The sequence below is a fragment of the Electrophorus electricus genome, chromosome 5 (genome assembly GCF_041902795.1).
Source record: "Electrophorus electricus isolate QZ-2024a chromosome 5, ASM4190279v1, whole genome shotgun sequence".
In the NCBI taxonomy this organism is placed as follows: Eukaryota; Metazoa; Chordata; class Actinopteri; order Gymnotiformes; family Gymnotidae; genus Electrophorus; species Electrophorus electricus.
The window spans coordinates 25,331,977-25,465,643 of record NC_137501.1 but is presented as its reverse complement, the minus strand read 5'-3'; the positions used below and the strand labels follow the sequence as shown (position 1 = coordinate 25,465,643).

Sequence of the window (133,667 nt, the reverse complement as noted above, 5' to 3'; positions counted from 1 at the left end):
ACAAATAAGCCTAGGGAATGGACATGATCCCGACATAATATTATAGTCAGTTATAAATTAATCACGTTTATTTAAACTGTCATCAATTTGTCCACACATTAAAAGTATGATTAAGTATATGCAAAGTCCTAACAAGAAGCTAATATTAAATATATCCACTAGACTATATATGCAATTGACGCACAGGCAATGTTTGTACTTTTTGGCCAGTTGAAATGATTTCTTTCTGACTACTCTTTCCATATCTATCACCAGTAACATTTCACATGCAAAGCAACACATATCTCATTTTATGGGCTGATTTTTAAGTTGCACGCTTGTCTTGGGCAGTTGACTGCGTAATGTCTGTCGCGTATGTGAACAATTTCTATTGTCTCAGCACCTAACACAAGCCCCCTCCCACCACCGCCCCTAAAATTCAGCGTCATCTATCATCATTAAGGCAAAACGTGCGCGCGTATGTGTGCGTGCTTGGCGGGGGGGCGGTTCAAAAGAGGCATGAGCCGAGAACAAGCAGTGGAATGAAACACGAACCCCTTCTATAGCAAGCACTAGCTCCATACAATCTATTTATCTACGACTTCCACTCACCGCTTCCACGCAGAGTGTGTAAGACAAACGAGGTGAGCAAGAGGCCTGCGCTGCTCTCTCGCTCCTTTTACCTGCAGCAAGCGCTCGCTCGGGCGCAAGAATCTTTCCTACAGGACTCGTCATAAAACGCTCGCGGAAGGGCTGCAGGGGCGGTGTTGAAACTCCTGCCATGCTGATGCACTCTCTTCGACTCTGCGGGACATTTCTGCGTGATGGGGCGCCTTCATTTGGTCTCACGCTACACGCATTATCCTCTTCTTGCAGTGTGCAATAATGTTTGTTTGCCATGAAAGGGAATACTATTATAGAAACAAATGTGCAAAAAAAAAAGTGGCTGTTGTGTAGAGTTGTGTATTTCCTGTGGAATGAGAGCTAATATTGTATCTCTTTCTTTCGACAAACAATAGCAAGGTGTAATTAAGTAAAAAACCTCAAACATTAGCAGACTGTAAAACAAAACATATTCCCATGATTTATGCTGTTACTAATATATAGTTTTATTCCTCTTAATTTCAGTTCATAGCACAGTTGGGACACTTATGTGGTTAATTTAAAGTCCAAGGGTTGGCTGTGCAATCTATCCTAAAAAACAATAACAACAGTATTACATTTTAAGTAGACATAACATTTGCATAGGAAACAGTATGTTCTAGTTCAGCTGTCCTCAAAAATAGGAATCTCTCCAGTGTTCATTTCCCCCAGATGAGCCTGATTCATTTTAAGAAGTTTGGATGGAGATTTGGATGCATGTGTGAGTGTGTGTGTGTGTGTGTGTGTGTGTGTGTGTGTGTGTGTGTGTGTGTGTGTGTGTGTGCGTGTGTGGCTGGTGGGGGACTGTATCATAATTCTGGGATTTTTAGTCTTGACATAAAACAAGACTCAACCTATATATATAAATCTATATATATAAATCAGAAGCCCTTGGCAAGGCAGCAAGGAAAGGAACAGTTCTTCAATGCTAATGAGTAGCTTAGTGGTAACTTGGCCCTTGAATTGACATGTTTTATTGTCTTTTACCTGCCATAAAATATTTAGCTGTTGAATTTGGAACATGTCCTTACACATTTTCATTTCTTTTTTTTTTTACAATGAGTGGGAAGTAAGAAAGCTAACTCACACCTCTGGAATGCCATGGTTTTTGACAGCTACTTATTACATTCTCAAAGTCTGGGCAATTATATTGTTGGAAAATCATATATGTAGTCTCTGTAATGCTTACAGCACTATGACTGCTCTATGTAAACACCTTTCACGTGAATGATTACGGTAATAACCACCTACCGCTTCTAATTTGTCATTGGACTTTTCCTTTTGAAATTAGGCTGTACTTTCTGAGTAATTCAGTATCATTGAAGTAAAAAGATGGGATTAAGAAGATGTTATATAGGAAAAAATGTCTCATACTCTCAACCACTTGTATTTTTTCTCCCCAAACCCAATGCTCACATTTGAGGAGGAAAGGTTAAGTCTGTGCAATCTGGAAGTTATGCGTACAACGGCTTACTCCTTTGTGACCTTTTAAAGGTTGCTGAGATCAGAGACCTACGATGCTGGGAATCTTTGCCGTTTACTGCCAAATCCAGTCCCAAAACCTCTTGTTGCTTCTTTGTGGAACAATTCCCTTGGGTCCCAGCCAAGACATCATAAGGGTCAGGAGTTCAGAGGCCCCATTAAATGCAGGTTAGCTCCTGGATGACTTTTCTGCTCAAAGGGGTACTGGTGCAAAGTGGCCAGTTAAACAGTTAGTTCTCTGTGTAAAGTAATAGCCCATGGTCTCCATGGTGATCAGACAGCTTTAACCAGGAAGTGTCGCTCTTCAGGAGATGTCCTCCTGAATATATCTGACCCCTGAAAGTGTCATACGGAAAGAAAACATCACCAAATCAAACATTCCTTATAAATGTGATCATCTTCGATTCTGAACATGAGCAATGTTTATTGACTTATTTGCCAAAAACCCAATAGCCAGCATGCAATGCCCTGCACCCATCCTGTGTGTTTAATAATTAGGTGGTGGATTTAACATTTAACCAAAGGAATGTTATTCATGGTTTACAGTGACAAATAGTTCTAGCATAAGTTAACTAATAGCCTAATCAATGTATTCCATTCATTCACTTACTGAATGCGCAGTGAGAGGCTTCCTGTAAATGCCATTCTCAGATGAGTTCTATTGTTCGTCTTCTGGTAACTAAAAGAAAGAGAAAGAAGGTTCCGGATCAGTTGTTTTGTTCTTTTGGTATCAGGGCAAACCCAGCCTGCAGCAGTTTCTCATTAGCTTCCTTGGGCAAAAATCAGAGCCAGCTTGCAGCTGCAACATCTGCAGTCTACTCACTCTCTTTTGACCCCTCTTGCTCTACCATTCTCTCACATCATCCTCACATCTTTCCTATGACAATTTTTTATTAAGATTCACGGGTCAGGCACTGTCATAACCAATTATGGAATGAGTGTTTCCCCAGATTGAGGCCCAAGCCCCGACCTGCCGGGAAGCTTTTGAGGTATAAACCCAGTCGAATGGCGGCTGCCTCCCCCCCCCCCCCAACACACACCCCAGGGGAACCGCAGACGGCCTTTGTGGACCTCCAAGGCTCACGAGTGGAGAACACTCCCCCACCCCCTGTTTTCCTTTTATGTCTTTGTATCAAAGTTCCATTCCCAATTCCTACAGGCTATATGAGGGGCTGGCATTAACTGTAAATATGACTATTAGCTATTATATGGTGATTGTTTTGTTTTTTTTCCACCAAAGAACAGCTAGGCTATTCGCTTCATTCAATTTCCTGACCTGCTGTTCCAAGGGGCCAGAAATGTTGATGGGAAAGCAATTTTGTGGTGAGATCCTTAACAAGCAGGATTAACCTAAAACAGGCACATTTATATTCAAGAGATTACAAAAAAGCCATTTATAAAACAGCAATAATGTTAACTCACGATCAACAAATCAGAGGTAGTTGGTTTTAAGATAGACTAATATGAGCGGAGCATCGGAGATGTGAGCGTTATAGTTTTGAATAAAGAAACGTGCAGTGTGCAAAATGGCTAAGGACTGTTCCACCTGGTGAGTCTGCTATACCACAGTAAAAAGGTATAGAGTAATACAGAGAATCAGTCCCTTTGTGCCCCGCACTGGGAACTCAGTCACATCTCACAGTTAGTAATTTAACCGAAGGTCCTCAAAATCACACTGACTGCAATATATTTCATCAAATCACCCCGTAGGCACTCTGAGTGGATGGCAATTATGTCAGCATGAGATGGCTTGCAAAAAGAAGGGAACATTGCTATAATTATTCTTCATAAGTAGTCGCTTTCCTGTATGATTTGAAACATTTTTCGTTTCAAAAGTGTTTGGCATCTTGGCATATTTTTTGAAATACCCTGAAATAAAAAGTATTCCACCTTTTTAGATCCCTCAGTTTAATTGTGTCCGCTTCTTGTATACAGTTTTATACTTTATGTAGTATGAAGTGTTTTTGTATAGCTTCCATTAATGAGTTTTCCCATCTCCCATAGCCTATTTTAGTCTAAATTAGAGTGCAAAAAAGTTCTATTTAAATCAGTACGTAATAACATTAAGACCTAGTACTTGTAAAATAAATGCATTTATATACCATTTAGGCTACAATGGAACTTTAATGTTATTTGACTTGATCAAGTTTTCTCAAGTGCGTATTGTAGCTTTTCCCAGTACTGGAGAAAAGCAGAGGTGCACATATTACCCTAATATTGCTTACTAACAATTTGAGTGAGTACCCTAGGCCAAAGGGTGTAAACTATAGAAATATCTAACCCCCAAAATGTGGATTTTTCCAAATGAATGCATAGGTCTGCAACAAGAAACATCCCACAACCTACAGCCATGCGTAAGGGACACTCCTGAATGACCATGACCTTTCACCTGGTCATCTCTGTGGTGATCAGCTCAGAAAAATTCCTAGAGAGTAGAATAAAGGCGCAGTTTTATTGCACTGTTACAGACATCAGTGCAATTGCAAGTGAATGGAAGTGTGAGTGAGTGAGTGTGTGCGTGTGTGTGTGTGTGTGTGTGTGTGTGTGTGTGTGTGTGTCTTTTTCTACTAAGAAGAGCTGTGAGGGAATTGCACACTGAAATGTCAGGTAAGTGAAGCCTTGTATAAACTCAGATACTTGGGTGATTCATTCATTTTGTCTCTCTTTTAGGGAGAATCTTATTTTCTTATTTTCTTATTTTTAGCTTTAAAAGAACAACAGCAGGCCAAAGGGAGTGTCTGGTGCTAAATGTATAGTCAGTGTATCACAGCACATAGAAATAATCTACCAAACAAGGTCCTTTGTTTTGTGTCACGTAAGCTGTTCTCTTGTTTTCTGCTTGTGATTCTTCCATCCTCGACAGCTAGTGTTGTGAAATACAATCATTCATTCAGTGATACCCTCCCTGTTTAAGCCTGGACTAACGGCGTGTCACCGCATGACCTGAGGTGACCCGGTCATTCCGGAGAACACCTATGTGAGTAAAGAAAGACATGTATCTGTGAGAGTGTGTCCAGAGGAGCAAATAGGCCCCGTGCCCAACAACTGAATGACCTGGTGCTGCATGAGATAAAACAGACACTCAGCTGACGGCAGCGTGTGCACACACACACACGCAAACACACACATGTACTTCTGCACAGCCAAACAACCTCACTACATCTTTTAGCACAAAAAAGGGCAGAATGATATTATCAAAATAGAATTGCATTCACAGTCATATGTGACACATCTATCATCATGCTTTGTTTATTTTATCGTATCAAGATGTATAGTGCTGTTACGGGTTTTATTGTTGTTAGAGTCAGGTTGGTGAGTTTTGGACATTAATCAGTCTGAAAACCTTCATGCCAAGGATGTAAGTTAAATTACAATATCCATATTGTACTGTATGGACTTAACAACGTAGTGGTTAGCTCTGTACAGAAATCACTTCCCCAGTGAGCCACTGATGAGTTATGATTTCAGGAACCATCCATTACTAGAAATCAAATGTACAAATTGTTTTAGTATGTTGGAGTTCCACATATGTTTTGCAGGGCTACATCATGCAAGAGGGTGACCACTGAAAAGTTTATTCTCACTGAAAGACAGTATGCAAGACGACCACCAAGCTGGATGGGCAGACTACGGCATGGAATTCAATTCCTACGGTGAACCACTGGCTTTCTGTGAAGTAAATACTGTCCCACACTGTAGCTGGATAGCACAGGACACCTCACACACATATGCTTTTGTGCCTGCTCATGCACTGAGGACTAATTGCTTGTCTGAAGGTCTGGAAATGGATTCTAGAAGAAAGGCGTGTGGTTTACAGGACTGGCTAGAGGTGTGAGAGCTGGCTCTAGGCTTCAAACTTGGATCCCAGACTGAAAAGGCATTAACAAAGTCCTTCCGTCCATGCGGCAGCTCCGTGCTCTGTGTCATGCCTTCTTCAACGGAAGCACATTTTACAGGAATATTTTGGCATTTCTCCACTTAATCTGTATCTATAGCAATTGTAGTGTTTGACCCATTACCACAAGCAATATTCCCTGAAACCTGTGTTGAGGTTGTAGCCCATTATCATCTGTGATGATAGACCTTTTTTTTTAGATGCAATGATGGAGAGGCTGAGAAAAGCTAGAATATTGCTTTAAGCATTATCACTAAACACCTCTCCAGGTTTTCCATTCCACTGCAAGTCAAATGTACCGCATAATGTCCCTTGCTTTTATTACGGCACCCCCATGCCGATGCAGGCCCACGAGGCTGGAGCTGCAGTGGCTGTCTGATTATTTTGACAAGGCAAGATGGATGATTTTGCAGTTGCTTGAAATAGGTCATTCGGCAAGCGTGGCCACAAGACAGGCTGGGCAATTCCCCAAGGCACACTAGATTAGCCCCGAAGACTGAGTTTTTCCACCAACTTGAGCAAAGTGGGGCACCCACAGCCAGAACAAGGACCCTTTGGCCTCTGGTTTGTACTTTGTTTTCACTCCCTTCTCGTAGCTTCATGGCATATAGATGGGACAGGTAGACTCTGTAGTGAGAGTAGAAAGACCATCTTTGGCATCAACTTTTTTGTTTGTTTGTTTTTTAATCAAGCAATAGTGTTGAATTTTGGAAAATATGAGTTGAGATATGCTCTTTCTGTTTGACATAAGCACTTTACTTTCTCTGACCCAGTATGTAAGAGGGCCATGAGAGGGAGAGAGAGAATGGGAAGTTCTGTAGAGCGGTAGTGGGTGAAAGAGAGAGGGGAAGAAATGGAGTGAGGAAATATGCGAGTCCGTACCCAATTATTGTGTAAGTGATCATGACCTCATCGTGTACTTTTAAGGTTGGCCTGGCTTTAATCTTGCCCATGCTAAGGTACTTAGTTTTCTCTGTTAACGAGAAATAAACTTGCATTCAATAGAACGAGCCACCGGCTAACAGGGCACCACATTTTGCTTTGAGAGTGACAATATAATCTGATGTGAGCATTTACCATATCATGTACACAGCCAAAGTATTAAGACTCTGCCCAATCACCTTACAGCATTTAACATTCCTTTAGTTAAAAAGTGTGGAAAGAGTAGGCATTTTTATTACAGCATTCTCGATCCAAGATAGCTCCTTTTCCCCCAAAGCTTTCAGTGGATCCAGGCAAAAGTTATACTTCAGGGTACAAAAGCAGAGGACTGGGGCAGTCATAAAAGGAGGGTGGAGATTTAAATGCCTCTCCATGTCTGTCTAATGCACATTTGAAGCTGAATTATGAGTTTCCCTTGGAGCACTGAATTGATGCACACCTACAAGAAAAGGAATGATGGTTTAGCCTGGAGTGAGCCACAACCACAAAATAATTGTGTCATTTCTTGGTCACTGTATGCCACAGCCTTACTTATAGAGACATTTTATATACATATGCATACACAAACAAAATAAGAACTGACTTTAAGCGCTTTTTAATTGTCTTTTTTCTTTTTATTTCTTTATTACACTCGCCTTCATTAGTGAGCTTCTAAACCTTTCTGGCCTGTTCCTGGTAGCAACTGATGTTCTAATATGTAGGCTAAGCCAATCAGACATTTGGAACCAGCAGCTACAGGACACCGTCTGCTTCACTGTTAAAGACATTATTTTGATTTGAGTCAGTCCCTCATGGTCATAACTAGACACCTTTGATTTTCACACAATACACAACAAATGGGTTGCGTGTCGGCACAAGTCTCTTAAATGTAGACATGTGAGACAGAACAAGCCCAAGACTGTGTGCACTTCACCTCCTATGCCCTGCTGAAAGAGAAGACATTAAAATAACTAAAGCCGATGCTAATTCAGAGTCGAGCAAACCAACTTGACTGTGAGCTATAGTCACCGTGATACTGTTGCCATGGCATTGGACTGTTCTTATTTGTAGAAATAAACACTTCAAATGATGTGACATACATGCTAGCAGACCTTTTTCAAAGTCAAAAAACTAAACAGAAAACAAAACCAAAGGTTTCAGAAGAGATTAGTTTATTTATTTAATGCTATGTGGTGTATGCAAAGGCAATTTTACATACAACATACATAACATTGTCATAAACACAATGTAAAAAGAAGAATTCCAAACTATATTCAGCTCTTGGAATGTATACATCATCACATAATATGTAATACCCAGTTTTCCAACTCATCATCCATTTAGTTATTAATAGTGAAGTTTGGTTTGACCTATGTTCATCTTTAAACAAACTTGGTCTTCATTTTAAAAGCATAGATATGACCAAAAGATCATATCGCTTTTCTTATAAACATGGTGCTAACATAAATAAATCCAGCATCAGATTACAAGAAGATGCACACAGGCCATTTGTCCTTACAGCAGTTTGGCTTTACAAGGGAATTTTCCCTCGTCAAGTATTGCAACACCTATCTGTCTTCCCATAGACACTACGCACTACATAAGCAGAGAATCATTCATGTCTCAGATTAATTTTGCCTTTGTGATGTGTGACAAGGTTAAGGCAACATATATTATTACTCACAATCTTAATTATTGCCGAGTGCAACTGTGAAAATACTGACATTTCTCTTGTTGTATACACACATGTTGTTTTTCTAAGCTTGGATCATGGGAATTAATTCCATTAAATGCATCACTAGGACCCATTTGCAATTATATTTCACCAAACTCCTCCATAATAAATAAGCATTGTTTAAAAAACAACAACAAATAAAATAAACAGGGATTAGAAAAGTTAGTGTTTACTGTTTACAATAGCAGGAGTTTCAGGGCAGCCGAGAAGGAGTTAATGAAGTTATGAGCATGCATCCTGTCTGAGAGTATGCACTCAGATGTTTTGACACATACTCACATATGGCTGCATGAGACCAATGTGCTAGAAGATATTCATGCAAAACAAGTCAATGGTCAAGTGGTAAGGTCTCAGTTTTATTTAAAACTGTCGGGCCAGGCTTCATTTGCTGCTAGCAAAAAGGGAGAAAAATATGCCACATCATAAAGTCTATGCAGCATGGCTGAGGTGTTTGGGTCTTCATGATATCACCGCTGAAGGGTTTCGCTCACCACTGGTGCAACTCTTGGTGCTCACTTCTCGTTTATGGCGCCTTTACAAAAAAAAAACAAGAAATAAAGCTTAATGCTTTATAGATTCCAGACACTTTTGCTCAACATGACAACATTTCAGCAATATGTGGTCTGCGGAGATTGAAAGGAATATCATAAACTTAGGCAGGAGGTCATGGCCAACCATTTCTGTATCAATAAATCAGATTGTTTTAACAAGCTATGGTTGTTAATTATGGAAGGTATTTAAGTATACCCAAATGAAATTCTTTCCCTTTGTTTTAATAGGAAATGAAGTATGACACAACGTGACAGTGGTCTTTGTTTACGGTTAAAAGAAAATTGCATTTTTTTTTCAGCAAAAATACAAAGCATATTTTAGCAAATCTTTGCCTGGAGTTTGAATTTAGTACTGAGGCAAGAGGCCCATATATTCAGGGCACTACAATGGCCTAATCTGTGGTAGATTTAGCCCTCATATGCTAATCGTGTTATGGTTAGTGTTCACTAACTGTATGCTTCCTTGGGCGTTAGCCCTTCGCTCAGAGTCATACACAGATTGTTAGGGCGATGGACACTTTGAGAGGAGCATCATAAGGCAATCGGGCCAATCTCCTACTGCCGCACACCATTACGGCTTAGGAATCTAGCCGCTCACAACAAACCACTCATCATCACTTCATATACTCAATCACAGATGAATGCATGGGTCCAGAAACGGCACTATTGGGCAGAATGTCCATGCACATCAAAAAGACAAAAAAACAAATGCAAAAGCTATTGAACATGCAACTCTTCATACTTCAGTGAATCCCAGAATCTGTGGGTTTTGACACAAAGAACCAGGTGCTGTTTTCGTGGGCAGAATTTCTATTTCATTGCGCATAATCTAATACAGCCTAATACAATCCCTACTACAGTCAACAACAGTTTTGAGTTTGTTACATTTGGACATGTTCTGCACTTGAATGGTCAAGCCAAGAGACTAGCGGTGGAGGCAAATGCGAACACAGCGCCACTAGTTCAACTCAGAAGTCTCAGATACAGTGGAGTTTGTTAGCCCAGTAACTTAGCCTATATTTTTCTCAGTGTAGAAATAACCTACATTTTGTGTGATTGTTCTGAATTGCGTCTGCTCTTGACAAGGAGTTGAGTATTTGCATATCCTGTTTAGCTACCCCCCATTTTGCAGACAGCAAGCTCTATAGCTCCATTGTTAGCTCCGTTGTCTACTTGTTACCGCCATTGTTAATAGTGTATATTTGACCACTCATTTGCCGGCCCCCAAACCCCTACCCTGCTTTCCAAAATGGATGCCCTTTTATTCAAATGCAAATACAAATATATTTTCTGCCTCAACAAATACAGATACAAATACAAATACTGGGCTCTCTGCACATTCTTACAAGAGACTTTTCGATGTAGGTAAGTTTCAGGTCTTGTTCATTGTTAAGGACTAGTTCTATTATTACACCTGGCAAATTGGAATAATGTGACACAGTCTACCATGTCCATGACCTTCTGAACAAATGGATAAAGGTTTGGCCCTTTATTTAGACCTCACGGGCTTATCTACTCTCTGCCCTTGTCAGTCACACACAACTCAAGCTTTTTCCAGTGAGCCATTCAAACATAGACGCTGCTGCAGGGTGTAAACCTATGCCTGAATGCCCTTGACCCACCTCTCCACTAGGGCAGATGCATCCCATGGAGAGTCGCAGCAGCTAGGCCCCGGACTCCCGGCACACTCTGTGAGCCACCTGATTGATGTCCGAAGGGGCTCTCTCTGGAGCCGCCTACCCTTGTTTCCGGAGCCCCATCCCTAAACCCTAAACCCCTCAGCCACTAGCTGCCCGACCCTGCAAGAGAAGGTCCTCGGCAGAGGTCAGCCCCGTCAAATCTGCACATCCAGCGGCACGTCGTTAAGTCAGGCTCTCACGTCCGCTTTAGTTAATCCACTAGGCTTAGCTGTGTTTCAGTGAATGAAGTTGTGGCCCTCACAAATGCACTGGACACTACACATGCCCTAGATCTACAAGCTATAATTCTAACTTAAAAAGAGCAAAGACAATTTGAAAGGAGCTCAGCTTTGTATCATGTCAGGACTTAATGCCTGTCTGTAACACTGTTGTGTCTAATTTTTACCTTGTGTGTGATTTTTACCGCATAGTGATGGCTTGTGAAAACTGAAATCTTTCAGGGCACAGAAAGCCTAAATCATGTCTTTGTCTGTGCAGCCAAACATCTTAGCTGTGTTTTTAATACGCACTCTAAGCAGTACTAAAGCTCATCACTCCAGTGCTTTGTTTGATAAGCCCCAGACGCTGCCCCGCTCGACTGAGCGTTTCAGTGCACATCTGAAAATCATAGAGCTCTGTGCTCCACATGGTTTTGATCAGTGCCGCTGCTAGCAGCAGTCTCCGAAGGGAAGCTTCGCCCTACCATGAAGCCCTCTTCCATGTAAGCACTTGGGCAGATTTACAATGTGGCCCAGGCCGCTGCAATTGCCTGTACACAAATTTAATGGTTAAAATGCATCGTGTGGAGAATGAGTGTGTTCAGATGTCAGTCTAATCAAACATTCTTCATTATTATTAGACAAATGCCTATTTGATAAGAGATTTGATCACTATTAGGAAATAAATGGCTGCTAAGTACAGGGTATGTGCAATGTATGTGCACAACATTTTCTGTGTTAGAAAGCCTTGACTTATAAGGGTAGCTGTACTATCAAACCCCATTAGTGATGTTTAATGATAAGTTTTAAGCCTTTAAGATAATTCTAAATGTACAGTGTTTAACTTGAAACCAATTCTGTAGTATGAAAATTTATCTAAAATGTTGTTCTAGTGTCAGAATGTAGTAATATGTTAGCCATACAGTTTTAACAGTCTAAGCATGATTTATTGTTTTCAATTAAAAAGCAATTTTCATGACTTTTATAAAAATATTGATTCTAAATATTTAACAAAAAGGTATCATTATCTCCTCATTAATTCCAGTCACACACATTTTATTTGTACTTCAAACACACACCCACATACCTGGGTGCACACACACACACGCAAGCACACACTCATGCACAGACAATGTTTATGGATCTTTTCCAGCTGCAAAATGAAGCACAGAGCATGCAAAAGATCAGAAGGTTTAGGTATTTATTTCTAGCAGAACCAACAACAAAAAAGAAATGAGCTTGGTGTTTGGGGGTGAACATTTCCCCCAAAATGTCTGGAAGGATGGAATCCATCCTGTGGTAATTTATGAATAGACAGCCATTATTTATTTCAAATTCTACAGTAGTGCTAGTGCTGAGAGACAGTAAACAGAGAATGAGAGAACAGGCTGTGCTGTAAGGTCTGGAGTCCGTCATTTATCTCCATCTAACGAATCAAACTGAGCTGGGTGAAATTCACTACAGATGTGTATTCTTTTCTCTCAGAGACCCCGCTCCACCACCGCATCCCCCCAACCAACTACCACCACCACTACCATCACATCCAAATCCTAGTTGTGTGTGTCAGAGGCGGCGACGGGGGGGGGGGGGGGGTATCTTTTTCTTGGGCAGCTATGGCTTGCCTCCCCATCTGCCTTATCCGACCTCCCGAATCATAGCAGCAACTGGCAGCACTAAACAGTGTCAGGCGTGAAGAGCGAGCTTTTATTTTCTACCGCTGTGGGCTGAGGCCAAGTTTCTGAGGAACTCTGGGGGTTTTGATATATAAAATAATTTTGATGGTTTCAATATGGGCAGAGAGAACATTCAAGAATGCCATGGGTATGTTAGTGAGATTAGATTGGGTTTCTAAACATTTTCCCATCCAAATGGTGGGCTTTATTTTGTGTCCTAAAGCACCAATTCACATAACTTGTGTTTTAAAACAAAAGCTTTGCCCTGGTCTTCTTGACATTGCTTTAAATTAAATATTCATAAATATGATTTTTAAACATTAATCAAAGAAAAGACTTAAGTCTTGATGCATCTCATTGTTACCCTTTTCTAAAAACAAAATGGTCAGATGTTCTATTTGAACTACCTTTCCAGACTGAACAAATTCTATTTTTGGTCCTAGTAATATAAGATATGATAATATAAGATATGAGTAAAATAAGATATGAGTGGTTTGGCAAAATGAGTATCATGCTTAGCAGAGGTATACCTCTTTTTTTTTTTTTTTTAAATAGTGATGTTAGGTGGTGAAAATGTTAGGAACAAAAAACATTCCCAGATGCTTCTCTGCAATTCTGCAGTTTAAGTTAGTTCTTTAGTGCCTCCAATACTGAAAACGATCCTTCGGTGTTTCAACAGGGACACATCTGTCTATACTTAACGGTTTGCCTCCTGCTTGAATGCATGAATCACACATTAAGCTCTACAACCAACTTTTCTCAAGGTGAATGATGACCTCACATTCCAAATAGTCAATCAGCTTGACCATGTTGTCACAATCACACTTAATGGTCCAGAACGGAAAAGAAGCAAACCGAGAACAAAAACAAACACAACATCTAAAGTTCCATTCTCAAACATTACTTAATGTCATTCATTTGCTTATTTGGTAAATAGGCCACATTACATTACATTTTGGAAATATATTTTGACAAGCTGTATGGACTATTGCAGTTCGTTAGCCTAGGCTATAATTTGTCAGTCGAACATGACACAGCGGCTAGGCCATTTAGTTATTGTCTCCTGTCCAAAGTGAAGGAATGTTTCCAGTACTTTTGAGATATATATTAAAACATACTACACTGCTTTACAAGGCTTGGGGTAGGCTAGAATAGGCCTATCTTCATACCCCATTTTAGGATGCAACAGGAAGCAACGCTACATCTTAAATTAACGCCCCCCTTTGTGACTAAGTTAACAGGCGGGTTCCGTTTTGAGTGAAAGATACCAAATTTAGTATTTCAAAAATATGAAAATGCCATCATGCAATTACACCACAAGATGGCAGTGCTGTCATGCCACTTACACTGCTCGAACGCATTGGTTCATTTGAGAATGTACATCGAAAAAGTCTCATCTAAATTCAGACTTAAACATGTATTAAAATGGCTTATTAACTTACATTTGTACCATGTTTGTACTCATATCTGAATGATTCTTTTTGTCCGTCCACTAGTTTTTTTTGCCCTGGCAAAGGAGCGCACAAATATTTTAGGCACTAAGTGTAGAGAATAAGTAAGGTACTAGAGAGGGTCTAAGACATTTATTTAAAATAAATCAAGGACCTGTTTTTCTTTGTGTAAAACCCTTTTAAATCTCGGCTATAAAACCAATTATATGCGCGAAACCATCTCTAACATCTCCAAAGTCATTTATGGAGTTGGGCTTTTCTCGCCGCGCCTTGCTTGTCGCGATTTCGATCTTGAGAGCCAGATGGCAGTGACTGTCATCCTTGTAAAAATTTATTTGAATTAGAGAGACCCTTGACTCCACACACTAACGCAAATCGCCAACATAAATTAACAGGTCGGCGTTCTCGCTTTTGCAAACTAAACCTCTTTCTACGGGACTTGTCCCTAGTCCAAATATTGACTACTCTTTAAGGCCTTGTCAAAATATTTCCGCGGCGGTGTCGCTGTCTGCTACCCTGCGAGTTTCTGACATTCTTTGGGAGCCGGACTAGCCAATAACAGCAATCAGGCCTGTAGGGTATTCAAAAACGATGATTCACTAACTCAAACCATCTGTGCTAATAAAGGACAGTTATTCCCTCAAAATTCACTTCTTTAAGTGTTGTGGTCCACCAGCTCTTACCATCCAGGTGAGTCACGCCCAGCTGAGGAGCATGACCAAGTTCCTTTCCAGAGTACCGTGACAGTCAATTTGTTCCTTTTAGATGAGTATACGTACAGAGGAAAACGGAATTAAAGTAGCAGAAACTTGCTTTCGGTACGTATGGCGCACAATCATCTTTCTCCCATCATATGAGTTGTTTTACCAAGCCTTTGTAATGACGAAGTGTAGGATGTAATAAGTTAAACGCAGATAATTTTTTTCAATCTTCGTTGCCATGGAAGTTTATTTAGGGGTGTATTTAGGGTTGAGTAAAGTCCTTCAACATTCGTCTAGAAGTGTTTTTTTTTTTCCGTACGGTTCTAAAGAAATCTTTATTTACATCTCCAATAACAACCATAAAGACACCACCTCCACCAAGTGTCACTCCTGTGGTACGCATTAAATCAACTGACTTTTTTCCACCATTTCTTCACACATAGTCTAGATGTGCTTTGTCATAATTTCTGCCCATAAACTGTTCTTCGCTCACTGCTGTGCATTCTGTTTAGACTATCATAGCCTGGCTTCCCTGTTTTTGAAGCAGATCTTCACAATAGGCAACTTTTATATAATTCTCGTGAGTATAGTATTGTTGGTCCTTTTTACTGCACTTATTTTTTTCTTTCATTACAGCTCTAGTAATATTCCTGCCCACAGCTTAAACTGGTTTTCTCAGGCGATGGGGCTGCTGCCATTTATCATTTATTCCACTGCCTTTGTTCTTTTTCATTAAATAATCCAAATAGCTGTTTTTTTTTCTTTTCTTGGTTTGGGCTTGCTGTCTTCAAAGACAGACCCAAATGGCAGAAACCTAGTGAGTCCTGGACTCAGTGTAATTACTCAGCATGTTGGCTATGCAAACTACAATATATTCTATTCCAGTTTAATTTAATTTTATTTGTCCCATTTTTCATGATGACCTAAAATGGGAAGTCAAACACCAGGGGAGACATTTTAAACAGCCCTTTTCATATCTCGAGGGCACTACTACTAAAGAAGGTTGTATTCTAAATTATGATTTTATAAACAACAGTCACCTATGAAATCCAAGAGTCATTTCAGAAGAAAATGTGCAAATTAAATAACATTTTAGTGTGTGCAAGTGCGTGCATATATATTACATTCCTTTCTGCTTTTCTCCAATATGATACATCTTCACTCTTGGAGTGCATTTCCACTTGATGCCTACGATTGCAGTCGTGGACTGCGTTTGTGGGTTGGGGTGATATAATGCTTTAATATGTCTCCCTCACGTGGCCATTTAGTGAAAGTGCATCATTGATTGATTTGCTTCCAAACTATCATACATCTTGGGGCTCTGGCCCACACAATGCTACATTCTACACCACCAATGAAAACAGCACATTTAGCAGTAACTCACAAGCCAAATTTGATGTTCTGCAGGTTGCTATAACTTTCCACATAAACAGCCTGATGCTGTGTCTATGTTTACAGGTCTGCAGGACAGTGCAAAGCTGACTCCTCTTCAGCCTGCGCTCTTCAGTTCCATTTGATTAAAGAGTCTTGTAAGGAAAGTGGCGATAGAACTCCTGGTGAATGCCTGTCCTATACATCAGTGGATGTTTTGCATAAGATGTGAAGCCTGATGGGAGATAAATAACCAGCTCAGTATGCCAAAGTAGCATAAGCGGTGAAGAGAACACAGAGAGGTTACATTTTGAATTTGTTTTTTGTTTGTTTTTTTGCCTCCTTCATGTCGCAGGTATATCTCTAACACTTTTGTTATAGATATAAAGTATATATTTTAGTGAGTTTGGTGCTGAACATTTTTGTTACTCCTGAGACAAATTTCATCTATATTTGCTAAGAATGACAGTTCAAATGGTTGTAACAAAAACTGTTTTGATGTCATTTCAAAATATGTATTAGCTATTTTAAAAGCATTATAGTTATCTGTGAGAGGAAATATACTGTTAGTTTTTCATCAGAGCAGTTGCAAAAGTATGTAAAAGTATTATAGTAGTGAAGTAGTTCTGTTCAGTACTATATTGTGTTTTACTTGTTAATACAAATGATCAAGGAACAGCTGCAGTTGCTGGCCTTACTGGACACTTACTGGTGAAACATTTTAATGAGGTTTCTTACTTTTAAGGGTACTCCAGTAAAACACAAAACACGAGTACCCCAGCAACACACGATGCACAGCTTCCTCCAACTTGATGAGTGTGTATGTTGGGGAGGAGGGTTCTGTGCCTGTGTGTTACATGGAAAGACTATGTTCAAGTGTGAAAGGTTTTTGTTCATTAGGCAAAAAAAAGAATGATTAACTAAAAGGTCCTTGAACACCTCCTTGGAGCCCTCTTTAGTCAGTTAATCCAAACACCATGAGCTTCCTGGTGTTTGATGAACACGTTTATTTATCTATTCAATTCTAAGGTTGGTTTCACTTGTTTTATAGAAAGGCAGCTTTCACCTCCTTGGTTTGGCCTACATACATGACAAGGTAGACCTCTAATCACACATTAGAACTAATATTAGGAAGACACAAGGGTTAGCCTGTGAGACACTAAAAAGCATCGCATCTCCCTGTCCCTCCGATACTATCTGATTCAGCAGGAGACAACGTGGAGTGCAGCTCGGGCCTACTATCGAGCGTCATATGGTGACCTGGTCACCATGGAAAGTAATAGTGATGTGGCAAACCTTAAAAATGCAGAACAGAGCTACTTTACTTCTGACACATGGATTGGCATGTACAATGACATCACAATCTGGCACTGGTCCTTGGGAAACGTCCCACTGGGAATTATGGCAGCATGGGCTTTACTGCAACCCGACAACATAAGGGGTGACGAGCTGTGTGGCATGATAATGAAGCTGGGTGTCTGGTTTGATGAAAGCTATGCAGAGAAGAAATCCTTCATGCACTTTAGCAGGGAGGAGCAACGGATCATCTGCTATGGGATTTGAGAGAGAAAAAGATTCAAAGTGACTCAAAGTCTAGCTTATGAAAAAAAAAGCTATTTTTAGTCAATCTGACCTTTATTATATTCACAATTTGTCAGATAGCCTAAGTGAGTAGAAATGAATTCTGGACTTTTTTGTAATATTGTTGTGTAGCTGCATAGTCATATAGGAATTTTGTAGTGACTTGTGGTTTGTTTCCACTTTTCATTCCGCTTGACGGCTAGGTTAAGGGAGTGGGAAAATCTGTAGGACCTGCATCTTGGGAACTGTGATTTGAATACGACCTGCCTGGGTGATGTGAGTTACTTTTCATTATCTAAATAGGCCATTTTCAACCAGGTCTATAAAGGAATCATATGTAACAAAGTAATATGAAGGAAGGATATATACACTTGCAATATGCCATCACTGAATGCCTTTCGAGCAATATGATGAAAATAACAGACATGTCATAGTGAAAAAAAAAAAAAGCTTTTACAGACCAGTTTTCAAAGTGGAATGGTGGTGTTTGGACACTTTTTAAATTTAAACACAATACGTCTTATTTACATCTGTCATGTTTGCACATATTCACATGTGACATCTTCACAACAGAAAACAAAAAAACACATGCAGATCCTCTAAGAATACTTACTGTGTGATATTCCTGGGTTATGGCTTCCTTTTTCTTATTTGTTATTAAAGTAAACAATATTGTATTATCAATTTGCTCTTGAAGCCTCCCAATAGTTTAAAACTTTTAAAGTGCTGTATTTTAGGGTAATAATAATAATAAGAAGAAGAAGAATCATTATCATCATATTTGCCACATTCTGTACTCATACAGACATGGTATAAAAATGAAATATTAGAATATCAGAAAATGGTGTTGAGTAACCCAATTAACACGTTTCTCCCCTTATTCTTCCCTGTACCCCTTGCCCAACTCTTCTGCATGCCTGAATCAGTAATAGCATTTCCATGCTCTTATTCGATTTGACCTCTGGTCTTATGGATAACCACAATGGAAATGAGTCTCTGCCAGCCAGGTTTGAAAATGTTGCCAAGCATCCGTACCTGCACTCTAAGATGCACAAATGTTTTGCAAAATAGACTGTTGGATATGGAGCCCTGCTGGTGATATCCCTTCTTAAAAAATGTATGGCATGGCCACGATTTATTAAGGTGTGGGAATGAGATGATTAAGGCATGAAAACAAGATCATTACAGCCTGAGAATGACATAATTAAGGTGTGGGAAAGAGATGGTTAAGGTAATGGAATGACTTATAGAATCATGTCATGAACTGTGGTATAATTTTAATCAAGAGACACTTAATTCTGAAAGCACATGGCCTCAGATGCAGATTGTGCACAGATTTGGCAGAAGAGCCAGGTTTCATCATCCATTAAATGGAAGAGGCTAAATGTCAAGTTATCCAAGAATTTCTCGCTCTCTAACACGTAAGTGTGCCTTTCTTATGGCTAGTTGGTGGATTCTGAAATCCTATTCAAACAAGTTGCCTTCCTCCTTGTACTCCTACTGTTGTAAGGTTTACCATCATGATCACTCCAAACAGACCAGAAATGTTCCTTTTAAATACATTTGTAAATGACCTCAATGGGTTTTTTGCTGAAACTTGGCACATATGACAAAATACACTGCCTGGCCAAAAAAGGTCACCATCTGGATTTAACTAAGCAAATAGGTAAGAGCCTGCCATTGGATAATTACTGCATGGGTGATTATGTTTCAGCTGGCAAAAAGTTATTTAACCCTAACTAATGCATTGAGTAGTTTCTCATTTGTTAAACAACCATGTCTAAAGACACATCCTGTGGTTGTGAAAAAGATGTTCATCTGTTTCAGAAGGGTCAAATTATTGGCATGCATCAAGCAGAGAAAACATCTAAGGAGATTGCTGAAACTACTAAATTTGGGTTAAAAACTGTTCGACGCATTATTAAAAAGTGGAAGAACAGCAGGGAAACGTCATCTACGAGGAAGGAATGTGGTCAGAAAAAAATCTTGAATTATCGTGATCAGCGATTACTTAAACTTGTGGTGAAATCAAACTAGAAAAACAACAGTAGAACTCAGGGATATGTTTAATAGTGAAAATAAGAGCATTTCCACATGCACAATGCAAAGGGAACTCAAGGGATTGGGACTAAACAGCCGTGTAGCCTTAAGAAAACCACTTGTCAGTGAGGCTAACCAGCAAAAACGGCTTCAATTTGCTAGGGAGCATAAAGATTGGACTCTGGAGCAATGGAAGAAGGTAATGTGGTCTGACGAGTCCAGATTTACCCTGTTCCAGAGTGATGGGTGCATCAGGGTAAGAAGAGAGGCGGCTGATGTGATGCACCCCTCATGCCTACCATACAAGCCTGTGGGGGCAGTGATCTGGGGTTGCTACAGCTGGTCAGTAGGGGTTGCTGCAGTTGGTCAGGTCTAGGTTAAGCAACGTTATGTGCCCAAAGAATGAGGTCAGTTGACTACCTGAATATACTGAACGACCAGATTATTCCATCAATGGATTTTTTCTTCTCTGATGGCACAGGCATATTCCAAGATGACAATGCCAGGATTCATCGGGCTCAAATTGTGAAAGAGTGGTTCAGGGAGCATGAGACATCATTTTAATGCATGGATTGGCTACCACAGAGTCCAGACCTGAACCCCATTGAGAATTTTTGGGATGTGCTGGAGAAGACTTTGCACAGTGGTCCAAGTCTCCCATCATCAATACAAGATCTTGGGGAAAAATTAATGCAACTCTGGACAGTAATAAATGTGACATTGCAGAAGCTTGCGGAAATGATGCCACAGCGAATGCGTTCCCTAATCAAAGCTAAAGGCGGTTCAACAAAATATTAGAGTGTGTGACCTCTTCTTGGCTAGGCAGTGTATTATTAGAGAAAAGATAATCAAATCCATGTCGGCTTCTTACCGGGACATTTCCTTTCACAGAGGATCGGGTGGCTTTCCTTGTGGGGCAGTATTCTATTATGCATTGCTAAAGTAAGGCGCAAATAAGGACTAACTGTGGTAGTACCAAATATCACGAAAATGGTATAATATTTCAGCAATCCACATTCATGGAGGAAGCGTATTACTGCTGCACTACTTGCTGTTAATGTCACATTAAATCTGGAGATAAGTTATATGAATTTGGCCCGTGGACCATATGGGGCTTGTTTTAATAATATGCACAATATTCATGTACATGGTTTTCACTGAGCTTTCCTGGTCTAAATGATGACTGTGGAGTCTTGTTTTGAGTCTTGATTGTCACCTTCACCATTAAGCATCTTTAAGGGTGTCACTGGGAATATATAAATAGGGGGGCTTATAGATAGAGGCCTGCTATAAGTGAACATAGGCATGCTCCTGCATGCTGATTGGTCTAGTCACTGAACACTTACAGATATTGTAGCTCATAGCAGACAAACAAGACAATCATTTATTTAAATGATCTACATCCTTTTCCTTTAGTACACATACCTCCTGAAGAAGGCAGAACAGTACATGATGGATATTCATGCTATAAAACTAACTGTGATGTGTCAACATGCATCACAGTTGAACTAGTTGCATAGGTAGCCAGCCTACTACTGAAACCTACTACTCAAACCACTAACAGAGTCACAGATTGCCCAAGCATTACATCTTTCATACTCAAATTGCGTTTTGGGGCTGTTGTACTGCAGCAGCACCTCTCCCAGGTCTTAGTGTCCCTTTATCTCATTATATTGTGAGTTTGGAGACACAATGACAGGGTTGAATAAGAATGCATGAGAACTATTGACGATTTAAACTAATAATACATGCTTATTTGTGTGGGATAAAGAACATTTAAGGAGGGCTAAAATCCCCTAAGACAGGCCTAACGATACCCATAGGCGCCTTTATCTAACACCAAGTTGAAATGTTCTTATTTAGCTATGCAAGACAAACACAAAAAGTATTTAAACAAAATGCCAACCAAATTACTCACTGTGCTACCTAATGGTATGTGGAGGTTCAATATCAGTTTGTAGTTCCTGTTTTTCTGTGGGTTTTTTTCCACTTCAGTGTACTTTTATAAAAAAATCTTCTTCAGGCAGTCAGAAGCACTGCAGGAGTGCTCTCATTGGATGTCCTGCATAAGACCAGGATTTAACTTCTTGCCCTGATTGGATTGGACAGGCACATTGTAAATTACAAGAAGTGAATGCACCGTCAGTCCTACCTGTATATCAAACTGTCATTCTCTAAGCTAAGCATAACTTGTTCTCCATACAAGGGGTAAGATACTAGACAGGTAGGTTATTTTTTTATCCTGTCATGGTGCTTAAATGATATTGCTAAGGTGGCTGGTAAGGTTATATATTTCACTTCTCATACTTAGCAGTTAACAGATTGAACAACAGTTTCACGGTTGAACAAATGCAGATAATTACTGTCTTAACATTTTTTAAAGCAAACATATGTCAGTTCAAACTGTATCTTAAAAGGACGTTACACATAATGAGTAAAATGAACATTCTTCAGTGTGGAATATTCTTTAACTTCCTGTAGTCTTTGGAGACATGAAGTTTATAGAATGTTTGTTTCAGACTATAGTATATAACAGAATGTAGAAGTTAAAAGCAGTATGGCCACATTCCTGCAATCGGACACCTGGAAACATCACTGGGTGTGTTCTTATCCAAGAAAGAGAGAGAAAAAGATTCAGACTGAGACAAACAAGATATTACAAAGAGAATATTCCAAATCCTAATTGAGCTTTTCTACAATGATCAGAATCACATTATTTTACCAAGAATGTCAGACATACAAAGAATTTGTCTTTGTATGCGCACACATGTATGATGTAACATATTAGACAGACTGGACAAGTAACTGAATATTTATACATATTCAAGAGAATAAAGACATTAAACCAAAGGGTGAGATTTAAAAAAAAGAGTATACAATAAGTAGAATATGTTTATCTTGTACTTAAATACTCTAGTGACAAACTTGAACATTTTTGACCTATTTCAAACATTTTGGTCTGTATTCTGAAAGCAAACATTTTACTAAAAGCATCCTAAAATCTTGTTATGTAAATCTTGTTATGTTTTTTGAGGTTTAGCACTGAAGTATTCCTTTAATCAAACAACCCACAGGATAGACCTTCTACACCAGGAGCACTCCCTCTGCATCAGATTGGTCCCCTTTAAGCTTCCCATTATGGCCTCTGCCCTATCAGAAGAGCAGTTCATGTGTTGCATCTGTCTGGATTTTTTCTGTCAGCCTGTTTCTATCCCATGTGGTCACAACTTCTGCCTCTCATGCATCCGAGAATTCTGGGATAAAGCTGAGCGCAGTGAATGTCCACTGTGCAAGGAGGGCTTCCGGCGAAAGCCGGAACTCCGGGTCAACCATGCCCTTGCTGATATCACTGAGGGATTCAAAAGGTCCTTCCAGGTCAATTCAAATCAGGTCAGAAGGCCAGAACTGGGCCAAAGGGACAGGAAAGTAGAGGAAGAGGGGATGTCTGGGAAATGGGATGTCTGCCCCAGGCATGGAAAGCCACTGGAAGTTTACTGCAGGACGGAGCAGGCGGTCGTGTGCTCAAGATGTGTGGAGAGTCAGCACAAAGGACACCAGACAGTGGCTGTGGAGAGAGAGAGCAAGAGGATGAGGGTGAGGGGAAAAAAGAGAAAGAGACAGAGGAGTGTATGAGTAGTGCAGGGGATGATATTGTGTTCCTAACATGCGTGTGTGTGTGTGTGTGTGTGTGTGTGTGTGTGTGTGTGTGTGTGTGTGTTGTGGCCAGGGGGAACTGCGTGAGGCAGGGTCCAGACTGCTGCGGATGATCCAAGAGCGCACGGGGAAGGTGGACGAGATCAAACTCTCTCTGCAGCTCAGCAAAGTGAGTGGCTGGAGATCAATGCTCCTACATCTGCTTCTTCATTCCAGAGATTCTTTTCCTTTGCAAATATAGTATCAGTGCCTAGCCTTCTAGAAGGAAATAGCTGAGGCACTCTAAAAACTCTCCACCTTTGCACGCAATTTTTTTTTACAATACTGTTTGCAAAGTTTGGTCCAATATATATGTCCAATATACTACCATTAGACCGACCATTCAACATTCATGTTCGACTATTCTATCTTCATGCCCATTATAATTACTGATTGGAAATTAGTATTAGCATTTAGTATCAGTTTCTGAAAGCAAACGACAATAAAGATGCCCCCATGACATTATTCAAGTGCTCTGGGCAAGACATAGCCATTATTCTATTGTCAGAGCAGAATTTACCTCAAGGATTGTATAAAAGGCTTCAGGTATCTTGAAAATGCTGACTCACTGTAATTATACAGCATTTTAACACACCACATCCTTGACAAGAAAGAAACAGAACAATGTAAACAAAATATCATTAGGTAAGTGGTGTTCTATTTAACCAACAGAGGTAGTAGGGACTGAGGAAATTTCAGTTGTGGCATAGCAAAGCTATGGAATTTATATCACATCAGGACCATCGCTATGCTAACAAAATCAACAAAGCAAAGAAGGGGATTCTGCTGTTACTAGGACTGCCCCTTGTAGAGTGCAAATCTAGTCCCATTGCTTCCTGCTCTGCACTTCAGAGAGCCACCGAGAAGGAGATGGAGCAGAGCATGCAGGGCTTCACTGCCCTGCTGCGCTCTATCGAGAGAAGCCAAGAGGAGCTGCTGGAGGAGCTGAGGGAGAAGCAGAGGGAGCTGGAGCAGCGGGGCGGTGCACTCCTGGAAGAGCTGGAGAAGGAGCTTGCCGACCTCGTGATGAAAAAGTCGGAGTTGGAGCAGCTCTTAGACACAGAGGATACACTGCACCTTCTCCAAGTGTGTTCCAGAAAACAGAGTTTTTCTCCTCATCTTTATTGAAGTTTATACGTTGTACTGTTTTTATATGTCAGATTCTACATGTTGTAAATGTAGTACAAAAAATAGCAATATTTAATATTCAGTTAATTACTGTGTGGTTTTACACGCCCTGTACATTACATATCAATGGAAAATATAGAGCACTCATGAAAAATTATTATAAAATGTCTAAATATTTTTTGCTAATATTATTTGCTAAAGCAAAATTTCATTTTTAGTCAGTATTTTAGGCAGCCCCATCCTTTCAGAATCAGAATCAGCAGTTTTTACCAAAACTGTGTATGCAGATAAGAAATATGTGGCTATGATTATACAATATAATATAAAGAATAATCATTCTTTAATTAACACACAGTCACACGAGAACACTGAGATCCTGTTCTCTATGCTTGCAGAGTTTCCACTCTGTGGCGTGTCCTCCTCGTACTAAGGACTGGTCCCAGACCTGCATCAGGAACGATGAGCGTGTGGGCACAGTGAGGAGAGCCATGGCCAACCTGGAGGAGTTGCTGCGCAGCCAGGAGCGGAGCCTGTGTGAAGCTGGTGAGAATGTCAATTGGGTCTGTGTGTGTACGTGTGTGTGTGTGAGTGCATGTGTGCCCTGTGTATTTGTGTTCAACTGTTTCTCTTCCGTTCTTTTTGTAGAATTGCGCCAGATCCAGCGATATACGGGTGAGTCTTGTTTATTTTTTGTGTGGAAAAATATTTCTACTTTAACCCTAACTTAACGTATCTATCTCACCACTTCTGCCAATTAGTGGATGTGACCTTTGACCCCCGGACCGCTGCCCCCTGGCTCATCCTTTCCTCCGACCTTAAGCAAGCCAGTCTGGGCTACCAGCCCCTGTCTGATCTTGTACCGCCCAGCCCCCTGCGCTTTGACTCCTGTGTGTGTGTCCTGGGACAGCCAGGAATTACCACCGGGAGGCACTACTGGGTGGTTCAGGTTGGAGGCAAGACAGACTGGGATCTTGGTGTGGCACGAGAGTCGATCAACAGGAAGGGTTCCATAACCGTTCGGCCCGATCAAGGTTTCTGGGCCGTGTGCCGTCGGAGTGGCGGTCACCTGAGTGCCTGTGCCGGACCCTCCATCCCACTTGTCTCCTTCCGTGAAAGGCCCCAGAGGGTGGGGGTGTTTGTGGACTATGAGGAGGGCCTTGTCTCCTTCTATGATACTGATGCCAGATTTCACATTTATTCCTACACTGGGTGCACCTTTGCTGAAACACTGTACCCGTACTTCAACCCCTGTCTCCATGATGACGGGAAGAACATTGCCCCTCTTCTCATCTGTCCTGTTGGGGGAGAAGTCAAGACCTCTGAGGCAGATGTTAGGGTGGGGAGGTCGTCAATGTCTGGAAGCCACAGGGTGCAGAGCCTGTTTTAGGATCAGTGATGTCTTGCACTGTGAATTAGGAATGATAAGTCTCTTCTCAGACAAGATGTGCCCGGTTCTTGATGGGGGAACTGCGTGAAGCGGGGTCCAGACTGCTGCAGATGATATAGTGTCAGAGTCTGAAGGACCAGAATCCCAGAGGTGAGTGTCTATGGAAAGGTTACCAAATTGAGTTGTGGAGGGCCAGAGTCCAATAGAGTTTGTTGATTTATTCGCTCTAACACATGGAAATATTTAAACTGTGCTGGACTGTTATTTGCTTGGGACCCCATTCACTCTTTAGTCAGTGACTTCTGTGAAACCATTGTCCAGAACCAATCTGCAGTCTTCAATAGAGCAAGATGACCAGATTTAAAGCAATAACATAGTGTTAAGGCTACTCCTACAGTGTAAGAATTTAACACTTGCACCTTCAATATGTATTCATTTTTATACTGAGCTGGATTGGTTTGCTAAACACAAAGACTAACCTAAAGAAACAACCGTATACATCAAATATATTGTATTGTTCAGAATTTATCCTTTGTTGATGTCATTGTTGATGTTGTAAATAAAACGTTCCTAAACATTAAACCAAGAAATTTTGTGCCAGGTGGTTGACAGTGGGGATAAAACAGCAGACAGAAATAAGAATCTTGAGAATAAGAGTGTGAGTGTGTGGGAGGAGGGTGTTCTGTACAGTGGTAAAAAAAGAGAGAAAAATAGATGTGTTCTAATTAAAAGCCTGTTTGAACAGGGGGGTTCCCTGGCAAACTGGAGGGGTGGGAGAGAGAGAGAGAGAGAGAGAGAGAGAGAGAGAGAGAGAGAGAGAGAGAGAGAGAGAGAGAGAGACTGAGGGGCAGTTAGGAATTGCTCTACTGTTGATAAGGATGCTGGTTCCTTCTCACCGCTGTAGGATTTGGAGATTCATCCTGAGAGTGGTAAGCTTTCTCCTTTTTCTTTTTCCTTTTGTTCTGGCATTTCTCCCAGCACTGGCAATTCCATTCACCTGCCAAATAATGGTAACAAAATATGTAACATCAGCAGTACTTTAATTCGTATCTTATAGGTTGTGATGTGTATTAAAATAAACATCCAAAACACTTGTTGTTAAAATACTTGTTGTTAAAATAGGGCAATGATTAAATATAAGCAGTAGTCACCTGAAAAAGCGTGATATAGTAGCCCAATTAGCAAGACAATTTTGGTTTAAATTAAATAATGACATTCTGCTGTAAACTTGGTGTTTGGTAAGTCTACTAGTTTTAAATTACAATGCCTTAGGAGCTTTGGTGAGGTTAGTTTTTGATTTGGGGACTAAAGTCTTTATGTTATACACAGAATGAGTGATATCTCCTTTTGTTAGCACCTATGCATATTTCCACTTGTATTGGAAGGGTTTATGAACTTGAATGTATAGGAATGTTTTGGAGTGCATGTTTAGTAGTCAGATGGTTTCTCAGCAGGTGCAGATTGGCCTGCTGGCAGCCATGTGCAAGCGCATGTCCCTCGTGATTCCACTCTCTGCCAAAGCATGAGCTCATCCTCTTGCGCCATGCACTGCTGGCCTTTTTACCTTGCAGACTGACACAGAATGTATTAAGTTTTGTGCTTTTGGTGCATCTTCTGTAACAAGAAAAAGTTCCTATATGCTTGAATGTTCATAGACATTGCAAGACACTCCCTTTGATTCTGTTTCTCTCCTCAGAACTCTATGCCATTTCAAAGAAGTCAGCATCTTCTCCATCTGTATGTCAAGTGACCTTGTTATACAACTGGTGTGCCTGAAAAACTGCTTGTTCTGAACTGGGAATGGAAGAAAAGGGGCAGGCAACCACTAAACTGTCAGATAATTAATAATTAAGCTGGACACAATAAAAAGATTTAAGGGTCAGTCAGAGGTTGTGAACTGCTCTACATCTCCACATCACACATTTCACATCAACGCAACAGCAAGCATTCTCTGATTGATCTGTAATTGTTACACAGTTCAAAGAAGTATCCATAATTTCCCAACAAAGGAAACAAACAAACAAAAAAAAACCCTGTATAATACACCAAGGAGATGGAGGGCATGGGATTAGGCCATTTCATGTTAGCTGTGGCTGGTCTCTTGCTTGGGAGGTTCCTGGTGGTCAGGAGCCAGAATGACACAGAGCCCATCATTCTGGAGGGGAAGTGTTTGGTGGTGTGCGACTCCACTCCGACTGCAGAGCCCACTAACAATGCATTAGGAATGTCAGTGCGCTCCGGGACTGGGCGGGTGGCATTTTCTGCCATCCGTAATACCAACCACGAGCCATCAGAAATGAGCAACCGGACGATGACCATCTACTTCGACCAGGTTCGTGATGGAGATGACATTAAGTTTGAATTTGTTTCATAAGAAACATGTGGATGTGTAGACAGATGGGTAGATGAATGGATGGATGAATGGCCATAAGACTGGTTGGATTAATGGATAAAAATTATATTTTTTTAATGAGGTAATTAAGTAACTGTAGGAAGGGATGAACAATCAAATAAAAGCAAGCACAGAAATGAGTCATCCTCATACAGTTATTGCATGCTGTTGTTTTGATATAAGGTCTTGGTGAATGTTGGCAGCCATTTTGACCCGGCACGGAGCATCTTTGTGGCGCCCAGAAAGGGAGTCTATAGCTTCAGCTTCCATGTGGTAAAAGTTTACAACAGACAGACGATACAGGTAAGTGACAGAACAATGTGCTGGACGTTACTTTAACATAGATAACACCTCTGCACCAGCTACACCTTTGCTCAACTTACTGTTGGGTCAAATTCCAGCTGTCTTTGAGTTTGATAAAAAGGTATGGATCAGGTACAATGACAACTTAGGGGATCTGAATACCTATGAGTGCTGCTGCCCTTCTGAACAGATTAAAAAAAGCCTTAAAACAGGACTAGAATTTTACTTCACATGCAGCTCCAATGTGATTTCCCCCAGACAACCACTAGAACTATTAGCCGTGATCTTTGAATTAGCATATATCATACAAAAAACATATTGAAGAAACTATGATTCACACATGAGTCACTTATACCCAGGCAAAACTGTGAGTTAATTCGTCTCAACTGTCCACTAAAAGAGAGAATGGACTCCATTCACAGGTTGATGCTTCCACCTAGAAACCAGGACGTGTTTTGCCATTTACTATTCTCTCTCCCTCACCTCAGGTAAGTCTAGTGCTGAATGGTTGGCCAGTGATCTCAGCCTTCGCTGGGGACCAGGACGTGACACGTGAGGCAGCAACCAATGCCGGGCTTGTCACCATGGAGAGAGGAGACAAAGCTTACCTCAAACTGGAGCGGGGAAACCTGATGGGTGGCTGGAAGTACTCTACCTTCTCTGGGTTTCTTGTATTCCCGTTATAGAAGTTTCAAGGGTAGGGGTATACAACTCCAGGTGCAAACAAAAAATAAATAATAATACATGTATAATAATAAAAACAAGAAAAAATGAAAACAAAATGTGCTAATTTATGGCATAAAATATGAACATTTATAAGATAGCTGTCAAAGTCCTAATACAGATACAGATTTAGCACTTTTTACCCATGAAGTGGCCAGTCAGTTACATTAACTGTTTGAACTACCTGTGATTACAAAGTCCTGTACTGGGAACTGGACTAAAGGCCCAGTATTGACCTCTGCACTTACAGAATGACAAAGAAGGCAAGACAGAGATAGAATTTCATACAAACAGATTTTATTGGGACACTATATAAGGTGAAAATGTACTTGAATCAGTGCATGGGCATCCCCATATATTTATAGCTTCTAAATGAGTTTCAACTATTTTCAAAACTGATAATAATATATTTACTTTTCTTCTCTTCTATATCTTATGCTGGTGATTTTGGTAGCTAGTCATTGTCATTGTATTCATTTAATTTGCATGGCTTCATCATACAATGTCATCTGGAGCAAAACCTGTGAGATAATCCAATGTGTGATGTGGCCATTTTATCAAGATCAAAGTGCAAACGGACACAGGTGGATATGTGGCCACGGGCTACTTTCTATTTATTATCGCCCACACCCTCTGTTAATATAGAGCCAAATAGATTACTGTGAACACTTTGCCAATCTTGGCTATGGCCATTCAAGCTAAAGGTATGTGTGTATTGGACATGGTCTCTTGTTCTGTGTCCTGTGTAGACAGTAGGAGGTAATTAAACATGACCACACACTGCACAGTGCACAAGGGTCAAAGCCAAGATGTACACCATCCTCCAAAACCCTGGAACATCCTTGTGAAATGGCCTGTGCTTTAATTAAACCGCTCTCATGAACATTTTTGTTTCACGTGGTGTCTTCTCCACGCTGGTTACACGTGCTTTGCTTCCAGCTGTTACCTCCTTCAATCAGGAACACCACCCTCCAGACTTTAGATTTGTTAAGGACGCTGGGACAGTGCCTCTCACGCAGGCATGCTGCTGATTGTGCAGTTCCATGTCCACGAAATTCCGGTGGCAGATGGGGCTGGCGGATGGGGGATGGGGAACGACAGGATCCTGCTGGTAATGCCATGCACGCCGTCACTGATTGTTAGCATCAAGAGTTCCACATCGCTACAGGAGACTGGCGCTGAATAGGATTTGCTTGCACCTTCAAAACGTGCACGTCATCTAGATCCGGGGTTCAGTCCAAAGACAGTAAGAAGCAGATGCTTGGGAAAGTAGCTTTTAATCAACATTGTTTTTTTTCCTTTGCACAAAAGCAGCATCAGGTTTCTTGTAATCGATACTGGAGTCATAAAAACAAAACTTTCAAGCAAGATTAGTAATCTGGAAAAAAGTCTATATGCCAGTTAGTGATATTATTTGAGATAACCTAAAATAAAAATAACTGAGAACTGTCAGATAAATAACAACCTCAAATATAAGAGGTCATTATGATTTGATATGATCAGGGGTTTTTTTCAGATCTGGGAGGCCAATCGGGGTTGGGAAGGCTGACAGAAGAAGGTGCTGTTTGGTGTCTATTGCGCTGTCTGTCAAGAGGATGGTTTATATTCATGTGGTTGTTGTTGCCGATCTGTACGCCTGTGACGTTGGATAGGCAGATGCTCACAGTGCCTAGGAGGAAGGAAAAGAAACAGGATGTGTGCAAACTTCCAAGTTACTGGTTTCAATTCCTGTCTATATCAAGAGAAAAAAAAACACAAATATTGCCTGAAATTTCAAGTACTTTACACAGAGTGGGGCAAGACTATTACTTACTTGGTGTAGAGAATTGGCGCTAGAAGTGGACAAAAAAATGTTTGAGTTAAACATTGTAAGTTCCAAACCGTTTTTAAAAAAATCATATCATGATTTTTCAAAATCATGAAGAATCATGAAGAAAATGATTTCCAGACCTGGGTCGTTAAAACCTTTTGCAGTCTTTTGGTAGCTGATTTGTGAGTGGTGTGTGAGCCAATGGCAGCTGGCTTGTGGTTGGTTCTTGATGTAGGTGGAGGACGTGGACGAGCAAATGACCCTATCAGGTAATGATGAGTGAAACAAAAAACTTGATGTGCTATAGAAATCTCCAGAACAAACAGCCTTAATGCTAAGATCAGTAGACTAGCTTACGTTACCTGTTTCCGTGCACTGGGAGATTACAATTTCACTTTTCTCCTAAAAGAGACAGCACAGGTTTTTATTAAGCACATCCAATTATAGCAAAGATAGTATCTACATATATTGCGTTTCTAACATTAAACAGCTTGGAAGATCACTTTCCTGTTAAGGTCAGTTGTGTAGAATACCTGTGTGGGAGTCTTCACAGAATGATGAGACTTTTCTTTAATGGATGCTATGGCTAAAAACACAGAAACAGAAAAATGAATCAAACAATATGAATTACACAATAAATGATTATCAAAATGAAACGGCAAATGAAAATGTTCCCCAGAGACAAAAATACATTTGTTAGATCTCAATGACTGGCCAAACAATCTTTAAAGGGACAGAGTAAGATGTGATGTGAGTGATGCAGTGCACGTAAGAAAACTTCTTAGGATTACCAGATAAATGAAAGTTTTGATGAATTAAATGTAATTGCAATGCAGAGCTTTATGACAGAACATATGACTCTGTTGTTTTCAAATTGAAAGTAAATAATAAGAGAAAATAATTAAATGATTAATTGATTGGCACATAAACAGACAAGACAGGTCATGGGAAGTATAAAATGGAAAGTACCATTGTTCATTTTAGGGTTGATCCCAAGTGATTTAAAACTGGAACTGATTTTGTCACTATTGTCCTAGGGTTAGAGAAGTGAAAGAGAGCAACGTCTGTTTAAAAGTTATACAAGTATCATCTACTTACCACCATTCATACCACTTAGAATACAAATAATACATATGAAATCAACAAAAAATAAACTCACAGTAAGAAAGAAGCCTTGCAACAGTAAATATATGAGAACATTACCTTCAAGACTAAATTTAAAATGATAATGTAAAAGGTACTTAATTTCAGGTCGGTGTTGAAAAACCTTCCTTTTCAACAATACTAAAATGCCTTACACAGATCAGCACTTCTCTGAAACAAAGACTGGAATAGTATTTCTTACCAGATTTTCTAGAATGGCACAGACAGCGTTATGTACTTTTCGTTTGTGAAAATCATACACCTTCTCAGTGACATTAACACATTCTGAAATGAACACAGAAAAAAAACAGAGACATAAAAATTACTATCTGGAGAACTAAGGTAAGTTCTAGAACATGGGGCCTTAACTATACTTAACCATCTCTAAAATAAAGAGGTAAACCAAGCACATACGTGTATAATATATACAATAAACACTGGATAATCTAGTGTGAATAATATAGTTTGTATAATATACTTTATATAAATCTACACTTTTTAGAGCTGATGAAGTACATTGCCAACACTGCCAACATTTAAACCAAGAGACTGAACAGACCAAAGATTACCCTAACACAAGAAAAGTTTACAAGCATAAATAGTAAGTGCTGTAGACATGTCATTATTGGCCAAGTGAAGGGATCATTTGACTAGAATAAAATTGACCAGGCTTATACATCTGACTTTCATTTTAGTTTAGTCTTGTCCTAGCCACTTACTCATGAAGGTGGGCCTCTGGGTGGGGTCGGCATGCCAGCAGAGCTTCATTAGATCAATGAGGTTACTGAGCCCATGTGCCTGGCTGCTGTCCACAGATCCCAGATCAGGCCTGTCACCTTCAGTGACACGAAACCGCACCAGGCTAGAGAGGGGAGCTGGGGGAGGGAGGTGAAGTGTGAGAGAGTGAAAGAGAATGAAGCAGAGAGGACATAAGAGTGAAAGAGGACAAGCTGTTACCTATATTAAAGTGTGTGTGTGTGTGTGTGTGTGTGTGTGTGTGTGTGTGTGTGTGTGTGTCCGAGTCGCAGTTAAAGAATATAGTGGATACTCACTGTAGTATGGTGGCTTTCCAGTCATAACTGACCACAACAGTACACCATAGCTAAAAGAAGATATGAAAAGAGAAACAAGGTCACTAAATATCAATACTACCCACTCATAGTCAAAGCTGCACATGTTTTCATTTACACGCTTCACCTGTAAACATCCGAAGAAAAGGCAGGAGTGTAAGAAGAGGGCTGAAATGCTTCTGGAGGCATGTAGCTTGTGGTTCCACCTACTTCCTCATCTTGCTCTCTGTCCACATTGGAACGGCTTTGGGCCAGTTTGGCCAGACCAAAATCAGTGAGCTGGAGACAGAGAGAGAGAGCGAGAGAGAGAGAGAGAGAGAGAGAGAGAGAGAGAGAGAGAGAGAGAGAGAGAGAGAGAGACTGTTAACAGATGACAGCATTCTTTTAATTCATTGACCACTGGAATACCATTGATAAAATCATCCATGAATTGCACAGCCCAGCCCTCAGAAGACCCATTATTTCTGAGGCCTAATAGTGGCCAGAAGCCTGAGCCTCACTTTTGCGTTGAGGCTGTCATCCAGCAGCACGTTGCTGGGCTTCAGGTCCAAATGGAGCAGGGGCGGGGACAGCTGGTGAAGGAAGTTCATGCCCAGGGCGATCTGGTGCATGATGCGGAAGGCGAGGGGCCAGGGAGGGGGTCCGCCCACAGCTTGCTGGAGGTCTGCCACAGACCCTCTCTCCATGTACTCCATGACTAAACCTAACTGGGTGGGGCATGGCTGTCCATGAGGGCAACCTACATACACCCCAAAGATTCTGAGCACATTGGGATTCCCGCCATGACGCATCAGGTCCGCCTCTTGGAGAAGAGAGGAATCAGAGCTAGGAACCAAAGAAAAGTATTACAGAGAGGCATGTGATCTTTGGTATCAGGAACATGACAAAATACAGCTTTCAGTAGCAGGCTGTTGTCATTAGCTTAGACTGCATTATAATGCATTTTAATTGCGATTTTTACATTTATTTTCGTTAAAACAATGCTTTTCATATTATTTGTACTATATAAGAATGTACGCAAATTGCGTCTGAAAAGCTCATTCAAGCTAGAAAGTCATAAGCATGTGACACAAATATTTACCCATCATTACAACGTAATAACTTTATAGCAACATTCGTCCCCCATTTTGTATGTTTTGCCTTATAAATCTTTCCAAATCCACCAGAGCCAATTAGTTGCCAGGACTCTAGACTTTCATCATTAATCGATGCAGGCACAGGGCAGCTGGACAGTTCCATTCCTCACTGTGTAAAAAGGAATTTTGTTTTCATTCAAGTAAATTTTTAGAAAGGGCGATTCTAGCAATAACATTGAAGTGCTGAGTAAAAGTGTCTTATACGTTATTATAACTTAATGGCATTCGTTTCAGTTAAACAATGGACTGTTAGACATATAGCCAAAGCCGTTGAACATGTTTACTTACCCAACACATAATCCGTGTGTAAAGAATGACCCCTAAACTGATCCCGGAACACAAACTTAAAGCAAAAACTTAAAATATAGGTACTGAAATTCTGAAACACCTATTATGCTGTTGATAATACTAAATACTAATACTGAAATGGCGACGACCAGACAAAATAGCGTCAATATCTTTCTTTCACTTCCTCCTATGAAAAAAAAAAGTAGAATATGACGTAGGCTACCTCGACCATGTCGGTGTACCTGCCCGGCAGGTATATATGCTCACCACTCCCTACTGACGGATAGCGTTAAAAGCTCATATTAAAATACTCTTTCTAATAAATTGTCCCGTAGTTTATTCTTTGGCGATTCGTGCATATATATCATAAATTGTGATTAATTATGATTTTATTATAAATTATGATAAATCCTACTGAAAAGCTTTATTTATATTAATGTGTCATCTGATGTTTAAACCAAACTTGATTCCACATTGTCAGGGGTTCTATTTCTTTTACCCTAACGGAAACGTCGTATTTAATTTTTGACGTCAGTGGAATTTCCCGTATTTCGTCGCTAAAAATGTTGCTACAACTTTGCCAAGTTACGCGCTGTAAATTTACACAGGAAAAAATATTACACCTATAGCGATTTTTTTCATAGTAAAAAGGTTGTTATAATTATTTCTTGGTCCAATTTTAAAGCCTTACAGTTGCCTCCTTTAAAATATATATAAACTGCTCCGAATGCCGCATTATTACACACTTTTGGGTTGTCATATATACGTTTATTACGGTAGACAACACACGCCCACTGCGAGTTTCCCTAAGTTTCATTTTATTAATAATAATAATACACGATCATCGTGAGTACGATGTTTTTTTTACTTAGAGAACCAGGAAACTGCACAAAAACATTTAGAATCACAATAATAGGAATTTGTAAATGAACACAAGCACAATCGAGGTGTGAATTAGAGAGTATTGAACTTTGGACTTAAATATTCCGATAACTACGGAAGACAGGAACGGGTATGCAACCGAAACTTGTAAGCCAACAGGTGAAGGGTGCGGTTTAAAATGCTGAAGTAATCGAGGTAATATTTCTGAAACTTCGAAAAACAATCGCATGCTGTTTTATTGCGCTTTCGTTCTCATGCCATTGTACGGATGCATATTTGTCTGTATTTTTGTCTTGGTATCCAGACGACGAATCAGTTTCAGTTTTACATTCTCATTTTACAATGTATATTTGAAGCTATTATAAAGCAAGCTTACGTTAGATCGATACGTGTGTTTTCTCACTACACACAGTAAGAATTGACCATCAGCAAATATACTCAGTCATGGATCTCTCTGCCGACTTGGGTTGGAGGGATGATATGAGAGCGGAGCAGCATGTGGAGGATGAGTTCACTTGTCCCGTTGTGCTGCGGGGCTCTCTGCTAGCCCAGCAGTCTGTGGTAGAGCGGCTGTTTGGCGTTATCTTGAGAATCGGTGAAGGGCTATCCTCATACACACCTCAGGATGGACAGATTTGGCTGCAGCTAAAAGGGAAGAAAACGGAAGTGGAGGCAGCAAAGGTAGCTTCATCCGTTCATAAAGACTGGTCTGGTTTTTAATCATATGAAACTTTTTGCTCATACTTAGTAATGCATAGTAAATTGGTCCCTTTGGTCAGTTTTTGGTTTTTGGGTGACTTTGTCTGTTAGTGACAATATGTGTTACATTTCTTTTTTAGTATGAAGTAGTTAATGTTTTGTTGGGTGTCTCTTCATGGCATTCAGCTTTTTGTAAAAGGTGTAGTGAACCAGGAGGCTCAGAAGGAATTCCAATATCCAGAAGCACTTCACTGTGTGTTCTGTGGTGCAAAAGGGTTGTTCATTGACTCTCTGATCAAAAATACTTCAGCACATATAATGGTGAGTAGAAAAAAAATAATGTATGATGTTGATGACTGGGTGTCAAGTTTGCCTTCTATTTACTTATAGCAGAAAAAAACCCTCTAGCACCTTATTATTCTTATTTAATGACCTTGTTTCTTGTTTTGTTTTTTGTTTTTGTTTTTTGTTTTGTTTTTTTCCAGGTGGGCTCTATGGGTTGTCTTCTCATTTCTGGGCTGGCTGAGCCTGTAGTGAAGGCCTACTCCCTCATCATGGACTTGGTAGATAAGTATAGGGACAGCCAGGCACAACCCTACAAGGCAGCATGTGAGTCCCTGGAATCACGTCGAGTGTTCAAATCCATGGTCGAGAGGCTTGAGGACCGTCATACTCTGGATCTGCTGGTGCTGCCAGTTCTAGTTAAGGAGCTTCTTCTAGACTTGGTTAAGCAGTCAGCACTGGACCTAGATTTCTGGGACAATGTATCAGTTTCAGCAGAAAGGGAAACACTATTGGACCTTTCAGAGAATATCGATAGACTGATACTGAGAGAACCTAGGAAGAATGAAACACTATCATCCACCATCCTTCTCAATCCAAATGGTACATCTCAGAACCTTCCTATATCTTGCAGTTATGGCATCAAATATCCCAGAATGGATGAATTCTTCTCTGATTTGGAACATAGGCCTCTTGCACAGGCTGCAGAGGAAAACATGCAAGATGGCAATGCACAGAAATGGGTTGGCGGTGCATCCCTGGACGCAAACAAGGAAAGAGAATCACTGCAGCAGGATGAGCACCTCCTTAAATTCTTCACTGCTATGGGTTACAATGAGGAGGTAGTAGGTAGGGTTCTGGCCCGTTCTGGGCCCCAAGAGCCCTCCCAGATCCTTGACCTGGTCCAGCAAGAGCAAAGCCCAACTGTTGAGGATGGAGCCAAAGGGGCAAAAGAAGATGACTTTGTCCTCGGTGTGACAAAAAAGGCAGCAGCCAGTTGTGGATATACAGAGGAAAAAGTGGATGCGGTGTTCAACAACCTTCCCAAAATAAAACCCCACCAGCTGATCCTGGAATTGCAGAAAGAGGGCATGAGAAAACCTGAGGGTGGGAGACTCAGCGAGAGGAAGAGAACAGAAGAACCAGAAGAACAGCAGAGAAAGGTGCCGAGTTCTCAAAGCGTAAAGGACGGGGATTTAATGGATGAAAAGAAAAATGAGAGAGTTGATAAAATGAATGAAGCAACAAATATGGAAAAGGCTGAGAATGATGAGGGGATGAACCTGAGAGAAAAGTCTAAAAAGAAAGAGAGAGAAAAAGTCGGAAGAAGAGGATTAACAGACCTTGAACCAAGGATGCAGAGACTCTTCATGGAACAGGACAGGCTGGACTGGGCAAGTAACAAGCCTGACATTTCTTCTTCTTCTCCTCCTTCTGTTCGAGGGCCACCTCAACCTGTGTATGCATCACCGCTGCATCACAACAACTCAGAGAGGCAAGTCAACCCAACTGAGGCCCCTGTTACCAAGTCTAAGCAAAAACAGGGACCGCCACCTGCCAAGGCAGGGGCAGTTGTTACAGGAGCACAGCGCTTTCTGGAAGGCCTAGATATGCCTTTTGCCCTCCAGCTGAATGATGACCCCGGTGATCCAGAGCTGCGGCAGATCATCATTGATGGGAGCAATGTTGCCAAGAGGTAAGAAAAAAGTTAAGGTGTTGAAGGAGAGAGAAATATATATATATACATATAATATGTATGTGTGTGTGTGTGTGTGTATGAAAAGGGAGAAGAAAGCTTGACTACATCGAATTGCATTGGCAACGGAAAAGTAAAGAAATGAAAATGGAGATAATTTCCATTTCACATTTTCTCACAAGAGGATGGTTTAAGAAAGACAGCCCCATAGTGTATATATATGTATAAGAAGATGATACAAAATTATGTCAAATTCATTTCAGAACTTGGACTAAAGAAAATGGGTAACTTTTTATATTATTTCAACATTGTTAGAATGAAACTACTAAGTACAGCGTAAGCTTTATTTCAGGAACAATTACAAAAGAGAAACTTTTGTTCTTTAATCCAGTACCTCTATCCAGATGACCTCTACCAAGAACAGACGTATAGACGTTACTGTACACTATTGTGCTTCCACCCATACATTTCACCCTTGGTACAGCCATGGCAATGCTTGTATGTCCTGTTTGGAGCTTGTCAACGCCCTTAAGTTTATTAGATATATGTTGTTACAGTTGCTACTTTGTTCCATCACAGTGGTTTTTTTGCCTTAGCTCCCATGTTTACAGCTGACGAGGCTGAGCCCTGGTGACCTGACATGGAATGACTCTGATGATTCTGAGATATTAGGAGGAGCAGGAGTAGAAGAAGACACACACACCATTTGGTGTTAGATAAACTTGTGCAAAAACTTGTGTGTATAGTAAACCTCTGAGTGCTGTTTTCAAGGGGAGTGAAGATGTGAGAAGTCATGGTCTGCTCCAAAGAGATGTGGCACCTCTTGCCATTGAAGGCTTGAGTGTGTGTGTGAAAAGCTCAGTGAGCTTCTGTACAGAAGGCCAGCTTGTCCTGGGAGCTGGCATAGGGGCAGAGAAACAACAAAATGGGAATTGAGGAAAGAATTTTTAAGCACTTGTAGATTGGGAATTCTTCAACACCCCCAACACACCGTCTGGTGTAGTCAGCCCATCCTGGCTTTTCTACTCTGGGTGGCCTCTGTGCTCACCTAAGGTTCTGAAGCCACAGTTTGCTCTTCAGCGTTTGTTAATGGGAACGATGGAGATGATGTCACAAGCGGGATGCGAGACATTCAAAGCCAGGCTTTGGCTGCTTATGCTGCACCATGTCATATGTGGTAGGATTCTGAACACAGGCTCTGTCTTATAATTTTCCAAAGCCATGGCCTAGGAATGTTCTTCTCATGTCGGGGCATCGCTCTGGCTGTGCAGTACTTCTGGAGCCGGGGGCATCGCAAAATCACAGTCTTTGTTCCCCAGTGGAGACAGAAGAAAGATCCAAAGATAAAAGGTAAATACCACTGTATTTTTTCCAGCATTTAGGCTTACGATCATAAATCTTTCTTAAACTGCTGTGTTTAATAATACCAAGTTTTTATTAAAGAGCAGCACTTCATGACTGAACTACAAGATCTTGGTCTTCTCTCCTTTACCCCCTCGAGAGAGGTTTTGAAACAGAGGATAAACTGCTATGATGACAGGTATACTCATACATCAAGTGTGCCGATACATCATCAATTCTTTCATCATCTATGATTATGATGTGAGCTCTGCCCTCAATAACATGTGGTCTCACATGTTCAATTCAGAATGCTTCATTTAACTTTTTAGTGAATGGTTGTTTGGGCATACATTTCTTTCAGATGCATTCAAACTCTTGTCTAACAGAGCCTCAAAAAATTAAAGAAAAAGGACATGCAAGAAATATAATTAGCAACTGTTATTACTGGCCTGGAAGAAACAGGGGCAATACTGATTATTTATATTATATTTGTAGTAGTTACCTGTCTTACTAATAGTCTGACATGGTATTTCTATGGAATGTACTAAAAAGTGAGAACTTAATGCCATAGTTCAAAGTAAACATATATTTTCTGTCTATTCAACCTATGCTGCCCTCATTCTTCTGACACATCCATATGGGAAATGGTTTCAGATTCATGCTGCAGCTTGCTCAGCAAACGGATGGAGTGATAGTGACGAACGACAACATGAGAGATCTCGTGGACGAGTCAGCCTCATGGCGGGAAATCATCAAGAAAAGGTAAGCAGTTGCTTTTGGGTCATAAAAAGAGAGCACATCCTATAGCCTAATAATTTAATATTAAATTGTATTCTTTTTTAAAGTATCTTTATTTTTTAAACTACTACATTTTTGCAAACCTTTAACTTTCACTCCATTACACTCCTAAGTATATTAGTCACTTTTCACATCACCATTTTCTGCACTTCCTATGCAAAAGTGGGAGAAATCAGGATTGTCTAAAATACATTAAATAATAGGCACTGTCAACCCAAAGCAAAACTAATCATAGTGTAATACACCTTTAAAGTGACAGATTTGTTTGACTTGTTGCGCTAATGTAAAAAAAGAGCAAAGTGGCTCTACCCAACTTCAACTTTAAGCAGCAGAATTATATGAGACAGGTCTAGTGTTGTAATGCATGTGGAAATCAGGCCACTAGAGCTTTCATGGCCCTATTGCAAATATGTTTGAAATATTCTATATAACATATATTCTATTTAGATATTCTATATAACAATATAATATAAAGATATTATTGCTCACAATATATTTAAGTGCCTTTAAATGTATTTTTCTACTTTACTTCAAGGACAAATATAAATTACTTCTTTGTTTACTTGAGTATTCCCCCCCCCCCCCCCCCAAAAAAAAAAAAAAAAATCTGCACTTTAGCTTAAGCACAGACTCTGTGTACTTTATTCACCAGTGCCTGCTAGGGAAGCCAAGTTGAAACTAGTTTCTAACTTTGCTGTTGTCTTGGCTTTATTCTACTTTAGATGCTAATATTTTGCCTTTTTGAACAGTGGAAAAAGATAAGACCAGTTGGCTCCATAATTACAAGAAGTTCCTGAACTCTAGCCAGGCCCCTCAGATATACTGTACTTTGTTAGCTGTATGACCATTAACACATAAATAGTGTCCTAACAGGGTAATACTACTGTTATCAGTTCAGTTCAGCCTGTGTTAAAGAACTGACCATTCTTGAAATGTTTTGACCTCTGCAGGTTACTGCAGTATGTGTTCGCAGGTGACCTATTCATGGTGCCAGATGATCCATTGGGCAGAAGCGGACCTCACATCAACGATTTCCTGCGGATGCAGAACAGGTGTGGAGGACAGGACTGAAGCTGCACGCAAATGCTCAAACACAGCCTAGCTACATTATCGAATTTAACAACCGTCTGACTCTGTCTGTCTTTCTTTCCTTATCCCCGGCAGCCACTCATTCGCAGGTATGTCCTCCTCCTCTTCGCCCTCCTACCACCCTAGAGCTCAGACTGAGGTGCTGCAGTATCGCGAACGGACACCAGGGGGCGTACATAGTGCTCACGGATCAGGCAAGGGTCAGGCCCAGGCTGGCAAGGAAATGGAGCGGACATCAGAGGCGACGCTGAGACTGAAACAGGATTTGGTGCAGATATTTCCAGGACAGGAGAGCATGGTCACCATGACCCTACAGTGTCACCCGACTGTCACAGACATCAACAAATTGTCTCATTTCATTCTGGAAAGTCAGGGAAACGTGTAGAGGCATTAGAGGGCAGTGAGGCAGACTTGAGGTATGCTAAAACCGTGTAGTGAGATTATACAAACATCAAGACTTATCAGAAAGTTTAAATTCATGATTAGGTTTCTGCTGTGCGCATAGAATTGAACGAAAGCAATATCAAGTGAGTTCAAATAATTAAAACTGTGTGATTTTTATATTGAAAGAAGCTTTACTTATTTCTTAATTCTGTTGTTAAATCTGCCTGTGTTTTATATTCCTTTTTGAAAGACATTGTTTTCTAACTGGTAACTGGTGTGTCATATATGGTGTTTTTACAAAATGAAATATTTTAATGTTATATTTTAACATATGTCTCTGTTTCAGAAGCACCTCAAGAACCTGGCTTGCAACTCTTATCACCACTCATATTTAGCAGGTTGAGGATTCTCCACAAGGGGGCACTATATAACAGAGGTGCTTTTCAGTGTTAAATAATTTATTTATTTTCTTTGCATACCAATGCAAATTGGTGTCAGTCTGATTACAAATTAAGCAATTGAGCAATGATACAAACCATTATGCTGCAAATAGTTTAATGTGTGTTTTCATAATGTCCACTAAAAAGTATATTTTGGAAATAATGGCAAGTAATCAAAACCTCATGAACCAAATGCATTCATAATGAACTAGCTGCATTGGAGCCGAGGGGGAGCATCCCTTCAAGTTCAATGGAAATGATAATTTGTGACAGGTATTTGTGCTGTGAAGGTAGCCAGTGGACTCCAGGTGAATATAATCCTTAACACGTAGTCCAGTCGCACCATAAATCTCCAAAACAATGTTTGAAACTGTATGAAAGAATAGACATTATATAGCAATGTTTTAAAAAATCCGATTTTCAAAAGTTCAATTCATCTCTTCTAAGTATACTCTGGAGTTTAATCACATTGCTATGATAACACATAACACTGGACGAAAGATGTACTTATTGATAAGAGGTATACAGTATGCAGATTGTATATTTTATATATTTTTATATTTTTTCATTCATATTTCTTGTTGGGTTTTTTATGTTTGTTTGTTTTGTTTTGCTCCAGTTACATTACCAAAATTGTTACGCAGAGTTGAAGTAATTTAATACGGAAAAAGTTGCGATGGAAATTGTAATGGTCCTTATTTGAGGAGTAAAGGTCATTCTGACATCTGTTTTGTGCAGACTAATGGTACATGGCTTCAATGATCCTTTCTGCTACATAATTATCCAATTTGCTGTGAGACATTTAACTCTGTAGCAATTACAGCTGTAAGAAAAAAATCCTGTTTTTTTTTTTTTTTTTTTTTTTATGAAATGGCTCCTAAAATGTTCATCTAAGTCATAACAAGAAATAAAGTCTTATTTAACAAACAAGATGCACATTTATGTTACCATTTTATTGGTGAACCAATGGTTTAATATTTCGTTTATATTTTTCCTTTAAGGCCACTTACAATTTTGTGTGGCTTTATGTTCCAAAATTGGTTAGAATTAATTTTTATATGACCACTTTAGAATTAAACAGACGGATAACAATGTATAAGATAAATGAGCTCTGTTCTGATTGGCTTTTGTGCCTCATTCGAAAAGCACTCATAGATGAAACACCTGAGAACTGCTGTGTAAGTGGGCCGGTCAAAACTGCTGTAGACTGAATAGGCAGAGATATGTAAATGAGTTTGCTCTTGAGACAGAGAAATATAGTGATTGCAAAATGGGCAATTTTTGCAGCTTTGATGCCATATATGTATGTATGGTATGGACTAGAGAAGTGAACAGTGTCTTGTGAAACTCACAGAGCGCCAATCACGCACACCGTGGGCCACGTCCAATGACACACACACACACAAACCATCTGTCCCGCCCATTTGATTATTGATCACGAGGATCTGTGCCTTATTTGTGTCTTTTGTTTTCTCTCCTATCTAAGGCCATAGCTACTCTCCTCTAATGCGGTTCATAGCTTGCCCGTACAGTGCCAAAGATGACGTTCCGAGTTTGTAGCCTGCTCTCCTTATTCGCATGCTCATCTTGCTCCCTCCCTGTCACGATCACAAAAACATATTATAACTTAATATACAAATATTTACATATTACTATATTACATATGTTACATATTATATATTCCAAAGTCCATTATTTGGATAAATCGAGGGAAATTCAATTTTCCATGAAAGGGACCCTTTTGGTAATTCATGTTCACATTTCCAAACAGCTTTTTAAAAACATTGTTATCTTTCTACTGCAGACATTATATTAGAATCATAGAAAATGTTAATTTCATAACGTCAGATTAGTTAATGTGATGGAGACGGCATAGCGGGAGCAAGCGACGAAGCTGAAAGAAAGAATTCTTTATTATCCATAACTCATACAACTGCAAAGCAGTGACAAAATGGAAAACGAAACAAGCGTTTGAAGTAGCGCTGCGTTCCATCGTTGCAAGTAGATCTGTGGTCAGTTAATGTTCAGTGCCGACAGCAGGAACCTGTGAGTTTAAATAGCAAAGGAAAACAAGGAACAGGTGAGGAAGGTTAATGGGTGGGTGATTGGGAGCACGACAGGCGTGTGGTATGATCCTTACCAGGAGTGGGCGTGTCCCTCCTGCTGGTTGACTGGCCAACCGTGACAGTTAAAATAGTTTTATAACTTATGGGGCATAGATATATCAAAACAAACATATGTTTTTCTTTACTCATTCTTTTAATTTGCTTGAAATCACCAAATTAGCTCACTCAGAAATGCTACATGTTTGACATTAAAATTGAGAGACACTGTTGATTTTAAATAAATCATTTGTAACAAGAAAACAATTATGCAATATAACAGAATTATAACAACCCAGTGTGTGTATGTGATACGCTAAGGTCTTGAAGAAATCCTTTAGTCTGATAAAGCATAAGTTTGTGTTCCACTTAGTGGACGTCATGCACATGGTTCCCTTGCAGCCAAACTTTCTGCATATCTATAATGACGTTCATGTTTCACCTGCTGGACTATTTTAAATTTACTGAAATTATTGTATAAATTGTGTCAAATAATTTAAAATAATCTGCTGATGTGTTCAGTGGATGTAAATAGTGCCTTTTAAAATTATATATTTACTTTGCCTTTGGGAAATTGTATAACTTTTCTTCTATATTGTTGTGTTATATTACATTCTTTTATTCAGAAATACAGGAGACTCAGGTGAAAAGGTGTGATGGAAATGATTCACTTATTATTATATCCTAAAACTTGTCTCACCTAACCGTAGTTATCAGTTTAATAGATAAATGCAAATGCATACCTATTTTTGTGTTTCAGATGTTTCATTCCATTTCTTTTCTTTGAAAGCTACATTGAGAAAATTGCCTTAACTTAAAGACTAGGATTGAATGTATTTTTATTTTTTTAATATTCAGTCAGGCCAGCTGAGCTCCATTTCCCTAATGCCCCCAGACTGACAGTTAAATACCACATATTTAATACCACATCAAATACAGTAGAGACTTATGTGTCTTGTTTTTCTCAGAACATTAAACAGTACATCTAGAATTTTAATAGTTGTTTATTTGTGCTCAGTTTGTTTGAAATATTTTTTTTTTGTCTTAAGGAGAAAAAAGGCAAGAACAGAGACCTGCAGGCCCAGGGGGAAAACATGGATCAAATGATGCCTCACACCAAGTCACTGTGGAAGCGACACTAGGTTCATGTTTTAGTGTCAAGATTGAGTGCAGGAGTGTTTTTGAAAGAGCAAATACAAACAATAACAAGAAGAGAACACAGAAAACAGGAAAGAGAAGCTCAAGAACCTCTGAGAGGATTATGCCTGAAAAAAGCCAACAGAAACCTCTAAAATCTTTAATAAATGAGCAGACCCCCTCAAACACCAAGACTGAGCAAGATCTCCTGAGTAGAGGCTGCCACAGGTGCTGCCACTTACCCTTGATTACCCAATAGTGGCTCTGTGCCTCCCTCTGGTGGTCACGGTTGGCCTAGCAGATAACAAAAGAAAAGATTCTGCTCTATGGTGCAGTCAGCCATTCTATTCTGTTTTGCAATATTGCAATTTTATATTTTCGTGCCAGAAATGACTACAGATGTTCATACACTACATCTCTGTTCAACATCATGCTACTGTTAACCTGCCTATGAGTAAATAGCTTTGTTGCATTAGTCTTGGTTGACATTCATAATTCGTGGTTTTTAACAGTTGGGACAGAGCTAATTCCTTAATTCCCCCCCTTTCTAAATCTACATTGTACATCAACAGTTTAAATAGTAGTTCTTTCTATCTTACAAATATTCAATTTGTAATGGAGCTCAAATACAGGACAGACAGGTGATGACACCGATTCTCTGCTGGGTGAGCTACCCACTAATGATGGAAGAACATTAGAACAGGTAAAACAAGAGAAGTAAAACACCAGCAGTGAAGAGTCAAACCCCGGCAGCTTGAGCTCCCAAGTCAAGCTTGAGATTGACTGTGGCAGCCATTAAACATCCTGCGCGTTTATCGCCCTTCAAAGGAATGGAGAACAACAAGACAGAAGGAGAAACAAAACACCATGCCAAGCGTGGACAAAGGGAAAACAAAGGACGCAACGGGAAGAATGGCAGTCCCGATGCAATGGGGAAAACCAAACTCTAAATCTTCCCAAACAAAACCAGAAAACCGGGAGGAACTTTAGTGGCTAAGGGAGCCAGGGAGCCTCCGGAGAGACAGACTTGAGAGGGAAAACTGGAGAAGGGACGTGTAAAAACACAGACACCCTCGCAGAGCAGAAGGGCTCACAGACCTCAATACCCAGCGTTACTGGCTAGGAGCTTAGCTCAAAAGACCCAGCACTGAGTGACTGGGTCACTGGGCTTATATAGGTCTAGCCCAGCTGTTGGGCATCAGGCCTGATTGGTAGCGTGCCTGACTCGAGGCCTCCCCCTGGTGGCCGGAGGGGCCTCGGCCTGGTGCCAACCCTTACACAGTTAAACAATTCATATTTCTAAATTTTTCCATCTACAGTGGAGGTCAATGACTCAAGAGCTGACAGCTGAGGAGAAACGTGAACTCAGTGCTGAATCCAGCCAAGGTGTTAAGATGACCCAGTCAGGTCATTATTTTACTAACTCAAATAGATCCGGATTAGTCAATGTTGTGCTTACATAAGTTATATACTTAATCAGAATACGGTGTCACAAAATGTTACAAGATCATCTGAAGAATCATAAATTGCAGAAAAATAAACCAAACGATAGTCAATAAACAGATTTGACACTTTGACAGTGGCAGCAAGAACACTTAAAAAAAAAATACTCTCCTACTGAATATGTGAACAAAATATTCAGATGAGTGTACTGTTTATCCCAACTCATTGTGATCAGTTTCTGACGACACATACGCTGCTTTTCTGACTGTGCTTGTAATTATAATATTAATGGTTTGTCTGCTGTCTCTGAAACAATTACTCTTAAGTCACCAACTGCAAAGCTACAAGTCAGCGTAAGAATGAGGCTAAACAACTGCAAGCATCTCTGGGAGATTTCAGAGGCTGTGCTAATCTCTTATGGTTCTGAGCAGTCCTGGAACAGGGCGTCACATTTGAGCAGGATGCGCGGTTAGTTTGAGCCTTGAATTATGCTGCGTTATTTCCCTGCACACGGGAGGGCAGACGACAGGCTGGGCTAAACTCTGCCACCAGTAAAATAAGGCCTCGTCTGTCATTCACAGGCCATGCTTTGGAGCCAAATATGATTTAAAAAAAAAGTTAGGTAGGTAAAATAAAACTTGCAATAATGCTTTATGTTAGGTTTTACAGAGAATACAGAGAAACAGTAAATGCACATGTATGGTTTTTCACTGCAAGGGCTAAATTATTCTCACAGCAGACTTAGATTCTTCATCCCTGGTAGTTTAAACATGAAGTACGTAATCACATTTGCCTGTTAGGAATTCCCTGGTAGGACTCTCCCTTATCAAGGCATTTTCCTCAATTTTAATTTACTGGGTCGCCAAAAGTGTCTTGGTAAGTTAGTGCTGGTTTAAGCTTTGTGTGGAGTTTCTGGTTTTATTGTGTATTCATATTAATTCATTTGAGTTTTTTCCCATGCTAGTAGCTTGTTGGTGAGTTCTGTATACCTGAGCCTACCCAACATCCTTTGTTTACTCTGCCTTATAACATCTAAATATTTCTTGAAATTAATAAATCAGTAAACTTTGCATTTTTTTCATTAAGTTGGTCCCCATGGAAGGTATAATTTAACCAAAGCTATTATGTTTCTGCACATGTTTTGAACTCTAATTTCATAATGAGACTGATACAGTATTAACCTGCAGTATTTCATTATTAATAATTAATTATTTCCCTATATTTAGGGTCACATACCACTGCAAAGGATTTGTATAAAATCCTAGAAAGAAATATCAGAATACACTTGTAGTACTTATTCTCAATCACTCTCGAGTAGTTTCAGAGCTTAAAATGTTAATGTAAAATCAATTACAAATTATATTATGCAGTTATAATTATACATGTGATTTGTTTTTGCTTTTATTTGCTGATGCCCTGTCTAGTGCTGTTTCTTCTTCCCACCATTATTGTCACCTGTTCTGAGTTCATTGCACTTCTTAACAGTGACTTCCTGTCATGTTGTCCTGTCATGTGAGTCTCTGGTTCCCAGTTATGCTCGCTTATTTTGTATCTTGCCCCTGAGCAACCCTCCATTACTTGAGCTGCTTTCTGTCATAACTGGAAGTGGAGCTGGTTCTCTCTCCCGCCATCAGATCAAAACAGCCCAGCAACACAACCATAAATCCTTGCTAAATGTCTGCCACTTCATCTTCCAAACTTGTCTCAACCCACTTCCTGCCCAATCCCTCCAAGATTATTTGCCTCCCAGATCAAAAATGTACAATCTACCTGTGTCATGGGCAGCTCTTTTAGAAAAGCAATGACACAGAAGTGAAAAATCAGGGCACTTGCTTTGCTCCAGTAATGTAGCTGGAGTTTCGTCCTAGCAGAACAACTACATGCATGTGTCCTTCAGTGGTTGGCCATTTTATAATCATGTGAGATAGGAGGCAGTACACATGTGCCTAGTTGAGTGACATTTATTATATGCAAATCCACAACTGCTAGTCATAGTACAGTCCAGGATTGAAATACTACTTTGGTAATAAAACTACAGACTAAGACAAGCACAGCTCCACCCAGCCATGTGAGCAGAAGTAAACAGCTACTGCATACAGCAGACCTTAGAAAGAGCACAACTGACAAGGCTTGGGGTATTTCCCATTGAGGGGAGGTTCACAGAGGGAGACTTTCAAGCCTTCACAAGTCCACGCTTTTTACGAACAATGCATTTTATGCAACAGCCACAGAAAGGCCATTTTAACAAATGGGATCAAAATTACAAGATCATTTCCTATTTCATTGTCATTTAAGACCATCAAGCTACTCAGCAATATAGCAGAAAAATTGAAGCGTATATGTGCACTTTATATCGTACCAATGACCATGCTGATTTAGCAAAGCCAAAGCACAGTTTTCATCTGTCTATCCATTTCCATATCCATTATCAGGCTGTCCTAAATTCCAGAGATAGATTGAGACATTATTTCCATCTGACCACTTCCAGCTGTCTCTGAATAGCTCAATCCAGACAAAAGCAAGACCCTGGATCATGTTCTTGATCTGGTTGTTCTCTGCCTGGTTCCTAACGCTGGCCAAGTCTTTATAGTACGTTTGGCAGTATGTTTGAACCTCATACCAGGTCTTTGCTTGTGTAAATAAGCTATAGGAGTTTGAGGTACCTGTTGGAATACATAGTAAAGAATGTGTGTGTGTGTGTGTGTACATGTGTGTAACTTAACACTGAAGCAAATGAATGATACTTAACATTCACAGTTCAGATCATTCCATATTCTGGAGGAGCGCATCATTGTGCAAGTTTCTTGTCCCCAGTTATTATTTGGCTGTGTGTTTTCCCAGTTCCTGTATTCCATCTCCCCAGTACCATAGAAATGCTCATCAGATAGGGACCACCTCCAGCTATTAATGTCATGGTACAATCCAATCCAGGCCATGTCACTGGAGTTCACTACTGTAGCATTCATCAGTGAACTCAGGTCTTGTGAATTGGTAATGGTGGCCAGATCAGTGTACTTCTCCTGGCAGTAGCCTTGTGCTTCTGTCCAATTTTTTTTCAATGTCACAAAATGGTACTGATATGGGAGGCCAGTTTGTAAGATGCAGGTAACTAATCAAACACATATGTGAAGTTGTAGGGTACTACAACAAAATTTCATTTAAAATCTTTAACAGATTAATATAATCTATACATTATATTAATTTGTAAAAGTTATTTGTGAACATACACATGACTTGTAAAAGCATTCAGACCCTATATCCAAGTGTGTAAAATTACAAAATGAACCGTTATACTATTGTTCTGAATTAAGTGTTAAACTGAACTGTTATTCCTGCACCAAAGTTTGTCAATATAATATTGTACCATTTCAAAAATCCGCGATTACCATGTTTATTTGTTTTAGTTTTGGCTTTCTACATTTGCTATTTTATTTAATCCTTAGAAATGTTCATCTTGCACTTCAAGTTTTAAGATAACTGCTGTGTTATTCTGAACCCACCTAGGCCACATATAACAGAAATGCCTGAGACATCAGTGAATAATATATAAATTCCTGTTTTGTATCAACACCAAACGGCAAGGCTGGAGGATTGAGCAGGACCGAGGGGTGGAGGAAAGGGACCAAGACGAGGGCAGACACAGGGACGGACACACTGGCAGGAACAGGAACACACACAAAGGGGGAAAAAGTGACATTAAGTGCACTTTTAAGTGTGACACTTTTAAGTGTGACAGGGATGGGTACAGTGATAGGGACAGGTACGTGAACAAGACCACTTTCAAAATAGTACAGGGAAGCTGGCAGGAACCCCAGCCTGTCCACCGATCTTCGCCTGGGTCGAAGTCCGACTAGCCTGAGGGGGATCACCCCTCACTGCTTTGGGTGATGGCTGCTTCTCTGACTTTGTGGTAGACGAGCCAGGAAGTGGATCCAGCTGTTTGCCTGTCTCTAGGGTGGGCACTGGTTACGCCTCCTTCTTGCCTCCTTGAGGCTCACATGTAGGCACGTGAGCTCTGGGGCTGTGTGCCTTAGGTGAGGGAGTGACCTCAGATGAGGTCAATGATGCCTCTCTGCGAGTCACACGGGGCAACTTGCTGGCTCTAGAGCGGTGTGCCATGGGTGGAGCCTTGGTCACTGGAGGCTCGTCGCTTTCGGGAATCTGCTGACCAAGTGTCCATCACGGAGGGGGGGGATCCTCATGGAGGGCCTCCTCCACCTCCATTGTTGGATCCTCAAAACTGTCATCTTCAGAGTATGACATGAGGCTGACGTTGTAATACTCCTCACTCTGTCTGTAATTCCCGTAGCCCTCTCAATAGTCCGCATAGGGATAATAGGACCCCGCAGAGTCCAACCCCGGATACAGCTTCTCATCTTCCCAGTTCCGTGTGTGTTGTTTTGTATATACATATATGTATATATGTTCTTAATTATTTAGTAACAAAATTACAAGAGCGACAGGGAAAATTTTAAGCATCAAAGTCTAAACTGTTTTGTTTTGATTTTTTCATTTAGTCTGCATATAGATACTGGAGTTGCTGTAAACGTGACTTTTATCAACACAGAACTTGCCAAAAGACATATGAGATATTTTTAGCAAATACCTTAAATTAACTTAATTAATTAACCACACAGTGCAACTACAGTGGGAATGCTTTTGTGGACAGTAGTTCAGGAGTGATGCAGAACCACTGGCCATTGAGGGGCAGTGTGTAGAACCTATGGAGAAGTAAAAGAAGGGACACTATGCATTAGAACTTATTGACAAAGCAGTAGAGGCTCAGATCCAATGAAGATGTACAGAGAGAAGCTTCTGGCATGCTGAATTGGTAGGAATAGTAATGAGAATCCTTCTCAAGTGGCTGTTCTCTCAAAAGCAGGAACTGAACTGTTCAAGAAGTAGGTGGCATCAAACCTCCCAGCATGCTTCTGTCCATCTACAGTCTCTTAACATACAGACTTATTTGTCAAAGAATGTATATAATTTAATATTTGTACTAATAAATCAAGTTGATATTACATCTTCTGATCCTTTTTGATCAACTACACTGTAGATAGATAGATAGATAGATAGATAGATAGATAGATAGATAGATAGATAGATAGATAGATAGATAGATAGATAGATAGATAGCATTATTATTCTATTCATTTTTCATAGCTGCTTAAAGACACCCACTCTAGTTTATGCTTCTATCGGTAACCTTGTTAAGGCAGATAGCTATAAACATGCACTACTGTATGGTTATATGTGTATGCTATTGTATACAATATAGAATGTTATAGTAGTTGTCAACTTTTAAGCCTGAACACTTTCAACATCTCATTTAATATGTGGGCTTCTACGAGAAAGAGTAGAGTTTCTATGACAGGTAATAATTTCTATAAACATATGAGAATATATAGTGAGCTACAAACAGGAACCAGACTGAGAAAGTGTGACTCAGAAGCGGACTTAGAAATGATGTCTGGATGAGGCAAAATAGAACAGTGAACCATTTCGGTTACATTCCTTCAGAGCAGAGTGACTGAGAAGTCAAGAAAACCAAGTAAAACAGAAGCGCTTGTATCAGACAGGTGACAAAAATGAGGTATGTTCACACATAATCTGGCTCTATTTGGTGGGAAAATGTGATTTAAGGCCTTCATATGATCTTTGCTCAAGTGTGTGTGTGTGTGTGTGAGTGTGTGTGTGTTGGAATTGAGTAATCATTGCACTCTCGATGTCCAGAATCAGAACGAATTTACTCTTTCCATACGATGTTGTTTGTGAGTGCGCTCATCCTGTTTCTCCTGCTCTCTGATTCTTTTTTTACATATATACATGAACTTAGCATGAACTTAGCATGTTCTGTTTGTACTTCATGCTCTCATGCACTAGCATGTTATGTGCCTGCAAATTCACGTTTCTCTCAACCCAACCTGCTTCTTTTATTGAGCCAAGGGGTGACCGTCGAGACTTCCATCTGCTCTGGACAACCTTGGTTAAAATTCTTTCTCTGTAAGGTTTCTCTGCAATATACTCTCTGTGTTATAGGAAATGTTCTGATTTGCTATAGGATTATGTTTGACACTACAGGGAAATGGCCTAAAGTCTTTCACATCCACTTTTCCAAAACTTGTTTCCTAGATTGGATTTACCATTGAAGAACACTGTAGCTGGTGTCAGATGGCCCAAGCTGTATCAGTCCTGTATCATGACCCTACGCAAATGGATGATTTGACCATCCTGCCTTAGATCTTTTAAATGTGTTGTTGGTTTATGTTTTATATGTATATGTATATTTATTGTAATTTATTTATTGTGTATGCTGAAAAAAATCTTGTGTGAGAAGACACACTGAGCTCTCATAGACAGGTTCTGATGTCCACTGGCCAGTATTCAGGATGACTCACATGACTCTCTGGAAATGGGAGGGATTCCAAAGAGGGCTGGGCCAACAGAACCTCTTAATGGTTGCCATGGGGGTGGGAACTCCATTGATAATTTAAGCACGCTGTCAGATTTAAAGGATGCAAAAAACGTGGACAACGTCTCACAAAAAAAGAGATGTAAATAAAATAAATTACAACAACCATGAAGGAACATGCAAAGACAATAATTCTGCCAAAAAAGATGGTTAACAAATGAAAAGTGACACCTGGGTCATGGACCGTGATAGCCAAAAATTGTCAAAGCAATGACAATAACAATAACAATAAGCAGTGCAATGCTCAAGACACATTACATAGCAGTAACATAGCGGCACACCCTAATAGCGTAATATCTTTGGCACCAAGAACAACCCAGTGTGTGTGTGTGTGTGTGTGTGTGTGTGTGTGTGTGTGTGTGAGAGAGAGAGAGAGAGAGAGAGTGAGTGAGAGGGATATTCTATTTAAAGTCTTGTAGAAATTCTTCAGTCTGATAACGCATATGTTTGTGTTCCATTTAGAAAATAAAAATTCTAAACCTATGAGGCATAGGTATAACAACTCAACTTGTGTTTTTCTTTACTCATTTTTTAACGATTTGCTTAAAATAACCAAAATAGCTCTCACAAAAAATATAAGCTACATCTGTTTATTACATTTTTTTTAATTGAGAGACACTCTGATGATTTTAAATAACAAATTATTTGTAACAAGAAAACATTAGCCAACATAACAGAATGAGATCCCAGTATGTGTGTGTGTGTGTGTGTGTGTGTGTGTGTGTGTGTGTGTGTGTGTGTGTGTGTGTGTGAGAGAGAGAGAGAGCGAGAGAGAGAGAGAGACAGAGAGAGAGAGAGAGAGAGATACTCTCTTTAAAGTCTAGTAGAAATCCTTCAGTCTGATATAGCATACATTTGTGTTCCACTTAGTGGATGTAATGCACATGGTTCCCTTGCAGCCAAACTTTCTGCATATCTATAATGACATTCATGTTTCACCTGCTGGAATTCATTGTTCTAGAAAGACTTCAGTAAAAGTGTGGCCAAGTGCCTAACCAAGCAAAATAACTATCCACTTAGCTTCACAGAGCATTTCATCATTCAGCATGCTGTTGAAGAAGAAACAACAGTAGAGGGCTCACTTCAGGTACCCTTAGATGCTTTGTTGACTGTCACCAGCACCTATTTTAATTTACTGAAATTAATGTATAAATTATGTGCCAAATTACAATTTAAAATAATTTGATGATTTCTTCAGTGGATGTAAATAGTACCGTTAAAAGTATATATTTGCTTTGCATATGTTATTTTATTTAGAATGTCCTTTATGTAATGACTGTATGACTCATGACTTATAGAAGTACAAATTAATACCTGAAAAAAAGTACTATAAAGTATGCATTCTTGGGGAAGTTCCTTCTGTCTTCTTTGTTTGGCCACCTGTAATGAAATTGTTGCCTCCCATAGAAAATGAATGGGTTCATGAGCCATGGTCACACAGGCACATTGTAATTGTACTGCTACTGTGCAATACTATACTATACTCATTACTATATAACTGCTATATCAAGAATCAAATGAAGTGTACTTTAAAATGGCTGTGAACAAATAAACAAGTCATTCAATTCATTTCACAGAATTCATAACTTCCAGAAACTCAAAATTCAATTAAAGATTCTCTGATAAATATTAAGTTTTTGGTTTTTTTTGTAATGGGTAAATACTGAGTAGATGACTTGCTTTTTCAACTTGGGTTGAAAAAACACAAATGAATGGTATTAAACTAATGTGGACTGTACCTTACACTTCTTTACAGCCATTGTATTTTTTCTGGAAGACTTCTCCATGTGGTTGCTGTCTCCATTTCAGTGTGATGTTTGCTCCCATACCCTTCAACTTCAGCTTCTCCTGGACCTAAACAAACTCAGCCTTTAATATTTGAATACTGAAGTAAGTGAACTGCTCTTTGTAATAATTTGTGTCATTATTAGAACTCTGTATTGTATATCATACTGTATTGTGACATTGTGACTGTGTTCTCGGTAAGATGCACCATCATGAGGGTGCGACTCACCTTTTCTAAGATGGTTGCCTTCACTGCAGGACTACTCACATCCTGACTGGATTGTACCACCACACTCAGAATTTGTTTTTTCTTGATTTTTGATTGATCTTAAAAACCAGATCACACACACACACACACACACACACACACACACACACACAGAGAAAGAGAGAAAGCGATGCACTGCATCTAATCCACCTGGCTTTATGGAACAAATGAATAGAGGCTATCCTGTGGAACAGAATTGCCATTTATGACCATCAAGCTACTCACCAATATAGCAGAAAAATGGAAGCGCATATGTGCAATTTATATCATTCCAATGACCAAGCTGATTTAGCAAAGCCACAGCACAGTTTTCATCATTTCCATATTCATTATCAGGCTGTCCTGAGTTCCAGATGTGGAATGAGACATTATTTCCATCTGACCACTTCCAGCTGTCTCTGAATAGCCCAATCCAGATAACACCAGAACCCTGGATCATGTTCTTGATCTGGTCATTCTCTGTCTGGTTCCTCACGCTGGCCAAGTCTTTATAATATGTTCGGCAGTATTTTTGAGCCTCATACCAGGTCTTTGCTTGTGTAAATAAGATATAGGAGTTTGAGGTACCTGTTGGAATACATAGTAAAACTGCATATGTGGTTTGTTTGGTTTTTTTTTTTTGTGTGTGTGTGTGTGTGTGTGTGTGTGTGTGTGTGTGTGTGTGTGTGTGTGTGTGTGTGTGTGTGTTTGTGTAACTTACCAGTAAAGCAAATGAATGATCTTGAATTTTCACAGTTCAGATCATTCCATTTTCCGACATTGTCCATCGTTGTGCAGGTTTCTTGTCCCATTTTATTATTTGGTTCTGCGTTTTCCCAGTTCCTGTATTCCATTTCCCCAGTACCATAGAAATACTCATCAGATAGGGACCACCTCCAGCTGTTAATGTCATTGTAAAGTCCAATCCAGGCCTCTTCACTGGAGTTCACTACTGTAGCATTCATCAGTGAACTCAGGTCTTGTGAATTGGTAATGGTGGCCAGATCAGTGTACTTCTCCTGGCAGTAGCCTTGTGCTTCTGTCCAATTTTTTTTCAACATCACAAAATGGTACTGGTATGGGAGGCCGGTTTGTAAGCTGCAGGTGACTAACCAAACACATATGTGGAGTTGTAGGGTACTACAACAAAATTTCATTTAAAATCTTTAACAGATTAAATAAATTGTGATTTCTATACATTGTATTCATTTGTTAAAGTCATTTGTGAACATAAACATGACTTGTAAAAGCATTCAGACCCTATATCCAAATTACGAAATGCACCATTATACTATTGTACTGAAATAACTGTTAAACTGAACTGTTATTCGTGCACCAAAGTTTGCTAATATAATATTGTACCTTTCCAAAAATCTGCAATTACCATGTTTATTTTTGTTTTAGTTTTGGCTTTCCTACATTTGTTATTTTATTTAGCCCTTTTTATTTAAATGTTCAACTTGTACTTCAAGTTTTAAGCAAACTGCAATGCTATTTTGTAACCCACCTAGGCCCCAAATAGTAGAAATGCTTGAGATGCCAGTGAATAAAATATAAATTCCTGTTTGCATAATTCACATGTGGAATTCTGTACTCTTCTTGCAGTACAAGTGGTGCTTTTTTGCACTAAAAATAAAATTGTGACGGTGAGAAGGCAAGGCAGCATGTAGAAACCGACGTTTCACAAACAGCCGTTTAATTCAAACTGAACATAACGAAACCAAACACGAAGAACGATAAGCAATAACTATGAATGTAGCAGGCAGTCTAACGAACAACAAAACAGCTCATACTGTCACGGAACGCTCGCCTCCCGCTAGTCAGGTGTTTCGCCCGCCACGTGCAGTGGGAGGACTGTCTTCTTTGTAACCACACCTGCACCTCGTTAGTCTTTATGTATATAAACCCGTGTTAAAGTGTGCAGGGTGTTATTGTCGGTATAATGTGTAGATGTAACGCGGTTCTGTTAGATGTTTTCTTGTGTATCGTGTTTGTTTAGCGTTAACCGTTTCATGTTTCTTGTTTGTGATAAGTGTGAGTGCCTTTATGTCTTTAAATGTTAATAAATGTTCGTCCCAGCTGGAGAAGTCCGTGCGTCCTGCCTCGCACCCTGCGGCACTCGGGCCACCGCGCGTTACACATACACAGCATACATAGGGTCAAACACCCACAAAGACTAAGGACAAAATAGGACTTTATATATATACACGGTAACAAAAATCACTTATTTAGGCTGACAATTATTTAAAAATTGAGAAATTGCTTAATATAAATAAGAAATTCTTCTTAAATATGTTTTTAGTTACATAAACCCACATTAGCATTTGCAATCAAAAAACAGTTGCATAAAAAATTAATAAGTACACTCCAAATGTGAGCTGATGTGTGTACTTGTGTATACATGGCATTATTTAACATGAAATAACACTGTTTCCCAGAAACATACAAAATAATATTACAAAACTAAAAAGAATGGAAAGTAATAGTTAGTTATATTATATTGCTATGAAGCAATACATTTACATAAATAAATTTACAGAGAGAAGGTGGAGAACATCGCAATTAGGTTCTGACCAGGAAGCATCAGCATCTGATCCATGAAAGCTCTTCACTATTTTTTCCTCCCTTCTCAGTCCCTCCCCTCCACCCATCTCATAAACCTCAAAATGTTATCAGCATCACTCTTTTTCTCATGTGTCCATTCCCTGCAACCGGAGCAACTCGTCCTCGCGCAAATCTTTCCATTTCTCCTTGATCACTCTTTCCAATAATCCCAAGAACCATTGGATGAAGAGGAGAAACCTGCATGACTGAGTCAAGTTTGTGACATGGTCTGAAAATTGTCATTCTCTGATCATGTCACAAACCTAACCCTTCCATGCAGGATTAACCTCTTTAGCATGTGGAGATTTTGGCCTTTTCTCTCTGGAGAAGGCACGCAGGTGCTAGTTCATCCTCCTGTCACCTCTATACTGGGCTACTGCAATTCACTCCTAGCAAGTCTTCCCATGTGTCCCATTAGTCCCTTCCATCTGAAGCAGAATGGTGCAGCATGTCTATTTTTGAACAATAAACTACAGTTAGGGGGACTTTGAAGTAAATAACTTAGGAAGAGAGAGTGTGGGAGGTGCTTAGTAGAGACACAGGGGAGGAAAAGCGCTTACCCAACCAGAAGGAATGGATTTATGGTTCAGCAAACCCCCACCCACTTCTAACTTAAATAAGGAATGGAGTAGAGCTCCAGTAAACTTGTGCGGTCAGGGGATCAGACCCGGGTCTGCCCGGGTCAGAGACCCAGAATCTGTTCACCACTCTATGTATAAGACAAGACTGAGACCGAAACAGACCACTGATAGAGAAGGGGAACATCCCCATAAGAAACAACTTTAGGAAAACACAAGAGAAGACCCTGATAGAGCAGGACTCCCTGATAGAGCAGGACAGAAGAGATACCTGGAGACTTGTTGGAAAAATTCCACTAGAGAAACACCGATTACTAGCAAGTATATGGAACATGTAGCACACCCCAAAGCTTAACAAAGAGTGCCCATTAATGAAGCTGTTATATAAAGAGGAGGCCATCTGTGGGAGATCAAGCTGAGAGGCTGATTTATTCCCAGCTCATGGCTTCTCTCTGGTGGTGGTCCGCTTGCACTGCGAGCCACCCATTACAGTGTGGCCCGGTTTGACCCATTCATGAGTCATGGCAGATAAGTAACAAGACTCTTCTCTGTCCTAGCACCCAGTTAGTGGCATGAATTTCCACTGGGTGTCTGACTAGCAGTCCCTTGCTGTCTTCAAATCCCACTGAAGATTTGTTTCTTTGTAAAGCACTTAAACCTAATTATGCACTTGTAAGAAGATTTTATATTTGTACTTAATGTTTTCTTTAGTAATAGCTCTCAATTTGCATTTTATAGCATTACATATCTCTCATTTTTTATATATATATATTGCATTATATATCTCTCAATCTAGGTTTCAGCACTGACACTGGTCTAAATTAAGGCTATTTTTAGACTCTAACCTCTAACCGTAGTGAACAAATAAATCACCTATGTAAGTTATTCTGTATAAGAGCATCTGCTAAATGCCACAAATGTAAATGTAATTCATGTAAATCAAATGTAAATCAATGATTACCAACATTTCATACCCCTAGAAATGTAAAATACTTTTTGTAAGGTCTGAATACTTTTAAAAGACACTGTATACACTGGATCTATGTTTAAAGGGTCTAACCAAGACAACTAACCTGACAAAATGACAAGGAACACATTAAGCCCCATGACAATAGACCTACAAAATATGAAAAATGTACATGTGAACATAAAAGTTTGAACATAAGTTTATCTATCAAGATATTATAGCCTGACTTGACCCTGACCTGAATTGCTATCAAAGCTGTCTTGTACTAAATACCAAAGCAACAATATTTATTATAAGGGGATTTCATTTTCATGAAACCAATATTTCACAGTATATAAACAATCAAAACTGATGCTTCTTCATTTCTTTAATTAATGAATAAATATACAAATACATACCTTTTCTGGGCTCTTTAGGACGTGGTGGTTTACCCAGTATTGGAGTCAGACTCTGCTCCTTCTTATATAAGCAAGCGAGCAAAGGCAGCTTCCTTAGGTGTCACTATGCAAATTATGGTGGAATTTAATTTAATTCTGTATTACTGTTCAAGCATATTACATGAAAGTTTTCTAACAAAAAGATGAGGTAATCCCTATTTGCCTTTATTTAAAAACATTAAATATTGTTTTTAATCATCATATTCTAATCACAACTTTAATTGAATATTCAGACTATAACTCTTACTCAGTACGAATCTACTGAAAGCCCACTGAAAACTGTACAGTAAAAACCACTGCATGCCCTACTATTTAAGATTATCCTAGTAAAATATAAATGCCAAACACAAAAGGCTTTGTGCCACAGCCCAATATGTAGGATAATGTATTAACTGTTCACTTGATCAAACATGACCACACATGCTCTTTGCACACTCTCATACCCAAACAGTGATGTGACAGCTTCAAATATGTCTATGCATAAGTATTCTAAGATCACAGATTATATGTGTATTTTGGAGGAACTCACCAACTCTGCTTAGCACAACAGCACATACAGTATTTATGGACACTACTAAAAACTAACATGCTTCTCCACCAGAAAGCATTTTTGCCAGTAGCAGCCCTGACCTGAATTGCTGTCAAAGCTGTCTTGTACTAAATACCAAAGCAACAATATTTCTTATAGGGGAGTTTCATTTTCATGAAATCAATATTTCTCATAAAGAAAGGTCTACTATTATTTGCAAGCAGAAAAAAACTGTTCCTATAGCAGTATAGAACAATCAAAACTGATGCTTGTACATTTCTTTAATTAATAATTATACAAGTGAATACTTTTTCTGGGATCTCTAGGAGGTGGTGGTTTTATCCAGTCCTGGAATCAGACTCTGCTCCTTCTTATATAAGCAAGCTAGTGGACAGAGATATAGAGAAACTGTAAATGCATACAAGTGTGGAGACATGGTATCTCGTCCCGGTTGGCAACCCAGTCAGTAATTCACTCACAGCAGCACCTACTCACAACAACTTATATGGTCACAATAACCAGTGTATTGTTGCCTTCTCTTGTTCCATGTTGCTCTAAACTTGGAGTGATTAACTAACACTTTTTGTTAATATTTTTCCTCTGTCTGTAATATAGCCATATTGCTTAGCTGGGCTTGTATTCTTGGTAGTTGAATTGAATGAATGAATGAATGAAAGAAACATTTAAGAAAAGAGTTCCTAATATTACACAAATAATACACAAGTTACAACTTTTATTACTAGTTCTTCGCATTACAAGATATTGGCTTTATGTTCCTCTTTTTGATGTTTTTTTAAAAATTCATTTGTACCATAAAAGATACATTTCAAAGCTATTTTATCTTTTTTTGTACAGATGGCTATCTGTCGAGAAAAGAGTTCCTTTATTGATGTTCTTACAATATTAACTTTAAAAAACTAGATGGTCCTACAAAAAGGACCCTTTAATAATCACTTGTTTGTTAGAGATATGTTTAATGGTTTCCCAGAGTAGGGCTAAAACATTTCCTGCTAACATGTTTTAGCTTTAGTTTTGCATAACGAGCAGCAAAATTCTAGCTTTGCATATCAAACAACATACCTATCAGTTTGGTTTGCAAAAAAAAATAAAAAATACAAATGTAACTAACAAATGCACTTTTATTTAACAGTTTATTGTCTCTTTCAAGATAAGACATGTTAATGCCTGGTGTGAACTGCGCCTGAGCAACAAGGGTAGCAGGTTGGGTCAATGTGTTTGAGGAAAAATCAGAGCTTTGAAGAAACCAAGGAAGGCGTGGAGAAATTAGGCTTTGAGAGAGGTTTGACCTCATTTGACCTGAGCGGAGGACATGGAAGTACTGTAGCAGAATGTTTGCTCTCATAGGAAGGTAGTGACATGTATCATCAGCTCATTTTGGTGTATCTCTTTAAGGAATAGACTCATTTGTGGGTGGCTGACAAATGACAGTGGAGACCGGTGAAAACCAATGCACATGCAAAACATGTAGTGGGTGCTTCTGTGTGATGCTGTTACATTTGTCCATGGCTTCTGTCTCATTTTCATTTTCCCCAAACATATTCAAAATACCTTCCTGAACCTACCCCTCTAAGGTTATTCAAAGCAGTTATTTATAATATTGTCCAATGCCACACTTTGCCTTCACACCCGTAGAACATGAGGGCTTGCCATGAATTTTTTTGGAAGTTTGATTTTTTATTGTATTGAAAATTATTTGATTTGTGTCACATGAATGTTTTGCAAACACAACACCGTTTGTTTTGATGTCATTTATTAAACACATTGAAAAAGAGGAAATAGAGGCACCCCCCCCCCCCAATAATTATATAATGGCAAATTATGAATAATATCTTCAATTGGACATTATGGCTGTGACGACTGACAGCAAAAAAAAAAAAAGCTTGCAAGACTTAAAACACCTTTAGGGGACAGTACCTCTATTTGACCTCAATAGTCACTGGTGTTGTGAGCTTGCATGCCTGCTTCACTCCTGTGGTGGAAGCAACGGAATAAGGTCAAAGGTTAGCCATTGAAAGTCACCATCATTTTACAATAATAGCTGAGGTATAAGTGGGATAAATTCCTTCGACGTATCCCAGTATATAGAATTAGTTGACTTAGTGGAGGAAGTCCACTGTTGCATCATGGACTTCTTTGCCTCTCTATCATTACATTTTTCCACTCCATTCCCTAGCTTCTTGGGTGTGTGTTGTTTTGTATATGCATATATGTATATATGTTCTTAATTATTTAGTAACACATTAGCTTGCTCAAACATGTTAAACAAAATTACAAGAGCGACAGGGAAAATTTTAAGCATCAAAGTCTAAACTGTTTTGTTTTGATTTTTTCATTTAGTCTGTATATATATGCAGGAGTTGCTGTAAAAGTGACTTTTGTCAACACATAACTTGCCAAAAGACATATGAGATATTTTTTAGCAAATACCTTAAATTAACTTAATGATATGAATCTCTTGTGAAGCACACTGCAACTACAGTGGGAATGCTTTTGTGGACAGTAGTTCAGGAGTGGAAGTGATGATGTAGAACCACTGGCCATTGAGGGGCAGCGTGTAGAACCTATGGAGAAGTAAAAGAAGGGACACTATGCATTAGAACTTATTGACAAAGCAGTAGAGGCTCAGATCCAATGAAGATGTACAGAGAGAAGCTTCTGGCATGCTGAATTGGTAGGAATAGTAATGAGAATACTTCTCAAGTGGCTGTTCTCTCAAAAGCAGGAACTGAACTGTTCAAGAAGTAGGTGGCATCAAACCTCCCAGCATGCTTCTGTCCATCTACAGTCTCTTAACATACAGACTTATTTGTCAAAGAATGTATATAATTTAATATTTGCACTAATAAATCAAGTTGATATTATATCTTCTGATCCTTTTTGATCAACTACACTGTAGTTAGATAGATAGATAGATAGATAGATAGATAGATAGATAGATAGATAGATAGATAGATAGATAGATAGATAGATAGATAGATAGATAGATAGATAGATAGATAGATAGATAGCATTATTATTCTATTCATTTTTCATAGCTGCTTAAAGACACCCACTCTAGTTTATGCTTCTATCGGTAACCTTGTTAAGGCAGATAGCTATAAACATGCACTACTGTATGGTTATATGTGTATGCTATTGTATACAATATAGAATGTTATAGTAGTTGTCAACTTTTAAGCTTGAACACTTTCAACATCTCATTTAATATGTGGGCTTCTACGAGAAAGAGTAGAATTTCTATGACAGGTAATAATTTCTATAAACATATGAGAATATATAGTGAGCTACAAACAGGAACCAGACTGAGAAAGTGTGACTCAGAAGCAGACTTAGAAATGCACAATGATTACAGCACTGTAATTACAGTAGATTTACCTACCTGCAGTGGGTGTATCATAAAACTGTAACATTGAAACATGGAACCAAACAATCACAACAAAGAGCTGAGAGAAAAGGAAATGATCTTCAGCAAAACAATTTAAAGGAAGTGTTTACATTTATATATGTGATAAAATAAAGACTTTTGACCCAATTTGTTTATTTATTTGTAAGTCATATACTAAATACAGAAAAAGGAGATTACGGTGATTATTTACATAGACTGTTATTCTGGCAAATGTAATACGTGAGCTTGGAGCACCTATTTTTGTCTATGATGTTTTTATACTTACCTAAGAAGTTTAAGATACATAACCGTGCATACTCCACTGGTATGGCACAAACTCCATTGTGCTGCGTTCAATGTGTCGTTTGACTGGTTTGACGAGTCTGGATGAGATAAAATAGAACAGTGAACCATTTCTGTTACATTCCTTCAGAGCAGAGTGACTGAGAAGTCAAGAAAACCAAGTAAAACAGAAGCGCTTGTATCAGACAGGTGACAAAAATGAGGTATGTTCACACATAATCTGGCTCTATTTGGTGGGAAAATGTGATTTAAGGCCTTCATATGATCTTTGCTCAAGTGTGTGTGTGTGTGTGTGTGAGTGTGTGTGTGTTGGAATTGAGTAATCATTGCACTCTCGATGTCCAGAATCAGAACGAATTTACTCTTTCCATACGATGTTGTTTGTGAGTGCGCTCATCCTGTTTCTCCTGCTCTCTGAGTCATATTTTTACATATATACATGAACTTAGCATGAACTTAGCATGTTCTGTTTGTACTTCATGCTCTCATGCACTAGCATGTTATGTGCCTGCAAATTCACGTTTCTCTCAACCCAACCTGCTTCTTTTATTGAGCCAAGGGGTGACCGTTGAGACTTCCATCTGCTCTGGACAACCTTGGTTAAAATTCTTTCTCTGTAAGGTTTCCATCTGCTCCGGAAAACTCTAAGATGATTCCTAAAATCACCAGAAGCGGTTCTCTGTTCATGGAGAAACAGAAGGATGCGTGAGATGAAAAGGGACGCTACACTCTGAATGAAAGAGGGAACGAAGTTGGGGTGGGAGGAGGAGGAAGAACAGGAATGCATATGAAATAGAGAGCGCACAGAGACAGGCTTATGAGAACAGATCGGCGTGTCGAGAGAGAGACAGAGAATAAACAAAAAGAGATATACACCTGCAGAGGAATGTCAAAGGTAATGAACTGAAGTTCTTTATTCCTCTGCTAAGTTTCTTCTTGTACACTTGGAGCCTTCGACTACTCTTGGCTGCTGTTTTTGTACCATGATTAGACTTCTAAGATGAAGATCTTTTTATGCTCAATCAGGTAGTTTCCTCCACAAGTGCTTGGAACCAAAGTCAAAACGTAGAGGAGAAGTATTATTCCATAAATAATAACTGATTAAGGTTCTCAGACCCTCGAGCTGTATTGAGACACTTGTACTGAGCACTTCATAGAATCATTAATTTTGGAAGAAAATGATTGTATTTTTATATTACACTAAATGATTGGTGTCAATCTCTAAGGCTAAAAACAGCTTGTCATATCAAAAACTTTGTTTAATCACAGTCGGGAAAAAAATGAATGACTTTTTTTAAAATCCCATCTTTTCTCCCACATGTGGCAAGTACGTGGTCCCCTCATTCTCAGACACTAGATAAGTTCAATCATTTGTCTTCTTGGTCCAGTTTGGAAGGGTTCTAGTGGACATTTCTAAAAATCCTACAGTGCTGAGGTGTAGAAGCTCAAGCTGCTCCCTTTTTGCAAACCTGCGGTGACCTGAAAGAGCTTCATTCTCCTTTTGTCTGATGTTTAAGCTTGGAATGCTTTCTTTAGGTCATCATGTATCTACTCGCTTGTCTTTGAGTCTTTGTTACACAGACTATTTTGCTAAGAAACAGGTCAAAAATAGTACCCTGTAAAAGAGACCTTTGGTGGAACTAGCCACTTTGAAGTACAGAAAATTCCCATGGTACCTTTTTTTTTTTATCAGCTGCTGGTGGCTTTCACTGGTCACATAACAATGCCTGTTCCAAAAGCTGAGAATAAACAAAAGAGAGTATGTGCTCTGGCTCATATTTAAAGAACATTATAAAACTCTTGTGAAAACATTAGTGGCAAAAATGTAAATGAATGTGTTATCAAAGCCCCCTTGTAATATCCACAGTAGGAACCAGCAGTAGGGTCTCAGCATTGTGGTCATTAAATATTCATCTTATGTCTAACACAGCAGACATGTTCCTACTGACTACAATATCATCTCTGCCCCATGAACGAGATTACTAGTTCAAAAAATGTCTGTCAAAGTTTTACTTAAGTACATATTACACAAAAACCAGTTGGAAGCAGGCATCAGTGCTGGCATTGCTGACAGAATCATTTAAGTGGCACAGGTTATCTGCAACTGAAAAGGGGTTTGGGAAATCAGAATGGACAAAGAAGAGCTGGACCTTTTGATCTTAACACTAGAGGAATTTGACCATAACCAAATATTTACAACAAACATGTGGCACAAAGCACACAGAGCACAAACTGCCATACTGTCTTTAAATAATGTTATCTGCTATTTGAAAAAAAAAAAGACAGACATTAAGAGAGAGAGAAATAGAGAGAGAGGGAGAAAAATGGCAGAGAGTTGATTCAAATTGAATACTGATACTGTAGGCTTAGGGAAATCATCTTATTTCTTGTTAGGGAAATTATCTGTGCAATGCACATAGGATGTATGTGCGTAGAAATGAGTAGCAAAAATGTTTCTCGGTTTTGCTTGGAAAACATACCAGTCTTCACTTATGTATGTATATACATATATATGTGTGCGTGGGTGTGCGTGTGTGTGTTTGCATGTGAATGTATATGTGCATGCGTGTATCTACAATGTAGTGTCAGAGCTGGTAAAGACTAAGTAGTCTTTTTTTTTCAACCCACATTCCAAACAGCCTTGATTAAAATTCTTTCTCTGTAAGGTTGTTCTGCAATATATTCTCTGTGTTATAGGAAATGTTCTGATTTGCTATAGGATTATGTTGTTTAATTTTTAAACTTGTCTTCTATTCTATTTGTGCACTTTAAACTGTTAAGCTTAGTGTTCTCCTTTTTTTTTTTTTTTTTTTTTTTTTTTTTTTTTTTTTTTGAATTTGACACTACAGGGAAATGGCCTAAAGTCTTTCACATCCACTTTTCCAAAACTGGATCCCCAGAATGGATTTACCATAGAAGAACACTGCAGCTGGAGTCAGATGACACAAGCTGTATCAGATCTGTATCATGGCGCTATGCAAATGGATGGTTTGACCATCCTGTCATAGATCTTGTGAATGTGTTGTTGGTTTATTGTAATTTATTTATTGTGTATGCTGAAAAAAATCTTGTGTGAGAAGACACATTGAGGTCTCATAGACAGGGTCTGACGTTCACTGGCCAGTATGCAGGATGACTCACATGACTCTCTGGAAATGGGAGGGATTCCAAAGAGGGCTGGGCCAACAGAACCTCTTAATGGTTGCCATGGGGGTGGGAACTCCATTGATAATTTAAGCACGCTGTCAGATTTAAGGGATGCAAAAAACGTGGACAACTTCTCACAAAAAAGAGGGGATGTAAATCAAACAAATTACAACAACCATGAAGGAATACGCAAAGACAATAATTCTGCCAAAAAAGAGAGTGAACGAATGGCAAGTGACACCTGGGTCATGGACCCTGAGTGCCAAAATACTCACAATGACAATTATCAAAGCAACATCGTCACATTACCTAGCAGTAGCATAGCAGCACACCCTAATAGCAGCATCTCTGGTGCCAAGACTGAACATCACGTTAAGCAGGATGCTGCTGAGCTCGGCATTGCCAGGATAGAGAGCATCCCGAAACCTCTCAAAGCATGCACAGTCTTCAGGGAAACCCCAAGTGGAGTAAAAGGTCAAAGTGTCGAACCCCATGGTGTCAAAAATGGGAATCTGAACCACCATGGCACCAATCACGTGCCAGTTCCTGGATCCATCAGTATTGTCAACAGCATGGGGGAATCCTCAGAAGATTCCAGGGCTGTCAGTGCAACCGCTGGAGAGACGAGAGAGCTGGAAGACACGTTGGCCTCTAGGGGTTGGCGCAGGAGACGCCGAGGTGGTGTTGCTGAACGTGTGTTAGGCTGTTACCGGGGGGTGCGGCAGGCACTTCTGCGGTGCCTCGAAGAGACACCCATTGTGGTACCAGGCCTGGTGTTGACCATGATGTTCTGTGTGACCATCATCATCATCATCCCCACCACGGAAAAGGTAGGCCTGTGAATAAATGAATGAATGGCTGAATCTATTCAATCAAATGTTAATTTCCTTATTTATTATGTTTCCCAGTTTTTTACAATCTAGGCATCCATTCACCCATCCATGTATCCATCCATCTATGCAGTTAGCAAAGTTGTTGTTTTCAAGTCTAAGACTTCAATGATTAAAAATAATGTTTATTTCTTAGTTCCTTCATTCTCTTCTCTTCTCTTCTCTTCTCTTCTCTTCTCTTCTCTTCTCTTCTCTTCTCTTCTCTTCTCTTCTCTTCTTTCACTCTCTGCCTCAGAATCTCAGTGCTCATGTAGGAGAACTGGCCGTGGTGTGTGTAGTGCTCTGTCTGTGTGTGTCACTCTTGGTGTTTTTGCCATGCCTGCCCACCCTGCGGCGGTGCGAGCAGATGCTCGCCCTCTTCATCTGGTCCGCACTCTTCATCACAGCCATTGTTTTCATCTTCACTGGCGGAGTCATCACCACATGGGAGCAAGTCAGTCTCACTTTTGCGGTGTCCTAAATATCTCTCACCCGAACGTCAGGACATAAGTGTACACTAATTGGGTAGCCATATAACTAACTTAATAAGTTTAAAAGAATGTGTAGGATTCTCAGTCTCACTCAAACATTTGCTGGCTTTCCAGTGATGCTATTCTATGCATACAGTTTCCTTGGATTTTGGTTTTTGAAGTTATAAATCAGTGTTATTGTTAATTGACATCCCACAATTTATTTTTAAACGATCTTATAATTTTAAGTTGAGCATAAAATCATGGCTGTGGAACATACAACATTCATACAAATACTGCATTTGTGTAAAATGTTACATAACATTATATAACTCACTCTCTCTCTCTCTCTCTCTCTCTCTCTCTCTCTCTCTCTCTCAGGTTGCATTTTTTCTCTTTCTCTCTCTATCAGTATATACGATTCTGCCTCTTACTCTCTCCTGGGCTCTGATCTTCGGCATAGGAGCAAGTGTGTGCCACATCATCATCATCAGTGTCTATGTGCCCATCACCAGACCTGGTACACGTGACCTTGCAGTGCAGGTTAGGCAAAAAGCATGTGCGCGCACATACACACACACACACACTCATATCCTGGAAAATGTTATGGTAAGTCAAATGAAAATGTATTCAAATGGACAACAGCCTGACTAGATAACTCAAAAATAAAACACAGATCATGACAGAAAGACAGACAGACAGACACACACACACACACACACACACACACACACACACACACACACACACACACCTGCTTACACATTAACTTGAAAAAAATGCTTGTAAATGAGACATGTCAAATGTCCATGCAAAACATTTATAGCTGTTGTTGCTGGTGGATGCAAATGCTTGCATCTGCTGTCTTTGTTTCATGTCCCCGTTCCCTGAATTATTCAAAATGCTTTCCAAATGCATTCAAAACAGAATTTTTTAAGTCCTGTGCCACAATTCATGCTTCTCTCCCCCTCCCTCTCTTTATCTCTCTCTCATTTTATCTTCATCCCCCTCTTCCTCCCATTCTTTCCCTCCTTCTCGCTTCCTCTCTTTTCCTCCCTCCTTCTCTCTCTCTCTCTCTCTCTCTCTCTCAGCTGGTGGCAAATGCTGTGCTCTTTGTGTGTGTGAACTGTGTGGGTTTCTTCCATCTCTGGCTCAGCGAGTGCGCGTGCAGGAAGACCACCAAAAGCCGAGAGACATTCAGCTGCACCCGCTTCAAACGGGCCAAGCAGAAACGCGACCAGGTACACACACCTACAGACACACACACACACACACACACACATTGCTACACACCTATGTGCACACACATACTGCCTCATGTATGTGTTTGACCAGTTAAATGACCTGTCAAGGTCGCACCCCTCCCTACAGGAGCACCTCCTACTGTCTGTGTTGCCATTGTACATCGCTAAGGAGCTGAAAGAGGAAATTGTCAAGAGGTTGTCAGACAAATGCACTGGAGCTGACAACAAACCAAACTTCCACAGTCTATATATCAAGCAGCACAAAGATGTCAGGTGACAGTTCAAAGTTCAAAGAGTTCAAAGAGTTATGCACACACACACACACACACACACACACACCCAGAGTGTAAAAGTAAGGCTAAAAATAAGAAGTGTCTAAGAGTCACGTGTATATTCAAACATATTCAAACACACACACAAGCACACACACACACACACACACTCAAAAATATCCCAGACTCTCAACCTCTCATGCCTCATTCTGGTAATTAAATATCTTTCATGTTAGTTTAGCTAACTGACAATAGCCTATTTGCTGAGTGATACGCAGTCACATTAATAACGAAACAAGAGTAGAATGTGAAGGCCTATGCATGTACTGCCCTACAGTATTCTCTATGCGGACATTGTGGGCTTCACCAACCTTGCCAGCTCCTGCACTCCAGAGGAGATCGTTGCTGTCCTCAACAAACTCTTCGGAAAGTTCGATGAAATCGCCAAGGTGAAGTGTCACCTCAAACTGCCAGTCTCCACCTGGGCATATGTTGGGTATTTTGGGCTACTGAGGGCTAGACATATTCATCAGATGCTGATGACACTTTCTTTTCTGGTCCTCTCTCTCTCTCTCTCTCTCTCTCTCTCTCTCTCTCTCTCTCTCTCTCTCTCTCTCTCTCTCTCTCTCTCTCTCTCTCTCTCTCTCTCTCTCTCTCTCTCTCTCTCTCTCTCTCTCTCCCTCCCTCCCTCCCTCCACAGAAGAACGGGTGTTTGCGTATAAAGATTCTGGGCGACTGCTACTACTGCGTATCGGGTCTCCCAGACTCCATCCCACACCACGCACGCAACTGTGTCCAGATGGGACTGGACATGTGCACTGCCATAAAGTGAGCCACTCCACTGTCAGTATCACAAGTTGCCTCCGCAACACAGTGAATTGTGCAGGCCACTCACATTTTTACAAAAATGTGATGAAGTTGGGTTGATGCCAAACTGAAATGAAATGAAATAAAATTATATTAAATGAAATGAATTAAGTGACATACCAGCAGGAGTGATTGATGCAGTGCTCCAAGGGTGATGATCTGTCCTATGGTGCTGTGAAAACATCAGTTCATTCATATACTAGAGGACACCAGGCATGTGTTAGTGTCCGGGGAGCCTTGCTATTGTGTAAATGGTGTACTTATTCACTTTTAGACAAAATTATTTTATTTTATTATCTAATTAGATAATGTAACATCTCTCCATCTCTTCTGAGACCTGAAAACACACGTAAAGTAATGGAACAGAAATGGAACAGTGAAACTATCTGGCTTTAATGAATTATTTCTATTTTTCCTAAGTTCATTCTCTCTTCTATTTTTGCAACCTGTTAACTCATGAATTTTTTTGCAGTAAGCTAAGGGAAGCGACGGAAGTAGACCTTAACATGAGAGTGGGCGTGCACTCTGGAAATGTCCTTTGTGGTGTGATTGGCTCACTGAAGTGGCAATATGATGTCTGGTCAAATAATGTGACTCTAGCCAATCGCATGGAGTCAGCGGGTGTGCCAGGGTATGTTTGTGCAAGATTGACAATCTAGTATCTATCTAGAAACTCATTACATGATGGAGAGTGTTTGTTAGCGGTAATCTAACTATGTGAAGTATTTCTAGATCATAAGTTTATTGGTCTTATTGTTATTGTTATAAAACTTGTCTCTAAATTTTATATTGGGAACTCATGAGAGTGCAAGGTATACACTTTATGGCCAAAAGTATGTGGACACCTCCCCGTCACACCTGAGACTGCTGGTCATTCGTAAATCATAGGCATTAAAATACAGTTAGCTACCCCTCTGAGGCTATAATAGCCTCCACTCTTCTAGGATGGGAAAGCTTTCCACAAAATTTCATAGTGTATCTATGGAAATTTGTGCATATACAGTCAAAAGAGCTTTTTTGAGGCCAAGAGAAGATGCTGGATGAGAAGGCCTGGCCCCTGAATCGACATTCAAATTCATCCCAAAGGTTTTCAGTGAGGTCAAGGTCAGCGTCAAGGAAGACCACTAGAGTTCTCCATACCAAACTGATCAAGCGATGTGTTTATGGACCTTAATTTGTGCACAGAGGCATGGTCATGCTGGAACAGGAAAGAGACTTCTCCTTACCACAAAATTGGAAACATGTAATTGTAAAATACATTTGTATGTGCTAGTATTAACAATACCCTTCACTGGAAATATCATTATTCCTGTTCTGGCAAAATTTCCTGTTGGCACTGTGGTAGCTAGCCCATTTGATGAAGCTTTCTGTGCACATTTCTTGTGCTGATGTTGTTTCAAGAGGCAATGTATAACTCTATAGCGAGTGAATCAACAGAGTATTTGATTCAGCACTTGGTAGCCCCGTTGTGTGAGCAGAAGGTGTTGATGAAACACCTGAATGCAATGATTTGGAGTGGTGTCCACATACATTAGACCATGTGGTGGACATGCACCCAATAATAAAAGACAAGTCATATTTTATGATTTATTGTTTAAAGCAAACTAGTTGGAGCTCTTATTGTGGAGGTTTCATGTGCAATTAAAGTGTTTTAAAACATACAACAGCAACATATATAGCATATATAACGTACACTATGTACAACAGTAAAGTATATAAATATATTTTATTTAACCTGAAGCTGTTACTATAAGAATTTGGTTTGAGCTGTTCAGTCTTCTTTAGGAGGGTCCACATTACAGAAGAGACACTTGGACACTTAGGTGGGGCGTACCAAGTTGAAGAGGGAAACGGGGCCAGTCGCGATTCTGCCTTACAGGGCAGGAAAACATATTTAGTGATCGACCCTCACAAGCAGGACAGTACCAGTACGAAGTCTAAAGCTGTGAGTATTAATTGGACCAAAATTAGGCAATGGAATGTTGTGGAAACGATAACTGGCCTTTTCTTATACTCGTGCGTGTGTGTGTGTGTGTGTGTGTGTGTGTGTGTGTGTGTGTGTGTGTGTGTGTGTGCGTGTGCGTGTGTGCGTGTGTGTGTGTGTGTGTGCGTGCGTGTGTGTGTGTGTGTGCGTGTGTGTGTGTGTGTGTGTGTGTGACAGAGTAACGCTTTGATGGTAAGTGGTAAAATCAAGCTCCGGGCTTCAGTGAGGATGTCTCAGTATCTGCAGTCTTGGCACAGTGTCAAGCCTTTTTCAGTTCTCCACCAACCAGAAAGCTCAATCACTGGTACACCCACTCCACTCAGCAACCCAGGCCAACCACAGCTAGTCACAGTGAGTGCCACTCATTCAATGGGCAGTATGATGCCATTTCCAGCTGTTACACCTAGTCATCTTTGTGGCTGTTCTTATGTTCCTGTTCAGCAAATATTGCCCCCTTTTAAACTGTAGAGTAGTGCAAATATGAAACAAAGATTTGTGCTTATAGTAATTAAGATAACACCTCATTTTGTTTACAACTTACAATTTGTTATGGACAGGAGCCAATATCCCGTCAGACATCATGCAAAGAAAGCAGGTAGAATCAAAATTTATTTGCTAATTTTTAATACTAATTAGACCCATTCAAACAATTCCATCTGTCTGATGCCCCCCATCTGACTTTAGGACCGCTGGAGTGCTGGAAAATGGATCAGCAGAGACATTGGACATAGATGCTACAGAGTGAGTGTGTCAGAGAGAGAATGAACTCTGACTAGCAATTTTATAAATGTTATTATGTGTTTAAATACATATACAAATATATTTTTCCCTTTTATACTGTTAGGCAAAAAACAACAAAATTGAACTGGCTGACTTTGCTATTCTATGATATAAAAACGGAGAAACAGGTTGGACACCATCCCTGGACATAGATTTCAACTATATATCTCTATTATAAACACATTGTGAGCAATGTGGATGTGTGTGTGTGTGTGTGTGTGTGTGTGTGTGTGTGTGTGTGTGTGTGTGTGTGTGTGTGTGTGTGTGTGTGTGTGTGTGTGTTTTGCAGTATTCTTTTAGTGAGGTGCAGGGTATCCACCAGTCTCTGGCTTGCCTGGCATTCATCTTCATTGCTGTGTTTGTGGTGCAGATGCTCACCTCAGAAAAGTGAATCAAAATGATTGCCTATTGGGAGTAACTTAAAACTAAGACCAAATTACAGTGGGCTTTGGTGAAAAGCTAAATAATAATCAACTTACCCTGCACCCCCTTATAGAAATCTACCCCTTGCTGTTTCATATGGAGTAACCTTCCCTGTACAGCTGATGATACTTCTGGTGGTCAGCACTGGATTCTTAAAGGTGACTCTGCTCTGTGTTTGTATGCTTGTACGTGTTATGTCTAATATAAATTTTATATTATGTACAGAAGGCATGCACAGAAGTTTTATTTGAAAATAATTTGAAGATGTAACATGAACTCTGTGTGTGTGTGTGCGTGTGTGTGTGTGTGCGTGTGTGTGTGTGTGTGTGTGTGTGTGTGTGTGTGTGTGTGTGTGTTTCAGCAAAGCAACTCCAAGATCTCCTCCAGTGCAAGGTTGGTGTCCTCGCTGTCTCGGGGAGTGGCTACCATGGCAGTGCTGAGACTACTGCTGGTTTTCACATGTCTGCTCATTACCTTGCTCATGGCTTTCCTTAACCTGGTGGGTCATTTACACTTCTACTGAGTGTCTTTCACAGACACACACACATACACACATACACACCACTCACTCTGGGACTGTCACTGCTAACTCTTAATGTGCCATGTTGTTATAGGTTTTTCTACCTGGTGATAACTGCTTAAACTCCTCATACAATGCCTCTGCCCTGGATAACATGAATCTTTATACTGTACCGGTAGGATTATTAAAATTATTAAAAAGTCTGGAGTTTTTTAAAAATAATTAACAATTATTATTGGTATTTTTGCTGTTGTTGTTTAATATAATTCACTATTCACATTTACATTAATTTTCAAGTCACATCAATAAAACTCATTTTCATATAATTTTCTAGATAAGACAATCCAGATATTCCTGATAAAAACAATTTTCTACAGAGTTTACTCTGACTTGCTATTACTGTGTGTGTCTCTTTGGGCAGTATTACCTGTACTGCTGTCTGGTGGCAATGCTGGGAGTGGTTGTGTTCGTGCGCATGTGCTTTTCAGCTAAACTCTTCCTCCTTACTCTGGCTGTCGTGGTCTACCTTGCACTTTTCCTGTATGTGTATGCCCCACGTTCTGACTGTCTCATGCTGCAGCTCTACCCCAACAGCAGCAGCAAGTAAGAGCAAACACACACACACACACACACACACACACACACACACACACACACACACACTGGTTGCTACTTGTAATAGCTCTATCATAACTACAGCAAGCCAGGGGGAAAGAAATGTACGCACACATAACAGCTTGTAAAAGCAATCTTCAACAACACATCTGTACATTCCCATAAACACTGCCACTACTACATTCAATACATTCCGGGCAGCTGTGCATACTCCAAAAGACAACCCCCCAGACATAGCAACCAAGAGGGCATACATACCTGGGATGGCAATTAAGCTGTCAAAAACAGAACATCAAGCTGCAAGAGTTTCACTCGGTGAATATTAGACCTGAAATAATGCTGTAGTCATGTAAAATGTGATATCTATAAACTATGTGTTTTTTGTGTGTCTGTTAGACCAGGAATTTTAAAGAACCCCAAGATCATGTCTGGGATTTGGCTTGCCATGTTCTACTTCACTTCTTTAATTCTTGCTCGACAGGTAAGGGTGTGTCAGCTCTGTGTGTGTGCGTGAGTATGTGTGTTTGAATGTGAGTGTATTTTTATGTTGAATGGTGCAAGAATAACTCTATTGTGAGTAAGCTAGCATTGTGTAACAAAAGCTATGTGTGTGTGTGTGTGTGTGTGTGTGTGTGTGTGTGTGTGTGTGTGTGTGTGTGTGTGTGTGTGTGTGCGTGTGTGCTTGTGTGTGTGGTAGGATGAGTTGGCCTGTCGTGTTGAGTTCTTTCTCGAGAAATGTTTCCAAAAAGAGCACGACGATATGGAGACAACAGAGAATGTCAACAGACTCCTCCTTCAGAACTTGTTGCCAATCCATGTGACTAACTTCTTCATTGGCAAAGATGTTCCCAACCAGGTATTATTCCTTTGTTGTTGTTGTTGTTATAACATGTTATAACATGTTATGTATGTGGTTATGATCGCCACACAAAAATCAAGTTACTACTATGAGATAGCCAGTGACAAAGACAAATGCAGTAGCACTAAAATAGCAAATCCCTCTGTCATTTCACTTATTTTCCAAAAAATTAAATAGAGTGTGTTTGTTTGTGTGTGTGTGGTGTGTGCGTGCATGTGTGTTTCAGGACCTGTACAGCCAGTTGTGTGAGAGTGTATGTGTGATGTTTGCCTCAGTGCCTGAGTTTAAGGATTTCTACACAGAGAGCAGCTTAAATGGAGACGGGCTGGAATGTCTGCGATTTCTCAACGAGATCATCACAGACTTTGATGAGGTAGCCAAAATCTGAAAGAATTCTGGAGGTCAACAAATGCTAATTTTGTTAGCCGCAGTTTGTTAGTCTTTGGACTTCGTGCATGGACATGTGAAGATGGTCTTTTTCATTTCCCTCTTTCTGCATTTTTCATTTCTCTCTCCTTAGCTCCTCAGCAAGCCCAAGTTCAATGTAGTTGAGAAAATTAAAACTATTGGCACTACTTACATGGCTGCTGCTGGACTGACCTTTCCGACGATACGCGAGGAGCGTAAGGTACAGAAGAATGGCCCGTCAGGCATCCACATTTCATGTCGGATGCTTCAGTTTAGAGTGACTTTCCATGTTCTGCTTGAAATGACATGTCATGTCATTTAAGCATCTTTTGAATTTGCATGTTTCTGTAATTGGAATGCGGCTGATCTTGCAAGTCACTTTCACACTTCACTTAAGGTGTGGTGTGACTGAAATTGGGCATGACTTTGTTTTCTTGGTGTATGTTTCAACATAACCTATGTTGATTATTATACTGTAAGAGTGTTTTAATGGTGAGTTTTTAGTGGTGTACCAGGTTACATGCTTTTCACACCATTTTTGGCTATTAGGAAATTACTCCACCCCCTGTGGGTTTAGTTTAACAGAATTTGTGGCATGGTGGACTTTTTCAGAGGCGTATATGAAAATTATGCAGGGTATGATCAGAATTCTGTTTCAGTGAAATTTTGTAGTTTGTTTTCCTGGAACAAACTAGCCAGGTTTACATGCAGCAGCCTGATAATCCATTAATAATCTGACTAATAGCTCAATGGGAATAGAATATGTCCATGTATGCACCTCAGTCGGAATAGACTAGTCTGACTGAGGCCATTCCAAATATAATTTCTATCCGATTGAACGAGGTGGGTAATCCTCTTTGGGTAATTAGGTTTAGTGATTGCTCTGCTCAGACACACCTACTAAACCTGGCGATTGATGAGTTGAATCAGGTGTGTTTAATTAATATTAGTTAATGTAGCACTGTGTCAAACCTTTTCCAAGAGGGCCAGAGAACGGTGTGGTTTGCTGATTGCATACGTAAATGCACTTGATTCAACTCATCAATCAGTTGCAGGTTTAGTAGGTATGTCTGAGCAGAGCAATCACTAAACTTTGTAGGACTCCAGCCCTCCAGGACTTGGACACCCCTGCTTTAAATAACCCATATAATGTAAACACTAGGATCTGATTACATCCCCAATTGGAAAGTTGAAGTAATTTCTGTGCACGTAGCAGAAGTTTACAACATTCAACATGGCAGGAGTGAAATACTGGATTGTAGAAGAGACAAAGTTTATACTGCAAACTTTAAAAGGCTTAATGGCAGAAGGACTGGCATCCAACTCGGTTGCCTTGGAATGTTCCAATACATCACCTTCCTACATCATCTTCCTCTCGCCCCTTCATTAAAATGTTATTGTAAAGCATGTTTTCTTGAGTCAGCCATAATTTTAATGCAATTTTTAAAAAAAACAAACACACCAACTGCATTGTCTACTAGTTACCTCCATAGTTAGCAGTATATGTTTGACCACTCATTTTCTGCCCCCAACCCTTACCCCATTTTTCAACATGGATGCCCCTTTATATGAACAAATTAATTTTGCTGCTTCAACAAATACCGATACAAATATTGAACTCTCAGCACTTTACTAATACCTATTTATGAAAGTGGAAAATAATCATTCATACATATTACAAGCAACATTAATTTTAAAAGCTGTTACCTTGACACACCTAGTATGTCACAAACCCCTACCTGATATTTCCTGTAAATGGAATGAACTAAATGTCCTCTTAACATTTTTGTGTTTTGTCCTGTCACCCTTGTGCAGGACAGTGATGTGAGCAAAAATAACATACGCAGCATGGTGGACTTTGCCATTGCTTTGATGGGGAGGCTTGACAACATCAACAGACACTCTTTCAACAACTTCAGACTCAGGATAGGTATATTTTAACATGCACAGATTAGTACCTTTTGATCTTTCTTTGTATGCAGTTATAAAAAGTTGCAAGTTGATCGTTACACAACGCGGTATCTTTTCAGTATTTGTAGTAAGCACTTGGTGCTTACTACAAACAAATTGGTGACAAACTGTCCCTATTAGACAAAATGATTTTGCTCTCATAGAAGTGAAATTAATTGAAACGCCAACAGTGCAGCTTCAGATGTCTAAAAATGCGTTACATCTCACTCATGAGTAGTTCATAACCATATAGCACTTATTTTCAATACCTTCGGGTCTTTGCTCTTGTTCTCCACTTCCTCTGTTCAGGATTGAACCATGGCCCTGTGATTGCAGGGGTGATTGGAGCCCACAAGCCTCAGTATGACATCTGGGGCAACACAGTTAATGTTGCCAGCAGAATGGACACTACTGGAATACTAGACAAAATACAGGTGAAAAAATATATATTATGACATGAAAAGTAAAGATGGAAGTCATTTCTGCATGCTATCAGAAATTAGATTAATAATACAATAGTAATAAATTCGGTCATTTGATATAAGCCATGAGTACAAGTGGCAAGTTGCTTTGTTACCTTATAAAAAGTTAACTCTCTGTAATTAAATGGTTAAACTGTACACACTAGGGCAATGAGTAGTTTACTGAGTAACTTAATTATTTATAAAATACCAGTTAGAGTTTATCATTGTGCTATATTTTACATGTTAAATTAAAACCAATAAGACGGTGTTTTCCATGTGAGTTAAAACAAAACAAAACAAAACAAAACAAAAATCATCAAGCGATAGTCATGCAACTATCATAGTTTGAGCATTTTCTCTAAATGTTTAAATTCTTAACAGCCTAGTTCTGTCAGGTAACTAAATTATATCCGTTTCTGGCTCTCCAGGCGAACTACTTGACCTATAGAAATACTAAACCACTGGTACTAAAATGTAGATACATCTTAAAGCTTTATTTACATGTGTTCGACTAGCACCATACTAAATTTCTATACAATTTCAGTGCAATTCTGTGCAGGTTCTGTATTATCGTATTTATATGATATCGATCTGCATATTTAAGTATTCTCCCTGTTCCTACACACCCACTTCATACAGGGTGTAATATGCATCTTTTAATCAATGATTTCAAAGAGTTGTGCTGGAAACTGGGCGAAAACAACAAAATGCACAGTGCAGGAGAACTCTCGGCCAGTGCTGAGCGACACCAAGAAACTCTGTTGTGTGCTGCCCCCTTCAGGTGCCTGAAGAGACTGCGCAGGTGGTCGAGAGCATGGGGTATGCCGTGACCAAAAGGGGAGTCATTCATGTGAAAGGGAAAGGAGAACTCGCCACTTACTTTATAAACACTGAGCCAACACAACACTCATGACATGCGTGTGAGCCCAAATCATCGGTCCAGTCTGCCTTCACTGTCATATTGTTTTATCTAAGAACGTGGTACATAACACAAAGTTCAGAAAACCCCTTTATCATTAGAATCTCCGTTTTTATTCATGTCTTTACTGTTTGAAGGGGTGAGCCTTAAAAAAATGGATTCATTTTACACAGACTTTATATTACATAGCCTTTACACATTTTGCTGGTTTCTCATTTTGTCTTCAGTTGAAAAATGTCTGAACAATTCATCGGATGTGGTTTTCTTAATCCATTATAACAGTGAAAGAAGGAAGGAAGAATAGCAGTCTTGTTATAGTCCTGTACTTTACATGTTTAGAAACCTCGTGCTTTTATTCAACATGTTTGCCAAACGCACTTAGTATATTTAATTTATTGAACTTTTTTGTTTTTATTATTACACCTTGTAAAATATTTATTTATTAAATACTGGTTTATGTACTTGCACATTCACCTGTGCTTGTATTCTGTAAGTGGCAGTGTGGGAGGGCTGACTTTGGATCGTCATTAGAAAACCTGATCCTTTAAGTCAGTAAACCTGCTCTGTGATGTAAATGCTGCCCTATGCCTCATATATTGTCTCAGGTTATTAAAATGCCTGTAATTACCCCACTTTGCATTCTTCATGGTCAATTCCTCTTAAAGACTCTCAGTAGAGTCTACCTGAAAATGTTTCATATTATGCAGACATAACCATCATCATATTTTGTGTAAATAAAGTCAGTAATTTTATTATTATTTGTAATTCTGTAGAAGGTAATGATTAAAAGAATATAACGTCCTGTGGATCACACTCTTAAAGCAATGATAAAATACAAAATGATATCCAAGACAGTGCTTGAGCACAAGATAAGCCTATTTATGACGCAAGAATAAGAGATTTAGCTAGCAATAAACTTGACCTGCCACCAAGTCACGCACAGTATCATCAGTATGAATATGTTCTATTTCTTACTTAATCTAAAACGTCGCAAAGGTGGAATTTCCCTCAAAACAAACCCCTCCTTCAAGTGGTTTCAGATGGTACTTTTGATTGGCTGGCAAAACTTTCCTGATAGTTGAGTGGTTTTCGTTGCTGTCTATCACTTCGTTTCCTGTTTTTTCCTGTCCGCTGAAGTGAAAAGTATGGTGAGGTGATGTGTTTATTGGTAAGTCGAAATGTCGTTTTTAATTGTTAGGTCGCCTTTTTATTAGTTCCGTGTCTTGAGTTTGTGAAATTTTGTTAATCAGATTTCACTGACTAGCTAAAATAAGTTTAAATTCATAGCTTGCTTTTTAAATAGCGAGCTAGCAAAATGCCATCACATGTATGTCTAGCCTGTCTCATACTGAGCTTTCCAGTGTACGATAGCAAGTTAACCTAGAAAGGTAATTTGTTGTACAGTCCTCTGTGTTATGTTCCAAGGAAAGCTCTTTTCAGTTATGGTTAGAGTTCTTACGGGTCATCTTTTGTTGTTCAATTGTACTATTAGCTAATCATATTTTGTGAAGCAGGTTTTTTTTTTTTTTTTTTACATTTCACTCTCTTGCGCCGCCAGTGAAAAGGCCGCTTTGCCATGTCCGGTGTCGCGCATCAAAATAGGAGGCGACGTGCCCCTAAAATGTACCTGCTGACATCCGACCACAAAGTTCAAGATCACCTGGAAGGCACCATTCGCCTGCAGAGGGGAAATCTCTGCCAAGAGCAGGAGGGTGGAGGGGAGCGAGGTGGAAGAGTGGACTATCTTTGGGTTAAGGTAAGGGATTCTTCAACTGATTAACTACACACTCTCTGTGACCATACAAAACTAGTGAGCTCAGATATTTTCTTCATTTTCAATTTTGCAGGTGATAGACAATGGCAGTATGGTGAAGCTGGACAAACATTTGCTAAATGAAGTGCCTGCTGATCTAGCCAGCTTGTTGGAGCCTATCACTGACCTAGAACTGCGTTTTAAACTGCTCTCCAGACCTCATCGGTTACACAGATTGGCTGCTTTGCCCCTGGGCTCACAGGTGCTGGTGCGGTGTGGCCCATCTGGAGAGTTTGCGGATGCAGAGCTTCGTTACCGCGGCCCCCTAACACGAGGAAGTGCTGCCATGTATTTTGGGGTCCAGCTAAAAGTAAACGTCTTGAGCTATTGCCGTTTTTTGATCTGGAGTAATGGCATTTTCACAGGAACCTTTTATCTGAATATTAGCTGAGAAAGTCATTTCTGAGTCTGTTTCCATTTGTCTCCCAGGGCTGGGCAGCAGGTAGGGGCAGCAGCAATGGAAGCTACAAAGGACATCAGCTCTTCACCTGCCCGGATCAGTGCGCCCTCTTCGTGGCCGCCAGCGAGCTGACCACCCGCCGCTCATCTCACAGTGGCAGCACCGGTGAGCTCGAGGCCGACCGTGACCCTGGCTGGCTAGAACAGAGCCAAAGTCATGGTCAGGGTCCAGTAAGCATCCTGCCACGCGCTGCAGACTCAGCCGTGGTCCCTGCCTCACCACCGCCACTACAGGGTGGCCAGAGAGTCTGCTTCCTCCAGGAAGATGTCCTCCACTGGGGCACGGTGCAGTACTGTGGCCCACTACCTGGGCGGACGTCCACAGGGCTGTATGTGGGAGTTTTGACGGTGAGCATCGCAAATTTGCCATTCTCTTCATTTTGGAAATGTGTACACATTTTCTAAACGTGGTCTGTATGGAGACTTGTAAGGTTTTTACATTGCGGTTCTATTTGTAGGATAAACCAGTAGGAAGCTGGAATGGTTGCTATAAGAGTTATAAGCTGTGCTCTATTCCATCTCCTGAATATGGCCATCTTCTTCCGCTCTCCAAAGTGTCTACAGGTAACATTCAACCAGCACAGTCTTGTTTCATGTATATGAACAGTGTTAATGAAGAATATTTCTCTGCAAATTAGTTTTATGCAGCACAAATTTGACACTCTTGGTTTTGTTTCATTTTGCAGAACTGAGAATGGAGCGGGCACCTCCTCTTGGCTCTAACACCAAAGCCCCTCCTGTCCAGCCTCCATATCCTTTGTCTAAGACAGCCCTTCAGCCACCTTCGCCCACTCTGAGCAAGCAACCCCCCCAGCCCACAGTATCTGCCCCTTACACGAGGCCACTGATAGATCCCGCCATGCTGGCCATGGCTAAATCTGCCCTTCAACCTCCTTCCTCCTCTTCTTCAGAAACACTAAAAGTTATTTTAAAGCCGCCTCCTCTCCATAACCCTAAAACTGCTCTTAAACCACCAGCTGCTGTATCCAGTAAGACACAAGCCCCGCCTCCTTCACCTCCCACCGATCTGTTCCATCCTGCTAATGGATTTCACGATCCTCCCTCTCCACCATTTTCTGAGCAGAAGGCGGAGCCTAAGATATGGTTAGAGGTGGGGTCTATGATTGAGATGAACGACCCACCAATTTTTGGAGTAATACGCTGGATTGGACAGATCAGCGGCATTTCGGACCAAGTGGCGGGAATTGAACTGGTACATGATTGGTAGCAATAAAGTCATGTTAAAGAAGCCAACATAAAGACCAGAAATTTCTGTTGATTCACAGGTAAAGGCTTTGAGGTTCGTTTGGCCCATGCTTGCTTGGCATTGTGGGGTTTTTTTTATTTTATTTTTTTCAGGACCAGGAGTTGTCTGCTGCTACGGATGGCAGCTACCTCGGTGAGCGGCACTTCCGTTGCCCTCCTAACAAGGGGTTGTTTGTCAAACTGCGGAACTGTAGGAGGGACTCCAGGTTTCCCGCCCCTGAGGCGCCCATCAACCAAGTGGAGCGCTGCAATTCAATTGGTGGGTAGCACACATGTTATGATGTCACTTGTATTTCCACCTTACTATCTGTGCTCTTTGCCAGAGAGAATGTGTTTCCTACAGTTTTGTGTAATTCTTTGTGACTTGGGATTGCGTTTTGTGTGTGTGTGTGTGTGTGTGTGTGTGATTTCAGCATTCGCAGAGTGGGGCAGTAAGCGTGTGGAGGAGAACACGCCCCCTGTGCTGGGTACAGACGCTAGGAAGCTGTATGAGGGCTTTAAGAAGGGTATCCAGGGTCATCTCAACTCCTGCTACCTGGATGCCTCACTCTTCAGGTGGGAATAACACAGCCATCAGCTCCCCAGCCTTCAGATGGCCTGTGCGGGATTAAAATGCAGCTGCTTTCTGAGTCATGTCGGTACCCTGCAACTGAAATGGCAGTTCAGGTCATTTGGCCAGTATCATAAGGAGCTATTATGAATGTGTTTACATGACCAGCCATGAGTGCTTAAATTATGTGATCTCTGTAGCTGAGCTTAAAAGACAGAGCAAGTGAGTGGTATCTACTTTCTCCCTCCATTTGTCTTTTTTCCAGTCTCTTCTCCTGCTGCAGCTCAGTTGATTGGGTTTTGTTTTGGCCTGCCAACGAGGAAGGCCAACGCAGTAAAGATGCTCAGGAACTGTTGCGCTGTGATATCGTTAACCCTCTACGCAGGTTTGCATCTTTTTGGTTTGTCTGTGTCTTTATGCGTGTGAGACAGAGCCATCACCTGTGTTCTGTGAACTGTTGTATATGATTAGTGTGTGTGTGTGTGTGTGTGTCTGTTGTGTTAATGTTATGTTTGTGATTAGGTATGGATATGTATGTGCCAGTAAGACCATGGCTCTACGGAAGCTTCTGGAAGCTGAGACTACAGATGCAGGCTTTACTAATGAAGAAAAAGGTAGCATTCTGTTAAAGAATTTTTCAAAATGTTAAGTGCAAGTGACAAGAAAAACAGGATTGTGTGTGTGCACGCATGTTTTCAGATCCTGAAGAATTCCTTAACAAGCTTTTCCAGCTCCTCCGGGTAGAACCAGTTCTAAAAATTAGGTACATGCCTGCCCCCCTGCCTTTTTTTTTAACATGTCCATATGTTGGGCTATCCATCCAAATGCTTTTATTCCTCACTACTCTTGCAATCTCATCGATTTATATGTTTCTTCTCTTCTGGAGATCTGTGAGCCAGGAGCCACAGGAGTGCCACATCTACCAGCTCTTCCCGCCTTCCAGCTTGACCTCTCTGTCTTCCCCTGTTCCCTCCCCTCTCTCTTCCTCTCTGTCTCCCTCCCTCTCCCCCATCCCTCTGTCCTCACCCCCTGCTGGACTAATGAGGGTTGCCAGTGTGCAGGCTCTATTGGAATCCTCCTTCATGCATTCTGGGCTTAAATTCACTGAGGTAGTGGCAACCTTTACCTACATTAACTGCACCATACACAGAATTGCACAGAAGTAATGAAAACGGACTGAAAACAGACTCCAAAGTAGATTGTTTCCTCCAAGGCGTTCTGAGAGCAGGCTCTGTTTAACTATGACTATAGCTAAATAGTCATATCTTGTTTTGTTTCTATGCACAGGCTCCTTCCTGCTTGCCCCTCCTCATGCCACGCTTCGGCAAAGAGTTTAAGATGTTTGACGCCATCCTGCCATCCCTCACCCTCGACATCACTGACCTGCTGGATGAGAGTGAGGACACCCCAAATGATGTCCAGCACCATTCAGTGCTGCACTATGCATTTTTAGAGCCTTATATTCAATCTCAAAGACAACATGAAATGGAAAATGTCCTCCTCTTCTCTTCTAGCACTCCGACAGTGTAGTATCTGTCAGTCAGTAGCGGAGTGGGAGTGTCTTCAGTGTTATGAGGATCTGGACATTACACCTGGCCAGTTAAAACAGTATTGCAACACCTGCAGCACACAGGTATGCACACACTAAAAAGTGTTTTATTTGAATTAAAGTGTTTGGCTGCTATAATCATAATCCCTCCCTGTGTTAGGTTCATGCCCATAGGAAGCGTCAGATGCATACACCCGTCAAGGTCCGAGTCCCCAAAGGCACGTGGGAGGGGCCGGTGCATAGTGCTCGTCAGCAACTGGCTCTCTTTGCTGTGACATGCATTGAGACCAGCCACTATGTGAGCTTTGTGAAGCATGGGCCCCTACCTACTGACTGGCTGTTTTTCGACAGTATGGCTGATAGAGAGGGTAAGAATTATTCACCCTATCACCTCAAGCTCCACTCATTGAACCAGTCATTTATCTTACAGCTTCAGTCATCTAGAATTAATGGATAAATGCAATTACAGGTCAGCTCACAGATCACAGATCAAGGACTGTTGCTATTGACGACAATTTTTCTGTCTAAATCAGAGAATCAAATGATTGTCTATTAATCATTTAATCGTAGAACTTGATTTCTGTCACTTATTTGTTTAATTGGGTTTGTGATCATTTTGGCAGGAGGAGAGAACGGCTTCAATGTGCCACAGGTGAGGGCATGTCCAGAGGTGGGGCGTTACCTGAGTCTATCGGAGGAAGAGCTGAAACGCCTAGAGACTGCTTCCCTTAAGGAGCCTGTGCGACGACTACTCTGTGATGCCTATATGTGCTTTTATCACTGCCCTGAACTAAGCCTGTATAAGTGACCTTCACAGATGCAACACACTCCAGTCCAGTGCAGTGACAGCTTAGTGGTTAAGGTACTAGAATAGCAATCAAAAGATTGCCAATTCACCACCACCACCAGGTTGCCACTGTTGGGCCCCTGAGCAAGGCCCTTAACCCTTAGTTGTTGGAGTTGTATTCATTGATGATTGTAAGTCACTTTGAATAAAAGCATTAGCTAAGTGATGTAAAATGTAAATGTCCTGAGCTGAGAAAGTATCAAGACTAGTTAACACTCACTTGATGTTTATATCACTGCAAACATAACTGCAGGCAGGTTTTCTTAAAACAACCTGGATTCATTAGCCATTCCCAAAACAGTCCCAGTTGGTCTTGACTGATATAATGAATATAGTGGCCGGCTTACATATACATATAAAATGGTTGCACTTTATTCATCCTTCAGTAGTATGCTGTGGTGTAATTAAATTAATAAATTAAATATTTAATTAATTAAAAAAACGAAATGGAATATTACGCCATTCCACAGGGCCACCCAGTGTCTTAAACCATGCAGTGGTGTGCTTTGTTCAAATATATTTCACATTTGCTAATATGGTATGTTAATGCATATTGTTTATATACTGTGAGATTTTATATATATATATATATATATATATATATATATATATTTATGTGTGTGTATATTATATTTATATATATATATACACACATATAGTTTGTCAGACTGAAGAATTGTTCAAGTATAAGTTGCTATATAATGAAGAAAATAAGGACAATTGCACAACAGGTGACCAGAACAGACAAAAAATTGAATAGAGGTGATCGAAGGGTGGGGGGATGACTTCCATATATAACTGAAGATTACCTAATATTCAGATTTGATTAGTTAATGAAATGCAATGAGATCATGAATAATTTTTTTGCTTGGGCTAGACCACAATTAGTTGTGTAGAATAAATTGCCGCAGCCACAGTTATTGAGCTAGTTGAATACCGTGTTGCCACTGAGGTACTGTTGAGCCAAAGTGGCCTGCTACCCAGACCATTCTGCTCCATGGGATCCCTCTGATTGTGTTGCAGCACCAAATAAGCTGATTCAGATTTACTCTGGTGTCACACAGCTGGAACTGGTTCATATACATATCTCTCCTTCAAATATACTTTTGCATTCTGACACAATTTCTACTATATAGGAAACTAGTATGTTGTGTATATAATAGTGTTTTTTAAGTGCTATCATATAGGTACAATTTGTACATGTAAAGTATTAAATAAAACAGGTTCTTCTAACATGTATGTTTTTCTGCTTTGATTTTCCACTCCTAGACAATAGTTTAGGAAATGACAGATTGTTTTTATATGCTGTTTAATTAGATAAAACTCTAGTGTGTTAGTCTTGCCAAGGAGATCTGATAAAAGTTACAAAGAATGTTGGCACATTTTTAAAAAAATATGCATGCACATCTCTCTAGTATTTTCTTCTACATTGTGACTTTTTGTTTGTTTTTTTCTTATTTTGATTCTTTTGAGCACTAACTGGAAAGCCATGTGGAAGAGGAAATTGCAGGGTTTTTATAGACATTAATTTCAATTACATACAATACAGTAGGGGGCGATGGTACCACATTTACTAAACTCGCTAATACAACGCGAACAAGTACTTTACGTCATCGACGGTCTGCCAAGACAGCTAAGAAGGCAAGAATATCAGTTGTCGTTATTGAAGTTTCTTATACTACATTTAAAATAACTTCTTGCATTTCAAGCTACCGACGCAAGATTATATACTGTACTATAACCACATCAAGATATGACCCTTTTTATGTTTGTAAATAGTGACGCTAACTAACGTATCCCATTGCTAGGGTTCTGGCTAGCTACGTGTTTTAGCGTTAGATAAGTGCGCAAGTACCTGATACTGTTTTCGTCGGTAAAACTAGGTGGTTAGCTAGCTAGATTACGGACACTATCGAACTGATTAGTCGAATAACGTTACACGAAGACAGCGAAGCCGAGATATAGCTAGTAGAGCTAACGCTAGTTAGACTTTCGAGGTTAACTAACGCAAAGATGTATGCAGTTGACTTTTTGGTCCCAGTAGCATTATTTAGCTAATGATCTGTAAATTTAAGACACCTTTGTAAGTATGCTTTTGAAAGTTTAGGTTCTGAGCTGTATATGGAGATATTCTTTAACTAAACCTCATATATCCAAAAAGGTGGGCCTAAATAGCGAGCTATTCTTGGTTGGTTGTTTGTTTTAAAGCAAAACGAGTCATGTCGTCACCGGGGGGACAAGGAGGAGCTTTGTCCATGCGGGGAGCGGGAGGTCCCAAAAGAATCAAATGGGCCCTGGAACTGAGTCTGGGCAGCACCAGGTAAGCCATGAAGAAGCCTAAAACTTTCAACTATATTATTATTGTAAATAACAATCTATTTAAAAGAGAGCACTTATGTAAATGTTATTTACCTAGCAGAATAAACTGTTGCATTTTAAGGACGTCTCTCACAAAAAATACATTTCATATTATTCATGAACAGACCTAAATTGAGATTCTGGCTGAGGATGTGTACATTTCCTAAAGAAAACAGTGCTTGCTTTATAACATTTCACCAGTATATGTGTGCAGGAGTCGAGGGGACAGGCAAAATAAGGAGGGGGATGTTATGTACCCAGTAGGATACTCAGACAAACCAGTCCCTGACACCAGCGTTCAGGAAACAGACCGCAACCTGGTAGAGAAGGTAAGATTTACAATGTGCTACTGCTGTTCAGAGAATACAGCTGGATAAAAGTTTGGGCTCATTGATTACACAAGATTAAATCTACTGAGGTCTTTTGTAATGATTATTGGAATTAGTAAAGTGACATGACACTGAGAAAGCCCCGTGTTAATGTACAAAAGGTTTATCTGATTATTGGGTAGCATGTCTTTTTATATTGTTTTAATCATGAAATTAAATCTTGTGTGTGTGTGTGTGTGTGTGTGTGTGTGTGTGTGTGTGTGTGTGTGTGTGTAGAGATGCTGGGATGTAGCTCTTGGCCCCCTGAAGCAGATTCCAATGAATCTGTTTATCATGTACATGTCTGGGAACACCATCTCCATCTTCCCCATCATGATGGTGTGTATGATGGCCTGGAGGCCTATTCAGGCGCTCATGTCCATGTCTGCCAGTAAGTGACATCTACCAGAGCTTTCTCACCTGCACCCACGAGCCAGTTCAGTTACACATCAAACCAAAATAACAGTTTATATTCACCATTAAAGTCCATATTATACTGAACATAGTAAGCAGCCAGTGGTTCAGACCAGGAACAGACTTTTTTACTGATCTAATTGTATCATTTATATGTATATGTTACATCTACTTTGGTAGATTTATTCAATGTTTGAGGAAGGAATGTCTCATTTGCTCAGGAGATTCTAATGTCCTTTAGGTCCCTCTGTTCTTCGGTGCTATAAAACCCCAGATAGCCTATTTAATGTTAAAGATGTGTGTCATCATAAGAACAGAGAATATCTTGAAAAGAACAGAGATAAATGCACTATACTAGAGGGTTTGACAAACTTGACCTTAGTAGTATGTGCTGATTCATTAAGGTTACATGAGGGAACATCATGCATCTTATGAAAGTCTGATGCTCTGATCTACATGTATCTCACAGTTGTTCTCTTTATTTAGCCTTTAAACTGCTGGAGAGCTCCAGTCAACAGTGGCTCCAGGGCTTGGTGTACCTTATTGGCAATCTCCTTGGCTCTGCATTGGCAATATACAAATGTCAGTCAATGGGCCTCCTGCCAACACACTCATCTGATTGGCTCGCTTTTATTGAATCGCCACAGGTAGGACTCCAACTACACAAAGCCTAGAACTGGAATATTACATCCATGGTTTAAACCAAAAAGTTTGGATTGTGTTGCATCCTTGAAGTACAATGATAAGGAAGTTTTTCAGATTTTCTTGAACCTATACTTTCATACTTATTGATTGTGTTTTTTCTTTCACCCCACAGAGGTTGGAGATAATGGGTGGAGGAATGGTGTTGTAAAACTTAAACAAATTTTCTCACATATTGCCACTCATATATAATTCACTGTTATGACCCTTACTCTTTAATTTATGTACATTTTAAAGTCGTGTTTGATGTGTTGCAAATAATGGTTCTGATATCACAAATGCCCTTATAAAGAGATTTAATAAAACTGCTTCAGACATTACTTTAAAGAACATCTTAATTATAGAAATTAAAGGATGGTACCTGTATTGTTTATATTTGGTCAGACTGCAGATAGAGAAGCAAACAGTAACAGCACAGGAATCCTCTACCTGTATGTAGTCAGTAGCAATTCTCTGAGGAACTCTTACATTTGTGGCATTAAGCAGACACTCTAATTCAGAGTTACAAAATTGCTTTGTCATGTAGCCTATTCATAGTATGCATTGTAGATAGTACAACAGGTTGGAGTCCAAGGTACCATTGAACTAGGATACTGCTAGATACAGGAGTCATGCTGAGACCTAGAAAATTTACAAAATGAGTACAAGTACAATACCAATCAAGTGATGCTGGTTTTCCATGAGACTTGAAGGATGGTGTTTTAAAGTTCAAAGTTCAAGTTCAAAGAGGTTTTATTGTCATTTCAGCTATATAAAAGTACACAACAAAAATGAGACAATGTTCCTCCAGGACCATGGTGCAACACAAAACAACAGTGCAACAGACAACATGCTACACAAATGCAAACAGTCCAATATAGTGCAAAAATGTCATTAAATAAACAATAATAAATACAAAATGAGTAGACAGTGCATAGGAGTCAGTGACATGCTACACTGAACATAGCAGTCCAGCCAAGGCTTGAATTGGCAACCTTCTGATTACTAGTCAAGTACCTTACTCATTGAGCTACCCCCAGAGTATAAGGAGGTGGAAAGTAAACTTTTTGGTCAATTCAGTAGCATCTTCATCAAAAATTAAAACCAAACTAATATGGGTTGTGGACTTCATTTGACTTCATTTAAATAGCTATGTTTTAGAAGTAAGCATTAAGAATAATTTAGAAACGAGGGTTTAATAATCTTTCTGTAGCTGTGTATGCTGACAAAGTATTGGAAGCACATAGGGTCAAATAGGCTAGACACGGGCCGTCTCCCGTAGTTCGAAGAGTGGAGCAGGAAACATTTGACCAAATTAGGATAAAAGTGTACAACCTTTCATTTAAAGTACGTGCATAATTCCTAAAAATACGAGTTTGCATGGAGCCTCATTTCAGAACCATAACACGGCATTGATTACATTTACAACCTACATACGCCCCAAGTGTAAACAAAAGGGAGAGGAGACATTCTTGCGCTTCATGAAACCACACCGAGACAGACGCAATAGGGTGTCCCGCATAATTTATTCACATTACAGAGCATCTGGAAAGGGAAACCGAGATTAAGTAATATAATTCGTCAAGGAGATAATTTACACAGAAGCACGGAGCATGTTCATTTAATGTCCTCTCTGCATGCCTATCCGATGAGAGAATATCCGATCACGAACGATGCTGATGTAAGGTGAAACATGAAACCGGTCAAAATGAGCACCGGGGGTGGAATGCAGGACTAGTCTATCTAGTTATATATATATATATATATATATATATATATATATATATATATATATATATATATATATATATATAAGTTTATCTGATAAAAACCGAGTGGGACCCTTGCAACAGGAAGTGAGCAAAAAACAAACTACATTTTAATCTTGCGTTCAGCAGAAACACAAAAATAAATCCTCAGCAAACTCATCATATTCTGGCCATTTTTTGAGATTATAGACCTTAGATTTACGATATGGAGTTAAAACAAATGACTGTCATAAGGGCGTTTTGTATTTTTAAGAGTAGTCATGGATTCGACTGTGTAACTGAGCGGGTTTTTTTTTTTTTTTTTTTTTATACCAGCTAGTACGTAACAAGACAAAGGCTGTAGCTACGATTATGTTGTCGATTTAGAAAACGTTTCAGGCTTAATGCTACTTATATTCTCCTTGTAGTACGAATGAAAATAGTTCGTATGGAAAGACGCATTGTGAAATTATACCAATTAGCCATCACTGACCTCTCAAATCCAACAATCCAAGACTGCGCTTTCAAGAGTTCAATTACTTACACTTAACATAGACACGAGTTTCAATCGATGAGTTGTAGGACCAGTTCGACTCGAACAGACACTGAAGGAGACGTGTTCCCGGTCTGCCACCGGGGGCGGGTCAGGTATCTGCGAGTTTAAAAGGTTGTGCGTTCCTGTAGTGTTGAAAGTTTTACGCCATGTGCAAGGAGAATAAACACGTCTTATATGTGATTTTTTTTAAAATTCTGGATATTACTTTTTTAACGTGTTCATTACCTTCACTTTGGACCACCGTGGCTTTTACTTAGATGAAGAAAAACTATAAGAACTTCTTTTCAAGTCTCACTCTCACTTCACCCAACTTAGTAGGATCCAGACGACCAATCGGTATATATCCTTGGACTTTAAATAGCTTTTCCAGAGTTTATTGCTGTCGTTTTTGTCACCATGGAGAGATGCAAAGGATACTCCCAGTTGTACGAGCACGCACACCCGTTTGTTCACGAAGTGAAACAATCTACAGCGCTGAAAATTCGGGTACGATATCAATGCATGTGTGTGGATAAGTACTATTTGTTAAAGGTTGTATAAACTTGTTTTGATTGTCGATCTCAGTCCTTGCGTGTTGTTTTCTTGGTACTGTAGTTGAACAGGCGAGGGTCTCCATGTGTCCTTAACTCTAATGTACTTGTGCGAAGCGTTGTGTCGGCTGCGTTCGATTTACGCAGATTTTATACTCTTCGGAGGTGGTTTGTCCCCCAAACAAATAAATAAATAAAATCTACAAATAACTATACCATTGTAATAGAACGTAGTCTAATTAATTAGTCTAACTATAAAAATGGTTTTAATAAGATCATGCCTCCAAACAAAAAGACCAAAATCAACAATTCTTTGAAACGTCTTGTTTTGGCATATAACAGCAGTAACATGAAAAAGTCTGCGTTATTTCTGTAGATACAATTGGCATGACGTTGTTGGTGTTTGGCGAACCAGGTAATGTGGCACCAAAGTTTGTAATCTATAAAGAGAAGAAAGCAGAATTATGTGCAAGACTATTGCAAAAATATAGAAACACGATAATTATAGCAAAAAAAAGTTATTCTTTCTACAATTACTAACTGTCTGTATCGATTTGTGTGAATTTGTCCTATTGTACAACGGTTCCTAAATTCTGCATTGGAAGGGCAACAATTAAAATTTCATTTTGTTTTGAAACCCTTGTTGGCTCCAGTGTGTGGTGGGTGTGCATGTACTGAGTCACCCTGTTCAGTGTATTTCTGAATGCTTCAGTGATGTGATGTGCTCTTTCTTCATCACAGGGTGTCCTCCTGGGCTTGGTCTTGTTCCCCATTCGCATCACTCTCACCATCCTCTTCTTCCTGCTGATGTGGCCAATAGCCCGGCTCCGATTGGCTGGGCTCTCGGACACCGACCGAGCGCGGCCCGTGGATGGATGGCGACGGTGGCTGTTCCATCCCATTATGCTCTTCCTGAGCCGAGCCGTGTTCTTCTCTATGGGTTTCTTGTGGATAAAGGTCAAAGGTCGTCAGGCAGGGCAAAATGAGGCAGCAGTGTTGGCTGTAGCACCGCACAGTGGTTTCTTGGACATGCTGGTGCTATGTGTTGCGGGTCTGCCTACAGTGGTATCACGCTCGGAGAACACCAAGCTACCAGTTATAGGAGGTGAAACGTGCACACTGAGGTTGCAACAGAGTTTTGCATTGGCTGAAGTAAAGGCTGAAAAATGTAATATGCAAGATCAAATGATAACTCTCTCTCCCTCTCACTCACTTTTGCTCTCAGCTCTGCTGGAGTTTAACCAGTCGGTACTGGTGAGCAGGAAAGATCCTGAGTCTAGGAGAAAGTGTGTGTCTCAGATCAAAGAGAGACTCACTTCCAACGGTTACTGGCCTCAGGTATGGTGCAAGGTCAAATGTCTTTGGGAACATCATAGTGAATTGCCTATAAAACATGCCCAATCAGCTTTCCAGTCTAGAGGGTGTATTTACTATGGGAAAGACCACCTGTTCTCACACAGCCTCTCTCTTTCTTGTTTGTTCAAGTTTGGTTTATTTGTCACATAGTCATACACAGTATAACTGTCTCGTCTGCTTGCACATTTGTCCTTCTGCAGATGCTTATGTTCCCAGAGGGGACCACCACTAATGGTCAAGCTCTGATCAAGTTTAAACCTGGTAGGTGATGGTGGTGATTTTAAAAAGATAAGTGCAAAAGACACAGTAGATGGAAATGGTATGATCCAGTTTCAAAATTGTCACTACTTGATTCTTATTGGAGTCTCTCCCTGTCGCTTCCAGGTGCTTTCTTGGCTGGAGTTCCAGTTCAGCCAGTGTTGCTTCGTTATCCTAACAGAGTGGTGAGGGTTATGATGCTACAACACTTCCTGCACATATAAGTAGCTCAGTTATGGGACATGGGATGGTGCAGCTAGACGCAACCACTACATTCGCCACTACATTCGAGTCTTGCTGGCACTAGTAGACAGGTGTAACCTGGAAAATAATGGTGAAATGGCATGTTCTCCACTTTAGAACATGTACAAGTATGTTGGACCAATGGCATGTCTGCATTACAGACATATTTCCATAAGTATCCCTGTAAATGTGTAGTGAGCACTGAAATGCAAATTCCTCAATCACTCCAGGTTTGTGTTGATATGGGTAGAATAGCCTAGTGCCAATGTAGCCTAAAATAGCACATGCTGTAAAGAGAAATGATAATTTTCAGTGTAGGATGAATGGCTCCACTCCTCTTCTCACTATGTTAACATCTGATTTCTGTTGTCATTGGTCGTGTCCCTGAAGCAGCTTGTCAGGTTGGGCTCGCTTTTCCTATTGACATGTTATGTAGAGGTTAGAATCGATAGGTTAATATGGCTTAGAACTTAGGTTCTCATTTCTAAAGCATCTCTTTTGCAGGACACCGTCCGCTGGACCTGGAAAGGCATCTCATGGTAAAGTTTAAAGTGTGTTTAGGTGCATGCATGTGCATGTTTTAAATATGATTCATTTAAATTTGTTCTTGTAGTAAGTAGGCATATAAGCAGTAAATTGCAATATTGTGGGCGTCTTCTAAAAGAGGTTATTTTTGTGGCAGGCTTCAGTGTCTATGGTACACTGCCTCTCAACTCTACAGCAATGTTACTGTGGAGGTAGGGGCTTCTGTATGATGGCTACCTTTCTGAGCCAATCATATGTTTATTTGGTTGAGCTGTGACCACTAGAATGAAAAAAAACCCATCTCTGTTTTGCCATAGTTCCTGCCTGTCTACATGCCTTCCTTGGAAGAAAAGGTTAACCCCGACCTATATGCAGACAATGTGCAGAAACTCATGGCTAAGTGAGTTAATGGTTTACTGTATGCGTGCATGTTTGCACAACTACCTTCAATGGGCTTTGACTAATTATTTTGCAATTTATACCACAAGGAATTGCTTTGAAGTAATCCTTTCTGGATGACTGTGTGCATCCTTGCAGAACCCTGGGAGTACCAGCCACAAGCTATGTTATGGAGGGTTCTTTCCCAGTCACAAAGTTAGGTGGTCTGTCGCTTCCTCTGGAACCCCCTGCTGGGGAAACGCTCAAAATGCTCAGGTGTCAAGGGTAAGGTTTGTGTGTGTGTGTGTGTGTGTGTGTGTGAGCCTGTATAAAAGTATGTGTTTAGGCATATGTACACGTTTATGGATGTGTAATGAGACTTGCATGTTCCCATGGTTTCTCATGCGTGTCTATCTGCCTCTGCTGCCCACCCTTCAGTTTTAGCACTGTTCAAATCAAGGCGGTGATAAACACTATGATTGACTACTGTCATTCAGGACAAAGTATCACCATAACTGTTGATCACTTAACCTCCCTGCTGGGACTGACAGACAAGCACACTGCAGTGAAAATCTGTTCCCTCTACTCCAAGGTAATGTGTGCACTGAAGCTGATGGCAAACTTTGAACTGGTTTTATTTCTGTCTGAACAAAAAGATTAGCACTGAAACTAAAGAGGTCTATGTGTTTTTAGAATGACATGTTGGATCTGAGACAGTTTTGTTTGAGTGTGTGTGTTGCGGCCAGACTCAGGGATCCAGTGTCTCTCCTTCACACTACATTCACGGTGAGTGTATATGTGGTCTTTCTGTGGTGTTAATTTAAACACATACAGCTATACAACTAGTCACCTCTTTCTCCCTCCAGCTGGGCTGCCATGTCTTTTATTAATGCCTTCATACACTAAATATAGCTGGCCTAGTATAGCTTATTTAACCAGGCAATATTTAACCAGGTGGGGTCAATGTATGTGCCTTTGATGGTTTAACTTGCTAAGGGCTGCTTTCTGAAGTTGGGTATCTGACCATTGAATGACTTCAGAGTAGCAAAAGAAAATCATCCAGTGTAATTTGGAGTAGCAAAAATTGTGAACACATCTGTGTGTCTTCCAGCTGTATGATAGTGATGGCGATGGTTTGCTAAGTGCAGCAGACCTCTCTAACCTGATGGGGGCACTGGTGGGTATACCTCAGTACAATGTTGGTGAAATCTACTCTGAGCTGACCTCTAAGGGGCAGGGCACGGAAGGTGAGGCTGGATCATTGCAGTCATCTGCCTTCGCCATGATCAAACAGGCATTTGTGCTTCTGCTCCAACATGGCACCGAACACTTGCTATCCATTCATTTATCAATGTTATCTATTCATTTACCCAGAAGCAACAGGCCATTGATCTGTTTTATTCTGAGAGTAAAATCAGCTTGTTTAACTTCCTCCGAACTTAACGGGGATTCCGCTGTCTTATGGTTGTTGAGGCTTGTGCCAGCCATTTGTTTTCACTGAATGTGAAAATATGAATATTAATCATGTTACTTTAAATAATGTGAAGAGTTAAATTGCCTGATTAAAATGTACTTCATACAGAACTTGGCATATAAAAGTTCTTTTGGAGGAAATGATCAATGAATATGCAGGAATGTAAACTGGAAAATAGGAGCTATTGCTAAAAACCCTCTATCTAGGTGAAGAATGTTGTTTTAGTAATTGATGTTTCTTTCCAACAGCTGCATTGTATGATTTGCTGACAACTCACCCTACCTTTAAGATGATCCTCAATGAGTACTTCCAGTGTGGATGCGTGGAACCAGTCATGGCTGATGGAAATCACAATGGCATTCAAAATGGAAAGACCATTCACAACAATGGCATTTCTAATGGAAACGGAGTGACGCATACGAAGTTTCACTGAAGACTAGAAGCTAATATCAAACTTTTTAGGATTATGTGACTGGTGGGTGACTACTGCTATAGGATGACAAACATATATGAACTATACAGAATATTCATGTAGCCACTTAAAGTGTTTCATGTTGGGGTGTGGTTGTATGTGTTGTAAAGTACACTGCATGAAGGGTATAAAGTTTACAGGTCTGTGTGATGGTGTCTTACTTGCTTCAGTTCCTCTGTTTTCTTCATAATGCACCACTATAACAATGTTTTTCTGTCATGAATGTTAGTCCCTTGGTACTTTTATTGTGTGTGTGGTGTTTTTTGTTTTTTTTTTAATGTTAATTGAAGGAATTTTTTTTTTTTTTTTGGTACTGTTTGTTTTTAAGATGTATTTACTTGCAAGCGATGACTTCAAATAATACAATTTATTTCTTTTTATATTTTAATATATTCTGCTTGTAAATAAAAAAGTATGAAGTCTCATCATATTGTTTGTCCTTTGTCATCTTGTCCTCTTTTTCTGCATTTTTCCAAGTCTATCACTCCACCTCTCTCGCACTCTTTTTTTTCCTCTCTTTATTACACTTTTTTCTGTTTTAATGGTAGCTTTTCTTTCCTTCTTTTTTGGAGCAACCTGTCTCCCAGTGGAAGGAGATAACGACTTATTTTTTCTCCCTCTCTTTTTCTCTGCCTCTATACTTCTCTCCATATCTGCCTTTACCAAGCTTGACTGCTCCTTTCTGACTTTTTCTGTTGGTTTTTGCTTCTCTGGGGGACAGACTCTCCTCCTACCTGCATTTCCTTCTTTCACCATGTTTGTCCTCTTCTGGGTTTCCTTTGTTTCTTCTTTTTCATCGTTTCTCCTTTTTGCCCTTCGTCTAGTTTTAGGGGCGTCCAGAACAGACATTCTCAGTGACTTCGGGGCTTGGGCATTTTGCACCCTATACAGTTCATCACTCTGCAGATGATCCTCCGTCTCTGTCCTCCTGTGGCTCAGACCACTGCTCTTCTCTGTTTCTTTTCTTGTCTCATTTATTTGGCTCTCTGCTAGCTGCTCTATCTTTTTCTTCCATCTTGTGATGTCATTACCTGTGGCCATTCCTTGCATTTCTCTCCCTGCACAAGTTGTTGCATTGTGGTATTCATCATCTTTCCCTGTGCTGCTTTTGTCATCTTTCTCCTCCTCTTCCCTCTTAACCCTTTTCGGTTTCTGTTGATTTTCTTCCACACCATTATCTACTCTGGTCATTATTTTCCTTTTCTGGTTAGCACTGCTTTTGCTGCCATTGCTTTCTGGTGCCTTCAATTCTTTCTCTCCCCCATTCCCTTGGAATGTTTCCATGAAGCTTCTAGTTTGTTGCCTCTCCCTTAAATTTTTACCACTCGTTTGGGTTACCGTTTTGCCTTGCTCATGCAAGCTCGTCTGCTTAATCATACCCTTTCTTTTCTCATTTACAGTTACTACATATGACTTGACTGGCATTGAAATATGAATACCTAGCTGTGAGGCACTGTGTCTTAAACCTGTCCTACACCTTTGTGACTCATCAAAATTCTTGTTCTTTTTTGGTGTGTCTGAGCTCCATTCCTCCTCCTTTACTTCAGCTGCTCTCTTGTCTGTTTCCTGTTCCAGGGATGGGCCATGGCTTCTGGTTCTGGGACCATCCCTGATCAGCTGTGCATTGACACTGGTGGTTTTCAGAAGCTCTCCAATTTTCAGGTTTGTCTTTTTTACTTCCTTTGCCGATGTGAGGGGTTTTATAGCATTTGATTTCTCTGTCTTCGTTTTTTCATTCTGTGTTTCTGCAGCGATTTCAGATGTTGGTGAATCAAAGCTCCATCTCATGTTTCTAGTATCCATCGCACACTCTTGTTTGTTCAGACCCTCTAACATCTCTTCAGCTTGCCATTCTACTTCATTTAGTGAGCTCTTGTGATTTTCATTAAATATATTGGTCACGTCTTCTATTTTCCAGCTTCTAATATTTCTTGTCCCCTTTCTGCTTTGTGCTAATTTAATTTCATCTTCATTCAGGTTTTGCCTTATCACACTTCCTGGTGCCTCATGCATTTGGTCTTTTGTGGTATCTATCCCTTTCTTGGTTATGTTAGTCAGTATATCCAGTTCTTTAGTAGCATGGTATTGTACAGATCTCCTTTGATCTCTCTCTTCTACAGAGCTAATGATTTGACTGCTCATGGTTGAATTTTTCCCAAGAATAGATGAAACCACTTCCAAATTCATATTGTCCTTCTGATCCATCACTTTCTCCATGACCCTTGTTGTCTTTGTGAGATGACACTCATTTATTTGTTTCACCAACTTGTCCTGTCTCATGTGTGTTTCTTCATTTTTGAGACTGCACTTAAATTTCTCAGAAGTAATAAGTTCATTTTTTAACACCAGTACGGTCTTAGTGGCCACATCTTTATTTTCGATGGACACGGATGTTTCTGTAGCTTTCTGAATTGGCTGTACTGCATTTTCTTGGTTTTTCCCATATTGATGCACATGACTTTCTACATGTATTTGTTGGGTCATATTGGACATCCCTCCCTTTGTACCACTCACTTCATCCAAGACCTCTTCTTCTGTGGTGGCATCCTTTATAGTCAAAGAGTGCTTGCTATCCATTGATCTGTTACTCTCCTTGGTGACCTGAGTTTCCTTTCTCTCAGGATCTTTCTCTCTACTACTGCATATAGTGTCTGTCCCAGTGCTTTCAATCATGTTTTCCAGGTGGGCTCCGTATGCATCATCCTCTAAGGATAGTAGCTGATGTGTGTCCCGCGCAGAATTGGCCTCCCTAGAGGTGCTGTCCAGTCCTGTAGCTAGAAACGCTGTGTGCATGTCCAAATCCAGCCAGTCAGACATGGACCTGACTTGCTCTGTGTGGGAGAATGGGTCTTTTGTGTAGTCTGTCACCATATTTACTAAATTCTGGGTTTGTGACTTCTCTTGTGCATTGCATGCTACCAATATAGGGCCTCTTATTTTATCTGCCTGCTTATTTGTTATGGGATTGTATTTAGTAAATTTATTTTGATTTACTATGACTGTATCGTCATGTGGATGTGCAAGAACAACATTTGGATCTGACTGACTTGTTGGAACATGGGCCTGGTGTCCTGAACTGAGATGCTGTAAATCACTGACCACTGTACTGATGCCAGTAAATCCATAATTCTGGGCTGGAGGGGCTAGTAACTCTGAAGTGTCAGACACTTTGCTGAGGCCTGGTTGGGCTTGAGATACTTCTTGTATGATATCATTTAATTGGACCACCACAGTTTGAGGACTCATTTCAGGTGATTTGGATGTGTCTTTGAGTGGTGTTTTGTCCCAGTTTGACTTGATTTTGTCCTCACTTGCTTTCATTTTAACTGCTTTTTGTTCTGTGCTGTCTGAAATTACATCAGTATAATCTGATAACATACCTTCTGAAGAGAAATGATTTGACTCAGTGCCAGCGGACGACCCTTTCAAGTAGCCATCCAGGTCTATGTTTTCACCAAGTTTACTTTCAGAATTTGCCAAGGAGCAGGATAACACTGGTAACTCATCTTTTAAAGTGTCCTCCCCACTGTACTGATACATTTTATTCTCAAAATGTGGATGAGAGAACTCAACTGGGTAAAGACCGTCTAGTGAGCATCTAACAAACTCAGAAACCTCATCTTCCTTGTTTATCAGCTTGTAAGTGGCATGTGTGGAGATCCTTAGAGCCTGAAGTGACAGGACAGCCAAACTGAGAGGACTATGAAAGGAATTCCTCAACTGGCTTTCAGCTTTCTCTTCTTGGGTTTCAATAGGGTAAATGTTCAACTTTTCTGTAGGTGATGTTCTTTCCGTGCAGTTAAATAGTGGAATTGGAGGGCTGAGGATGCTTTGCCTGGTTGAAGAAGGGGAGTCTAAGCTTAGGTAGGAGGAAGGGGAGAGCAAAGAACAAATTTGCACCACAGCCAGTTCTTCCTCTTTTGGCTCGTTCACTACCTGCAAATGTTCTGCCTGGCATTTAATAGAGTAATCTTTATCTTCAGGTAATATCTGTGAAGTGGAACATACCCCCTCAGATGCCTTGGTCTTCCTGTCTGCAACGTCCTCCTTAATCACTAGAAATGATGCCATATTTGATTTACCTCCTGTGTCAATATGGGCTATTTGTTGTTCAGGTTGGCTTTCCTTTACTCTCTGCATCCCTATCACAAATGTGTTTTTCTTTTTCTTTTTTTCTTTGACAGATTTCAATTTGTAGCTAGTTGAAATGGTCTCAGAGGTAGAACTTTCTGCAAAAGCACAAGGCATTGTGGGAGGAATTACTTTTTTATTGCAGTTATGGCTTTTACGTCTTATCCAAGCTACTTTTTGTAGGTTATCATTGGAATGAGATGTGGATTGTGGATCATTCCAGAGCTGAACATCCATGGCAACTTTGTGTGACTCCTCCAAGGCTTGACCTGAAGTTTTGGATTTAGAAGGTAGCATATTCTCTTCAGTTATTGGCTCATTAGATATTTGACTTATATGTGAGGAAGAAAGAGTATAGTTTACTTCTTTATTTATAAGAGTTATTGTGCCTCTTGTCGCATTTTCCACAGAAAAGGACTCAGAAGTATTCCAGGACTGACGAAGTTGAAAAGGTAATGCATTTTGGGAATTATAGTCAGCCATCTGACTGACCGTTTGGTTGCTGCTGAACAGACGAAAAGTGTCATTTACATTTTGACTGCCATTTACAGCAAACAGAGAATGGTGTTGGAATAAACTGGATTGAAATGCATTGTGGGTGTTAATGTTTCTTGTTTGGGGTATTGTACAGTTTTCTGGGATGAAACATAAGTCTTGAAGTGCATTATGCCAGTTGAAAAACATCTGGAGGTTGATTAAATGGCCAGTTGGTGGAGGTAGCGTCTGAAATATATTCAGGGGGTTGAAGTTTTGAAAATGTAGATCATGTACTCCACAGTCTGAAACAGTATCTACCTGAGGGGGACCCAGAAGGTGTTCATCTTGTGCATAATTGTCCTTTGGCTGACTTGGGAAGATGGGCATTGTAAAGGATGGAGAAAGGGGAAGAATCATGCCATTAGCCATATAGAGACCAGGCCAGAAAGGTGGAGCAGATTGCATGCCACAGGTTTTGGATGGAGGATGCAGTTCTGGTGATGCAAGAGAAGAGGACCCAGCTGCAGCTTGGGGATTGACAAAGCATTCTTCTGCTACTAAAGAAATACCACTTGCCACATCCTGTGCATTGCCCTAGAAATTGAGAGGTACTAGTAAGTATATTATTTATGTGCAGTAATTCATTAATACTACAGAATCTGTAGAACCTGAGCTTTTCCTAAACTTTTTTTTTTCTTTTTTTTTTTTGGTAGCATAAATTGATTAAAAATGGACACAAAAATGAGAGGGGTCATAGTATATATGGAATATAAAGGATATAAAATTAAACAAAACTCTTATAACACATTAATGCCACTTATAAAAACATTACAAATATATTAATATACAATAACATTGTTAAGATTCTGGGTTCAGTTTAATAGTCTGACAGTAGAATGGTAAGTGCTGTAACAGAACTGAAATATTCTACATAAGATGATCTGTAACCTTTTACCAGAAGGGAACAGTTTAAAATGTGAACTATCTGCATTAATTTCAATACCTTCTTTTCCAATACAACTCTTAAGACTGGGCAGAGAATAGGTAAGTAAGAGTCACTAACCAGAGTCTCTGGCTGGCTCAACACATCAGTAATATTTGAGTCTGAAGACAGCAAAGATGAGATGTATGCCATGTCTATCTCAGCTGCAACCTGAGAGGGAGGATCATTGGGACCTTATTGGCAAACTTCATCACATTGTTTGACAGTACTTCATGTAAAATAAAATTAATTTTTTACATTTTATGATAAATATTTGTGTGTGTATGTATATAAATAATTACCTCTGTTACAAACTCCTTTTGACTACAAAGCTTATTAAGATACTCTATGAATGATCCTTCCTCCACATCTTCATCTACCACTTCCTGCTCTTTCATGACCTCCGACCCTTCTTTGATTCTTGATTCCAGACCTTTCATGATCTCACAGTACTCCCTAAATGCCTCCTCAGCCAGATTTTGAACCTTCCCTTTCACTGCCTTACCACCATGAGGTACTCCAGAGCCTCCTTTAGCTTTCTGTGATCTGCTGCCTGAACCCTTCATTTTATAAGGGCTTTCAAACTGAAAGTAGTCTTCAGGAAGAAAGAGAGAAAGACTGTTGTGTTCAGCTTTCAAGGGCTTTTGTTTAGTGTACATTTTTCTTAATGCCAAACTCTGTGGGCCCTTTCCTAAGTAAATATTGCTAAGGTAAACAGGTTCAAGTGATAATCATTTTCTCATTAGCACCAGACCTTTGAGCTTAGTTGACTGTGTATCGGTCTGATTTGGAATTTGCTTTCTGGGCGTGAGTTCCTCACTGGTGCCTGGATCTTCCTCTGCCCTCAGCTCCTCTTCTTCAATTTCCATGAACCTGAAGGAACACAAGCATGTGTATAGGCATGTTCTCTAATGATTTGCCCCTACACTGACTCATGCTCCCAGTTCAAATTGGTTCACAGTTACATTTTAGTTGGAGCAGTCCGTTTAAGCCTTGTGTAGCATTCTAGCAAAATAAGTTCACGTTTGTTACTGACTTATGGGCCATGTGGTAATATCCCATGCGATCAAAGTTGGAGTGTTTCTCCCACTCCAACACAGCCTTCTTCACTGCTGTAGGGAGTGGAAGGCCAGGATGTTGAATGGTAAAGGAGTGAATTACTGGTCTGAAAGGGGTAAAAAAAAAAGAAAAAAGAAAAAAAAAGGACAACCATTTTTCAAAGTAATATTAATATTGAAGCTTTAGCAACAAGACCTGATTTTTTTTTAACTATGACTAAGAATGCTCACAAAAAGTGAGAAAGCTGAGTTGAGAAAACTGTGCATGCATTTAAATTTTCCCATTGTAATGCCATACCTTTATACTCACATGAAGAAACAAGCTAAGGCCTCCAGATCTGGAGTGATATTGGAGACAGTCTTTGCTATCTTGCAATATCTCTTCCACAGCCTGTAGTTCTCATATTGATGTGGAGAGAGAGTCTTCCTGTTGGATTTAGATTCTACCATAAGGGGCTGCTCAGCACTACTGAGACCGAACATACCACCGGTGTTTGAGTGAGCTACTTGACTATTGATATTAATTTCAAAGTGCGGAAGAAGGATATGTGGGACTGTACAAGGAAACTGAGGGGAGCAGTCAGGGATCAGGTGAGATGCTGAGGGGATACTGTTACAGTTTAGCTGAGACACCAAATGAGGCCATTTATCATATCTGACACTTGCTAGGTTGAAGATCCTATCAGACATGACAGGCGATGGCAAGCAATTATTGGGCTGAAGGCTTGGTTGAAAGTAAGATATCAGCTGATGATCTGATTGCATGTGATTTACATCAAAATGTGGGATTGGTGGAAACCCAGAAGTGCTATTGTGTTGCATTGGTTGTATGTAGTTTGACTCTGACAACACAACTGGCTGTTGACCAGCACTGGTATGGGCTTTAGTTGAGAGGTGGTCGTAGACAGGAGGTGCCTGTAAAAGATGCAGTGGTTTGTCGCCCATTGATGGAGGCAACTGAACAGTTTGTGGTTGTTGGGTCTGGGTCAAGCATGAGGACTGCTGCTGGGGCTGAGGACATCTCTTCGCCAACTTGATTTCCTGCAGTTCAGAAAGGGCAGAATCAGATCCCCAGTTCACATCCAGGCTGGGGGATTGACTTGAGTTAAGCAGCAGCTCTGGTACACTGGCTGATAACATGTCAGTGTGATGTAGTAGCTCAGATACTCCTAACTGTGATTGGGTCATGTTATCCGTTATTGGCAACATGGCAGCCTCCTGTGTGGTTTCAGATCTGGGAAATGATAAAGAACAGGCCAGTTCAACTGTGCCAGAAATTCCTACAGCACCTTCTGATGGACATTCAGTTAGCTTGGACAGCAGCTGAGGACAAACAGGATATTCAGAGATGGGATAAGATGTTTGCATTAGTTCAATATTATTTTGATACGGTGGCTCAATTGGCTTATATGGAGTTTGTAAGAACATGAGTTCATCTGGTTTCAGCATGCACTCAGTAGGTACCATCATATCAGTCTTCACATTTTCACATGCCTCAGAGAAGGGGAGAAAAAAAGCAGGAGCGAGCTCAGGTGTGCTTGCTGTTAAATCTGTTTCATTTGGCCACATGGAAGCTCTTGTCAGGTCTTGAAATGGACTGGCATGTCTTGAGATGACACTGATCTCATCAACTAATTGAATATCCTCTTCAATTTCATAAGGTAAGCTAGCAAAAGAGAGGAGGTGAATTAGCTCAGATGAATTTACAGGTCCTGGCTGAGCATCAGGCATTAGTTCAAATACTTCCAGTGAATCCTGGATTGCAAAAGTATCTTGATGGGGCAGTTCAGCATCTTCTGCTTCCACCACATTCTTCTCTGTATGTTTATAAGGTGACAGAGGAGTAGAAATAGCAATTTCAGGATTGCGTTCAAATCTTGGATCAGTTGTCTGTTTCATCTCAGATGATCCTAGGCATAGGTAAACAGGATCCTCTTGGACCTGTTCATTATAATCATTGTTTGGCTGTGTCTTGGTTTCCTCAGTCTTATTCCCCCTTTGCTCCTTAGATGGAGATGTGAGATTCTGCTCCATCAGTCCAGTGATGACTGAAGGAGGTGGTCCTTTCCTGGGGACAGAGAGTACAGGAACAATGTCCACTGCTAAGTCAATCAGCTTCATAAATTTGCTCTGAGAAAATGTTAGATGCCTGGGCTCAAAAAGAACCAAAAAAGACAAATAAATAAAACTGGGTGATTTAATGAACACATATAAAAGTAATATGAAAAAACTATAAGATCAATATTTGTGTATAGAAATCATGTCTGACTTTTTAGGCTGTGCCATTTTCCCACAAAATGTAATCAGTTTCTAGAATTTACTGTGCAATCATTTTAGAATGAAGACACTGCAAGAGACCCTAAAAAACATGAACTTGTATACAGTAATTAATGAAATTATACATATTGTATACATATTGTGCTGTCAGACAGTGCAGTGATAACAGCTGCACTGAACTTTCAGTTGGATAACTGCGCTCATCTATGTCGCAAAAAAACAGACATGCCTGTTTGTTGTCCCAGAGTTCGCAGGTACCCTTTAAACAGTGATTAGATGAATCCGTATGTAAAAACCCGTCTGTTAAAACCTACTTACCAATACTGTAACGAGTCATCCTTTTCAAAGTCGTTTAAAAAATGAACAATTCAGTTTTTAAAAACAAACAAATTTAAACATTCCAACATTTGCGTTACTCGCAAAAACAATGATGGTTACAAAAAGTTACAGAAGAGGCCAAACCCGGCCTATTAAAACAGGTATATTTATTTGATTCAAAACCGACCGATTCAGATAGACCTATTTTCGAATCGTAAAGCAATAGCCTTGACGGCAGATGGCAGTCCATTTTCAGTTATGATGACTTCTCAATTAAGACTCAGTTTCCCATCATCCTCTGCCGTATGATGCCATCCGGATATCCTTTACATGGAATCAAGGAGAAGAGGTACACGCGTGTTCAGAAGCAACTACGTTTTATATTACTTTCGTAGTTTGCTATAGGCTGTCGAATGGACTTACTTTGAAATATTTGACTTAATTAAACGAAATCTCCAAGTACCAAAAACACCAAAGGAAAAGACGGGTCGTAACTCAAAGAGCCGCCATGTTCTTGCAGTTCTACCTTAACGAGAACGGGGACAGAGTTTATACACTAAAGGTGAGACGGGCGTTTATATGTAGCTCCGTTTTTTCTGGTGACCTTTCTAAATCCCAACAGCTTCGATGTTTGATCTAAAGCTAAATTGGTAACCTAGTTTTTACCCTTTAAATATACAGCTGGTGTAGTTTAGGACCTAATCGTTAGAAGGCCAATGCAGGAAAGGGGGGTTTGTTACCATGTTTTGGTTACATGCTAAAAATGTGATTTTGTCTTTAATGGTTCCATTCCCGATTCAGAAGGTGGATTCTACCGGACAGCCCACCAGCTCTGCGCACCCAGCTCGTTTTTCGCCTGATGACAAGTTCTCCCGACACCGAGTGACCGTGAAGAAACGCTTCGGACTACTGCTTACCCAACAGCCACGACCGGTGTTGTGAAACACTGAAGAATAGATATGGTTATAGACACGTGTATATCGTGGGTGGATTACGGTCTCCCATTTAACTTACGTTGCTTACATATGTTGGTGATGGAAATTGATTGTATAGACTTTTCAGTACAATGTAATAACTTGTTAAACTTTATAACCACTCGTATCATTTGACTTGACATCTCACATTTAAAATAAATCATTTAGACTTTTAGATATTTTTCGTGTCTCCACTGTCGTTTGTAGCGCCTTGGCATTTTAAGTTTAAAAGACTACATCTCCCAGGATGCATTTCTGCAGCATACGGCAACAAAGAGGAACTGGCACGGGTACGCGCTGGAGTTCATGCTATTTGGCCGTGCTGATTTGAGTTAATGGGAAGGACGAGGGTACCCCGAGAGTGAATGGATTTAAGTTCAGTTCAAGATATTCGCATTTTTTTTGGACGTAAAACAAGGATTACAAGGTAAATGTCACGAAAATCTTTCTTCTTAGGCAAACGAATGTTAGTTGTGAGCGAAGTGAACGCGCTCGGGAATTGACGGGAACAATTACTGCACCAGTGTTACCGGACGCATACCTTTAGTTAATAAACTTAAACCCACCAAAACGTAAGAGATCTGTTTCACTTGCTTTTCTTACTCTGATTTCTAGTAGCTAGCTAGCATAGCTGTCTCGCTGAGCATACCTTAGTGTCTCTTAACTCCTGTGTATCCGCATCGCTGGCGCATTGGGGTTTTTTTTTTGGTTTTTTTTTGTTGTTGTTTTTTTTAAATAAGCTAGCTGCTTGAATAAATTCTTGAATGTAATCAAGACGCGGACAGAATCTCGACGTGCAATTTTGACAAGTAATCGGTTATGAAAATGAATACTTGGAGTGACCGATAGGATCCACAATCATAATTGGCTTAATGGATGCTAGCTCAATAGCTCGCTTCAGCAGCTGGGCGCTCACAAGTATAATTTGAAGCATCAGTGCCCCATAGTCTTACCATAAGGGAAGAGGATCAGCATTTAAGTTACTTAAATTAATTCCCAGGCTTATAGGCCTACGTGGCGTGATTAATTTCATTTAAGAAATTAAATAAACGCGGACATCCTGGTGTAATCTCGACAGGCCTTTAATTTGGGGCACAAAGACGTCTGATACTGTGAGCTAGCTAGCGTTAGGTTGACTAAACTGACCGTTAGGAACGTTATGACAGCACCTGGATTTTCTTAAGAGTTGAAGGGGTTTTATTTGGCAACTGGCCACAAACACCACCACCAGAGTTGGTTATCCGACGGTTGAGTATAAATGTTTTAATTCGTAAATTATTTGAATTTAGCGGGTCTTCAATGCACCGTTTGTCGCCTCCGCGTGTGAACACGCGGCGTTCTCGTCCGACCGGTCAGAACCGCTTTTGTATAATGATTAAATTCTAACTGCGTCCCGCCTTGTCGAAGCTGTAGTTAACTATACTACCCGTCTCCGTTACTTTGAACCTCAATACGTAAGTAATTTGGCTGTAATTTTAGCTACCTTTCCCGCGCAAGTTCAAATATACAAAAACAATCTAATACGATTCTCTTGCTGCAATGATATAAATGAAAATGAATGTCAAGCAATGCTATGAATTAACTTCTGCATTTGTTCCATACTGCCTTTCTTATTGTATGCATCTTTTTTCTCTTCTCTGTTTTTGTTCATACCCATACAGACTGTCATTTCTATATTTGCATTAAGATAGAGCACTTTAGTCAATTTACTAATACTCCGATTCTTATCTAGTCAAACCATTTTACAGTGAGGTTTTCCCTACTATTAAAAAATCCTACAGCCAAAACGCAATTAATGTATAATGTAGTCCCTGCATTTTCAAAACCCATTTTTCTGACACATTTATATTTTTCCATCAGCAGACTTGTGATTGTATAGAAAGAGCACTTTATTAAAAGCATTTCTACCTCCAATCTCAACTATGATTTCACTTGCACCCAGAATAAATTGTACATCTATTTAAAACTGAAATCTACAGTATAACAGTTTAAAACACCCAAATCCTCAGCTTTTCTGTACCTCTTGTGAATCTAGCTGACCCATAGCCTAACCCTAATTCTTAGCTGTTCTGTAAATCTTTTGAAACTAGTTGGGCTACTTGTATCACATCAAAACGGTTGTAGTATTTCCCCCTGGTGTCCACGCCACTCGCTTTCAATGGAGATGTCACCTCAAATCCAGCCATACCTGCACTGCTAGCTGAGCTCCCTGTGACCACCTTCTGAACTCCGCCCACCCCCCACGCTCCCCCCTTCTTGCGATGGTGGAACCCCAACCACCCAGAGAGGCTGTGGCGTCCTCCGTCCGCTTCACAGTCACGCCCACCAAGGCTGAGGATGTGCCAGGCCTCTCTGACACGTCGCCTGATCTCAGCCTGCGATCGGGTGGACGTGTACACTTTGGCTCGCGTGAGAGCGTCACGCGCAGCGAGCCACCCAGCGAAGCTTCTGGGGCCGTGACATCATCAGCTGGGGTGGACACGCCGGACCGCAGCCGCACGGAACACGGTGAGTGAGAGAGCAACTATCAGAGCAGGTTATGTGGTGCTGTTCAAGTTAACCTCATTGTATTGTTATAGGCCTTTTTGGTTTAGTGGTTCGTACACCTATCCGGTTCCAGTATTCACATGTTACATCTTTATAACCATGTAATAATCATAGCTTTAAGGAACTAGATAGCATTGAGTAGAAGTAAGGATCACCATCACTGGTGGTCATCGGTGTTACTTTTCATCGGTTACGCCAAATACATGAAATGACTCGGTGGTCTCTGAAACATGCATGCATATTGAACACACAGTAATGCTAGAGGGTGGCAGTTGATCATTTAAAGAACAAGAAAGTCATATCAACATCATATGCATGTGATTGTGTGCACATTGGTGTTTGACTGTGTGTGTGTATAAGGGGGAACAGAGCAGCAGAGCTGACACGATTGTTGAAACTACAGTGTGATAGCAGAGCTGCTGTGTTGTTCTCTCCTACATACACTCTCACACGCAAAGCACTACAGATTTGGGCTGCAGGTCTACTAAGAGATCCACCCCATCTAAAATCTAATCCTTCACTAATTCTCTCTCTCTGTCACTCTCTCTCTCAGGTGATGGAAATCCTAAGATCTCCAATGTGTATATCAATAACAGTCATGTCATCGATGATGACGATTTCTATGACAGAAACCTGGCCCTGTTTGAGGTATGTACAAAACTGCATTAATATCAGCCTGAGAAGCACAGTTAGAGTACAAGCGAGACATCACTCCGAGTTGCACAAAAATTCCATTAGGACACTTGGCAGGGTCCATGAATGCACTACAATTAATTAATACAGAATTCATTAATGCAATAGAATTTAGTTTATTATGCTAAGTGTTATCCAGGAAGTGGTAGATTCTAGATCACATCTTTGTCTCAGTCTGTACAGTTCAGTGAAGGAGAAGGTATTTTCTCTCTCTTTCTCTCTCTCTCTCTCTCTCTCTCTCTCTCTCTCTCTGTGTAGGAGGAGATGGACACTCGCCCAAAGGTGTCCTCTCTTCTCTCACGCCTGGCCAACTACACCAACCTCACGCAGGGGGCGCGGGAGCATGAGGAGGCAGAGAACTTTGGCGAGAAGCGCAAATCCAGCAAGGTAACGCACACTTGCACGTGGTTCTCGTGCCAAATCATAAAATACCCAGATAAGTACGCACATGCTTTAAATATTCTAAACAAAGCATTCGCATCCACACCCACTCAAAAACACAAAATCACGAAAAACATACGAGTAAAGCATACTGTGAATTCATACTACTGTGCGTGAATATAGAAGCCCCCCTGATATTCTCTCTGCTTCCCCAAGCACAAATCAAGCAAAGGCTATTTTTCTTTAATTTCTACATTCACAAAACTATGGTTTTGCTGTTCAGTTTAAAGTTATTTCTTTGCATATTTCTGATTTGCTGTTTGAGTCATATAAAACAGGCAAACTGCATAGTGCATCTCAGCAGAGCAGATGCGTTCGAACCTTCGCTGCAAATAGGTGAGGTAGCTATTAGGGCAATTTAAACGGCTTTACAAGTTTAAACTCGTATCCAAAACTCGTATTTAAACTTGTAATGTTAGCTTAATTTTGTTTGATATTTCTTTCCTTTAAATGCCTATGTTGCTTACCTTATAAACTTATTTTATTAGCAGTTAGCCGTTAGTTAGTGGCGCACAATCTCCGTTAGCTTCAGATAATCTCTTTTATCTTGACCCTTTACTGTAATTGATGTATCTTTTCACTTAGTTTTATTTTGTGAATTTTACATTTAATAAAGCTATATCAACAAGAAGACATATAATGCAATGTGTTCTTATATAAAAAACGGAACTAGCTCGTCCACGTCACGTCGGCCATTAGTTTCTGCTAACTGTGCTCTTTCACCCACACAAGAAGCAGTTCCATTTTGAAAATTTTGGCCACATAGCACATGTAAGTCTTGGGAGAATGCATTTGAAGACGGGCACATTTTCTTTTCTTTCTCTGAGCCTTAATGTGGTTTAAAGGCACAGATGTAGCCACACTGCTTGCAATAATATCTCACTAAATTTGCTTAGTTCCAGTCATGACAATGCAGCTGATAGGGTTTTTTAACATTTAAATATTAAGACAATCTCCTAGGAATACAGGAACAGATTTTCATTTGTATTGACTCCAAATATCTTTCCCTGGTTGTGTAAAAAGAAAGCCCATGATTAGACAGAACCACTTTATCTGTATTTCCACAATATTGGTTTGAATGAAGAATTCATGATATATCCAAGGCATCTTGGTGTGTAAATGTTACACACAGTTAGAGTGAAATTTTTAATAACAGATATCTTAAATAACATCACCTTAATCCAAAGTGGGTGGAAAGGGAGATGTTAAGGTCCCCATGGTTCTTTTTAACTGAGGGATTCGCATCCCTCATCAAATCAATCCCTGTATATATTTCTGGCTTTCAAATTATGACTGAAAACAAGCCAAGCCAGTCCAGAACCAGGGCTGATGGCCATTGTTAGTCATCAGTGAAAGTGTTAAGACCACCGGGATGTTCTTTTTAGTTATCATTGTGCTATATGGGGGTTCCAGTTAACTCATTCAAAATAGCTGTCCCTCTGTTCTTGCTGTAAACTGCTTGTTTTCTAATGCCTGACTCAGCAGTTTCAGGGCCTTCCATTGTTTCACTGAATGGTTTTAGCTTCCCCAAATGTGGCATGATTTTGCATTTATTGTATGCGGACGCATGTGATACTTGACTATGATTCCCATGAATCTCTGCTGCGTGTCTTGCCCACCAGTCTCCTCAGATGGGCACGTTCATGGGCGTGTACCTGCCGTGTCTGCAGAACATCTTTGGCGTTATCCTCTTCCTCAGGCTCACCTGGGTCGTGGGCACAGCAGGAATCCTACAGGCCCTGTGTATAGTTTTCATCTGCTGCTGCTGTGTGAGTGGCACACACACACACACACACACACACACACACATATGCAGTCTGCCACCGCAGCAATTACTTGTTTTAGTGGTAAAGGACATTTTGCTCTTTAAATTTTGCCAGTAAAGAAAAAGTGGCAAAAATCGTTTATTAAGTCACTTGGCCTAATTTCTCTCTCTCTCTCTTTCTCTCCCTCTCTCTCTCCCTCAGACCATGTTGACTGCTATCTCAATGAGTGCCATTGCCACTAATGGAGTGGTACCAGGTATGACTCATTGTTTCCCTCTCTACCACACCAGTCATAGCTGTATGATCCTCCAAGCCCTGTGTGTCATATACCAAATACCAATTTTTTTAGTTTCGATATCGGTAATCTTTCGCTGAAATATTTGAGACAATATATCTAATCAGGGTGCACTATAGGTCCTGGCTGTCCAGCGATTGATTGATTGATTGATTGACTGGCAACTGTCACTACTTTTCTAGTGTGATATTTTTTCTTTTTTAAACATTTTTTGTGTCTGTGTATCAATATGTATATGTCCTTTTAACATGCACCTTTCTAACTCATACTTTGACAGTTGTAATGCTCCATAATGCTTTTGTAGAGCTGTATAGCATAGATGCACTAATATCTCTCTGTCTCTCTGTCTCCCACTCGTTATCTCCACCCCCTGTAGCCGGGGGGTCATATTTCATGATCTCCCGTTCGCTTGGCCCAGAGTTCGGCGGTGCAGTGGGTCTGTGTTTTTATCTGGGCACCACCTTCGCCGGGTCCATGTACATCCTCGGAGCCATCGAGATCCTGTTGGTGTGGGAGCCTTCCTTACAGTCTTCCTCATGCAACCTCCTCTGAAACCATTCTAGACCATTCTCAAATCTAGCATTCTAAACCATTCTAGAAAGTAGCAGTCTAAACCATGACCATAATCCTTCTTTAATCCCATCCTGCTTCACATCCACCTTCTAGTGGCTCTTCTTACTTTTCTACTATCACTATTTAAGGCCTTCAGAGGCTTGACACTTGACGGATCAGGAGTTCTGTTTGTTGTGTGAACAGTAAACATGTTCTCAGACATTACCGCAAGCTCATTATTAAAATTCTCTATTTTGTTCTTGTTTACTCTGTCAAGTACACCCATCTCTCTCTCTCTCTCTCTCTCTCTCTCTCTCTCTCTCTCTCTCTCTCTCTCTCTCTCAGATGTACATAGCCCCGAGAGCCGCCATCTTTATATCTCATGATACTGATGGCGAGGCGGCGGCCATGCTGAATAACATGCGTGTTTATGGCTCCATATTCTTGCTGCTGATGTCTCTTCTGGTCTTTGTGGGTGTTAAATATGTGAACAAACTAGCATCTGTATTCCTGGCTTGTGTCATCATTTCTATCCTCTCCATCTACACCGGCGCACTGGTGTCTGCCTTCAGGCCACCTTTTTTCCCGTGAGTACCAATTCAAATGCTCCCAAGCATGAGTGACACCCCTGGGTGCCCACTTATCAGCAAGGGTTTCATTTGCCACAACACATTCTGGTGTTCAGGTCATCTTAAATGAGAGAGAGTGTTCAGTGTCATACTCGCTCTACCATTTAACGACGACCTTTGGTTTACATCGCTTTCGGGACACCTGGCCAAGTTCGGCAGAACCAATTAAACGACTCCCGACTGATGCAGCTTAAGGTTTTTGCCTGTGATTGAAATCATGTGGATGCCCCTGGTTCAGCCAGGCTGTCCAGTGATGTTTTCTGTGCAGCATATGTAAAGTTTTAGTGTCTAGCTCTATGTGCCTTGGAGAGCCTACACAATGGATGCCCGGGCAGGTGCCTTTCCCGAGTGCCTTCACCGAGTATCATAGTCAGTTTTTGATTGACCAACGGCCACGTCTCTCCTCAGGGTGTGTATGCTGGGGAACCGCAGCCTTTCTCAGCATTACCTTTCGGATGGTCAGTGTGCCAAGACAATTCTGTTATCGCGGGAGATGCAGACACAGCAGGGTACAAATGTCACTGGGGGCCTGAATGGCACGGAAGCCCCATTGGCTGCAATTGTGGAGAAGACGACCATCCTGTGGCAGCAGTTCTGCAACTCATCGGAGATGAACGCAATATGCGATGAGTACTTTGCTCACAACAACGTCACGCAGATTGAGGGAATACCAGGACTTGCGAGTGGTGTTATTGCAGGTATTTCTTGTATATACACTGTGTTGTAAGAAGAATTATAAATTTATCCTAAAATCTATTTGATTTATAGAGGACTCTGCTTTTAAGAGGCTGAAGAGAAGGAGCCAGAGTTTAATAGGTGTTCACAGATTTTAATAGGTGTTAATAGGTGGCACTACAGTGAGTGGTAAGCTCGATGAGTGTTTGTGTGTGTTTGTCTTTGTGCTCATTAACAATTTGTGTGGGGGTCGTGTTTGTCCTTATGTGTGCATTGCATCTCCAGACAACATTTGGAGTTCTTACCTCAGTAAAGGGGACCTTCTGGAGCAAGGTTCTCACTCCGCCCACAGCCCCGGCTACTCCAGCCACGTCTGGAATGGCTCTCCTTACATCTTTGCCGACATCACCACCTCCTTCACGCTGTTGGTGGGAATCTTCTTTCCTTCTGTGACAGGTGCTAGTGATATCACATAAATTAAATTCTTTAATTTAAAAAAAAAAAAGATTTATAGTGGGTGAAAGTTTTGGCCCAAACCTGTTAAATATTTTGGCCTTGTCTTTCACAGGTATCATGGCGGGCTCCAACCGGTCAGGTGACCTGAAGGATGCTCAGCGCTCCATTCCGATCGGGACTGTGCTAGCCATCCTCACCACCTCCCTTGTGTGTATCCTTCCATGCTCGTGCTCTGATTGTTCCCAAGTTGCTGCTGATGGCATGAGGTTAGGTAGGTTGCAGTGTGTTGCTGTAGATGATACTGGGTTGTGGTGATGTTTTCCTAAATGTGAGGAACAGACCTGAGCAGTGTACTGATTTTTGGGGCCTGTGTGGAAGGAGTGCTTCTTCGTGACAAGTATGTTTATATTCTTTTCTTTTTGTTCTTTTCCTTTCTTGTCCTTTTCTCATCATTTCTTTCTTTTTCCCTTCTTTCTTTTTCTCTTTCATTCTATAGCATTTTATCTCTCCTGCAGGTTTGGAGAGTCTGTGAAAGGGAACTTAGTCGTAGGCACGCTTGCATGGCCCTCCCCCTGGGTCATTGTGATTGGTTCCTTCTTCTCGACGTGTGGTGCTGGCCTCCAGTCACTGACTGGTGCCCCACGACTGCTGCAGGCTATTGCTAAAGACAACATCATTCCCTTCCTGAGAGTAAGTCATCACTGTCTTCTGTGCCTGTAGTGGTGCTGCTTTTTCAGTTGACCTCATCATTTACACTATATAGCCAAAAGCATGTGGACATGTATCTTAATCATTACCTTCAGGTATTTCAGCAATACCCATTGCTAACAGGTGAATAAAATCAAGCACAGAGCCATGCAATCCTATAGACAAACATGGGAAGTCGAATTGGTCGTACTGAAGAGCTCAGTGGCTTTGAACATGGTATGGTTTGTGCAAATTCTGCCCTGCTTGATCTGCCTTTGTCAGATGTAAGTGTTATTGTGAAGTGGAAGCTTCTAGGAGCAACAACAATTCAGACCCCACGCAAACTCTCAGAGAGGGGAAGCCGAGTCCCTCTGTGCAACGCACTTCAGAGAGTTCCATACTGCATCTGGAACTAACATGAGTTCAAGAACTGTGTGTCTGGGGCTTCATGAAACGTGATTCCAAGGCCAAACAGCTGCACAGGCCTGACTGTGCGCAATGCCAGGACACACTGGCACAATCCAAAATCTTGGAATGGAAAGCATTCCCAGAAGAGTGGAGGCTGTTATAGCCTCCAGAGGTGTGTCACTTGATTTAGGAAAGACAAACAGTTTCATAGGTCTGATGGTCAAGTGTCCACAGACTTTTGGCCATATAGTGTCTTTTGCTTTTCTGAGAATCTTCTTAGTATTATGCCTTGTATCATTTTTTTATTGATAATTGCACAGTTACCAGATGAAGTGTATATTGATTAAATAATTTTGATTGGGCTGAAATAGTTGATGATGATGATGATGATGATGATGATTATGATGATGATTAACCTTTGGTAACCAGAATAGTATTTAAGTATAATGCCTCGCAATTGTAATATTTAATCTCTGTTGACATTGATATAGATTGTGTATTTGATATTGCCATTCTCTGTGCAAGAGGTTGGTCATTTTTGAATGTTATAATGTACCCTCTAGCTCTTTATTAATTTATGTAGCTCTTACTTTTTTAAAGTGTCTGCTCTCTAAAGATGTGTTTTTTATAGTATGCCTCCATGGGTCTTTACCTGAAGTAGTATTTATTCTATATGTGGTTGTATTATAATAGTGACATTAATACATTTGAGTGTATATAAATTGCATGAAGGTGTTTGATTATACTGAGGATTCTCACTATGGCTCTTTGTTAAACATGATGCTGGTTGTTGTGTCTAAAGGTGTTTGGTCATGGTAAGGCCAATGGAGAACCCACCTGGGCTCTGCTCCTGACTGCCTTCATTGCTGAACTGGGAATTCTCATCGCCTCCCTGGACTTGGTCGCTCCCATTCTCTCCATGTACGTGCACGTGTGTGTGTGCGCGCATGCACGTGTATGCGCGAACAAGCATACATACAAGCTGCATTGTGTAACCTGCATTATGTCAGCACATCTAACGTGTCTGTCTCGGAGCACGTTTTTTTTTGTGTGTGTGTGTTTGTCAGTGTCAGTCTCTGGGCATGTTTCTAACGTGTGTGTTGGTCTCTGGGCAGGTTTTTCCTGATGTGTTATCTGTTTGTAAATCTGGCCTGTGCCCTTCAAACCCTGCTGAGGACCCCCAACTGGAGACCTCGATTCTCCTACTACCATTGGTACAGACACACACACGCCCACATGTGCATGGATACACGTAATTGCACACCTAACATGGCACCCGATGTTTGCCCTTAATATGTTTGACCTTTTAGATTCACATAAACATTATTATTTAATGTTATCTGAAAAATGATATTTTGGTAAATATATATGCCAAATATTTGTTCATCCAATACAGTCTTACAGTGTTACAAAACTTATGACATTATCCCTTTGTTGTTATTTTGATCTCTCTCTCTCTCTCTCTCTCTCTCTCAGGACTCTGTCATTTCTGGGAATGGTTATTTGCTTGGCGTTAATGTTCATTTCGTCATGGTACTACGCAATCGTTGCCATGGTGATTGCGGGCATGATTTATAAGTATATAGAGTATCACGGGTACGTTGCCATGGAAACCTTTACTTTTGCCAGTGTACATGCATGTGGAAAGTGCACGGACGCAGACAAAAACTCGCATGCAAACACACATATAAATATGTATTTATGAGGGTAGTAAACATTGGTTGTGTGTGTGTGATATGCAAAGTTTCCAGAGAACAGGACCAGGATTCCTGAACAAATCTGCGAGCAAAGTACTTCTGAAGTTCTAGAAGGTCAAACTGGTATATGCTCAGAACAGTAGATGTTTTGTAACTGCTTTTAGCTCCTTAACTTTCAGAAGCACTTTGCTTGCACAGCTGATGAAGGACCTCTGTCCGAAATATACTGTTTCTCTGGAATCCTTGTGTACTAGAGCGCCACAATACACTGCAAATTTTCCTTGGAATTTTCTTTAGATGTGGTCACTTAGAATCCTTCAAAAGAAATCATGGTTAATATTATTCTCAAACACTTCAGAATCCTTTAAAATGATGCAGAGACCACATATATACATTGAATATATATGTTTCCATTATTGTTTGTGTGTTGCAGGGCAGAGAAAGAGTGGGGAGATGGGATTAGAGGTCTTTCTCTCAGTGCAGCTCGATATGCTCTGTTGAGACTTGAGGAGGGCCCACCGCACACCAAGAACTGGAGGTATGTGGACACCTGTGTGAACACACACATCCACACACACACACTCCCCCAACCCCCCCTTAAGTGCACACTCCCATATGCAAACCATTACTCTTTAAGAGTAATCCCCATTTAAGTCCAAAAAAACCTGTTCTTTCTTGCTGTGTGTGTGTTTTTGTTTCTGTGTGTGTGTGTGTGTGTGTGTGTGTGGATCAGGCCCCAACTGCTGGTCCTGCTGAAGCTGGACGAGGACGCCCACGTTAAGTCTCCGCGCCTGCTAACCTTTGCCTCCCAGCTGAAGGCGGGGAAAGGGCTAACCATCGTGGGCACTGTTCTGCCCGGGAACTTCCTCTACAGCTTCGGCGATTCCCTTGCCGCCGAGCAGGTCCTCCTCCTCTTCCTTACCTGTCCCTCTTTTTGCCCAGATGGGCATCCACGCCTGCATTTGTTCATCCATTCGGTTCAGCTTCATCGCAGATCAAACATAGATCACAGTTATTGTTATTACCCTCATACCACTGTGCATCGATCTGAACATGCTCTAGTCGATGACAGTTATAATGATATTCACAAAAGTGCCAGCTCATTTTTTGGCCTAAATAAAATTTTCTGGCTGTTTTCAAGCAACAAACAAAAGCTGACTAGCTCCAGATCTGCTTCCAGTGTGGGTTTTACTCAGCCAAATCTGTTCATCCATGCTGTCACATACCCATCCACCTATCCAGTCCTCTCTCAATGCATCTCCCCTCCCTCCCTTCACCCTTTTACCCAGACCCTAAAGCACCTGATGGAGAAGGAGCGGGTGAAGGGCTTTGTGCAGTGCATCGTGGCGCAGAAGCCACGTGACGGCATCAGTCACATGATCCAGTCCAGTGGCCTGGGTGGCATGAGGCCCAACACGGTGGTGATGGGCTGGCCCCATGCCTGGAGGCAGAGCGAGGACCCACAGAGCTGGAAGACCTTCATCAGTGAGTGAGGAAGAGGAGGGGTTTAGGTTTGAGAGGAACACATTAGATTTGTTGGCTGGAGCAAAGGGGTTCTCAGTCCAGTCCTCAGGGACACTGATCCGGGTCAGGATTTTTGTCCTGATCAGATGTTGGCCAGGTAATGAATGTTCAGTGGTGCTGGGTCAGGTGTATGAGGAGCTGAAACAAAAACTAGGACTGGCAGAATGGTCCCACCGAGGACTGGACTAAGAATATAAACTACAATTATACCTCACACCTTACACCATGCTAATGGAAATTCTGGACCAACAGTGCCCCCTGCAGACTATGTGCACACATGCAGGGCTGTGTGCTCCTAGGCGTATTCTGTGTGCGTGTTTACTTGGGGATAGCAGCGCGCCCTATCTGTCCCATAGACACGGTGCGCGTGACCACGGCTGCCCACCTCGCCCTGCTGGTGCCCAAGAACATCTCACTGTTCCCCAGCAATAGTGAGCCATGCACAGAGGGCACCATCGACGTGTGGTGGATTGTGCACGATGGCGGCATGCTGATGCTGCTTCCCTTCCTGCTGCGCCAGCATAAGGTTTGACACAGCCACTCAAGTCTCACAGATTCTTATGGGGCCGAGCGCCACCCCTCCACCCACCCCACAGAGAAAGAAAGCACAAGTAGCAAAGAAGAAAGGAAAGAACAAAAGTCAAATGGAGCTCCTCCTGTGTCGATTAGTTAACGCAGGAGGGGCCGTCCTCCAATCACTGAGGGACATGCCACTGCACAGTTTAGTGTCACACTTGTTTTAACCTGCCTGATCCCACTGAAGCTCTCGATAATGATATAATGAGCCGAAACATGCCGAAGCAGGTAGGCTAGCCAACTCTGAAATGGTATCTAGGTTTAGCTGCTTTAACAACCCATATTAACAGCTTGTGTGTGTGTGTGTGTGTGTGTGTGTGTGTGTGCGCGTGTGCGTGCGTCAGGTGTGGCGCAAGTGCGGGATGCGTATCTTCACGGTGGCTCAGATGGAGGACAATTCGATTCAGATGAAGAAGGACCTGGCCACCTTCCTCTACCACCTGCGCATAGAGGCTGAGGTAGAGGTGGTGGAGATGGTAGGAAGGAGCTATGATGATGAACACTTAGACTTCTCAGTGCTGTATGAATGACAAGGCTTTTATCAGTGTAAGTCTGGGCACTTACAATTTAATATAGGAACCAAAGTAATATCTCTCCCTTTCTCCCTCAGCATGACAGTGATATCAGTGCATATACATATGAAAGAACTCTGATGATGGAACAGCGGTCACAGATGCTTCGGCAAATGCGTCTCTCCAAATCAGACCGGGAGAGAGAGGTAGGTTGGGGGGGGGGGGTGTGTGTGTGTGTGGGTGGGTGGGTGGGTGGTGGTAGGGGGTTAGCAAAAGGTGTCCATGTTACTGTATCTAGCCTTGCATTGGCCATGATGTGTTTTTTTAATATGAACTTCTCTATTTAATATGAGCGCCATCTTAAGCGAGTTCGATGGAGTTTTGATGATGTAAGTTCTAAATGTAAGCTGTGCTTGGCTAGCTGTATACCTGTAGTTTAAAAAAAAAAAAAAAAAACTAGTAGTTTTTCCCCAACCTACCTGCTTACGTGTTAGTTAGCGTGTTTGTGTTTGAGGTGCTGATGTCTTTCAGCATAGTGATAGTAACAATCAATGCTCAGAAACACAACAGCATGAAAGAAAGATGGATAGAGAACTGGGTGAGTAACAGAGACAGAAAAAGAGCAATAAAATGGCGACAACAGTAGGAAGAAGAGGGAGCTGTCCATTTAAAGGCTTGCTGGGTGTGAGGGGGGGGTTGTATTTGTCCAGCTGTATGTAAAATTATCTGATTGAAGAAAGGATAAAGGTGTGTTAACACAGTTGCAAAGGGCTGTCACCAAGATTAACCAATACTTATCTATGGTTGTGTGTGTTTGCCTCCTCCTGCCCACAGGCGCAGTTGGTGAAGGACAGGAACTCCATGCTGCGCTTGACAAGCATCGGCTCCGATGACGACGATGACACGGATGGGGTGGGTGGGGCAGACAAGGTGGGTGCTACCTTAGAGCACCGGCGCGTCCACATGACCTGGACTAAAGACAAAGCCCTCGAACTCCGCGCACAGGCACACATACCATCTGGCTGCAGCACACCTGAAGGCTTCAGAGACATGCTGAGCATCCGGCCGTGAGTGTCTCACACTCACTCACCACACACACACACACACACACACACACACACACACACACACACACACACACACACACACACACACTCACTTTCTTTAATCATGGCATCTTAAGATCTTTATTAACATGCAGGGACCATTCCAATGTGCGGCGCATGCATACGGCAGTCAAGCTCAATGAGGTCATTGTAAACAAATCCCACGATGCCCGGCTGGTCCTGCTGAACATGCCTGGGCCGCCCAAGAACCCCGAGGGGGACGAAAACTGTATCCTTTCTTTCACAGCTTCTATGTTTAAATAAACCTCTGCAGAGTTGAATGTTTAGTGATTGTGTTATAATTAATGTCTTGTTAAATTAAGTGTTTATGCAATTCAGATTTTGTTTTTGTTGTTTATTTTTTAATTAGCGCAATAATGACTTTCCTTGACTGAAACACAGATATGGAATTTTTGGAGGTTCTAACAGAGGGCCTAGAGCATGTCCTATTGGTTAGGGGTGGAGGAAGTGAGGTCATTACCATCTATTCTTGATGGCCAACGGAAATGCATTGTCCACATAGCAGCCAATAGCAAAGAAGATAAAAAGGGATGTCACTTAGTGGGTTTTTAGGGGTGTCACAAAGAAAATTTTGATGGAACAAAGTGTGGATGACTTTGTTACATGGTAGTGTCTGAAAATCACCCACTCCATCAAGCTCCTCCCACACTTAGCCATTTTCCATCAGCCTCCAATCACTATCACCAACACCAACAAAAATGTCAGCAGCTGTCCCTGTTTTAGTGATGATCAGTGTTTGGCACAGAAAGACTGGGCTCTTAGTGTGTATTGCCGTAGTTATGTGCATATTCTATGGCTGTGGAGATAAAGGAGGAAAGTTCTCCTATAAAGTGGTCGTGGGAAGGAAAGCCATGTATCGGACCAATTAATGAGAAGTCTTCTACACATCAAAACACACACATGTATCACACAATTGGACAATAAGTGTGTTCCATGGACTGACTCAGGGGTTGTTCTGGTTGATAATGGACCGTGTGTGTGTGTTTTTAGTTAGTTACTGTTAGAGCTAGTCATTTATGTATGAAGAGTTGCAAATTGAATGATAGATCATTAGTTGAAAGGTTATTTTCAGCTAACGTCTATTATTTATTTTGTGTGTGTTGTACAAGGATGTTATGAGAAGTTGGTTCTGTGGAATAAAGGTAACAGTTTTGTAGCAATACGAAGCAGGCACTGTTGCACATTTAGAGACCCATGTTTCAGCATGCCATTTTAGTGCTTAATGTTGTCTAGGCTGACAGCATGCATGCATGTTTGTCTGTGTGTGAGAAAGGAACAGAGGTAGTGTCTGTGCATATACACAAATCTTTTTAATACATGTCTGCTGTGATATGCGCTGGAGGTTTTGTTCTTTTCTTCAAACAACTTATGTGCTGTCAGCCTTTGCACTGTAATTCCTGCTCTCCTAAAAGGTTTGTATTTGTGGAACCTGCTTTTTCACATGTGCTTGTGTGCACATGTTGGCTTTAGATGGGAAGAGAGATTTTGTTTATGAAAATGCTTGTATCATTTTTTATGTGCAGAGATGTCGTTTCCTGTCCACCATGCTTGTGAATCAATGCCGAAGATCTACAATTTATCATTCCTTTTTTTATTACATTAATATTAAAATATAAACTCCAGTCTCAAACAAATGGGAAATAAAACTGATTTTCTAAAGAAAACGTTTGAATTGTATGCTTTCTCTAATATTATGCATTCACATCTTCTTCCTAAACCAATTAACTCATCACTTTTACTAGAACAAGGGCATACCCCTAATTGTCATTTTCCTTTGTTGGTAAAGAGATCAAAATTATATGACATGGAATTTAGTAGGATCTGTGTTTGCTGACCGGCTCAGAAACCTCACTGGAGACTGGCCGAGTCTGCAACAACGCAGCCGGTAGCTTGCTTGCGTAACTTCCGTTTCCGAACTGAATCCGGAAGCCGGTGCCATGTTGTGAGTGCTTTTTTTGTGAGAATCCCTTTGATCGAAGTCACAAGACAGAAACGGTGTCGTTTTCAGGGCGAGTATGGAGGTAAGAAGAGAAGTTGAAAGTTACTCAGTGTAAATAGCTCATCTGTGTGGTACCTTGTCCACCCCCGACCTGTTAATTCACACTTTACAGCCCTTTTGTCCATTAAGTAGGAGATGAAAAGCCACCAAGCCCGTCCACACACGAAGCAACTTCCTTGTTGTAGTTATCCTATCTAGCTAGCTAACGACCGTTAGCAGCTAACCAAAATGAATGGCTTTCTGTATAGGAAAGTAGTTAATTGCACAATTTGCATTCAGAAAACTATTTTCTCAGCGTTTAACGGTTGACTGGATAACTTGGACATCGACCCCAATCCATATTTTCACTATTTTTGACATCACTTTTTTAATCTGGCTGTTTTGATGGATGCTTCTAGCTAGTATACCAAAGCTAGTCAGTCAGCGTCGTTCTTGATGATGGCTTGCTGGCGAAGGCTACATTACTTAACCTACCTGGGATATAGTCAAAATCGCACACTTGTCTATCATTCAGTTTTACACTTTTGTAATCGCTGGCAAGAAACCTCTTATCTTCAGCCATCTGTGTACTCTTTTAAACCATGCGGCAAAGAAAGTGACTTATAACAGAAACAGATTGTGATTTAACTTCTTTCATTGCTAAAATGTTAACTTGCTCTAGGTGACTAAATGGTCTTTCTTACAAAAGTTTATTAACTACCATATTTTAAAAACTACGAAGTGCAGGACTTCGTTTTAATAGGTGAATGTAACTAAAGATAAAATAAAACAAAACATTTCTGTAAAACAAATCGCCACAGTCGATGACTATGGGCTGAACTGGTGCATTTTTTCCTTTCTAAAAAGACATGATCTGTAAAGGGCAATCCCAACTTTATTTTTTAATTTACAGAAAGTCAAGTAACTTAAATTATGAAAATATGAATGTTAGCCAAACGTTTTCTTGAGTACAAATGTCCAGATAGTTCTAAAATAGATCAGACGACTCTGGGGCTTTCTGACATGTATGTGTAATACCCAGATCCAAAGTTCTTCCTTGGAGAACGGACCAGCAATTATATAACGTGATTGTCCTTCCACTTGGTTAAAATGTTTAACATTCAGTGCTGTTCCATCTATTTGCAGTGTGTGTACTACTGAATTAAAACCCACTCTGCTTACCGACTTAATATAATTTGTTGGTGGTGAATAACCCGACGATCTACACCATATTGGGCCACATTAGGACTATTTCACTGGCTGGTGATAGGGGGGGAGCTTGGTGGTTTTGAAAATACCACTTATATTATTACTCCCATTTATACTATAAACCACGTACATGGTTGGGGGAACATATTTTTTATGCGGATGCAATTGATATAACTTACATCGGGTTAAGAAACAGGGTTTAAACACGTTAAATGTCAAGACATACAGTTGACCCCTCTCTCTTCTACTATAATGAAATCCAAATCGATAACTGACTCAACTGAGATGCCTGTCGCGCACGTACAGGATCACAGAAAAACGCTCGCGATGTGACCGACCTTCTTGACAACCAGCTGGTTTTGGACTCTTGATCTGTATTTGGCTCGTTTTATTAACTCTGCAATTGTATTTGTGGTGTGCGTATTATTGGGCGTAGCACGAAACAGCACGATTGTTGTTAGTGACGCCGTTAGCCGTCTTTTTCCATGTGACTGTCATTCAAGTCGGCGCTGGTTACCTCGTTGCTTCCCATGTTAATAGCAAGCAGGCTAGTTAGCGAGCTAGCTAGCACGACTTCGGTCAGGATGATTCTACGCTCAAGAATCGTTTGTCTTTAATATGCACATCCGACTCTTATGTGCTGTTAAAGTCTAATGAAGGACGTTTGCTATGTTGTTTGTTAGAATGCGTGATTAGACTTCAAAGTTAGCTAACTAACCTAGCTAGCAAGCGCACCAGTACCGCAGTATGCGTCAGGCGTGCAAGATGGAACAAGCCAGGTCTTGAGTTAGCTAGTGGGGTAGACAAGTTATTTTTGGTATGGGAGTAAGTCCGAGGGGTTTGCTTCTTGCCAAGGCCTACGGTGTACTGGAAATCTTAACTGGAGAATTTTTACGACAGAGTGGTCGTTGTACTGAAACAACAGTCTAGTTCAGCTTTAATTCCTAAGATACGATTGTTTTACGTTGCTCACGCTGCTGAGATTTAAGATTTGTTACACTGGAATAAAATGGATCTAAACTTTTACTCTGATTTGACGGACGGGACTGGACAACCAGGCGATCCGGAGTTTCTGGATCCTCAGGCTTTTAATGGATTTGACACAGTTCAAAAGGTGATCACACAGGTCTTTAAGATAGAAATTTCGGCCAGTTGTTTTGCATTGTATGTATTGAAATGCTAATAAATATATTTTAACAACAGGCATCCAAAAGCCTCTCATTTTTGTTTGCCTGAAATTGAGCTGTTAATGAAAAGAACACTTTAATATGTGCTTATGTGACAATTCTGTTGATTTATTTCTTCTTTTCCTTTTCTACTCGCACTATATGGTTTTTATTTTGTTGCAGTTCCCTGGAGGAAGTGACAACTACTTGGCTATCAGTGGAGAAGGTCATCCTTTCCTGTCCTCCTCCGAGGTACTTCTTCCCTCCAAATACATCCTTTACGATCCAGGATGCTAAGGTGCTTTGCATACAAAATGCTCTGCTTCTTTTTGTCTGTGTCAGTGTCGGCACCCTTCAGGCTAAATCCCAAGTTAATGAGCAGAACGGGAATTAGGATGTGTAGGACAAAATAAACACTTCAGAGTCCAATTACTGTTGAAGCAAAGCTAGTAGCCATGAATGATCTGATATTCTATCAAAATGTACTAGTTTTCTTTGTATTTAATTATTTGGTTAGTTAATAATTTTATTTTTCCCCCTGCAGACTTTCCACACACCCAGTCTTGGCGATGAGGAGTTTGAAATCCCACCTATATCTTTGGACCCTGACTCCACCCTCAGCGTCTCGGATGTGGTGTCCCATTTTGGAGAGCTGGGCGATGGCGGCCCCTCCTCTGGCGTCCCTGGCAACGCTGTCGTCGAGGGCGATGACCCCTCCTTTGCTTCAACCTTCGTGAACCCATCTTCGCAGGGCCTGGAGCACCTTAGTCTGATGAGCCAGCAGGGAGGGGGGCCCATGCTTGCATCTACTCTGGGAATGGTGAGGAGATATTGGAAAAAGGTCCAGACATGTAGGGCTGCAGCCATACTTTGCTTTTACTAGTCATGCACAAATTATATAGGTCAGTTTGTTGTTATAGATGAGAAACACATTTCTAAACCCAACCCAATTGCCTTCGACCTGTTTCAGGATATTGGCCACCCTATTGGATCTCAGTTCAGTAACTCCTCCCCCATGACCATTGACGTTCCACTGACTGATATGAACCATGGTCTCCTGGGTCACAATCAGTTGACCACCATTGACCAGTCAGAGCTCAGTGCCCAGCTGGGTCTCAGTCTGGGTGGTGGGACTATCCTGCCACGCTCCCAGTCACCTGACCAACCGCTGTCCACCACCGGCTCACCTTCTGAATCTCTGCAGGATGATGACATGGACGACTTCAGAAGAGTGAGTCTTTGCAACCTTGTAAAGTTTTGTGGGAAATTATGTAATTGAGGTACAATTATAAGCCTTCATACTGATCTATAGAGCTTTTTAATGGGGAATTTTGTCAGTGTTGTAGAATTGAAAGTTTTTTTGACTGATTTTAAAGTGCAGTACAAGTTACAGGGCATGTCAAATACTATATGATATGCAAAATATATTGCACTATAAAATCAGATTTCAGAAGATCACAAATGCCAGTTGAATTGCAGTTGTTTTTTGGTGCATTTACCAGTTATCCTTAATGCATTGCTACATCTATATTTAGAACTTTTCTACTTTTCTACACAATGGGAATTGTTACATGATATTTGGGAAACTGATGTTCCAAGGAGTACCTGTATTGCTTTGCTTTCTTTAGTCATTTATTTGTTTCTGATTTTATTTGTACTGTGTAGTTAACTGTAATGTAGGTTATGTAGTACATCACATGGCTGCCCATTGCTTTGTTTTTAATTTTGGAAACTAATGGTGTATCTTAAAAGTTAAAGGACTAATTTCCCTGATCAAGATTATTTCTAAACCTAGACTAAAAAGTTATAATTCACCAGTGACACTATAATTTAGTCTAGGAATAATGCATGCCCAAAAAACAGTCCCATCATGTTCTGGAAACTAATCTCTACTTTCTTTGGCTACCATGCCCTTCTCCACCCCCCATACCCCTCCCCCTCCCCCCCCCTGCTCTGCCCACCCTCTGGCTCAGAAGAGCGTGCTGGTGGACTCCCCGGTCTCCCTCTCAGTCTCCCCTGGTGTCATCTCCCTGTCCCCGTCCCTTGCAGAGCAGCCCGCTACCTCCTCAGCTGTGGCCCCACCCACCTTGGCCCGGAAAGGCGTGACTGCTGGTGGAGGGGGTGGGGCAAAGAAAGGGAAGAAGAAGAAGGATCCTAACGAGCCTCAGAAGCCTGTGTCTGCCTATGCCTTGTTCTTCCGAGATACGCAGGCAGCCATCAAGGGCCAGAACCCCAATGCCACTTTTGGGGAAGTGTCCAAGATCGTGGCATCAATGTGGGACAGTCTGGGGGAAGAGCAAAAACAGGTACACCCGTGCGTGCGTGCGTGTGTGTGTGTGTGTATGTGTGTGTGTGTGTGTGTATATATATATATATATATATATATATATTTGCTGGTTGTTAAAATATCTCTGATCTGTACATTTATAATAACCACATGGTGTATTTAGCTTAACAGTACAACAGTTGAAGACCTCTTAATTTGCAGGGGATTTCATAATGTTGTGTGGAATTTTCTGTTGGCATTTTCCAAATGTTTATTAAACGTTTAAACGGACTTCTCCATGTGTCTTGGCAGTAGCTTATGTCAAATACATGTCTACCTTAATGCAGTCTTAAAAGATGAACATATACCAATGCTTACTAACACATTTAAAGATGTATCCTAATTGCAAGAATGCACTATTTCATATCACATTGTTTCTGCTTCAGGTTTACAAGAGGAAGACTGAAGCAGCTAAAAAGGAGTACCTTAAAGCACTGGCAGCTTACAGAGCCAATCTGCTCTCTCAGGTAATGTAATCAGCCATTCGTATTGATATTTGTCTACTTTACAACTGTTTATTTATAATTTGTTTTTGTCTCTTGCAGCCCACTATTGAGGTGTTGGACACACCCCCTTCTCCACCTGCCCCTCCCACTGTAGCCATGGCCACGCCTGAGCCGGCGGCACAGCCACCTTCGCGCTCGAGTCGCATCCCTCAGCACGCCCCTGACAACAACACCATCACCAACATCTGCACCTCCAACATCATCATCGATTTGCCACAGGTCACCACGCGCTCCCGCACGGGCGCCCACAAGCCGGCCGCTGTCCCTGCCACCACGCAGTCACCGCCCACCGTCGCCAAGATAGTCATAACCAAACAGCAAGTCATGCCCTTGGTGGCCCCCGCCTCTTCGGCCCGCCTGCCGCCTCCTCTCCAGCAGATGCAGAACACCCCTCCTCCCCCACGCCTCCAACAGATGGTACACTCCCCTGCCCCACCCCCGCTTCAGGCCAAGCCACGTGGCGGCAGTGCTGCCGGGCAGGTCGCCGCCACGGTTGCCACAGCACCACCACCACCTTTGCAAATCAAGATTGTCCCCGCCCCTGTACAGACAGACATGGCCACACCCATTATCGTGACCACGGCGGGGGAGGCGTCGGTGTCGTCTTCCCCTGCCTTGGCTGTGGAGGTGGCGCAGCCCACTGCTATAGTGACGGCAGAAGGAGAAGAAGGGGTATGCCTCCAAAAGTCAAAGCTAAAACAAAATGGATATATCAAACTACTCTTAAAACATTCATATAGTTACAGGTCATTTATTTTCAGTTGGGTTTATAGTGTGCTGTCTCATTTTCCGGCCATCATTTCACCTTTTTCTCTCCATTTCTTTCTCTCCTCGCTCTCAGATGGAGGTGGAGCTAAACGGCTCCCCTGCATCCGAAGTGGCGCCGCCGGCCGGCCCTGCCGTGTGCGTGCGTGCGGGCTGCAACAACCCGCCCATTGAGAGCAAAGACTGGGACCGCGAGTACTGCAGTAATGAGTGCGTGGCCACCCACTGCAGGTAGAGGCCTCTTACACAATGTTTCATTCACAGGATATTAGACTGCCATCCCAAAAATATAATGGACTGCATGCTACTGACCATCTTTTGCATGCTCATTGGGGTTCCCCCCCCCCCCCCCCTCCCCCATTTTGTCCTTCCACAGTGCACATGCCATTTGACTAAGCAGTGTTTTCACATCTTTCTCCAACAGGGACGTGTTCATGGCCTGGTGCGTAATCAGAGGACAGAACTCCACTACTGTAACTTAGTACTCACTTTAACAAGGCCGAGAGAGGGAGTGCCAGTCGGGGAAATCGCTTGGCATGTAGTAGACATGTTGAGAGAAACTGAAAAAAAGAGAGGATATAGTCGGCACAGTGCTGGGCGTTGTTCATCTCTACCTGGAAGTACACTATACGTGAACACAAAATTAAAGAGAGAGTTCAACCAGTAAAAGGCATGTGGCTGACGAGATATGAGTTCTGACTTCATCTAGTGAACTAACCAGCTGTTTCTTTAAACCATCCCTTTAAGCACTAAAATTAGATTTGAAGGCTGCAAAAGCAGTTTAAGAGAAGCCAGGGCAGCAGTCCCATGGGCCTTAAAAATCCTTGAATTTTTAAGAATTTGGAGGACAAATACAAGGCACTGCAATGTTTGAAAGATGCTTAAGGAGTTTTGAAGTTGATTACAAAATGAAATGTTATGAATGTACCTATTCTAAAATGTGAAATTGCTTGGGAACTAGTCGTTTCTCACTCATTGTTCTAAATTTGTTCACGTGTCATTGGCAAAGTCTGTGTTTGTCAGTTTTTTGTTTTTCCACTTGGTGCTCAGAAGGTTCTCAGAAAACCCTTGACTAGTTGATAAAGTGGGGACAGTCAGAGGAACCATGTTGAAAGGTTTGTTTAATGGACTCAAATTAACAAAATGTACAGGAAAGGGTTATGTCCATTTAAGATGGCACTAATGTTTGGCATCACAGATCAGTTATGTATGCGAGACGCACCAACTGAAATTATAAAAGGGAATTGGGTTCTTTTAAATTTGAAATTTTCAGTTGATTTTTTCTAAAATGAGTAGTTATTCCTGTTGGAGTTTACTTATGTATTGCTTTTGTTATGTGAGGTCAGAAGGTTAAGAATGGTCCGAAATAAGGGTGCATGTGTGTGCACGTGCTCATGCGTGCGTATGCGTATGTCTGCGCATGCATACGTGTTTTCTTATTGTGGATGAGATTAAATAAAACACCTCTTAAGCTAATTTAAGACTATCGTTGTACTGGAAGCGTAATAAGTAAACTATAATGCTGTGCTTCACTAGTAGACTAGTCATTCACTTTCTGTTAATATGTACAGCTTTCTGTGCTTCAGGTGCATTACTGCCCAGATGTGTAAAGAGACTGTTGCTGTGTCATATGGAAAACTTTTAAGATGCAGCAACACATATTGTCAGTCACAACAGACACATTTAACTTTGTATTAATTCTCTAGGGGGGAAAAGGGGGGGGGGGGGAACAGGCAGAAAATTAGAACAAATACAATATTTTTTAAAATTCTACATGGTTTTAAAATATACTGTATACTTGAACAAAATTTTATTGAATTTTTTCCTTGTTTTGCAGAGATAATAAACAGTTGTTGGAGACCAAATTGCAAAGTAATGCGCTCTCCATTTTTGTTTCATAAACATCCAGGACAAGTCATTTGTGTTTTTGTATGTTGCTTTAGTGGGGTCATGGTAATAGGTGGACATTGTAAACTGGTTATGAAATATCAGTATTTATATAAATGTTTTTATTATTGAGTTGTCTTTATATTAGTAATAAGGTGTTAATTAGAACTGGATAATAGAAACAGTCGCTCAAACTAATGCAGTACGCGTGCTCCGTCCAGTGGTGCACGGAGAAACCTCTGGGTGGGGTGGATATAGACATATAAAATTTTAATATTTTTTATTCTTTTTTTAAAATTATTATTTAATTAGTTGCCGAATGTACATGAAATGCTTTGCTCTTGGCCATAACACTTTAATATACACGTCCAAAGATTAATCGTTCTTTGTTTGTTGTTCACTTGGATCTTTGCTATTTATTTTAGTCCCTCTTTTATTTTAAGCGGGAATAGAAGTTATGTGCTGTACTTCCGCCAGGCGGATAATAAGTAAAGCTGTGACAGCACAGGTATACCCTTTGATGGATCGAAGTTAGAATCCCACGTGATTGGAGCGTTCCACTACATCCTCTTTGTGCTGAGCGAACCATTTTAAATGACAGGAGTTGGCGGGAAATTACAGGAAGGCGGGAAATTAGCGCATGGTCAAAAGTGGAGGAGCAGAGTTATGTCCTATGTTGCAAAGCGGCGCTGTAGTCGTTGGCGGCGCTGTCTTTGAAGGAACAAAGAGCTCAGCAGATTAATTCACTATACCGTGCTTTTTTTTTTTAACCGTGCAGA

General features: G+C 40.6%; 12 protein-coding genes and 1 long non-coding RNA gene across 40 annotated transcripts; 10 read left to right on the top strand and 3 right to left on the bottom strand.

Moving 5' to 3' along the window:
• Window positions 1-22,043: 22,043 nt before the first annotated feature.
• LOC113581415 (E3 ubiquitin-protein ligase TRIM39-like) lies at window positions 22,044-28,013 on the top strand. Of its 3 annotated transcripts, XM_081714544.1 has the most exons (9): window positions 22,044-22,127; window positions 22,994-23,513; window positions 23,647-23,742; window positions 24,465-24,698; window positions 25,136-25,283; window positions 25,386-25,412; window positions 25,499-26,277; window positions 27,032-27,056; window positions 27,824-28,013. In XM_081714544.1, exons 1-7 carry the CDS (start codon window positions 22,054-22,056, stop codon window positions 26,125-26,127), a joined length of 1,728 nt encoding a protein of 575 aa, XP_081570670.1. In that variant the 5' UTR covers window positions 22,044-22,053; the 3' UTR covers window positions 26,128-26,277; window positions 27,032-27,056; window positions 27,824-28,013. The 3 variants fall into 3 exon arrangements, with proteins under 3 accessions (XP_081570670.1, XP_081570669.1, XP_026872351.3); XM_081714543.1 differs by having other exon boundaries at window positions 25,499-27,056; XM_027016550.3 differs by having other exon boundaries at window positions 22,044-22,143; window positions 25,499-27,056.
• A 148-nt stretch (window positions 28,014-28,161) lies between these two features.
• si:dkeyp-74b6.2 (cerebellin-1) lies at window positions 28,162-29,666 on the top strand. Its single transcript, XM_081714548.1, has 3 exons — window positions 28,162-28,459; window positions 28,703-28,822; window positions 29,311-29,666. The coding sequence occupies exons 1-3, from the start codon at window positions 28,181-28,183 to the stop codon at window positions 29,506-29,508; spliced, it is 597 nt and encodes a 198-aa protein (XP_081570674.1). The 5' UTR covers window positions 28,162-28,180; the 3' UTR covers window positions 29,509-29,666.
• Window positions 29,667-30,806: 1,140 nt separating this feature from the next.
• ripk3 (receptor-interacting serine-threonine kinase 3) lies at window positions 30,807-36,391 on the bottom strand. Of its 4 annotated transcripts, none has more exons than XM_035530247.2 (13): window positions 34,993-35,165; window positions 34,650-34,813; window positions 34,069-34,393; window positions 33,696-33,847; window positions 33,551-33,600; window positions 33,218-33,373; window positions 32,701-32,783; window positions 32,325-32,388; window positions 31,889-31,941; window positions 31,718-31,757; window positions 31,496-31,617; window positions 31,359-31,377; window positions 30,807-31,214 (listed from the first exon to the last, which is right to left on the bottom strand). In XM_035530247.2, the coding sequence occupies exons 2-13, from the start codon at window positions 34,805-34,807 to the stop codon at window positions 31,045-31,047; spliced, it is 1,392 nt and encodes a 463-aa protein (XP_035386140.1). In that variant the 5' UTR covers window positions 34,808-34,813; window positions 34,993-35,165; the 3' UTR covers window positions 30,807-31,044. The 4 variants fall into 4 exon arrangements, with proteins under 4 accessions (XP_035386140.1, XP_081570671.1, XP_081570673.1 ...); XM_081714545.1 differs by having other exon boundaries at window positions 34,709-34,813; window positions 34,993-35,163; XM_081714547.1 differs by lacking the exons at window positions 34,650-34,813; window positions 34,993-35,165 and adding an exon at window positions 36,251-36,391.
• On the top strand, window positions 35,818-43,533 carry khnyn (KH and NYN domain containing). 4 transcript variants are annotated; one of them, XM_081714542.1, is made up of 10 exons: window positions 35,818-36,069; window positions 36,287-36,555; window positions 36,760-36,894; window positions 37,059-38,551; window positions 39,771-39,901; window positions 39,995-40,091; window positions 40,547-40,654; window positions 41,641-41,742; window positions 41,855-41,868; window positions 42,510-43,533. In XM_081714542.1, exons 2-10 carry the CDS (start codon window positions 36,319-36,321, stop codon window positions 42,614-42,616), a joined length of 2,424 nt encoding a protein of 807 aa, XP_081570668.1. In that variant the 5' UTR covers window positions 35,818-36,069; window positions 36,287-36,318; the 3' UTR covers window positions 42,617-43,533. The 4 variants fall into 4 exon arrangements, 3 of the variants coding, with proteins under 3 accessions (XP_081570668.1, XP_026852489.3, XP_026852488.3); XM_026996688.3 differs by having other exon boundaries at window positions 35,821-36,069; window positions 41,855-42,195; XR_014123843.1 differs by having other exon boundaries at window positions 35,822-36,069; window positions 41,855-42,306.
• Window positions 43,534-53,897: 10,364 nt separating this feature from the next.
• Window positions 53,898-60,365, bottom strand: LOC113568477 (C-type mannose receptor 2-like). Of its 3 annotated transcripts, XM_081714858.1 has the most exons (7): window positions 60,337-60,365; window positions 60,045-60,088; window positions 56,511-56,897; window positions 56,036-56,377; window positions 55,772-55,869; window positions 55,497-55,611; window positions 53,898-55,137 (listed from the first exon to the last, which is right to left on the bottom strand). In XM_081714858.1, exons 2-6 carry the CDS (start codon window positions 60,076-60,078, stop codon window positions 55,498-55,500), a joined length of 975 nt encoding a protein of 324 aa, XP_081570984.1. In that variant the 5' UTR covers window positions 60,079-60,088; window positions 60,337-60,365; the 3' UTR covers window positions 53,898-55,137; window position 55,497. The 3 variants fall into 3 exon arrangements, with proteins under 3 accessions (XP_081570984.1, XP_081570983.1, XP_081570985.1); XM_081714857.1 differs by having other exon boundaries at window positions 53,898-55,611; XM_081714859.1 differs by lacking the exon at window positions 53,898-55,137 and having other exon boundaries at window positions 55,521-55,626.
• A 2,364-nt stretch (window positions 60,366-62,729) lies between these two features.
• On the bottom strand, window positions 62,730-64,672 carry LOC145657894 (uncharacterized). Its single transcript, XR_014123842.1, has 3 exons — window positions 64,597-64,672; window positions 63,353-63,486; window positions 62,730-62,894 (listed from the first exon to the last, which is right to left on the bottom strand). It is a non-coding gene; the product is annotated as an uncharacterized LOC145657894 (long non-coding RNA).
• A 78-nt stretch (window positions 64,673-64,750) lies between these two features.
• Window positions 64,751-81,095, top strand: LOC113591496 (adenylate cyclase type 4). 2 transcript variants are annotated; one of them, XM_081714538.1, is made up of 26 exons: window positions 64,751-64,816; window positions 67,463-68,590; window positions 68,886-69,083; window positions 69,481-69,642; window positions 70,191-70,340; window positions 70,471-70,616; window positions 70,953-71,064; window positions 71,316-71,443; window positions 71,955-72,113; window positions 73,268-73,427; window positions 73,644-73,817; window positions 74,024-74,061; window positions 74,151-74,207; window positions 74,311-74,374; window positions 74,536-74,633; window positions 74,743-74,827; window positions 75,031-75,168; window positions 75,284-75,364; window positions 75,611-75,792; window positions 76,201-76,285; window positions 76,502-76,660; window positions 76,890-77,036; window positions 77,184-77,291; window positions 78,887-79,001; window positions 79,331-79,455; window positions 80,267-81,095. In XM_081714538.1, exons 2-26 carry the CDS (start codon window positions 67,739-67,741, stop codon window positions 80,396-80,398), a joined length of 3,855 nt encoding a protein of 1,284 aa, XP_081570664.1. In that variant the 5' UTR covers window positions 64,751-64,816; window positions 67,463-67,738; the 3' UTR covers window positions 80,399-81,095. The 2 variants fall into 2 exon arrangements, with proteins under 2 accessions (XP_081570664.1, XP_081570665.1); XM_081714539.1 differs by lacking the exon at window positions 64,751-64,816 and adding an exon at window positions 65,282-65,508.
• A 369-nt stretch (window positions 81,096-81,464) lies between these two features.
• cyld3 (cylindromatosis (turban tumor syndrome) 3) lies at window positions 81,465-88,117 on the top strand. 2 transcript variants are annotated; one of them, XM_081714540.1, is made up of 16 exons: window positions 81,465-81,572; window positions 81,963-82,160; window positions 82,420-82,527; window positions 82,647-83,024; window positions 83,135-83,240; window positions 83,363-83,889; window positions 84,036-84,201; window positions 84,356-84,497; window positions 84,758-84,877; window positions 85,015-85,106; window positions 85,192-85,255; window positions 85,379-85,601; window positions 85,780-85,888; window positions 86,007-86,125; window positions 86,202-86,409; window positions 86,665-88,117. In XM_081714540.1, the coding sequence occupies exons 2-16, from the start codon at window positions 81,981-81,983 to the stop codon at window positions 86,847-86,849; spliced, it is 2,727 nt and encodes a 908-aa protein (XP_081570666.1). In that variant the 5' UTR covers window positions 81,465-81,572; window positions 81,963-81,980; the 3' UTR covers window positions 86,850-88,117. The 2 variants fall into 2 exon arrangements, with proteins under 2 accessions (XP_081570666.1, XP_026887805.2); XM_027032004.3 differs by having other exon boundaries at window positions 82,252-82,527.
• A 317-nt stretch (window positions 88,118-88,434) lies between these two features.
• emc4 (ER membrane protein complex subunit 4) lies at window positions 88,435-91,050 on the top strand. Of its 4 annotated transcripts, none has more exons than XM_027032006.3 (6): window positions 88,435-88,529; window positions 89,097-89,208; window positions 89,461-89,575; window positions 89,852-90,005; window positions 90,515-90,675; window positions 90,846-91,050. In XM_027032006.3, exons 2-6 carry the CDS (start codon window positions 89,108-89,110, stop codon window positions 90,879-90,881), a joined length of 567 nt encoding a protein of 188 aa, XP_026887807.1. In that variant the 5' UTR covers window positions 88,435-88,529; window positions 89,097-89,107; the 3' UTR covers window positions 90,882-91,050. The 4 variants fall into 4 exon arrangements, with proteins under 4 accessions (XP_026887807.1, XP_026887808.1, XP_026887809.1 ...); XM_027032007.3 differs by having other exon boundaries at window positions 88,483-88,639; XM_027032008.3 differs by lacking the exon at window positions 88,435-88,529 and adding an exon at window positions 88,690-88,971.
• A 1,480-nt stretch (window positions 91,051-92,530) lies between these two features.
• Window positions 92,531-98,674, top strand: lpcat4 (lysophosphatidylcholine acyltransferase 4). Of its 2 annotated transcripts, XM_081714536.1 has the most exons (14): window positions 92,531-93,499; window positions 93,920-93,958; window positions 94,285-94,648; window positions 94,769-94,881; window positions 95,100-95,160; window positions 95,284-95,342; window positions 95,905-95,939; window positions 96,083-96,137; window positions 96,243-96,325; window positions 96,463-96,588; window positions 96,742-96,895; window positions 96,997-97,089; window positions 97,415-97,550; window positions 98,026-98,674. In XM_081714536.1, the coding sequence occupies exons 3-14, from the start codon at window positions 94,351-94,353 to the stop codon at window positions 98,208-98,210; spliced, it is 1,398 nt and encodes a 465-aa protein (XP_081570662.1). In that variant the 5' UTR covers window positions 92,531-93,499; window positions 93,920-93,958; window positions 94,285-94,350; the 3' UTR covers window positions 98,211-98,674. The 2 variants fall into 2 exon arrangements, with proteins under 2 accessions (XP_081570662.1, XP_026887794.2); XM_027031993.3 differs by lacking the exon at window positions 93,920-93,958.
• Window positions 98,675-107,800: 9,126 nt separating this feature from the next.
• On the top strand, window positions 107,801-108,645 carry nop10 (NOP10 ribonucleoprotein homolog (yeast)). The gene is made up of 2 exons (XM_027031998.3): window positions 107,801-108,054; window positions 108,294-108,645. The coding sequence occupies exons 1-2, from the start codon at window positions 108,001-108,003 to the stop codon at window positions 108,432-108,434; spliced, it is 195 nt and encodes a 64-aa protein (XP_026887799.1). The 5' UTR covers window positions 107,801-108,000; the 3' UTR covers window positions 108,435-108,645.
• Window positions 108,646-108,753: 108 nt separating this feature from the next.
• On the top strand, window positions 108,754-124,709 carry slc12a6 (solute carrier family 12 member 6). 9 transcript variants are annotated; one of them, XM_081714533.1, is made up of 26 exons: window positions 108,754-108,893; window positions 110,128-110,974; window positions 111,567-111,661; window positions 111,965-112,093; window positions 113,770-113,916; window positions 114,115-114,169; window positions 114,585-114,715; window positions 115,106-115,347; window positions 115,798-116,087; window positions 116,350-116,520; window positions 116,633-116,731; window positions 116,860-116,917; window positions 117,036-117,210; window positions 118,418-118,536; window positions 118,731-118,829; window positions 119,092-119,211; window positions 119,746-119,850; window positions 120,046-120,214; window positions 120,602-120,797; window positions 121,193-121,362; window positions 121,757-121,888; window positions 122,023-122,130; window positions 122,278-122,313; window positions 122,759-122,991; window positions 123,126-123,259; window positions 123,433-124,709. In XM_081714533.1, exons 2-26 carry the CDS (start codon window positions 110,728-110,730, stop codon window positions 123,522-123,524), a joined length of 3,552 nt encoding a protein of 1,183 aa, XP_081570659.1. In that variant the 5' UTR covers window positions 108,754-108,893; window positions 110,128-110,727; the 3' UTR covers window positions 123,525-124,709. The 9 variants fall into 9 exon arrangements, 8 of the variants coding, with proteins under 8 accessions (XP_081570659.1, XP_026887796.2, XP_081570655.1 ...); XM_027031995.3 differs by lacking the exon at window positions 122,278-122,313; XM_081714529.1 differs by having other exon boundaries at window positions 120,046-120,797.
• Window positions 124,710-124,975: 266 nt separating this feature from the next.
• tox4b (TOX high mobility group box family member 4 b) lies at window positions 124,976-132,879 on the top strand. Of its 4 annotated transcripts, XM_081714527.1 has the most exons (10): window positions 125,087-127,352; window positions 127,588-127,656; window positions 127,949-128,224; window positions 128,375-128,635; window positions 129,378-129,710; window positions 130,117-130,197; window positions 130,276-130,908; window positions 131,078-131,232; window positions 131,426-131,443; window positions 132,839-132,879. In XM_081714527.1, coding segments are annotated over exons 1-10 (1,932 nt in total). In that variant the 5' UTR covers window positions 125,087-127,247; the 3' UTR covers window positions 132,840-132,879. The 4 variants fall into 4 exon arrangements, with proteins under 4 accessions (XP_026887804.1, XP_081570653.1, XP_026887802.1 ...); XM_027032003.3 differs by lacking the exons at window positions 125,087-127,352; window positions 132,839-132,879 and adding an exon at window positions 124,976-125,072 and having other exon boundaries at window positions 131,426-132,477; XM_027032001.3 differs by lacking the exon at window positions 132,839-132,879 and having other exon boundaries at window positions 125,088-127,352; window positions 131,426-132,477.
• Window positions 132,880-133,667: the final 788 nt, after the last annotated feature.

Excerpts from the sequence above, each read along its gene's own strand:
- lpcat4 (XM_027031993.3), top strand. The coding sequence starts at position 93,410 with ATGGAGAGATGCAAAGGATACTCCCAGTTGTACGAGCACGCACACCCG. Across the intron at positions 96,589-96,741 it reads AAAATGCTCAGGTGTCAAGG|TTTTAGCACTGTTCAAATCA; the intron begins GTAAGGTTTGTG and ends CCCACCCTTCAG. Across the intron at positions 97,551-98,025 it reads TAAGGGGCAGGGCACGGAAG|CTGCATTGTATGATTTGCTG; the intron begins GTGAGGCTGGAT and ends TCTTTCCAACAG.
- ripk3 (XM_035530247.2), bottom strand. The coding sequence starts at position 34,807 with ATGGAACTGTCCAGCTGCCCTGTGCCTGCATCGATTAATGATGAAAGT. Across the intron at positions 34,394-34,649 it reads TTATTACGTTGTAATGATGG|CTCTGATTCCTCTCTTCTCC; the intron begins GTAAATATTTGT and ends TTTGGTTCCTAG. Across the intron at positions 32,389-32,700 it reads GTGCCATTCTAGAAAATCTG|GACAATAGTGACAAAATCAG; the intron begins GTAAGAAATACT and ends CTCTAACCCTAG.
- LOC113568477 (XM_081714857.1), bottom strand. The coding sequence starts at position 60,078 with ATGGGGCTTAATGTGTTCCTTGTCATTTTGTCAG. Across the intron at positions 56,898-60,044 it reads GTTCCTTGTCATTTTGTCAG|TCACCTGCAGCTTACAAACC; the intron begins GTTAGTTGTCTT and ends GTGTTTGGTTAG. Across the intron at positions 55,612-55,771 it reads AGGCAACCATCTTAGAAAAG|GTCCAGGAGAAGCTGAAGTT; the intron begins GTGAGTCGCACC and ends GAGTTTGTTTAG.
- emc4 (XM_027032006.3), top strand. The coding sequence starts at position 89,108 with ATGTCGTCACCGGGGGGACAAGGAGGAGCTTTGTCCATGCGGGGAGCG. Across the intron at positions 89,209-89,460 it reads CTGAGTCTGGGCAGCACCAG|GAGTCGAGGGGACAGGCAAA; the intron begins GTAAGCCATGAA and ends ATATGTGTGCAG. Across the intron at positions 90,676-90,845 it reads CTTTTATTGAATCGCCACAG|AGGTTGGAGATAATGGGTGG; the intron begins GTAGGACTCCAA and ends TTCACCCCACAG.
- cyld3 (XM_027032004.3), top strand. The coding sequence starts at position 81,981 with ATGTCCGGTGTCGCGCATCAAAATAGGAGGCGACGTGCCCCTAAAATG. Across the intron at positions 83,025-83,134 it reads TGTATGTGGGAGTTTTGACG|GATAAACCAGTAGGAAGCTG; the intron begins GTGAGCATCGCA and ends TTCTATTTGTAG. Across the intron at positions 84,202-84,355 it reads GGAGCGCTGCAATTCAATTG|CATTCGCAGAGTGGGGCAGT; the intron begins GTGGGTAGCACA and ends GTGTGATTTCAG.
- tox4b (XM_027032001.3), top strand. The coding sequence starts at position 127,248 with ATGGATCTAAACTTTTACTCTGATTTGACGGACGGGACTGGACAACCA. Across the intron at positions 127,353-127,587 it reads GATTTGACACAGTTCAAAAG|TTCCCTGGAGGAAGTGACAA; the intron begins GTGATCACACAG and ends ATTTTGTTGCAG. Across the intron at positions 131,233-131,425 it reads TGCGTGGCCACCCACTGCAG|GGACGTGTTCATGGCCTGGT; the intron begins GTAGAGGCCTCT and ends TTTCTCCAACAG.
- nop10 (XM_027031998.3), top strand. The coding sequence starts at position 108,001 with ATGTTCTTGCAGTTCTACCTTAACGAGAACGGGGACAGAGTTTATACA. Across the intron at positions 108,055-108,293 it reads ACAGAGTTTATACACTAAAG|AAGGTGGATTCTACCGGACA; the intron begins GTGAGACGGGCG and ends TTCCCGATTCAG.
- LOC113581415 (XM_081714544.1), top strand. The coding sequence starts at position 22,054 with ATGCACCGTCAGTCCTACCTGTATATCAAACTGTCATTCTCTAAGCTA. Across the intron at positions 22,128-22,993 it reads ACTTGTTCTCCATACAAGGG|GATAGACCTTCTACACCAGG; the intron begins GTAAGATACTAG and ends AACAACCCACAG. Across the intron at positions 24,699-25,135 it reads ATACACTGCACCTTCTCCAA|AGTTTCCACTCTGTGGCGTG; the intron begins GTGTGTTCCAGA and ends CTATGCTTGCAG.
- khnyn (XM_026996688.3), top strand. The coding sequence starts at position 36,319 with ATGGATCTCTCTGCCGACTTGGGTTGGAGGGATGATATGAGAGCGGAG. Across the intron at positions 38,552-39,770 it reads GGGAGCAATGTTGCCAAGAG|CCATGGCCTAGGAATGTTCT; the intron begins GTAAGAAAAAAG and ends AATTTTCCAAAG. Across the intron at positions 40,655-41,640 it reads CGGGAAATCATCAAGAAAAG|GTTACTGCAGTATGTGTTCG; the intron begins GTAAGCAGTTGC and ends TGACCTCTGCAG.
- LOC113591496 (XM_081714538.1), top strand. The coding sequence starts at position 67,739 with ATGCAGGATGACTCACATGACTCTCTGGAAATGGGAGGGATTCCAAAG. Across the intron at positions 73,428-73,643 it reads CCAGTACGAAGTCTAAAGCT|AGTAACGCTTTGATGGTAAG; the intron begins GTGAGTATTAAT and ends TGTGTGTGACAG. Across the intron at positions 75,365-75,610 it reads TGAATCTTTATACTGTACCG|TATTACCTGTACTGCTGTCT; the intron begins GTAGGATTATTA and ends CTCTTTGGGCAG.
- slc12a6 (XM_081714528.1), top strand. The coding sequence starts at position 110,728 with ATGGTGGAACCCCAACCACCCAGAGAGGCTGTGGCGTCCTCCGTCCGC. Across the intron at positions 114,170-114,584 it reads CACTAATGGAGTGGTACCAG|CCGGGGGGTCATATTTCATG; the intron begins GTATGACTCATT and ends CACCCCCTGTAG. Across the intron at positions 119,212-119,745 it reads AAGTATATAGAGTATCACGG|GGCAGAGAAAGAGTGGGGAG; the intron begins GTACGTTGCCAT and ends TGTGTGTTGCAG.
- si:dkeyp-74b6.2 (XM_081714548.1), top strand. The coding sequence starts at position 28,181 with ATGGAGGGCATGGGATTAGGCCATTTCATGTTAGCTGTGGCTGGTCTC. Across the intron at positions 28,460-28,702 it reads TGACCATCTACTTCGACCAG|GTCTTGGTGAATGTTGGCAG; the intron begins GTTCGTGATGGA and ends TTTTGATATAAG. Across the intron at positions 28,823-29,310 it reads ACAACAGACAGACGATACAG|GTAAGTCTAGTGCTGAATGG; the intron begins GTAAGTGACAGA and ends CCCTCACCTCAG.